Source organism: Bos grunniens, chromosome X, assembly GCF_055505025.1.
Source record: "Bos grunniens cultivar Pamir isolate PY7600 chromosome X, Bosgru_T2T1.0, whole genome shotgun sequence".
Classification (NCBI taxonomy): domain Eukaryota; kingdom Metazoa; phylum Chordata; class Mammalia; order Artiodactyla; family Bovidae; genus Bos; species Bos grunniens.
Window position 1 is genome coordinate 58,655,293 of NC_141194.1, and position 144,179 is coordinate 58,799,471.

General features: G+C 39.5%; 1 protein-coding gene and 1 pseudogene across 16 annotated transcripts; one reads left to right on the top strand and one right to left on the bottom strand.

The window, feature by feature from the left end:
- Positions 1 to 15,964: 15,964 nt before the first annotated feature.
- Positions 15,965 to 104,777, bottom strand: EDA2R (ectodysplasin A2 receptor). 15 transcript variants are annotated; one of them, XM_086388243.1, is made up of 9 exons: positions 104,550 to 104,736; positions 99,308 to 99,365; positions 87,309 to 87,405; positions 72,694 to 72,765; positions 24,509 to 24,687; positions 23,856 to 23,941; positions 21,048 to 21,212; positions 17,514 to 17,919; positions 15,965 to 16,275 (listed from the first exon to the last, which is right to left on the bottom strand). In XM_086388243.1, the coding sequence occupies exons 3-8, from the start codon at positions 87,393 to 87,395 to the stop codon at positions 17,537 to 17,539; spliced, it is 972 nt and encodes a 323-aa protein (XP_086244369.1). In that variant the 5' UTR covers positions 87,396 to 87,405; positions 99,308 to 99,365; positions 104,550 to 104,736; the 3' UTR covers positions 15,965 to 16,275; positions 17,514 to 17,536. The 15 variants fall into 15 exon arrangements, 10 of the variants coding, with proteins under 10 accessions (XP_086244369.1, XP_086244372.1, XP_086244367.1 ...); XR_015159119.1 differs by lacking the exon at positions 99,308 to 99,365 and having other exon boundaries at positions 17,527 to 17,919; positions 21,139 to 21,212; positions 104,550 to 104,739; XR_015159118.1 differs by lacking the exon at positions 99,308 to 99,365 and having other exon boundaries at positions 21,139 to 21,212; positions 104,550 to 104,739.
- Positions 104,778 to 131,137: 26,360 nt separating this feature from the next.
- LOC147340541 (Krueppel-like factor 4 pseudogene) lies at positions 131,138 to 132,562 on the top strand (annotated as a pseudogene). The gene has a single exon (XR_015158679.1). The product of XR_015158679.1 is annotated as a Krueppel-like factor 4 pseudogene (transcript).
- Positions 132,563 to 144,179: the final 11,617 nt, after the last annotated feature.

A 144,179-nucleotide genomic window follows, 5' to 3' on the forward strand; every position in this document is an offset into this window, starting at 1 on the left:
CAGAGAGAAGAAATCCAGCTCCACCCACCAGAACAGACACAAGCTTCCCGAACCAGGAAACCTTGACAAGCCACCCATCCAACCTCGCCCACAGTGAGGAACCTCTACAATAAAGAGGAGATACAAACTGCCAGAACACAGAAAGGCCACCCCAAACACAGAAATCTAAACAAAAAGAAAAGGCAGAGAAATACTCAGCAGGTAAAGGAACAGGATAAATGCCCACCAAACCAAACAAAAGAGGAAGAGATAGGGAATCTACCTGAAAAAAAATTCAGAATACTGATAGTGAAAATCATCCAAAATCTTGAAAACAAAATGGAGTTACAGATAAATAGACTGGAGACAAGGATTGAGAAGATGCAAGAAATGTTTAACAAGGACCTAAAAGAAATAAAAAGAGTCAATATATATATAATGAATAATGCAATAAATGAGATTAAAAAAACACTCTGGAGGTTACCAACAGTAGAATAACGGAGGCAGAAGATAGGATAGGTGAGATAGAAGATAGAATGGTAGAAATAAATGAAGCAGAGAGGAAAAAAGAAAAAAGAATGAAAAGAAATGAGGACAACCTCAGAGACCACTGGGACACTGTTATTGCCCCAACATTTGAATCATAGGAGTCCCAGAAGAAGAAGACAAAAAGAAAGACTATGAGAAAATACTTGAGGAGATAATAGTTGAAAACTTCCCTAAAAGGAAAGACTATGAGAAAATACTTGAGGAGATAATAGTTGAAAACTTCCCTAAAAGGGGGAAGGAAATAGTCACCCAAGTCCAAGAAACCCAGAGAGTCCCAAACAGGATAAACACAAGGTGAAACAGCCCAAGACACATATTAATCAAATTAACAAAGATCAAACACAAAGAACAAATGTTAAAAGCAGCAAGGGGAAAAAAAAAAAAAAAAAAAAAAAACCACAAATAATACACAAGGGGATTCCCATAAGGACAACAGCTGATCTTTCAATAGAAACTCTTCAGGCCAGAAGGGAATGGCAGGGCATACTTAAAGAGATGAAAGAGAAAAACCTACAACCCAGATTACTGTACCCAGCAAGGATCTCATTCAAATATGAAAGAGAAATCAAAAGCTTTACAGACAAGCAAAAGCTGAGAGAATTCAGCATCACCAAACCAGCTCTCCAACAAATGCTAAAGGTTCTTCTCTAGATAGGAAACACAACAAGGGTGTATAAACTCAAACTCAAAACAATAAAGAAAATGGCAATGCAATCATATTTATCAATAATTACCTTAAATGTATATGAGTTGAATGCCCCAACCAAAAGACAAAAGCTGGCTGAATGGATACAAGAACAAGACCCCTATATATGTTGTCTACAACAGACCCACCTCAAAACAAGGAACATATACAGACTGAAAGTGAAGGGCTGGAAAAAGATTCCACGCAAATAGAGACCTAAAGAAAGCAGGAGTGGCAATACTCATATTAAGTAAAATAGACTTTAAAATAAAGGCTGTGAAAAGAGACAAAGTAGGACACTACATAATGATCAAATGATCAATCCAGGAAGAAGATACAACAATTATAAATATATATGCACCCAACATAGAAGTACCACAATATGTAAGGCAAATACTAACAAGTATGAAAGGGGAAATTAACAATAACACAATAATAGTGGGAGACTTTAATATCTCACTCACACCTATGGATAGATCAACTAAACAGAACATTAACAAGGAAACACAAACTTTAAATGATACAATAGACCAGTTAGACCTAATTGATATCTATAGGACATTTTACCCCAAAACAATGAATTTCACCTTTTTCTCAAGTGCACAAGGACACTTCTCCAGGATAGATCACATCCTGGGCCATAAATCTAGCCTTGGTAAATTAAAAAAAAAATTGAAATCATTCCAAGCATCTTCTCTGACCATAATGCAGTAAGATTAGATGTCAATTACAGGAGAAAAAAGTATTAAAAATTCCAACATATGGAGGCTGAACAACACGCTGCTGAATAACCAACAAATCACAGAAGAAATCAATAAAGAAAACAAAATATGCATAGGAATGAATGAAAATGAAAACACAATAACCCCAAACCTGTGGGACACTGTGAAAGCAGTGCTAAGGGGAAGGTTAATAGCAATACAGGCTTACCTCAAGAAACAGGAAAAAAGTGAAATAAATAACCTAACTCTCCACCTAAAGCAACTAGAAAAGGAAGAAATGAAGAACCCCAGGGTTAGTAGAAGGAAAGAAATCTTAAAAATTAGGGCAGAAATAAATGCAAAAGAAAAGAGACCATAGCAAAAATCAACAAAGCTAAAAGCTGGTTCTTTGAGAAGATACATAAAATTGACAAACCATTAGCCAGACTCATCAAGAAACAAAGGGAAAAGAATCAAATAAACAAAATTAGAAATGAAAATGGAGAAACCACAACAGACAACACAGAAATACAAAGAATCATAAGAGAGTACTATCAGCAGCTATATGCCAATAAAATGGACAACATGGAAGAAATGGACAAATTCTTAGAAAAGTACAACTTTCTAAAACTAAACCAGGAAAAAGTAGAAAATCTTAACAGATCCATCACAAGCAAGGGAACTGAAACTGTAATCAGAAATCTTCCAGCAAACAAAAGCTAAGGACCAGATGGATTCACAGCTGAATTCTACCAAGAATTTAGACAAGAGCTAACACCTATCCTACTCAAACTCTTCCAGAAAATTGCAGAGGAAGGTAAACTGCCAAACTCATTCTACGAGGCCACCATCATTCTAATACCAAAACCAGACAAATACGCCACAAAAAAAAGAAAACTACAGGCCAATATCACTGATGAACATAGACGCAAAAATCCTTAACAAAATTCTAGCAAACAGAATCCAGCAACATATTAAAATGATCATACATCATGGCCAAATGGGCTTTATCCCAGGGAGGCAAAGATTCTTCAATATCCGCAAATCAATCAATGTAATACACCACATTAACAAGTTGAAAGATAAAAACCATATGATTATCTCAATAGACGCAGAGAAAGCCTTTGACAAAATTCAACATTCATTTATGATAAGAACCCTCCAGAAAGCAGGAATAGAAGGAACATACCTCAACATAATAAAAGCTGTATGTGACAAACCTACAGCAAACATTCTCCTTAATGGTGAAATATTGAAAGCATTTTCCCTAAAGTCAGGAACAAGACAAGGGTGCCCACTCTCACCACTACTGTTCAATAGTGTTTTGGAAGTGTTGGCCACAGCAATCAGAGCAGAAAAAGATATAAAAGGAATCCAGATTGGAAAATAAGAAGTAAAACTCTCACTGTTTGCAGATGATATGATCCTCTACATAGAAAACCCTAAAGACTCCACCAGAAAATTACTAGAGCTAATCAATGAATATAGTAAACTTGCAGGATATAAAGTTAACACACAGATATCCTTTGCATTCCTATACACTAACAATGAGAAAATAGAGAAATTAAGGAAACAATTCCATTTACCATTGCAATGAAAAGAATAAAATACTTAGGAATATATCTACCTAAAGAAATTAAAGGCCTATATATAGAAAACTATAAAACACTGATGAAAGAAATCAAAGAGGACACTAATAGATGGAGAAATATACCATGTTCATGGATTGGAAGAATCAATATAGTGAAAATGAGTATACTACCCAAAGCAATCTATACATTCAATGCAATCCCTATCAAGCTACCATTAGTATTTTTCATAGAACTAGAACAAATAATTTCACAATTTGTATGGAAATAAAAAAATCTCAAATAGCCAAAGCAATCTTGAGAAAGAAGAACGGAACTGGAGGAATCAACCTGCCTGACTTCAGGCTCTACTACAAAGCCACAGTCATCAAGACAGTATGGTACTGGCACAAAGACAGAAATATAGATCAATGGAACAAAATAGAAAGCCCAGAGATAAATCCATGAACCTATAGATAGCTTATCTTTGACAAAGGAGGCAAGAATATACAATGGAGAAAAGACAATCTCTTTAACAAGTGGTGCTGGGAAAACTGGTCAACCACTTGAAAAGAATGAAACTAGAACACTTTCTAACACCATACACCAAAATAAACTCAAACTGGATTAAAGATCTAAACATAAGAGCAGAAACTATAAAACTCCTAGAGGAAAACATAGGCAAAACACTCTCTGACATAAACCACAGCAGGATCTTCTATGACACACCTCCCAGAGTAATGGAAATACAAGCAAAAATAAACAAATGGGACCTAATTAAACTTAAAAGCTTTTGAATAATGTAGGAAACTATAAGCAAGGTGAAAAGACAGCCTTCAGAATGGGAGAAAATAATAGCAAACAAAGCAACTGACATAGAATTAATCTCAAAAATATACAAGCAACTCCTACAGCTCAATTCCAGAAAAATAAATGACCTAATCAAAAAATGAGCCAAAGAACTAAATAGACATTTCCCAAAAGAAGACATACAGATGGCTAACAAACACATGAAAAGATGCTCAACATCACTCATTCTCAGAGAAATGCAAATCAAAACCACAATGAGGTACCATTTCATGCCAGTTAGAATGTCTGCTATCCAAAAGTCTACAAACAATAATTGCTGGAGAGAGTATGGAGAAAAGGGAGCCCTCTTACCATGTTGGTGGGAATGCAAACTGGTACAGCCACTATGGAGATTCACAGCCACAGTGCGGAGATTCCTTAAAAAAATGGAAACAGAACTGCCATATGACCCAGCAATCCTACTGCTGGGCATACACACTAAGGAAACCAGAATTTAAAGAGACATGTGTACCTCAATGTTCATCGCAGCACTGTTTATAATAGCCAGGACATGGAAGCAACCTAGATGTCCATCAGCAGATGAATGGATAAGAAAGCTGTGGTACATATACACAATAGAGTATTACTCAGCCATTAAAAAGAATACATTTGAATCAGTTCTAATGAGGTGGATGAAACTGGAGTATATTAAACAGGGTGAAGTAAGCCAGAAAGAAAAACATCAATATAGTATACAAATGCATATATATGGAATTTAGAAAGATGGTAGCAATGACCCTGTATGTGAGACAGCAAAAGAGACACAGATATATAGAACAATCTTTTCGACTCTGTGGGAGAGGGCGAGGGTAGGTTGATTTGGAAGAATGACATTGAAACATGTATATTATCATATGTGAAACGGGTCACCAGTCCAGGTTTGATGCATGGGACAGGGTGCTCGGGGCGGGTGCACTGGGATGACCCAGTGGGATGGGATGGGGAAGGAGGTGGGAGGGGTGTTCAGGATGGGGAACACATGTACACCCATGGCTGATTCATGGCAATGTATGGCAAAACCACCACAACATTGTAAAGTAATTAGCCTCCAATTTAAATGAATAAATTTATTAAAAAGAAGTAAAAAAAAGTAATTTGAGTGCACACTGATAGCTCAGGGAAAGATCAAAACTCAAAATTTGAAGTATGGTTTCTGTTGAATGTTTATCACTTTCACACTGCCATAAAGTCAATAGTTGTAAGCTGAACAACTTAATTATCATAAATTGGGGACTGTCTATAATTCCTTTCCAGCCTCAGTCAACTTTAATCTAACTTCTGTCTCTATTAGCTTGCCTATGTGGATATTTTATACAAATGGATTCATACAATATGCAGTCTCTTTTGTCCGGCTGTTTCATTTAGCTTGTTTGAGGTTCATTTATGACATATTATGTGTTAGTTCAATCATCTTTATTACTGAACATTACATTATATGTTTATTTGACAATTTGTTTATCCATTCATCAGTTGATAGGCATTTAAGTTGTTTCTACTATTTGGATACTATAGATAATGTTTCTATGAATATTTGTGTAAAAGTTTTTTGTGCACATATATTTTTAATTATCTTGAGGTACATACATAGTGGGGAGAAGGCAATGGCACCCCACTCCAGTACTCTTGCCTGGAAAATCCCATGAATCGGGGAGCCTGGTAGGCTGCAGTCCATGGGGCCGCAGGGAGTCAGACACGACTGAGCGACTTTACTTTCACTTTTCACTTTCCTGCATTGGAGAAGGAAATGGCAACCCACTTCAATGTTCTTGCCTGGAGAATCCCAGGGATGGGGGAGCCTGGTGGGCTGCCGTCTGTGGGGTCGCATAGAGTCGGATACGTATTTATTTCCACATACATAGTGAAATTATTGGATCATATAGTAATTCTAACTTTAAATTTTAGAGGAATTGTTAGGCTGTTTTCAAAAGTTGGTGCACCATTTTACAATCCCACTGACAACGTATGGGCTTTCCCATTCTCCACATCCTTGCCAACATGTGTTGTTAGCATATTAAATATGGGAGAAACTTAGATCACTCTAGGTCTTGAATAAGATTATAGTAAAACACAGAATTCAAAGTTAAATAGTATATCTTTAGGTGGTTCTTTAAATTCAATGAGATTGTAAACAGACTCTAAAATGGCCAGGTAGTACTTCTAAGAGATAATAATCTAGATAATCTAAAGATAATATGCTTCTATGCTTTAAAAAATGCTATGATCAAAATGAAAAAACATACAAACTCAGACACTTTGCAGATGTCACAAGACATGTGCTTAGTCCTCTTAACATGGAACCCTGTTTTAAGAAGTGTTAGTTTAGCACACAAAAAATTTTAGTAGATCTGTAGCCTACGAAAAAGACAGATGCCATAAGAAATTCAGAAATATTGAAGGAAAACTTGGATTATCACCCAGATCTCTTGGGTGGAAACTCAGTGAATCCAACTACCCTTGGTGCTGAATTCACTGATAAGAAATATGTTTCATGAGCAAAGACACACCAACCAAAGGAGGCATCTTAGTTATTTGAAAGTAGAGGAATAAACAAGGTTTTTGGATGCATTTTTAATTTATTGGCTAATATGAAATATCTCCAGAGCATCAGAAATAAAACATTCTGTCAGTAGCTACCACATATATAAGGCTCAAGATTCAACAAAATGTCTCCAAATAACCAATTTAGGATAATAAAAGTAATTAAAATTTACCTACATTCAATGTAAAACACCAGAGACCTTGGTAGTGAGGTTAGCAGGGTGTTACATGCATAAGAAATTATCTTCTCAGTACAGTAGGGGTTTGTGTTTTGGAGAAGGTGCTACAGTATTGACACTCTTACTGAGCCTGAGTCTGAGAACCTAGAAGAAGAAAGCGGCTCTCCTAGGCTCCTCTTTGTCAAAATTCAAATCTAAGTATACAGAGAAGAAAATACTAAATCAAAAAAGTAAACTCATCCACAGCAAATACTTCTCCTCCCTTACAAACAAAAACAATTTTCTTTTGCTAGTTCAAATATAGACGAGTCAGTTATTATCTAGTCTTAGGGGCATGTTGAAAATGTTTCTGTCATGTGTCTTTTGTGATTCCACTAACAAATATTACCCAAGTAGAAAAGATACATGAAAGCAAGGCATTCAAAGATACCTGTACTTTAAGAGCAATGAAATCTTTAAAAGCACTCCCCAGGAACAAAAACTTGAGTGTGACATTTGCTATGGCCAAGCAGCAATTATGGAGAAGAAAATGGCAACCCCCTCCAGTATTCTTGCCTGGAAAACCCCATGGACTGGACGGAGGAGCCTGGTGTGCTGCAGTCCATTGGGTCGCAAGGAGTCAGACACGACTGAGTGACTTCACTATAAGCAGTAATTATAAAGAAGAAAAACATCCTTCACCTCACCTCCACCCAAGATGTCTTAAAAAGCAAAGTAAAACATTTCCCTAGTTCAATTGCTAACTACAAATTTTTAAAGTTAACTTATTTAATTGGAGGATAATTACTTTATGATATTGTGACGGTTTTTGCCATACATCAACATGAATCAGTCACAGGCATACATGTGTTCTCCTCATCCTGAACTCCCCTAGAACCAAGGTGATCCTGGGTATGACTTGGGATGATCATACAATGTTCATACCATGAGGACCTTGCTCTTGATTGGCATACTCATGTACTGAGGTAAGCTTGGCAACAAAGGCTGGTGTCTTAATTGCTACAGAAAAGGCCACTGCTAAGAAGTTATTCTGGGCTGTGTATTCTAGCCAGAAAGTTTCTTGTCTTGGGTGGAGCTTACAATGAGCTTTGTATTGATTGTGTTTAAGGATATACCATTGGGCAATTTTGCTACATGGCTGTTGTTTTTTTTTTTTTTCCTGCAATGTTGCTCTCAGTGTCACTATGGTAACTGTACCATGTTAAAGCAATTGTTAAAGTGAAATTATTAGGGGTAAACAGTGGAGAAAGCCCTGGTCTAGGGATCAAGAGACTTAGGTTAGACTGACTTCTAGTCTGACAAGTGACATATCTAATATAAGCTGCTTTTCTCTTCTTCAAAAGGAATATTATAACACCCTATTCAGGGGATTGTGAGGATGAAATGAGACCATAAATATAAAAAAGCTCTGTCAATTACAGTCTAGAGCAGGCACAGTGAAGATGGCTGGCTGTAATATTTTATCATTATATTATTGTTAATATAATTGTGACACAATCACTACCTTTCCCATAGATGCAGCAATATTAGACTTGAATCACGACAATGCAAATGGTAACTTTTGAACACCTAAGACCTCCTCTAGCTGAATCATCTTCAATTTGGATACTGGTTCTTGCACTACCAGAAGCTCCAGACATGGCTAATTAGAATCAGTGAGATAAGAATAAGCTGTCCCAGAAAAAAATAACAGAGAACTTAAAAGTCAAGACCTAAACCCTTGGCTCACACATATTTGCCAATACCTGTGTTAGGTCAGGCTGCTTGATGCAGGCTTGCAATTCAATTGCTTCTAATCCCCAGTGCAGTACAATGGGAACTTTTAATTTTTTCCTAGGTGCTTTTTAGAACTTAACTAGTGGGTTGCCCTGGGAACCCTTAATCAGTGTTTGTAGATGAACTGTTCCCTACGATACATTTAATAAAACCTTGAAAGCAGAAGTCCTGTTGTAGAGAGCATTCATTTGCCAGTACTAGGACCTATTGAAGTGCACATGCTGTTTAATGTACTTAATTAACCACCAAGTAATTGTGGGACAATAATTAGCTGTACAGGACTGAAAACAACAACAACAACAACAACAACAACAACTGATAATACAGAAGAATATAGCCTCCAAGTTACTTATTACATCATGCTCATGAGATATATAAGTTCAGTTCAGTTGCTCAGTCATGTCCTACTCTTTGCGACCCCATGGACTGCAGCACACCAGGCTTCTCTGTCTATTACAAACTCCCAGACCTTGCTCAAACTCATGTCCATCAAGTCAGATATGCCATCCAACCATCTCATCCTCTGTCATCCCCTTCTCCTCCCACCTTCAATCTTTCCCAGGATCAGGGTCTTTTTTAATGAGTCAGTTCTTCGCATAAGGTGGCCAAAGTATTGGAGCTTCAGCTTCAGCATCAGTCCTTCCAATGAATATTCAGGATTGATTTCCTTAATAATTGAATGGTTTGATGTCCTTGATGCCCAAGGGACTCTCAAGAGTCTTCTCCAATACCACAGTTCAAAAGGATAAATTCTTTGGTGTTCAGCTTACTTTATGGTCCAACTCTCACATCCATACATAACTACTGGAAAAACCATAGCTTTGACTATAAGGACCTTTGTTGGCAAAGTAGTATCTCTGCTTTTTAATATGCTGTCTAAGTTGGTCATAGTTTTTCTTCCAAGGAGTAAGCATCTCTTAATTTCATGGTTGCAGCCACCATCTGCAGTGATTTTTGAGCCCAAGAAAATAGTCTGTCATTGTTTTACCATCTATTTTCCATGAAGTGATGGAACCGGATGCCATGATCTTCCTTTTTTGAATGTTGAGTTTTAAATCAGCTTTTTCACTCTCTTCTTTCACTTTCATCATGAGGCTCTTCAGTTCCTCTTTGCTTCCTGTCATAAAGGTGGTGTTATCTGCATATCTGAGGTTATTTATATTTCTCCCATGAGATATATAAGTAGAAATTAAAGGAAAAGCATAATTCTGAAGGAATCAAACAGGAAGGAATGATGAGAAATCTGAGATCCAACTGACATTTCAATAGGAAGAGGCAGTAGGTCTTCTTTCCTGTCCCCACTCAGCCACCCCTAAGTATGTTGGAGGGTATCTTTTGAGGTCTGCTAGGAGGTACTTTGGGGAATTCAGGCCCAAGAGGGAAGGTCACTTTGGCTCCTAAATATTCTGTAAGGTTCCAAGAAGGCAAATTCCCACCATGCTCCCTGTTGGAGGCAGGGAGTTATAGGACTTCAAGTAAAGGGTGAGGCCTGGGAGACTCACAGGGAAAATATTTGCCACGCCCTATGTTGCAACACAGGATCATCACTCTTCAAACATGCGTAAGACGGTCCAGCTGACACGGAGTGTGATGAGTCTAAAGTGACTTGGAATAAGGGAGGAGAAAACTTGTAGGCCATAGGTGGTAAGAGCTATTCAGAGAGTAAAGCAAAAACGAAAGGAAACCCTCTCCATCCTGGATGTGGATAAAGCCATGTGTTGTTTTTCAATGGAAGACTATGCTGCTGCCTCCACAACTTAGATTATGGAGCCAGCTGATTTTTCTGGTGGTGGAAATGAACTGCTTTACTCACTATCCAAAGTCTCTTCCCTATGGTCCTTAATGATCTTTTAAAGGTTATTTAGGCAATGTCTAGTGGAGAGAAATAACCAGTGCCCCCCGACACCTCTGTCTGTCCTGCCATGGTGGTACTGGTTTAGTCGCTGAGTCATGTCTGACTCTTTGTGACCCCATGGACTGCACCCCACCAGGCTCCCCTGTCCATGGGATTTCCCAGGCAAAATACTGGAGTACATTGCCATTTCCTTCTCCAGGGTATCTTCCTGACCCAGGGATCAACCCTGGATCTCCTGAATTTTAGGTGAATTCTTTATGGATTGAGACACCAGGGAAGCCCTTCTGCCACAGTCAAGAGAAATTTCTGCTTTACCTGATCTTCCCTGGGCTCTGTTCTCAGCCATGGAATCCATACTTTGGTCTGGGGATGAGAATGTGGAGCAGGCTGCCTTTCCCAAATATGAATTGCTTTGAGTAAGTTACTATTCCTGTCTTGAACTCAGGTTCCTCATCTTTAAGACAGGTATAATGTATGAAAGAACTTTTTTTACAATCTAAAGCACTAAAGTATTATAATTGACAGATTTTTTTCCAAATATCTGCAATCTATCTGGGAGAGGCTTTTAAAGATGGGATATTTGCCCTCTCCTACCTCGAAATAAAGTTGAAGACTCAAGTCACTGCCAAAACTAAGATCAGAGACTCTTAAATTGAACACAGGAGGGTAGGAAGGACAAGTAGGGTGTACGCTTCTACTGGTTTCAATCTTTCTCCTTTCTCTCTTACCCCCCAGGGGAAAATGAGTAAGATAGACAGATGGAGTCTTGTCTGACCTTACAGCTCTTCTCACTTTTCAATCTCTTGAGAGATAGTGCTGATGGAAAGTCTCTTACCTTTCCACTGGCAGAGAATATACATCAAAGCCAGATATAGGGTGGGAGTAGGGGAGCTGATGGGAGGCAGAGAGAATAGGCCCGGTATTGTGGGCAAGGATATTACCTTAATACGTTCAGGCATAGGGGTCTTATTTGGCCCCTCACCCATTTTCCTCCCCCAGAGTTGTTTTCTGGAACAGATATGCCAGAAAACCTGCTACTACAAACACTTCTAGAAAATGAAAATTTCAAGATACTGGAGAGACCCCTAGCTTTAATAATTATGATATACATCACTGAATAATCTAAGGTCAGTCACCTTTTGTCTCTGAGCCTCAGCTTCATCATATGCAAACTGGGGATGGTAATCCTGGCCTTCAGTTCAGTTCAGTCACTCAGTCACGTCCGACTCTTTGAGACCCCATGAACCGCAGCATACCAGGCTTCCCTGTCCATCACCAGCTCCCGGAGTTTACCCAAACTCATGTTCATTGAGTCAGTGATGCCATCCAATCATCTCATCCTCTGTCATCCCCTTCTCTTCCTGCCCTCAATCTTTCCCATCATCAGGGTCTTTTCAAATGAGTCAACTCTTTGTATCAGGTGGCCAAAGTATTGGAGTCTCAGCTTCAACATCAGTCCTTCTAATGAACACCCAGGACTGATCTCCTTTAGCATGGACTGGTTGGATCTCCTTGCAGTCCAAGGGACCCTCAAGAGTCTTCTCCAACACCACAGTTCAAAAGCATCAATTCTTCTATGCTCAGCTTTCTTTATAGTCCAACTCTTACATCCATACATGACCACTGGAAAAACCAGAGCCTTGACTAGACGGACCTTTGTTGGCAAAGTAATGTCTCTGCTTTTCAATATGCTGTCTAGGTTGCTCATAACTTTCCTTACAAGGAGTAAGCATCTTTTAATTTCATGGCTGCAATCACCATCTGCAGTGATTTTGGAGCCCCCCCAAATAAAGTCAGCCACTGTTTCCTGGCCTTGGGTTTGTATAAAGATCCAATGAGATGATTGTTCTGAATGCAAACTGCAAAGTTTAGTGCATATACGTAGTAAATTCCAGCATTCGCATCCTAAGATAATTATGTCCAGTCTTGGTTTTTACAAGTTAAATGACCTCCAACATTCTGGATTATGTTGATGTTCAGTCACCAAGTCATATCCAACTCTTCACGACCCCGTGGACTGCAGCACGCCAGGCTTCCTTGTCCCTCATTATCTCCTGGAGTTTGCTCAAGTTCATGTCCATTGCATTAGTGACACCATCCAACCATCTCATCCTCTGTCACCCTCTTTTCCTTCAATCTTTCCAAGCTTCAGGGTCTTTTCTAATGAGTTGGCTATTTGCATCAGCTAGTCAAAGTATTGGAGCATCAGCTTCGGCATCAGTCCTTCCAATGAGTATTCAGGGTTGATCTGCCTTAAGACTGACTGGTTTGATTTCCTTGTAGTACAAGGGATTCTCAAGAGTCTTTTCCAACATCACAGTGCAGAAGCATCAAGTGTTTGGCGCTCAGCTTTCTTTATGGTCCAACTCTCACATCCATACATGACTATGGGAAAAACCATAGCTTTGACTAGATGGCCCTTTGTTGGCAAAGTAATGTCTCTGCTTTTTAATATGCTGTCTAGGTTGGTCATAGCTTTTCTTCCAAGGTGCAAGCATCTTTTAATGTCATGGCTACAGTCATCGTCTGCAAGGATTTTGGAGTCCTAGAAAATAAAGTCTGTCTCTGTTTTCATTGTTTCCCCACCTATTTGCCATGAAGTGATGGGGCCGCGTGCTATGATCTTTGTTTTTTGAATGTTGAGTTTTAAGCTAGCTTTTTCACTCTCCTTTCACCTTCATCAAGAGGCTCTTTAGTTTCTCTTTGTTTTCTGCCATAAGGATGGTGTTAAAGTGCTGCACTCAATATGCCAGTAAATTTGGAAAACCAGGAGTGGACACAGGACTGGGAAAGGTCAGTTTTCATTCCAATTCCAAAGAAAGGCAATGCCAAAGAATGTTCAAACTACTGCACAATTGCACTCATTTCACATGCTAGCAAAGTAATGCTCAAAATTCTCTATGCTGGGCTTCAACAGTATGTGAACCAAGAACTCCCAGATGCTCAAGGTTGATTTAGAAAAGGCAGAAAAACCAGAGATCACATTGCCAACATCTGTTGGATCATAGAAAAAAGCAAGAGAATTCCAGAAAAGCATCTACTTATGCTTCATTGACTACTCCAAAGCCTTTGTGTGAATCATAGGAAACTGTGGGAAATTCTTAAAGAGATGGGAATACTAGACCACATTACTTGCCTCCTAAGAAACTTGTATGCAGGTCAAGAAGCAACAGTTAGAACTGGACATGGAACAATGGACTGGTTCCAAATTGGGAAAAGAGTATGACAAGGTTGTATATTGTCACCCTGCTTATTTAACTTATATGCAGAGTACACCATGAGAAATGCTGGGATGGATGAAGCACAAACTGGAATCAAGATTGCTGGGAAAAAATCAATAACCTCAGATATGCAGGTGACACCACCCTTATGGCAGTTGTTCCATATAAGGTTCTAACTGTTGCTTCTTAACTAGCATATAGGTTTCTTGGAGACAGGTAAAATCTCTCTAAGAGCTTTCCACAGTTTGTTATGCTCCACAGAGTCAAAGGCTTTAGTGTGGCAGATGAAACAGAGGCAGATGTTTTTCTGGAATTCCCTTGCTTTCTCTATAATCCAGTGAATGTTGGCAATTTGGTCTCTGGTTCCTTTGCCTTTTCTAAACCCAGCTTGGACATCTGGACATTCTCAGTTAACGTACTGCTGAAGCCTAGCATGCAGGATTTTGAGCATACCCTTACTAGCATGGGAGATGAGTGCGACTGTCTGGTGGTTTTAACATTCTTTTGTACTGCCCTTCTTGGGAATTTGGATGAGGATTGACCTTTTCCAGTCCTGTGCCCACCACTGGGTTTTCCAAATTTGCTGACGTATTGAGTGCAGCACTGTGATAGCATCATCTTTTAGGAATTTAAATAGCTCTGCCGGAATTCTATCACCTCCACTAGCTTTATTGACAGCAGTGCTTCCTAGGGCCCACTTAACTTCATACTCCATACTTCATACTGGCTCTGGGTGAGTGACCACACCATCGTGGTTATCCAGGTCACTAAGATATATTTTGTATAGCTCTTTTCTGGGTATGCTGGACTATATAGGCTGCTATTAATACCAAGCAAATAAAATAGTTGCTCTATTCATCAGGGCAACTTTTATTTCAAAATCTGACCTATGTGAGGGAGTAGATGTCAGCCTAATTGGCCTATTATGGACATAAGGGAGACTTAAAAACAATACATGGTGGCTACACCTGAGCCTCGATGTTCTAACCTACCCCGTGGCATCAGCCATGAAGGGAGCAGTTTTACTTTATTCTAAGAAGCGTGTGAAACTGGTCGTGAAGGCTTAGCAATTGATTGGTTGTCTCTAAACTAAGAAAGCACCAATGTTTCCTGAGAGGCCCTAGGGCAGGCTTTAATGAAAACCCAAGGTCTTAAGTGTCTCCCCTACAGCTCAGGGACTTCACAGTCACCATAAAGACCAATGCTCTGAGCTCTGAGTTTGGCCCTGGGGATGTAGAGAATCAGCCTTGGGCTTAAGAAAATCAGGCACCATGAAGGGACAAAAGAGGCAAGAAAAGAAGAAAAATAAGATAAAAGGAACTTTAGGAAGTACCATTTTAAAGGTAAAAAAGAAACTGAGTTGGATCCCCACTAAAGAAGGTAAGAAACCTATAGGTGGAAAGGAAAACCCCAGGGGGCAAAGGGATTAGCTCTGCAATTGTCACAGCCTCAGCAGTCTAAGAGATGTGTGGGGAATTGAGGTTTCACGCCTCTCCTAACATGTGTGTAGGTGTGTGTGTGTGTGTGTGTGTGTGTGTGTACTGGGGAGGGGAGCAGTGCAGAGTAGCTGAAGAGGAAAAGTTTGATTTTGTCCCTACAGTGCAAGGCAGATGTATCAACAGGATACTGAGAGGCTCCTCCTTTAGGTTCACCTGACGAAAAAGGCAGGCAGTAAAACTCTACCCCATTCATTGCCTTCTATTCTCCTCCTGTCTATAATCCATTGCCATCTATTCTCCTCCTGTCTATAATCAAGCTAAGCTAGGAACATATCTGGTAGTCCCACGACTGGGTAATTTGGCTTTCTAGGCTAGCTTTCTAGCTAGGATAGGAAAGCAAGAAATGCTGCTGGTCAGTCTTGGGAAAATAATGAAGAATCAATCCTTTGGTAGGATGAGATAGGATGCGCTCTGTCTGTAGAGTACAGGTTGTTGTAGATATCATATCCCATGCCCCTGCTGCTGTTGTGGTTTAAGAACAAGGCAGGAGAGTCCAGAGAGAATGATTGGGCTGCCAGAAGCCCAAGAGACCCAGGAAGGGAGTAGAGCAAGTTAGAAACCAATGGGGCAATCTCATTAGCTGCTTCTTCTCTCCATCCCTCAAAAAATGGTTTATGCCAGTGGTTAGGGTACAATAGCAGAAAAACATCACCTGTTTGAGGTGATGACTTAACAATTCTATCTTACTCTACATTGGTAAGACAATTTCACATGAAACTGGATTCAGTTTTAAATACTCCATACTTTAAAGGAATCAAAGTGGTACTTTCCAGACAGGAGAAGCTCTCTTTAGACTTCTTCAGGGCTATCTCATGACACAGGAAGCAGATGAGGTCTGTGTGGCCCAAGGAGCAGAGCAGGACCCAGGGTTGGTTACTATAGAGAGAAAGAAAGTTTTTCTTTACATTGAGCTCAAATCCATCAGTCATAGCAACAATACACATTGATGAGTATAGCTTCCTGACATTGTAAGTAGGAGCAAGGATGACACCAACACTTTGTGGGGATATTATAAAAGGGACTCAAGCATGGATTGAAGGACTTGGAAGGGAGGTTGGACTATATGACCTTGAAGGTATCTAGACTGACCTTAGTAGCAGTCTTGGCTTTCACCTACATATTGTTTACATTTTCTTAGGTGAGATATAGGGAGGGGTAGTCAATGGGGAACCTGGACACTATCATAGCTTAGGAGAAATATTGAAATGGGTGGTGAAAGTAGTTGGTTAGTTGAAAAACAAGAGTCCACTCTCATGCTTCATATTGTCCCCTGTTACTTCCTTAAGCTTTTGAGAAAGTAACACTGGCCATGGAATAGTCACATTGATTGAATTGGACAAGCTCTGGATTGGAGCTTCAATACCTGGGCTCTAGCTCAGTTCTGCCACTGAAATGCTCTGTGACTTTGAGCAAATCATTTCTCCTCTCTGTGTTTCAGGTCTTGCCTCTATAAAATGAGGCTAACAAACCTTGAACTGCTTACCACAAAGGGATGTTATGAAGACCAGGTAACTGTAGTGTATATGTAGGGATATATAAATTGTGACTGGGAGCAAGGATGGGAAAGAAAAACTAACATGGTTTAAATACCTCTAATGAATTAGACACTGTAAAAGGCAATTGCACATGCCATTTCTCACTCACCTCTCACACTATAAGGTGAATAGTATTTCTTATTTTCACAGATTAAGGACCTGAGACTCAGAGAGGTGAAGGAATTTATACAAGGTTCACACAGCTATTAAGGAATAGAGGTAGATTTGAAATATAGGACTGCCAGATACCGAGGTTTTTGTATTTTCCCACTGTACCTTGCTGCTTGAACACATGATGGGAGATAACTGAATATAACTATTAGACAGTGGGGCCCCAAGAAAGCTTGCAAAAGGCCAGGATATAGAAATTGTTATTATGTCAACGTGGCCAGTTCCTTGAAAACTGTAGGCCCAGATCTGTGATGTATGACTGACTGGCTCAAAATAATTAGCATTACCATTGTTGTCCCTCCATCCACCAGTGTTCCTAGCTTGCTGTTCCTCTACCCCTAGCCCTACTGAACTCCAGGGGATAATTCCTCTGGGGATGGTCCCCAGTTTCTGGCCTTTCTGTCTTACCTTTCCAGCTCACCTCAGTAGAGTTAAGGGCTGAGGACTTCAAAGAGCACAGTGAGCTCTGGCCTGTCTCCAGAGCTTTCAGCTGCATTTCCTGCTAAGGTCTCAGCTCCAGTATAGGAAGCAGAACTGGAAAACTTTCGCAGATCCAGCTCTGTGCATTCAATGGGAGTGTGGACCCAGTGGGAATGGCTCTCTGAGGCACAGGAGGCCAAGGTAAAAGATTCTTGTATGGGGAAGCCATGAGTTGAGCTGCCGTTGTCATCTAGGATGGAATTAAGTGGCTGGGTCTCAAATATGCTTTCACTCAGTGGGGACTCAGGGCTGGTCTTCTGGCCAGGTGGTATGGGGAAGAGAGATCCTTCCTCTGCTGTCTCGCCAGCCTCATACTGCAGTGAACCTCCTGCAACTTGAAACAGAAAGCCACTGGGTCAGAGGAAGCCAAAAGTAGGGGCTCCTCTCAGTGGAGCAGCTGGTCCTGAGCACAAAATTGGGAAATATCTGGGAACTAGTGCACTCCTCCCCATCCCTGGGAATCAGAGCACATAGCACCAGGCTAAGATGATACAGTTGAGAAACACATTTACGTTGGGGTTTCAGACTGAGGCTACCTGGTGGTGGATCAGAGAAAAAGGAATTTCCCCAGAGAAAGGGAATCCTTTGTGGGAAACAGGAGTCTAACAATCTCCACTATAGATTTGAATATGAGCTTTATTTCCTGGTGCTATTCCTGTGTATATGTTGTGTTATATGGCAAAAGGCAATTTTCAGGTGGAATTAAGATTATGGACCTTAAACTAGGTAGATTATCCTGGATTTCCCAAGTGGGCCCACTGTAATCACACATGTCCTTATAAAGGGAATATGGAGTAAGAAGAGTCAGAGAGAGTATCAAATATGTGAAATGAAAAGGACTTGACCACCATTGGTAGTTTTGAAAATGGGAAGGGGTCATAAGCCAAAAAGCAGGTGGTATACAGAAACCGGGACTGGCCCTCAGGAAGGAAATGGGACCTCAGCCCTATAACTGCAAGGAACTGAATTTTTCTATCTTTCTGAATGATTCAGGAAGTAGATTATCTTCTGAAGCCTCCAGAAAGGGATATAGCCTTGGCAACACCTTGATTTCAGCCTCATTAGACTCTAAGTGGAGATCCAGCCAAGCTTACAAAGCTTCTGATCTATGGAAATGGTAAGATAATAAATGAGTGTTATTTTAAGCTATTAACTTTGCAATACTTTGGCTACCTCATGCGAAGAGTTGACTCATTGGAAAAGACCCTGATGCTGGGAGGGATTGGGGGCAGGAGCAGAAGGGGACGACAAAGGATGAGATGGCTGGATGGCATCACTGACTCAATGCACATGAGTTTGGGTGAACTCGGGAATTGGTGATGGACAGGGAGGCCTGGCGTGTTGCAATTCATGGGGTTGCAAAGAGACGGACATGACTGAGCGATTGAACTGAACTGAATTTACTACAGAAGTGATTGAAAATTAATATTCCTTTCATGCATAAATCTGATTCAACATCAGGTTACAAACTAAGAGCCTATGGGATGTATGATTGTTTGACCCCTGCATTGTGCCTTTGGTTGCTTTTAATTACAACTCATTGCTAGAACTTAACACTATTTCATACAAAAATTTAGATTCTTGGCTTCTCTTGAAAATTCAGAAGGTTTTGAAACATTGAATATTCCTACATGGTCATAAACAGCTAAAGCTGGGTAGTAGATTCCCTTTAGACAGGGGATGAACTATTCAGTTTGTCACAATTCTTACTCCTCTCTGTTGTACCTTATGTTGGATCCAATTCACATATTAATCTCATCTATACAAGCCCAGTATGCATAAAAGTCAGTGACTTCTGATAAACACCTTCCCCAAATGAGAAAATGTCTTACCCTATTTCCCCTATGGAGAACATGATACCTGCCCTTGTATCCTCAGAGAAGAGTACTGCATTATTATTTTGAAGACAGAGGAGGCGCCAAGAAAGGTTACTTATTTCCCCTCTCCTAAGGCAGGGGGAGGGAAACAGGCAGCTCTCAAATATTGCTTCATCTTCTTCCTTCTGGGCTCTGGAGCCAACATGTTTCATTGCCCATGCCCAGGGATTGGTCAACTGCTCTTATTTGAGAAACTGGCCTCCAAAGTCAGAGACAAGATGGTTCAGCCTGAGCCACAATGTTCCGGGAGACATCAGAGAGTAGAGGTGAGAGAAGCAGAGTTTTAGAAGGATCATAAAGGGATAATAAGGAAATGGCAACCCACTCCAGTATTCTTTCTTGGAGAATCCCATGGACAGAGGAATCTGGCAGGCTACAGTCCATGGGGTCACAAGAGTCAGACACGACTTAGCGACTAAACCACTAAGGGATAATAGTGTTCCCCTTGTGCCCCGCATCCCTGGAAATTCTAGATTTATCTCCACTTAAGTGGTAGAGTCAAACATATCTGCTAGTCCTTTTGAAAATCATATAGCAGGCCCTATATCTGAACCTGTAAAAGGCAGATCTATATAAGCAGTATCTTTATACAGAGAGGTTGAAAAAAGTTGTGTTGCTTTGGATCCAATATCCAGTAGACTGATGAGGAATCCTAAGCATCTGTGTATCTATTAGAATGTATCTTCCCTTTACTAAGTCAACTCCATTTACCAGCCTGGGTTCCTATTTTGGTGTTTCTGTTTAGCTCTCAGCTCCCTTGAGGGCACTGAAGGTACACCAAGACTCAGTACTTGTGATTAAAAATTTAACCCCTTGTTTGATTTTGGCCTGCCACCATCCCACCTCCCCCATATTTGCCCTCAGTGACCTGGACTTTCTGCCCCACATTCTCGGCTAATGGCTGGACTTGTGCTGAAAACAGATCATGATGTTATTCCTGACTTTAAATCTCCTATGGGCTGGGCCAGACCTCTTTGGGTATCATTACGCTCTGAGAAAAAAATCTCTAATTTTGTGAATTCCTCTGGACATTGGACTCTGTTACTCACATCTGGTATATCACTATACTGATAACCATTGCCTGAGACCTCACTCACTTTAATTATAGTCACGTCTCATTCCAGCCAGCCTTCCTCCCTTCCTGACATGCTCCAGAATCTATACCTATTTGTAGAAATGACTAGCTAGAAAAGAACTTAGAAATTAACTCTATCATTTTAAAGGTTAAGGAGAAAGATTTAAATATTAAGGAGAAAGAAGCTAGATGACTTATCTGAAATTACACAGTGATTTAGAGGTAGATTTAGAACCTAGGTCTCCAGATGCCTTTCTTAAGGGTTTTCCCATAATGTTGTAGTCCTTTATGAACTCCCATACCTTAATGAACCAGGTCCCATAAACTCACAGGGTCACCCTCAATTATCTCTGAAGTCTTGTGCCCATTGCTACCCCCAGATAGTCTACCTCTGAGGCTTTTCATCACTGTAGGGAAAGTCCATTAACTCTCAATCCCATAAAGTTCCTCTATCCAGCTAGTCAGAAACTTGTTCCTGATTCATGTAATATGTGAAGCAGCTACCCTTACCACGCTGGCAATGTCTGTTGAAGAACTGCTTGCAGTAGAGGAAGAAGAGCCCCAGGAAGGCCAGGGTAAACACGACGAGCAGACTGCTCACCAGTGCAACAAGTGTGGCCTCCTGAGGGGATACTGTGGGTACATCTGCCTTCACTAAGCTCAGCTGGAAGGCACCTGTGAGACAAGAAAGTGGGGGAGGTCAGTCACTATAGGCAGTCAGTAGTGATCCTGACACTGGGTCTGGACTTCCTCAGGCCAGCACCCTCTCCCTAGGGTATTCTTCAATTAGGGCTGCTAAATTGGTTCTACTCCCTTGTAGAGCAAGGAAAAGTGTACAGAACAAAGTGAGGAATTCAAATATATTGCTGATATGGTATAAATTAGTATAGCTACTTGAAGATTCACATATCTTGTGGTCTTTCCATGTCACATCTAGTTATATAACCTAGAAAAATAGAAACAAACTAAAATGTTCATCAGGGCACAGGATAAATAAATCATGATATAATTCTATAATGTAATATTATACAGCATTTGAAATAAAAGACCTATATGGTTCAATATAAATAAACCAGAGGGGAAAAGTAAACTGGAGAGTATATAGTTTGATATCATTTATGCAAAATATTACAAAATTTAAAAATAGCATATATTGGCTATCAATATATATATGCATTTGCATGTATCAAAATATGGTTGGAGAGTATGGCAGTCATAATGCTCACCAGTTATCCACATGCTTCTCTACACATCCCAAATACCCTTGTAGTAAGGCCATCAGAGTAATTCTGGCCAATGAACTGTGAGTGGGAGTAATATATGTTACCTTCAGACTGAAATAGTTAACAGCTAATATGTCTGTCTCCTCTATCTCTTACCCTGTCCCACCAATGTGGAAGTCACATAATTTGATGGTATAGTCACAAGATGGGAGAAGACCTTTGCATAGCAAAAAGCAAACTTTTATTATATTAAACCACTGAGATTTGGGAGTTTGTTACTGTAGTATATCCTACCAACAAGATACACACAATTTTATGTTACTGGTTGCCTCTGGGGAGGTAAAGAAAGACTGAAACTCAGAAAGGACAGAAAAATGAGCTCTGTTTAACCTGTGGAATCTTCGTTTTAAAAAATATCTGAAGCAAATATGTACGATTTTGAGATTTATCACAATAAACTGTGGAAAATTCTGAAAGAGATGGGGATACCAGACCACCTGACCTGTCTCTTGAGAAACCTGTATGCAGGTTAGGAAGCAACAGTTAGAACTGGACATGGAGCAACAGACTGGTTCCAAATAGGAAAAGGAGTACATCAAGGCTGTATATTGTCACCCTGCCTATTTAACTCATATGCAGAGTAAATCATGAGAAACGCTGGGCTGGAGGAAGCACAAGCTGGAATCAAGATTGCTGGGAGAAATATCAATAAACTCAGATATGCAGATGACACCACCCTTTTGGCAGAAAGTGAAGAAGAACTAAAAAGCCTCTTGATGAAAGTGAAAGAGGAAAGTGAAAATGTTGGTTTAAAGCTCAACAATCAGAAAACTAAGACCATGGCATCCAGTCTCATCACTTCATGGCAAATAGATGGGGAAACAGTGGAAACGGTGGCTACTTTATTTTTGGGGGCTCCAAAATCACAGCAGATGGTGATTGCAGCCATGAAATTAAAAGACACTTGCTCCTTGGAAGGAAAATTATGACCAACCTAGGCAGCATATTAAAAAGCAGAGACATTACTTTGCCAACAAAGTAATGCCAACAAAGCCGTCTAGTCAAGGCTATGGTTTTTCCAGTAATCATGTATGGATGTGAGAGTTGGACTATAAAGAAAGCTGAGCACCGAAGAATTGATGCTTTTGAACTGTGGTGTTGGAAAAGACTCTTGAGAGTCCCTTGGGCTGCAAGGAGATCCAACCAGTCCATCCTAAAGGAGATCAGTCCTGGATGTTCATTGGAAGGACTGATGTTGAAGCTGAAACTCCAATACTTTGGCCACCTGAGGCGAAGAGCTCACTCATTGGAAAAGGCCCTGATGCTGGGGAAGATTGAGGGCAGGAGAAGAAGGGGACGACAGAGGATGAGATGGTTGGATGGCATCACCAACTCAATGGACATGGGTTTGGGTGGACTCCAGGAGTTGGTGATGGACAGGGAGGCCTGGCATGCTGCAGTTCATGGGGTCTCAAAGAGTCGGACACGACTGAGTGACTGAACTGAACTGAACTAAACTGAACTGATACTGTATAACTGAACATTTTTATTTTTTTAATATTTTTCTGCATTTAAAATATTTTTACATGTTTGAAATACTTTATGCTTTAAAAAGATATCACTCAAAAAATGTGTGTTGACATATAGACAGTAGATAGACAAAAATGATGGACATATAAATGGATAGTGATATGGCTAAAGACTAGATCCTAGTATTTCAGTCTGTTACCATTTCTAACAATTAGGGACTTCTATAAACTTCAAATAAATAATGCACAAGTGTACAAATGTTATAATTTATAAAGTGCTTCTAACCTATTATTTCATTAGAAATAGCATCCCACAAGGTATAAAGAACAATTTTCATGACTTACATTTTTTTGAGATAAGGGAAATGAAGTTCAATGAGTTCCAATGATTTTTAGAAGGTTACACAGAAAATATATTGTGAAACTATTATTCAAATGTAACAGATTCTCTTGCCAATTTACCCTATAGGAAGGAGGAGGAGGGGATAGGGGAATACTTTTCTACCCCATTGTGCTGTCATCCAATGGATTGGGGAAGAAAGGAGAGAAGAGAACTGGATACACACACTGAACTTCAGAGGTGGGTGTCTGTTTTGTGCACGGGATACATTCTTGATCTTGTAGGCCTCCAATACGTGTCTTTTGGTAGAATCTGTGGTCAGAACAAAAAGAAATGGCAAGGTGATCAAACAAGTAATGTACTTGGATTGGTGTGTCTTGAACCATAGGGCGCTTCTAAGAGTCTCGCCCTCTAGGAAGCCATCTCTCATTCTGACTCCTCTTGAGTTCTCTGCCTCTGTGTCTGTTTCTGACTTAGAATTCCAGACTCCTCACCTCTTCCCCCATTCACCAGACCCTATAGCCAAAGAGGAACTGGTCTCACAAGAGAAGGAAACACTGCTTTGATACCAACTGCTTCCTAATCTCTTTTAGATCTACAATGAGATTTACCTTGAAACTTGGGTCTGAGCAAAGTATGCCAGCATGATAAAAAAAAAAAAAAAAAAAAAGCTGTTTACAACTCATCTATAACTGACTGTGTGCTAGGCACTTTATAGGAGGATCTTGAGAAGATACTGTTTTGCCCTTATGGGAGCTTAACCTCATCATTATATGGACAGTTAGAATACTTCAACTATGCTCTGAGAGGTAAGGTTCAGTGAGATCTCCAAGGGCTAGAGAAGGACCAGAAGAGTTTGCCCTCATACAGAAGTCTCACCTGGGCAGACAGTTCCCACAGATGGCATTAGAGGTAGCTGTACAATTGGCCTGCTGGATACGATTGATGACAGCACAGGTGATGCAAGTCTGACATCTATGGTGTCCCCAGCTGCTTTTGTATCTGCGGGGAGGGCAGGCTGTGCAGTATGCATCTCCACCCTCTCCATAACCACAATCCTGTAGAGAAATGTAAGTTACTAACATTACAGAAATTTTGAGATAGGATTAGCTATGGGACTAGTGGACACTGCATAGAGCAACATTTTACAAACTGCAGGTTGCAACCCACTACTGAATCATGACATCAATTTAAAAGGTTTCAACCAGTTATTATTGAAAGCTGAAATAAGATAAAATAACATAATGACACTAAATATCAGAGTGAAGAGCATGTACTAAAGCTAGGTATTTATATCAATTATCATAAGCTAGGTCAGTTCAGTACAGTTCACTTGCTCAGTCATGTCCTACTCTTTGCGACCCCGTGGACTGCAGCACGCCAGGTCTCCCTGTCCATCATCAACTCCCTGAGTTTACTCAAACTCATGTCCATTGAGTCGGTGGTGCCGTCCAACCATCTCATCCTCTGTAGTCCCCTTCTCCTCCCGCCTTCAATCTTGCCCAGCATCAGGGTCTTTTCCAATTAGTCAGCTCTTCGCATCAGGTGGCCAATGTATTGGAGTTTCAGCTTCAGCATCAGTTGTTCCGATGACTATTCAGGACTGACTTCATTTAGGATGGATTGGAACTCTTTGCAGTCCAAGGGACTCTCAAGAGTCTTCTCCAACACCACAGTTCAAAAGCATCAATTCTGTGTTCAGCTTTCTTTATAGTCCAACTCTCACATCTATACATGACTACTGGAAAAAGCATAGCTTTGAATAGACGGACCTTTGTTGGCAAAGTAATGTCTGCTTTTTAATATGCTATCTAGGTTGGTCATAACTTTTCTTCCAAGGAGCAAGCTTCTTTTAATTTCATGGCTGCAATCACCATCTGCAGTGATTTTGCAGCCCCAAAAGATAAAGTCTGTCACTGTTACCACTGTTTCCCCATCTATTTGCCATTAAGTGATGGAACCAGATGCCATGATCTTGGTTTTCTGAATGTTGAGCTGTAAGCCAACTTTTTCACTCTCCTCTTTCACTTTCATCAAGAGGGTCTTTAGCTTTTCACTTTCTGCCATAAGGGTGGTATCATTTGCATATCAGAGGTTATTGATATTTATCCCAGCAATCTTGATTCCAGCTTGTGTTTCATCCAGCCCAGCATTTCTAATGATGTACTTTGCAAATCAGTTAAAAAAGCAGGGTGACAATATACAGCCTTGACGTACTCCTTTTCTTATTTGGAACCAGTCTTTTGCTCCATGTCCAGTTCTAACTGTTGCTTCCTGACCTGAATACAGATTTCTCAAGAGACAGGTCAGGCGGTCTGGTCTATTTAAGAATTTTCCACATTTTGTTGTGATCACACAGTCAAAGCTTTGGCATAGTCAATAAAGCAATAATAGATGTTTTTCTGGAACTTGCTTGCTTTTTCAATGACCCAACGGATGTTGGCAATTTGATCTCTGGTTCCTCTGTTTTTTCTAAAACCAGCTTGAACATCTGGAATTTCATGGTTCACGTACTGTTGAAGCATAGCTTGGAGAATTTTGAGCATTAATTTACTAGCATGTGAGATGAGTGCAATTGTGTGGTAGTTTGAGCATTCTTTGGCATTGCCTTTCTTTGGGATTGGAATGAAAATTGACCTTTTTCAGTCCCGTGGCCACTGCTGAGTTTTCCAGATTTGCTGGCATATTGCGTGCAGCAGTTTCACAGCATCATCTTTAGGATTTTAAATAGCTCAACTGAATTCCATCACCATCACTAGTTTTGTTTGTAGTGATGCTTCCTAAGACCCACTTGACTTCGCAGTCCAGGATGTCTGGCTCCAGGTGAGTGATCATACTATTGTGATTATCTGGGTTGTGAAGATCTTTTTGTGTAGTTCTTCCATGTATCCTTGCCACCTCTTCTTAATATCTTCTGCTTCTGTTAGATCTATACCATTTCTGTCCTTTATTGTGCCATCTTTGCATAAAATGTTCCCTTGGTATCTCTCATTTTGTTGAAGAGATTTCTAGTCTTTCCCATTCTATTGTTTTCCTCTATTTATTTGCATTGATCACTGAGGAAGGCTTTCTTATCTCTCCTAGCTATTTCTTGGATCTCTGAATTCAAATGGTTGTATCTTTCCTTTTCTCCTTTGCCTTTCACTTCTCTTCTTTTCACAGCTACTGGTAAGGCCTCCTCAGAAAACCATTTTACCTTTTTACATTTCTTTTTTTGGTGATGGTCTTCATCCCTGACTCCTGTACAATGTCATGAACCTCTGTCCATAGTTCTTCAGGCACTCTGTCTATCAGATCTAATCCCGTCAATCTAGTTCTCACTTCCACTGTATAATTATACGGGCTTTCTTTAGGTCATACCTGAATGGTTTAGTGGTTTTCCCTAGTTTCTTCAATTTAAGTCTGAATTTGGCAATAAGGAGTTCATGATCTGAGCCACTGTCACCTCCTTTGCTGACTGTATAGAGCTTCTCCATCTTTGGCTACAAAGAATATAATCAATCTGATTTCGGTATTGACCATCTGGTGATGTCCATTTGTAGAGTCTTCCCTTTGGGGTAGGTAATGCTATGACAGACAGGCAAACTCCAAACTTCTATGTCTCAAAAGAACAAAAAGTTATTTATTTCTCACACTATTTGGCTACCAGAGATTTCCTAGGGACTCTGCCTTGACTACATAGGATGACAGAGGCTTCATTTTTATGCTGCTATCATTGGAGCATCAGAGAAAAGAAAATATTGTGAGCTTATCAAAGACACTTACTCCTTGGAAGGAAAGTTATGATCAGCCTAGATAGCATATTCAAAAGCAGAGACATTACTTTGCCAGCAAAGGTTCGTCTAGTCAAGGCTATGGTTTTTCCTGTGGTCATGTATGGATGTGAAAGTTGGACTGTGAAGAAGGCTGAACACCAAAGAATTGATGCCTTTGAACTGTGGTGTTGAAGAAGACTCTTGAGAGTCCCTTGGACTGCAAGGAGATCCAACCAGTCCATTCTGAAGGAGATCAGCCCTGGGATTTCTTTGGAAGGAATGATGCTAAAGCTGAAACTCCAGTCCTTTGGCCACCTCATGCGAAGAGTTGACTCATTGGAAAAGACTCTGATGCTGGGAGGGATTGGGGGCAAGAAGAGAAGGGGACAACAGAGTATGAGATGGCTGGATGGCATCACTGACTCGATGGACGTGAGTCTGAGTGAACTCCAGGAGTTGGTGATGCACAGGGAGGCCTGGCGTGCTGCGATTCATGGGTTGCAAAGAGTCGGACACAACTGAGCGACTGATCTGATCTGATCTGATCATTAGTAACTACAAAGCAAAATAAAACACAGTTCTATAATGTGCCAGAGGAGGGGAGCTGGAAATATTTGACAATGAAGTCTAATCACTACCTATTCTCAGTATTATTTTATAGAACTTTTACAGATAAAATATGTAAGCATATGTTAGGTTGTGATGAAAAATTTATTTCTTAGATTTTATTGAAGTATATATAGTTGACACAACATTATATTAGTTTCAGGGGTACAACAGTGATTCAATAATTTTTATAGATTACACATCATACAAAGTTATTATATTATTGACTATAATCTCTATAATGTACATTATATCCCCGTGAGGTATTCATTTTTAATTGGTAGTTTATACCTCTTAATTCCCTTCACCTATTTTCCCCCTACCCCTATCCTCCTCACCCCTGGCAAACACTAGTTTATTCTCTGTATCTGTGAGTCTATTTTTGTTTGGTTAGAATTGTTTATTTGTTTTTAGATGTTTTTGGATGTCACATGTAGGTGAAAACATACAGTATTTTTTTTCTCTGTCTGATTTCACCTATTTTACTCTACCTCTCTCCTCTCTGGCAACCACTATCTTGTTCTCTACATGTGTAATTCTGTCTCAGTTTTATTACACTTTTTTTTTGTTTTATATTTTTAGATTCCACATATAAGTGAAAACATACAACACCTGTCTTTCTGACTTATTTCACTTCACATTATACCATCTAGATCCATCCATGTTGTTGTAAATGACAAGGTTTCATTTTTATGGCTGAGTAATATTTCCTTGTATATATCTGTCTATATATATCTTCTTTATCCATTCATCTGTTGAAGGACACTTAGGTTGCTTCCACATCTTGGCTATTATAAATAATGCTGCAATAAATACTGGGGTGCATATATCTTTTGTTTTCATATCAGAAATGAATTAATGATTTCATTTTCTGGATCAAATGGTAGCTTTTCATTGATGTATCAAGTGGTAGTTCTATTTTTAATTTTTTTGAGGAAACTTTATAGTGTTTTCCATAAAGGTTGCACCAATTTACATTCCCACCAACAGTACATGAGGGTTCTTTTTTTTTTTTTTTTTTCTATATCCTCTCCAAAATTTGTTATTTCTTGTCTTTTTTGTAATAGCCATTCTAAGATATATAAGGTGATATCTCATTGTGATTTTGATTTCCATTTTCTCTGATGATTAGTGATGTTGAACATTTTTTTCACATGTCTATTGGCCATCTATATATCCTCTTTAGAAAAATGTCTATTCTGGTCCTCTGTCCATTTTTATTTAATTTAAATTTATTTATTTTAATTGGAGTTTAATTACTTTACAATATTGTATTGGTTTTGCCATATATCAACATGAATCCACTATGGGTGTACACGTGCTCCCCATCCTGAACCCCCCCTCCCCACCAGCCTCCCACCTCCCTCCCCATACCATCCCTCTGGGTAATCCCAGTGCATCAGCCCCAAGAATCCTGTATCCTGCATCGAACCTGGACTGGTGACTCATTTCTTATATGATATTATACATGTTTCAATGCTGTTCTCCCAAATCATCCCACCCCCTCTCTCTCCCACAGAGTCCAAAAGACTGTTCTATACATCTGTGGCTCTTCTGCTGTCTCACATACAGGGTTATCATTACCATTTTTCTAAAATTCCATATATATGAGTTAGTATACTGTATTGGTGTTTTTCTTTCTGGCTTACTTCACTCTGTGTAATAGGCTCCAGTTTCATCCACCTCATTAGAACTGATTCAAATGTATTCTTTTTAATGGCTGAGTAATACTCCATTGTGTATATGTACCATTGCTTTCTTATCTGTTCATCTGCCGATGGACATCTAGGTTGCTTCCATGTCCTAGCTATCGTAAACAGTTCTGTGATGAACATTGGGGTACATGTGTCTCTTTCAATTCTGGTTTCCATGGTGTGTATGCCCAGCAGTGGGATTGCTGGGTCATAAGGCAGTTTTATTTCCAGGTTTTTAAGGAATCTCCACACTGTTCTCCATAGTGACTGTACCAGTTTGCATTCCCACCAACAGTGTAAGAGGGTTCCCTTTTCTCCATACCCTCTCTAGCATTTATTGTTTGTAGATTTTGGATCGCAGCCATTCTGACTGGCGTGAAATGGTACCTCATTGTGGTTTTGATTTGCATTTCTCTGATAATTCCCACCAACAGTGTGAGAGGGTTCCCTTTTCTCCATACCCTCTCTAGCATTTATTGTTTGTAGATTTTGGATCGCAGCCATTCTGACTGGTGTGAAATGGTACCTCATTGTGGTTTTGATTTGCATTTCTCTGATAATGAGTGATGTTGAGCATCTTTTCATGTTTTTGTTAGCCATCTGTATGTCTGCTTTGGAGAAATGTCTACTTAGTTCTTTGGCCAATTTTTTGATTGGGTCGTTTATTTTTTCTGGAATTGAGCTGCAGGAGTTGCTTGTATATTTTTGAGATTAGTTGTTTGTCAGTTGACTCGTTTGCTATTATTTTCTCCCATTCTGAAGGTTGTCTTTGCACCTTGTTTATAGTTTCCTTTGTTGTGCAGAAGCTTTTAATTTTAATTAGGTTCCATTTGCTTATTTTTGCTTTTATTTCCAATATTCTGGGAGGTGGGTCATAAAGGATCCTGCTGTGATTTACGTTGGAGAGGGTTTTGCCTATGTTCTCCTCTAGCAGTTTTATAGTTTCTCATCTTATGTTTAGATCTTTAATCCATTTTGAGTTTATTTCGGTGTATGGTGTTAGAAAGTGTTCTAGTTTCATTCTTTTCAAGTGGTTGACCAGTTTTCCCAGCACCACTTGTTAAAGAGATTGCCTTTTCTACATTGTATATCCTTGCCTCTTTTGTCAAAGATACGGTGTACAAAGGTGCATGGATTTATCTCTGGGCTTTCTATTTTATTCCATTGATATATATTTCTGTCTCTGTGCCAGTATCATACTGTCTTGATGACTGTGGCTTTGTAGTAGAGCCTTAAGTCAGGCAGGTTGATTCCTCCAGTTCCATTCTTCTTTCTCAAGATAGCTTTGGCTATTCGAGGTTTTTATTATTTCCATACAAATTTTGAAATTATTTGTTGTAGCTCTGTGAAAAATACCATTGGTAGCTTGATAGGGATTGCATTGAATCTATAGATTGCTTTGGGTACTATACTCATTTTCACTATATTGATTCTTCCGATCCATGACCATGGTATATTTCTCTATTAGTGTCCTCTGATTTCATTCACTAGTGTTTTATAGTTTTCTATATATAGGTCTTTAGTTTCTTTAGGTAGATATATTTCTAAGTATTTTATTCTTTTCGTTGCAATGGTGAATGGAATTGTTTCCTTAATTTCTCTTTCTATTTTCTCATTATTAGTGTATAGGAATGCAAGGGATTTCTGTATATTGATTTTATATCCTGCAACTTTACTATATTCACTGATTAGCTCTAGTAATTTTCTGGTGGAATCTTTAGAGTTTTCTATGTAGAGGATCATGTCATTTGCAAATAGTGAGAGTTTTAATTCTTCTTTTCCAATTTGGATTCCTTTCATTTCTTTTTCTGCTCTGATTGCTGTGGCTAAAACTTCCAAAACTATGTTGAATAGAGTGGTGAAACTGGGCACCCTGTCTTGTTCCTGACTTTACAGGAAATGCTTTCAATTTTTCACCATTGAGGATAATGTTTGCTGTGGGTTTGTCATATATAGCTTTTATTATGTTGAGGTATGTTCCTTCTATTCCTGCTTTCTGGAGAGTTTTATCATAAATGGATGTTCAATTTTGTCAAAAGCTTTTTCTGCATCTATTGAGATACTCATATGGCTTTTATTTTTCAATTTGTTAATGTGGTGTGTTACATTGATTGATTTGCAGATATAGAAGAATCCTTGCATCCCTGGGATAAAGCTCACTTGGTCATGGTATATGATCTTTTTAATGTGTTGTTGGATTCTGATTGCTAGAATTTTGTTAAGGATTTTTGCATCTATGTTCATCAGTGATATTGGCCTGTAGTTTTCTTTCTTTCTTTTTTTTTTTTTTTGTGGCATCTTTGGCAGGTTTTGGTATTAGGGTGATGGTGGCCTCAGAGAATGAGGTTGGAAATTTACCTTCCTCTGCAATTTTCTGGAAGAGTTTGAGCAGGATAGGTGTTAGGTCTTCTCTCAATTTTTGGTAGAATTCAGCTGTGAAGCCATCTGGACCTGGGCTTTTGTTTGCTGGAAGATTTCTGATTACAGTTTCAATTTCCATGCTTGTGATTGGTCTGTTAAGATTTTCTATTTCTTCCTGGTCCAGTTTTGGAAAGTCGTACTTTTCTAAGAATTTGTCCATTTCTTCCATGTTGTCCATCTTATTGGCATATAATTGCTGATAGTAGTCTCTTATGATCCTTTGTATTTCTGTGTTGTCTGTTGTAATCTCTCCATTTTCATTTATACTTTTATTGATTTGATTTTTCTCCCTTTGTTTCTTGATGAGTCTGGCTAATGGTTTGTCAATTTTATGTATTCTTTCAAAGAACCTGCTTTTGGCTTTGTTGATTTTTGCTATGGTCTCTTCTGTTTCTTTTGCACTTATTTCTGCCCTAATTTTTAAGATTTCTTTGCTTCTACTAACCCTGGGGTTCTTCATTTCTTCCTTTTCTAGTTGCTTTAGGTGTAGAGTTAGGTTATTTATTTGAGTTTTTTTCTTGTTTCTTGAGGTAAGCCTGTATTGCAATAAACTTTCCCCTTAGCACTGGTTTTACAGTATCCCACTGGTTTTGGGTTGTTGTGTTTTCATTTTCATTCATTTCTATGCGTATTTTGATTTCTTTTTTGATTTCTTCTGTGATTTGTTGGTTATTCAGCAGAGTGTTGTTCAGCCTCCTATATGTTGGAATTTTTGATAGTTTTTCTCCTGTAATTGAGATCTAATCTTACTGCATTGTGGTCAGAAAAGATGCTTGGAATGATTTCAAATTTTTTGAATTTACCAAGGCTATATTTATGGCCTAGGATGTGATCTATCCTGGAGAAGGTTCCATGTGCGCTTGAGAAAAATGTGAAATTCATTATTTTGAGGTGAAATCTCCTATAGATATCAATTAGGTCTAACTGGTCTATTGTATCATTTAAAGTTTGTGTTTCCTGTTAATTTTCTGTTTAGTTGATCTATCCATAAGTGTGAGTGCGGTATTAAAGTCTCCCACTATTATTGTGTTATTGTTAATTTCCCCTTTCATACTTGTTAGCATTTGTCTTACATATTCGGTGCTCCTATGTTGGGTGCATATATATTTATAATTGTTATTTCATCTTCTTGGATTGATCCTTTGGTCATTATGTAGTGTCCTTCTTTGTCTCTTTTCACAGCCTTTGTTTTAAAGTCTATTTTTCTGATATGAGTATTGCTACTTCTGCTTTTTTTTGGTCTCTATTTGCATGGAATACCTTTTTCCAGCCCTTCACTTTCAGTCTGTATGTGTCCCCTGTTTTGAGGTGGGTCTCTTGTAGACAACATATGTAGGGGTCTTATTTTTGTATCCATTCAGTCAGTCTTTGTCTTTTGGTTGGGGCATTCAAACCATTTATGTTTAAGGTAATTATTGATAAGTATGATTCCATTGCCATTTACTTTATTTTTGGGGGTTCGAGTTTATACACCTGTTTGTGTTTCCTGTCTAGAGATGATCCATTAGAATTTGTTGGAGAGCTGGTTTGATGGTGCTGAATTCTCTCAGCTTTTGCTTGTCTGTAAATCTTTTGATTTCTCCTTCATATTTGAATGAGATCCTTTCTTGGTACAGTAATCTGGACTCTAGGTTATTTTCTTTCATCACTTTAAGTATGTCTTGCCATTCCCTCCTGGCCTGAAGAGTTTCTATTGAAAGATGAGCTGTTATTCTTATGGGACTCCCCTTGTGTGTTATTTGTTGTTTTTCCCTTGTTTCTTTTAATATTTGTTCTTTTGTTTGATCTTTGTTCATTTGATTAATATGTGTCTTGGGGTGCTTTGCCTTGGATTTATCCTGTTTGGAGCTCTCTGGGTTTCTTGGACTTGGGTGATTATTTCCTTCCCCATTTTAGGGAAGTTTTCAACTATTATCTCCTCAAGTATTTTTTCGTGTTCTTTCTTTTGTCTTCTCCTTCTGCAACTCCTATGATTTGAAAGTTGTGGCATTTAATATTGTCCTGGAGGTCTCTGAGATTGTCCTCATTTCTTTTAGTTCGTTTTTCTTTTTTTCCTCTCTGATTCATTAATTTCTACCATTCTGTCTTCTACTTCACTAATCCTATCTTCTGCCTCCTTTATTCTACTATTTGTTGTGTTGGTGTTCTGGTGGGTGGGGCTGGATTTCTTCTCTCTGGAGTGCAATGAAGTGTTCAGTAATGAGTTTTGAGATGTCAGTGGTTCTGGAGTAACTTTGGGCAGCCTGTATATTGAAGCTCAGGGCTATGTTCCTGTGTTGCTGGAGAATTTGCATGGTATGTCTTGCTCTGGAACTTGTTTGCCCGTGGGTGGTGCTTGGTTTCAGTGTAGGTATGTAGGCATTTGATGAGCTCCTGTCTATTAATGTTCCCTGGAGTCAGGAGTTCTCTGGTGTTCTCAGGATTTGGACTTAAGCCTCCTGCTTCTGGTTTTCAGTCTTATTTTACAGTAGTCTCAAGACTTCTCCTTCTATACAGCACCACTGATAAAAAATCTAGGTTAAAGATGAAAAGTTTCTCCACAGTGAGGGACATCCAGAGAGGTTCACAGAGTTACATGGAGAAGAGAAGAGGGAGGAAGGAGTTAGAGGTGACTCAAATGAGATGAGGTGGAATCAAAAGAGGAGAGAGTAAGCTAGCCAGTTATCACTTCCCTATGTGCACTCCACAGTCTGGACCGCTCAGAGATATTCATGGAGTTATACAGAAAAGAGAAGAGGGAGGAAGGAGACAGAGGTGGCCAGGAGGAAAAAAAGGGGGGAATCAAAAGGAGAGAGACAGATCCAGCCAGTATTCAGTTCCCTAAGTGCTCTCCACTGTCTGGAACACACAGAGATTCACAGAGTTGGATAGAGAAGAGAAGTGGGAGGGAGGAGACAGAGGTGAGCTGGTGGAGAAAAAGGAGAGCCCAAAGGGGGAGAGAGCATTCAAGCCAATAATCTCACTCCCAAGTAAAAGTGGGTACTGAAGATTGGGTTCTTAAAGGCACAAAATTGAAAACAAATACCAAAAAGCGAAGATTAAAAATCTAGAGGTTGGATTTTCAAAAATACAATATTAAAGAAAAGAAGAAGAAAAAATAAAGTCACAAAAATTATATAAAAAATATGTATATGAAGTTTGCTTTAAAAAATAGGGTATTTTTTGCAAAGTAATAGTAGGCTATAAAAATGAAAATTAAAGGAGTAATAGAGGACTTAAAATTTTAAATAATTAAAAAAAGAATGATTGTAATAATAGTAAAAATATATGTAGGACTTTCTCTGTATTGTTATGGGCAGTGTGAGGTCAGTTCATTTTCGGATAGTTCCTTGTTCCGACTTATATTTCTCAAGATCTATAGGCCCCTTCCTATGTAGTCGGTACTAACTACAGGATTTTAACCTATTGCACCTGTCACTTCCAAGGTGGTTCCCTCTGTTTTAGCTTTTTCTGTTTGCTGGTCTCTTCAGTGTCTGATTTCTGCCCTGACACAAGTGGGGCGGTGGTGGACACTTTTTTAGCTTCACTTGTTCAGTCGTGCTATGGGGAGGGAGGGACACTGCTAACAAATAACACTGGTGTGTGCTTGCAGTGTCTCAGCCACACTGGGCCTGCCCCCGCTCACGTTGTGTGTGCCCTCTCTGCCCACACTGCTCAGGCTCTAGGTTGCTCCACCAGGAACCGTCTGAGTCTGGCCCTGAGCTACATGCACCTCCCAGGTCTAAGCCCCTCAAGTTCAGGCACTCGGTTAGTCCTCAGAGGCGCAGACTCCATTGGGCCTGCGTTTAGTGCCCTTCCCAGGTACGAGCAGCTGAGGTGATGAGGTGTTTGGCGAGTGTGGTTGCTGCGACTTATCACCTCCCCCGTCCCTGCTGCTCGGTTTTCTGGGTGTACAACCGGCACACCTTCTCAGGCAGATGTTGACTGTCCAGAACCCCAAGAAGTCTTAGTTAGCAAAAAAGCCTGCTTGCAGTTTGGTAGATAATGTCTCTCTGGGGCTGTGATTGCCCTCTTCTGGCTCTGGCTGCCTGTCACAGGAGGGGTATGGTCTGCAGCCGGCTGGTTCTGTTCAGCCCTTTGTTCTGTGCGCAGGCCTGGCAGTTTCATAGGTTAGGGATTTTCCTGTGGTAGCTATCCCGCAGTCTGGTTTGCTAGACCAACTTAGTTCCCTCAGATTGCCCTCAGGGCATTCAGGCCTGGTCCTTACTCTAAGCAATGCAGCCTGTGCCTCCCTGCCCAGTCCCCACTTTCTAGTGGCGGGTGCAGGCGTCTATGCTGCTCCTCCACTGGGGGAGTTACTGTTGGGTTCATAATCTGTGGGTTTTAATTATTTATTTATTTTTCCTCCCTCTTATGTTGCCCTCTGTGCTTGCAAGGCTCGCCGCAGACTCGGCAGTGAGAGTGTTTCCTGGTGTTTGGAAACTTCTCTTTTTAAGACTCCCTTCCTGGGACAGAGCTCCTTCCCTACCTCTTTTGTCTCTTTTTTTTTTGTCTTTTATATTTTTTCTTACCTCCTTTTGACGACAATGGTCTGCTTTTCTGGGTACCTGATGTCCTCTGCTGGCATTCAGAAGTTGTTTTGTGGAATTTACTCAGTGTTTAAATATGTTCTTTTGATGAATTTGTGGGGGAGAAAGTGGTCTCCCCATCCTATTCCCCCGCCATCTTAGGACCACCATCCCTCTGCCCATTTTTAATTGGATTATTTGTGTGGCTTTTTTCTTTTGATGTTTAATGTTATCAGTTCTTTGTATAACCTCTTAATGTATATTTCACTTGCAAATATATTCTCCTATCTAGTAGGTTGTCTTTTTGTTTTGTTGATGTCCTTTGCTGTGCATGTTACAGACAGTATCACAGAAATACAAATAATCATGAATAATTATATGCCAACAAGTTGGACAACCTAGAAAACATGGATACATTTCTAGGAAAATACACTCTTTTAAGACTTAATCTTACTCTTGTAGAAGCTCAAAAATGTTTGAATGAAGATGGTATAGAGGGGAGATGAGTGATCCAGCTGGATCTTGTCTCATGTTTGGTATTGATTCAGTGTAACAATGTGACAGGCCAGCCCCTCTCCATTTCCAGGCATTAGAGTTCCTGACATCTGGAGATACTGAAATAGATGGTCTTTAAATATTCTTCAAGCTCTGACATTATAACCTAGGAACAAGGCTCCTGGTTCTTATGTCATAGCTCTTTGTCAAAGACACAAATCTACTTAACAAGGGATATTATTTATTTGTTAGCTGTGAAAGAAGGCATTGGAAATGCACTCCAGTACTCTTGCCTGGAAAACCCCAGGGATGGAGGAGCCTGGTAGGCTGCAGTCCATGGGGTCGTGAAGAGTCAGACATGACTGAGCGACTTCACTTTCACTTTTCATTTTCATGCATTGGAGAAGAAAATGGTAACCCACTCCACTGTTCTTTCCTGGAGAATCCCAGGGATGGGGGAGCCTGGTGGGCTGCCATCTATGGGGTCGTACAGAGTCAGACACGACTGAAGCGACTTAACAGCAGCAACAGCAGCAGCTGTGAAAGAAGCTTGCTGGTTGTTCACTAAACTCATTCTCCTTTTCTCCTCAGAATACCACTAGTCAACATTGCCTTACTCCACTGCATTTCTGTAGGTCCATGTGCTTAATTTCCAGCCAATGGAATATGGATAAAATGATGCATGTATCTCTCAGGCCTGGCCAAACAAAAAACCCCTTTTTTATTTATGCTTATTTTATAATTAGAATCACCCTAACTTTCTTTATATTTTGATTTTTCTGGTGTACAGGGACTTCCAGAGAGATTTTGGAATCAATATATTAAAAATGACAAGGACATCAGAGAAATGGAGGAAACAGCAGCTCTAAGCTTTCATTCCCTCACAGAGGTGTAGAAAGACAAACAGAAGGTGTCCAAATCAATGTTATTAGAACCCTGGAAAAGAGTCAAATGTTTACAGCAATGAAGCAAATGCTGAAATAAGAAAAAGTCATCCTGAAAATGATAGGAAAGTTTTATGCCATTTTTAGTTGCCTTTACTGCACCCTTCTCCCTAGCAAGAGTCCTCAAATGAAAAAAGTCTTAAAGTAGCAGCAGCCTATGTTCCTAATGTGAAACCCTCACTCCTAGTTCCAGAGTGAATTAAACAAAAATTCTTGAAAAATTATTATGTATGTCTATTTTAAACTATTATCTGAAGGATAGATACATGGTTCTCTTCTCTGTTTCACTGAATTCAGAATTTAGCCTGGAAAATGGGTGGGTATTTGTGTAAAATATTTTCAAAGCAAAGTAATAAGCCAGAGATGCCTGGGGAAAGAAACTATGAGTGGAGACATATAATAGACTGCCTAAGAAAAAGCTGGAGAAGATTATTTGGGAAATTAAGACATTCAAAAGCACCACTATATTTGGAGGGGTAGTTTAAAAAGGTACCAGCATGTCTATGGCAAGATACACGATTAGAAAAAAGTGGAAAACACCCAAAGCTTACATGCAAGACTGACCTACAGGCTAAGTGACAGTTTGGCTAAGTGTTGAAGGAATGCTTCAGCACAGAACCAATCTGCAAAGCCTGAGATATGTGGGGGTTTTGGTTGTTATTGTTGTTGCTTACTTTTAACTGCTGGATTCAAGGAAATCCCTATTAAAATATTAGCTGAATATGATCTAAATGAATACAGATTTCAGCGATCACATATAACAAGAAATACAGCTTTTGTGCAAATAGTTCTGTTACTGGGTAGGGAGAGGGTCCAAGAGGAACCTCCCTCATGGGCCTCGGTTCTTGTTGAGGACACAAAGAAGAATATGAGCTCTTACCTGTGGCAAAATCAAGTTTTTCAAGGAAAGATCATAAAGAACACCTCAAGGGGGAGGTAGGCCAAGCCAAGAGAGGCACTGGACCAGAAATGATGAAGTATCAGGGATTTTGATGGCAGGGCATTTAGATATTTGTTTAGGTGGGCATGAACTGACAATTTTGATTGATAGTTGCAAGTTACATACCAACACGTTCTACTGTGCATATCTTTCCCATAATTCAGTCTGCTACAATAAGACGTATGCATGCCTGCAATGCAGGAGACCTGGGTTGGATCCTTGGGTTAGGAAGATCCCCTGGAGGAGGGCATGGCAACCCACTCCAGTATTCTTGCCTGGCGAATCCCCATAGACAGAGGTCTCTGGTGGGCTACAGTCCATAGGGTCACAAAGAGTCAAACATAACTAAGTAACTAAACACACGGCACATGTATATATAGAGTATTTATGAACCCTTAATAGATTGCCAGGAGAAATATCAATAACTTCAGATATGCAGATGACACCACCCTTATGGCAGAAATTGAAGAACTAAAGAGCCTCTTGGTGAAAGTGAAAGAGAAGAGTGAAAAAGTTGGCTTAAAGTTTAACATTCAGAAAACTAAGATCATGGCATCCTGTCCCATCACTTCATGGAAAATAGATGGGGAAACAGTGGAAACAGTGGCTGACTTTATTTTTCCGGGCTCCAAAATCACTGCAGATGGTGATTGCAGCCAGGAAATTAAAAGACGCTTACTCCTTGGAAGGAAAGTTATGAACAACCTAGACAGCATATTAAAAAGCAAACATTACTTTGCCAACAAAGGTCCCTCTAGTCAAGGCTATGGTTTTTCCAGTGGTCATGTATGGATGTGAGAGTTGGACTATAAAGAAATCTGAGCACCAAACAATTGATGCTTTTGAACTGTGGTATTGGAGAAGACTCTTGAGAGTCCCTTGGACTGCAAGGAGATCCAACCAGTCCATCCTAAAGGAGATCAGTCCTGGGTGTTCATTGGAAGGACTGATGTTGAAGCTGAATCCAATACTTTGGCCACCTGACGCAAAGAGCTGACTCATTTGAAAAGACCCTGATGCTGGGAAAGATTGAGGACAGGAAGAGAAGGGGACGATGGAGGATGAGATGGTTGGATGGCATCACCAACTCGATGGACATGGGTTTGGGTGAACTCCGGGAGTTGGTGATGGACAGGGAGGCCTAGCGTGCTGCGGTTCATGGGATCACAAAGAGTCAGACATGTCTGAGTGACTGAACTGAACTGAACAGGTTCCCAGCTGCCTAAGGTCTCAGCTGTGTATCAAGAGGGCGTGTACCAGACCTGGAGAAGCCCTATTGTTAGTTTGTATCCACTGTGTGCCTAGGGAGCATACACTGGAGTTGGAAAGGTCTCCGTGGTTATTTTGTACCATATCTGTGAATTCTCCTTGGCTGCACTGGGGCATGTCTGGAGTAGGATTTAGAGATAAGCTTGCATCTTTTTCAGCTAGACCACCCCTAATTGCTCATGCCTATCTTCCTACCTAACAATTTGGTTAAAACTCCTAAACAAATGGACTACTATAGCCATCATCAAATAAAGTAACAACTGAAAACAGTTAACAATGGGGAAGGGGGAGAATCTGATTTCCAGATTTACCACATTATAATTAAAACAGTGACCAGTTTTTAACAATGACAACAAAAAACACAAGGCATAAAAAGAAACAGGAATGTATGACTCATTTAAAATAACGAATAAAATTGACAGAAACTGTTCCAGAGGAAGTCCAGACATCAGACATACTAGACAAAGATGGAAAAGTACTTTCTTAAATGTGCTCAAAGAAAGACATGGAAAAACAGAGACAAAGAATTAAAGAATACAAGGAAATAAATGTATGAGGAAAATGGGACTATCAGTAAAGAAAAATTGTAAAAAGGAACAAAACAGAAGTAATAGAATTGAAAAGTAAAATAAGTGAAATAAAAAATTCACTAGAAGAGTTCAACAGCTGATCTGAGCAGGTTTAAGAATAAATGAGCAAACCTGAAACCTGACAGTTGAATGTATAAAGTCAGAGGAGCAGAAACATAAAAATAATGAAAGGAGCAAACAAAACCTGGGGAGACACCATCAAGTGGGCCAATAGACACATTATGGGAGACCCAGAAGTAAGAGAGAGAGAAAAAAAAGCCAAAAATTTTTTTGAATAAATAATGGCTGAAATTTCTAAAGATTTAGAAGAGACATGAATAACACATTCACCATGCTCAACAAACATTAAGTTGGAAAAACTCAAAAAGACCCATATTGAGACATAAACAATATGTAGATAGTCAAAGACAAAATGAAAATCTTGAAGCAGAAGGAGAGAAACAATTTGTCTAGTACAAGGGATCCTCAATAAATTCAAAGTTGATATCTTTTCAGAATCTGTGGACGTTTGAAGGCAATAAGATGACATACTTAACTGTCAAAAGAAAGAAACTGTTAGTGTATAGGAATTCATTCCTATACACTAAAAATGAGAAAACAGAAAGAGATGTTAAGGAAACAATTCCATTCATCATTGCAAAGGAAAGAATAAAATACTTAGGAATAAATCAACCTAAAGAAACAAAAGACCTAAGTATAGAAAACTATAAAACACTGATGAAAGTAATAAAAGATGACACAAATAGATGGAGAAATATACCATGTTCATGGATCAGAAGAATCAATATAGTGAAAATGAATATATTACCCAAAGCAATCTATATATTCAGTGCAATCCCTATCTAGCTACCAACGGTGTTTTTCAGAGAACTAGAACAAATAATTTCACAATTTGTATGGAAAAAAAAAAAAAACCTCGAATAGCCAAAGAAATCTTGAGAAAGAAGAATGGAACTGGAGAAATCAATCTGCCTGACTTTAGACTATTCTACAAAGCTACAGTCATCAAGACAGCATGTTACTGACACAAAGACAGCTATATACATCAATGGAACAAAATAGAAAGCCCAGAGATAAATCCATGCACCTATGGACACCGTATCTTTGACAAAAGAGGCAAAAATATACAATGGAGAAAAGACAATCTCTTTAACAAGTGGTGCTGGGAAAACTGGTCAACCACTTGTAAAAGAATGAAACTAGAACATTTTCTAACACCGTACACAAAAATAAACTCAAAATGGATCAAAGATCTAAATGTAAGACCAGAAACTATAACACTCCTAGAGAAAAACATAGGCAAAACACTCGCTGACATAAATCACAGCAAGATCCTCTATGATCCACTTCCCAGAGTAATGGAAATAAAGGCAAAAATAAACAAATAGGACCTAATTAAACTTAAAAGCTTTTGTACAATGAAGCAAACTATAAGCAAGGTGAAAAGACAGCCTTCAGAATGGGAGAAAATAATAGCAAATGAAGCAACTGCTAAAGAATTAATCTTAAAAATATACAAGAAGCTCATGCAGTTCTATACCAGGAAAAAAAAAAAAAAAAACAACTCAATCAAAAAATGGGCTCAAGAACTAAACAGACATTTCTCCAAAGAAGACATACAGATGGCTAACAAACACATGAAAAGATGCTCAACATCACTCATTCTTAGAGAAATGCAAATCAAAACCAAAATGAGGTACCATCTCACACTCATCAGAATGGCTGCTATCCAAAAGTCTACAAACAATAAATACTTGAGAGGGTGTGGAGAAAAGGGAACCCTCTTACAATGTTGGTGGGAATGTAAACTAGTACAGCCACTATGGAGAACAGTGTGAAGATTCCTTAAACAACTGGAAGTAGAACTGCCATATGACCCAGTAATGCTACTGCTGGGCATACACACCAAGGAAACCAGAATTGAAAGAGACACATGTACCCCAATGTTCATTGCAGCACTGCTTATAATAGCCAGGACATCGAAGCAACTTAGATGTCCATTGGCAGATGAATGGATAAGAAATCTGTGGTACAAATTCACAATGGAATATTACTCAGCCATTAAAAAGAATACATTTGAATCAGTTCTAATAAGGTGGATGAAACTGGAGCCTATTATACAGAGTGAAGTAAGCCAGAAAGAAAAACACCCATACAGTATACTAACACATACATATGGAATTTAGAAAGATGATAACGATGGCCGTATATGTGAGACAGCAAAAGAGACACAGAAGTATAGAACAGTCTTCTGGACTCTGTGGGAGAAGGCGAGCATGGGATGATTTGAGAAAATAGTATTGAAACATGTATATTATCATATGTGAAACAGATCACCAGTCCAGGTTTGATGCATGAGACAGGGTGCTCAAGGCTGGTGTACTGGGATGACCCTGAGGGATGGGATGGGGAGGGAGGTGAGTGGGATGTTCAGGATGGGGAACACATGTACACCCATGGCTGATTCATGTCAATGTGTGGCAAAAACCACTACAATATTGTAAAGTAATTAGCCTCCAATTAAAATAAATAAATTTTAAAAAAGAACATTCTCAAACAAAATACACAAAAAATAAACTCAAAATGGATTCAGGTCATAATTATAAGACCACATGCTAGAAAACTCATAGAGGAAAACATAAGGAGAACACTCTATGATATAAATAACAGAAATATCTTTTTGGATTCACCTCCAGAGTAATGAAAATAGAAATAAATATAAACAAATAGGACCTAATTAAACTTAAAAGGTTTTTCATGGCAGTAGAAACAATAAACAAATCAAAAAGGTAACCCACAGAATGGGATAAGATATTTCCAAACAATGCAACTGACAAAGGATTAATCTCCAAAATATACAAACAGCTCAATATATATATATGCAAAGAACCTTATCAAAAAATGGGAAATGATCTAAATAGATCCTTCTTCAAAGAGGAATAATGGATGGCCAAAAAACACATGAAAAAATGCTCAACATCACTCATTATTGGGCTTTCCAGGTGGTGCCAGCCATAAAGAATCCACCTGCCAATGCAGGAGATGCAGGAAATGCAGGTTCAAACCCTATGTCACGTAGATCCCCTGGAGAAGGGAATGGCAACCCATTCCAGTGTTCTTGCCTGGAAAATCCTGTGGATAGAGGGGCCTGGTGGGCTACAGTCCATGGTGTCACAAAGAGCTGGACATGACTGAGTGAGCATTTTTGGAATTAATAATAACTAATTATTAGAGAAATACAAATCAAAACTGCAATGCAGTATCACCTCTCACTGGTCAGAATGACCATCTTCAAAAAATCTATAGACAATAAATGCTGGAGAGGACGTGGGGAGAAGGGAACCCTCTTGCGTTGTTGATGGGAATGTAAAATGATAAAGCTACTATAGAGAACAGTATGGAGGTTCTTTGCTGCTGCTGCTGCTGCTAAGTCGCTTCAGTCGTGTCCAACTCGGTGCGACCCCAGAGACGGAAGCCCACCAGGCTCCCCTGTCCCTGGGATTCTCCAGGCAAGAACACTGGAGTGGGTTGCCATTTCCTTCTCCAATGCATGAAAGTGAAAAGTGAAAGTGAAGTCGCTCAGTCGTGTCCGACTCCTAGTGACCCCATGGACTGCAGCCTACCAGGCTCCTCCATCCATGGGGTTTTCCAGGCAAGAGTACTGGAGTGGGTTGCCATTGCCTTGTCTGATGGAGGTTCTTTAGAAAACTAAAAATAGAGTTACCAGAAGATCCAGCAATCCCACTCCTGGGCATATATATGGCAAAAACCATACTTCAGAAAGATACTTGAACTCAAATGTTCATTGAGCACTATTTACAATAGTCAAGGCATGGAAATAACCTAAATGTCCATCTACAGTGAAAGGTTAAAGAGATGTACATTTGTATAATGGAATATTATTTCATCATAAAAATTGAAATAGTGCCTTTTGCCACAACACAAATGGAACTATAGATTATCATGCTAAGTAAGTCAGACAGAAAAAAAAACAAATACTATATCATCCATATGTGGAATCTAAAAAATGATACAAATAAACTTATTCAAGAAACATAAAGGGACTCACAGACTTAGAAAATAAATTTATGGTTAACAAATGAAAGGTTGAGTGGAGGGATAAATTAGGAGGTTGGTTTTAACAGATACACATTACTATATATAAAATAGATAATCAACAAGGATCTACTGTATAGCACAGAGAACTTGTCTCAGTATTCTCTAATAACCTATATGGGAAAAGGATCTGAAAAATAATATATTATGTATAGATATATAACAAAATCACTTTTCTGTATATCTGAAACTAACACAACATTGTAAAACAAGTATACATGTAAAATAAATATTAATAACAAAGAAATGAATTTGGGTATACTATTATTAACTACAAGCTTACAGAAATTAAATAAAATTAGCAAAGAATATTTGAACAATTATATACCAACATATTAGATAATCTAGATGAAGGGGGTAAGTTCCTAGAAATCCACAAATTACCTAAGCTGAGTCAATAAGAAATAGATAATATCAACAGAATTATAACAAGGAAAGACCATGAATCAGTAATCATAAATCTCTCAAAGTAGAAAAATCCAGGAAGAGACAGCTTCTCTACTCACTCTAACAAACATTAAAAGAATTACTCCTAATCTTTTTCAAAGTTTACCAAAAAATTAAATGAAATTTAATACCTAACTCATGTTATGAAGCCAGCAATAACCTGATAAAATATCAGATAAAAACACACAACAAGAAAAGAAAATTATACACCAACATTCACCATGTATATTCACTTAAACATTTCAAAAAATATAAGCATAATGAATCCTATAGCATATTAAAAGGATTACATACCAAGAGAAGCTTATCATAAGCATGCTTGGATGATTTAACATAAGAAAATCAGTGTTAACATCATTCACTAATAGAATAAAGAGGAAAAAAAAGACATGATCATCTCAATTGCCAAATTAAACTAGAAATAAAAGGGAACTTCCCCATTATGGTAAAAAACATACATGAAAAATCCAAAGTTTATATCAAATTCAATGGTAAAATACTGACACCTTCCCCCTATGACAAACAAAAAGAATGGCCACTTTTACTACTACAAGTCAGCATCTTAATAGAAGTTCTAGCCAAAGTTATTATAGAAGGAAAATATATAAAATGGATACAAATTGGAAATAAAGAAGTCCCTGGACCACTAGGGACTCCCCTGGTGGTCCAGTGGTTAAGACTCTGCACTTACAATGTAGAGGGTGAAGATTCGATCCCTGATTGGGGAATTAAGATCCCATGTGCTGTGCAACATGGCCAAGAAAAAAAAAAAAGTAAAACTATATTTGTAGATCACAAGATCCTATGGGTAGCAAATCCAATTATTACACACAAATGCCTACTAGTAAATTTTTATAGGCTAAATTATGTGCTGTGGTGCGCTTATTCACTCAGTCATGTCCAACTCTTTGTGACCTCATGTACTGTAGCCTGCCAATCTCCTCTGTCCATGGAATTCTCCAGGCAAGAATACTAGAGTGGATAGCTGTTCCCTTCTCCAGGGGATCTTCCCAACCCAGGAATGGAATCCAGGTCTCCCACATTGCAGGTGGATTCTCTATCAGTTTAGCCACCAGGGAAGCCCAAGAATACTGGAGTGGGTAGCCTATCCCTCCTCCAGTGGATCTTCCCAACCAAGGAATCGAACCAGGGTCTCCTGCATTGCGGGTGGATTCTTCACCAGCTGAGCTACCAGAGAAGACCACAGAATTACCTCCCACCCCCCAAATCATATGTTGAGGCCATTACTCTTATACCTCAGAATGTGACTGTATTTCCAAGCTGGAATATTTACAGAGATAATTCAATTAAAATGGGATGGTAGGGTGTACCCTAATGCAATATGACTAATATCCTTACAAGAAGAGATTTTGGGGGGCAGTCCCAAGATGGAGGAGGAATTGGATAGGGGGTTCACTTTCTCCTCCCAAAGTACAACAAAAGATCATCTGCATGTGGAGCAACTCCCACAGAACAACTTCTGAACACTGGCGAAGGACACCAAACGCCCAGAAATGCAAACCAATCTCCTCAGAATGAGGATAAGGATGAAAAGAGAGACAAAGGGTTTTGGGACAGGGACTCTCCTTGGGGAGGGAGTCATGAAGGAGAAGAAGTTCACACACAATAGGAAACCTTCTCAAAAGCAGGGTCAATGGGAGCTTAGGAAACTCAGAAGGAAGACTGAGAAAAATTCACCACAGAAATAGTACTGAGAAGAGGCTCACATGCTTGCATCCACAGACAACGAGTGAGAGCTGGGTGCAGAGGCATGGGCTGTGTCATTGATTCTCAGGGAAAGGACCTGGGTTGAATGCTGTGAGGACACTCTGAGGGGGCTAATGTGACATAGCACAGACAGAATGGGGAAAACGTGGGATTTCCAGAGAAACAAAGGACCGTTCCCACGGGACAGCTCTAACACCTCATTTTGATTCCTGGTGTGCTCATAGAATCAGAGTATCAAAGTGGGGTGAGCTTGCTGTCATTTACAGCCCAGGAAGCAGAGAGGCAGGTGTGCACCAGCCAGAGGCAGAAGGCAAAGGGCCCCTGCAATCTCAGCCCCAGAGACCACATCTGCTGCCAAGCTGTGAGCAGACAGCCAGCCACTACCCATGTCTTCCTGGGATCCTGGACAGCTCAGATCTACTGGGAGTGTCATAGCTTGAGACCAGCTCCCCTGAGGAGACTCATGGTCCACCTGGGACTGTGACCTCACAACGTACCTGGGAGCCCAAATGGATGGCCCTAGGAGGTACACACCCACCGTGAGCTGTGGCAATCCCTGTGTGGTCCATCCACTCATACATGCTAGCAGTATCCCTCCCTCTCCACAGCACAACTGAGCAAGTGAGCCCGAATAAGTGGCCACTCTTGCCCCCTTGTGTCAGGGTGGAGTTCAGACACTGAAGAGATACTTGCAAGCAGAGGCAGCCAGCAAGAGTAAAGAAAGAAGGGGAAACCACCCCGGAAATGGCAGGTGCAACAGATTAAAATTCTGCAGGCCTTCCTAGATATATCAGGAGCCTTCTGAGTGAGCAACTCAGCTACAGCAGGAAAAGAGAACATTCATCTCAGTACCACCGGATACATAATCTCCACCTCCTATAAATTTTTTATTATAATTATTATTTAAATTTTTATTTTATTATTTTAAAATTTTAATTCTTTTTTCTTTTTTCCTAATTTTCCCCCTTTCTTTGCCCCCCTTTTTCTTTTTTTTCCTCATACTGTCCTATATGTTCCTTTATTACTCTTTTAGCTTTCATTTTTTACTCTACTTTTATCTTTCTAAAAAAACTTATTTTAAAATAAATTCAATAACTTTAAAAATGTGTTTGATTTTTTTTATATTGTACTTTTGAGAGTCTAATTTTTATTTTAGGTTTTTAATTTTTGCATTTTGATCTTTTGTTATTAATTTTGTATCTTAAAATTCTAATTTTTTAGTATTAATTTTCAGTTAGGGATTTGCTTATTGGCTTGATTGCTCTCTTCCCTACTGACCCTCCCTTTTTCTCCTTCTTGTCACCTCTTTCCCCCTCCTCCCTCTTCTCTTCTCTATATAACTCTGTGAATCTCCTAGGATGTTCTTGGCTGTGGAGAGTTGTTCCAGCATTAACCTATGGGTTTTGTCTTCAGTTCTGTGTGGACTGAGAAGTGAAAACCTGAGGCAAGAGGCTCAACTCCAGAACTTTGGGCTATCATAGAAATCCTCACCCCAGGGAACATTAACAGATGAGAGTCCGCCCAAAAGCCTCTACACCTCTACTGAAACCAAGCACCACCCAAGAGCCAAAGTTCCAGTGCAAGACTTCCCACGCTTATCCTCCAGAAAAACAGGAAAATAATCCTGAACATTAACAGACAGGCCACCCAAAGCCATGCCAAACCCAGAGACACCCCAAAACTCACTACTGGACACTGTACTGGCCTTCAGAGAGATGAGATCCAGCTCTACCCACCAGAACACAGACAAAATTTCCCCCACCCAAGAAACCATCACAAGGTACTGGTCCAACCCAACCCAGAGGGAGCAGACTCCAAAATTAAGAGGAACTACAACCTTCCAGTCTATAGAAAGGAGACCCCAAACACAGAAAACTAAACAAAATGAAAAGATGGAGAATTTCCAGCAGGTGAAGGAAGAGGATAAAAACCTACCAAACCAAACGAAAGAGGAGGAGATAGAGAGTCTACCTGAAAAAGAATTCAGAATAATGATAGCAAAGATAATTCAAAATTTTGAAAACAAAAGGGAGATACAGATAACTAGACTAGAGATAAGGATTAAGAAGGTGCAAGATATGTTTAACAAGGACCTAGAAGAATTAAAGAACAGCCAATTAACAATAAACAACACAATAACTGAGATTAAGGCTCAAACTACCGTACAATTGCATTCATCTCCCAGGCTAGTAAAGTAATGCTTAAAATTCTCCAAGCCAGGCTTCAGCAATATATGAGCCGTGAACTTCCTGATGTTCAAGCTGGTTTTAGAAAAGGCAGAGGAGCCAGAGATCAAATTGCCAACATCCACTGGATCACGGAAAAAGCAAGAGAGTTCCAGAAAAACATCTATGTCTGCTTTATTGACTATGACAAAGCCTTTGACTGTGTGGATCACACTAACCTGTGGAAAATTCTGAAAGAGATGGGAATACCAGAACACCTGATCTGCCTCTTGAGAAATTTGTATGCAGGTCAGGAAGCAACAGTTAGAATGGGACATGGAACAACAGACTGGTTCCAAATAGGAAAAGGAGTCCGTCAAGGCTGTATATTGTCACCCTGTTTATTTAACTTATATGCAGAGTACATCATGAGAAACGCTGGACTGGAAGAAACACAAGCTGGAATCAAGATTGCCGGGAGAAATATCAATAACCTCAGATATGCAGATGACACCACCCTTATGGCAGAAAGTGAAGAGCTTAAAGACCCTCTTGATGAAAGTGAAAGAGGAGAGTGAAAAAGTTGGCTTAAAGCTCAACATTCAGAAAATGAAGATCATGGCATCCAGTCTCACCACTTCATGGGAAAGAGATGGGGAAACAGTGGAAACAGTGTCAGACTTTATTTTTCTGGGCTCCAAAATCACTACAGAGGGTGACTGCAGCCATGAAATTAAAAGACGCTTACTCCTGAAAGAAAAGTTATGACCAACCTAGATAGCATATTGAAAAGCAAAGACATTACTTTGCCGACAAAGGTTCGTCTAGTCAAGGCTATGGTTTTTCCTGTGGTCATGTATGGATGTGAGAGCTGGACTGTGAAGAAGGCTGAGTGCCGAAGAATTGATGCTTTTGAACTGTGGTGTTGGAGAAGACTCTTGAGAGTCCCTTGGACTGCAAGGATATCCAACCAGTCCATTCTGAAGGAGATCAGCCCTGGGATTTCTTTGGAAGGAATGATGCTAAAGCTGAAACTCCAGTACTTTGGCCACCTCATGTGAAGAGTTGACTCATTGGAAAAGACTCTGATGCTGGGAGGGATTGCGGGCAGGAGGAGAAGGGGACGACAGAGGATGAGATGGCTGGATGGCATCACTGACTCGATGGACGTGAGTCTCAGTGAACTCTGGGAGTTGGCGATGGACAGGGAGGCCTGGCGTGCTGCGATTCATGGGGTCGCAAAGAGTCGGACATGACTGAGCGACTGATCTGATCTGATCTGAGAGGAAACCAAAAGTAGAGTAACTGTGGTAGAAGAATGGATAAGTGAGCTAAAAGCAAATGGTGGAAATAAATGAAGCAGAGTAGTATAATGAAAAAACAATAAAAAGAAATGAGGACAGCCTCAGAGATCTCTGCAACAATGTTAAGCACCCCAACTTTTGAATCATAGGTGTCCTAGAAGAAGAAGACAAAAGGAAAGGGTATTTGAAAATGCTTGAGAGATAATAGTCAAAAACTTCCCTAAAATGGGGAAGGGAATAGTCACCCAACTCCAAGAAGCTCAGAGAGTACCATACAGGATCATCTCAAGGAGAAACACACCAAGATACATATTAATCAAACTAACAAAAATTAACCACATAGAGCAAATATTAAATGCAGCAAGGAAAAAGCAACAAATAACATACAGGGTGATCCCTAAAAGGCTAACAGCTGAACTTTCAACAGAAACTCTGCTGGCCAGAAGGAAATGGCAGGATATACTTAAAGTGATGAAAGGGAAAAACCTACAAGCAAGATTACACTATAGAGCAAGGGTCTCATTCAGATGTGAAGGAGAAATAAAAAACTTTACAGATAAGCAAAAACAAAGATGATTCAGCACCTCAAACCTGTCTCTTCAACAAATGCGAAAGGGAAACAGAGACAAAGTCAATAAAAGGGAATCCAAAACAGTGAAGTAAATGATAATGGGATCATACTTCTCACTAATTACATTAATGTAAACAGGTTAGGTGCTCCAAACAAAAGACACAAATTGGCTGAATAGATATAAAAATAAGACCCTATATATGCTGTCTACAAGAGACTCACTTCAAACTTAGGGGCACATACAGACTGAAAGTGAGGGGCTGGAAAATACTATTTCATGCAAATGGAGACCAAAAGAAAGTGGGAGTGGCAATGCTCATATCAAATAAAATAGACTGTAAAATAAAGACTGTTATGAGAGACGATGAAGGTCACTACATAATGCAGGGACCATTCCAAGAAGAAGACATAAATATTATTATTATATATGCACCCAACATAAGAGAACCAAAATACATAAGGTAAATGCTAAGAACTATTAAAGGGGAGTTCATCTTTTAGTATCATATCTTTTTGCCTTTTCATACCATTCATGGGGTTCTCAAGGAAAGAATACTGAAGTGGTTTGCCATTCCCTTCTTCAGTGGACCACGTTTTGTCTGAACTCTCCACCATGACCCGTCCGTCCTGGGTGGCCCTACATGGCATGGCTCATAGCTTCACTGAATTAGACAAGACTGTGATCCATGTGATCAGTTTAGTTAGTTTCCTGTGATTGTGGTTTTCATTCTGTCTCCCCTCTGATGGATGAGGATAAGAGGCTTTTGGAAACTTCCTGATGGAAGGGTCTGGCTGTGGGGAGAACTGGGTCTTGCTCTAGTGTGCAAGGCTATGCTCAGTAAATATTTAATACAATTTTCTGCTGATGGGTGGGGCTATGTTCCCTCCCTGTAGTTTGGCGTAAGGCCAAACTATGGTAGGGGTAATGTAACCTCCTCCAAAGGACTTATGCCAGTATGATGCAAAGAGTTGACCCATTGGAAAAGACCCTGATGATGGGAAAGATAGAAGGCAGAAGGGGGAGAGGATGACAGAGGACCAGATGGTTTGATGGCATCACTGACTCAATAGACATGAGTTTGAGCAAGCTCTCGGAGATGGTGAAGGACAGGCAAGCCTGGGATGCTGCAGTCCATGGGGTTACAAAGAGGCACAACTGAGTGACTGAACAACAACAAAAATAAAGGGGAAATTGACAATACCACAATAATATGGGGGACTTTAATACTCCAGTCACACAATGAACGTATCATCCAGACAGAACATTAATAAGAAAACATAAGCTTTAAATGATACATTGGAACAGTTGGATATAATTGATATCTATAGGGCATTTCACCTTTTATCTCAAGTGCACATGGAATATTCTCTAGGACCAATCATATCCTGGGCCACAAATCAAGTCTTGGTAAATTTTTTAAAAAATTGAAATCTTTTCAAACATCTTTTCTGATCACAATGCTATAAGATTAGATATCAACAGTAAAAAAACAACAAACACATGGAATTGTGTTCATTATTCAGAAGAACCACCCTTCTGAATAATCAACAGATCACTGAAGAAATCAAAAAGGAAATCAATATCTGCATAGAAACAAATTAAAATGAAAAAATGACAAGTCAAACCTATGGAATCAGTAAAAGCAGTGCCAAGAAGGAAGTTTATAGTAATACAGTCTACCTCAAGAAACAAGAAAAACTTCAAATAAACAACCTTACATTATACATAAAGCAACTAGAAAGAGAAGAAAAAAAAAAACCCCACTAATGGTTAGTAGAAGAAAAGAAATCATAAAGATCAGAGCAGAAATAAATGAAAAGGAAATGAAGGAGAATATAGCAAAAATCAATAAAAGAAAAAATTGGTTCTCTGAGAAAATAAAATAGAAAAAACATTAAGCTGACTCATCAATAAAGAAGGGAGAAGACTAAAATCAATAAAATTACAAGTGAAAAAGAAATTACAACAGACAACACAGAAACAGAATCATAAAAGACTACTATGAGCAATGATATGCCAACAAAATGGACAACTTGGAAGAAATGTAAAATGCTTAGTAAAGTATAACCTTTCAAAACTGAACCAGGAAGAAATAGAAAATATGAACCGATCAATCACAAGCATGGAAATTGAAACTATGATAATAAGTTTATAAACAAAAGCCCAGGACCACATGGCTTCAAAGGAGAGTTCTACCAAAAATTTAGAGAAGAGCTATCCTGCTCAAACTTTTCCAGAGATTTATAGAGGAAGGAAAACTCAAAAAATCATTTTACAAAGCCACCATCACTCTGATACCAAAACCCAACAAAGATGCCACACAAAGAGAAAATTACAGGCCAATATTACTGATGAACACAGATGCAAAAATCATCAACCAAATCCCAGCAAACAGAAACCAACAACATATTAAAAAGTTCAAGCATCATGATCAAGTGGGCTTTATCCCAGGGATGAAAGAATTCTTCAATATATGCAAATCAATCAATGTGATATACCATACTAAGAAATTGAAAGGTAAAAGCCATACAATTATTTCAATAGATGCAGAGAAAGTCTTTGACAAAATTCAAAGCTCATTCATGATTAAAAAAACTCTCAAGAACTGATTCAAATGTATTCTTTTTAATGGCTGAGTAATACTCCATTGTGTATATGTACCACAGCTTTCTTATCCATTCATCTGCTGATGGACATCTAGATTGCTTCCATGTCCTGGCTATTATAAACAGTGCTGCGATGAACATTGGGGTACACATGGGGAACATGTGTACACCTGTGGCAGATGCATGTTGATGTATGGCAAAACCAATACAATATTGTAAAGTAAAAAATAAATAAATAAATAAAATATTAAAAAAAAAACTCTCAAGAAAGTAGGCACTGAAAGAACAAATTCAGTATAATAAAAGCCATATACGCAAACCCACAGCAAACATTATCCTCAACGGTAAAAAACTGAAAACATTTCCTCTAAAATCAAGAACAAGGCAAGGGTGCTTCCTCTCATCACTACTATTCACCATAGTGTTGGAAGTCCTAGCCATAGCAATCAGAGTAGAAAAATAAATAAAAAATAATTCAGATTGGAAAAGAAGTAAAACTCTCACTGTTTCCAGGTTACACAATTCTCTACATAGAAAACCCTAAAGATGTCACCAGAAAATCACTAGAGGTAATCAATGATTATACTAAATCACAGGATATAAAATTAATAACAAGAAATCCTCTGCATTCCTATACACTAATAATGAAAAATCAGAAAGAGAAATTAAGGAAAGAATCTCATTCACCACTGCAACAAAAAGAATAAAATACTTACAAATACATTTAGCTAAAGATATAAAAGACCTGTATACAGAAAACTACAAAATGCTGATGAATGAAATCAAAGGTGAGACAAATAGAAGGAGAAATACATCATGTTCTTGAATTGGAAGAATAAATATATGTGAAAATGACTATATTACCCAAAGCAATCTATAAATTGAATGCAATCCCTATCAAACTACCAATGGTACTGTTCACAGAACTGGAACAAATCATTTCACAATTTGTATGGAAACACAAAAGATCTTGAATACCCAAAGCAATCTGGAGAAAGAATGGAAATGGATGAATCTACCTTCCTGACTTCAGACTATAGTACAAAGCTACAGTCATCAAGAGAGTATGGTACTGCCACAGAAACAAAAATATAGATAAACGGAACAATATAGAAAGCCCAGATATAAATCCAAACACCTATTAAAAACTTATCTTTGACCAAGGAGGCAAAAATATGCAAGAGAGTAAAGACAGTCTCTTCAACAAGTGGTGCTGGGAAAACTGGTCAATTATATGTAAAAGAATGAAACTGCAACACTTTCTAACACCATACACAAAAATAAACTCAAAATGGATTAAATACCTAAGTGTAAGAACAGAAACCATAAAAACTTAGAGGAAAACATAGGCAGAACACACTATCGACATAAATCACAGTAAGATTGTCCACCTCCCAAAGTTATAGAATTAAAACCAAAAATAAACAGATAGAACTTAATTAAACTTAAAATCTTTTGCACAATGAAGGAAAGTATAAGCAGGTGAAAAGACAACCCTCAGAATGGGAGAAAACTATAACAAATGAAACAGCTCACAAAGAATTAATCTCCAAAAAATACAAGCAGCTCATGTAGCTCAATGCCAGAAAAACAGATAACCCAATCAAAAGTAGCTGAAGACCTAAACAGACATTTCTCCAAAGAAGACATTCAGCTCAGTTGCTCAGTCGTGTCCGACTCTGTGACCCCATGAACCGCAGCACGCCAGGCTTCCCTGTCCATCACCAACTCCTGGAGTCCACCGAAACCCATGTCCATCGGGTCGGTGATGCCATCCAGCCATCTCATTCTCTGTCATCCCCTTTACCTCATGCCTTCAATCTTTTCCAGCATCAGGATCTTTTCCAATGAATCAGCTCTTCGCATCAGGTGGCTAAAGGATTGGAGTTTCAGCTTCAACATCAGTCCTTCCAATGAACACACAGGACTCATCTCCTTTAGGATGGACTGGTTGGACCTCATTGCAGTCCCAGGGACTCTCAAGAGTCTTCTCCAACACCACAGTTGAAAAACATCAATTCTTTGGTGCTCAGCTTTCTTTATAGTCCAACTCTCACATCCATACATGACCAATGGAAAAACCATAGCCTTGACTAGATGGACCTCGATGGCAAAGTAATGTCTCTGCTTTTTAATATGCTGTTTACGTTGGTCATAACTTTCTGTCCAAGGAGTAAGTGTCTTTTAATTTCATGGCTGCAATCACCATCTGCAGTGATTTTGGAGCCCCCAAAAATAAAGTCAGCCACTGTTTCCACCGTTTCCCCATTTATTTGCCATGAAGTGATGGGACTGGATGCCATTTTCTTAGTTTTCTGAATGTTGAGCTTTAAGCCAACTTTTTCACTCTCCTCTTTCACTTTCATCAAGAGGCTCTTTAGTTCTTCTTCACTTTCTGCCATAAGGGTGGTGTCATCTGCATATCTGAAGTTATTGATATTTCTCCTGGAAATCTTGATTCCAGCTTGTGCTTCCTCCAGCCCAGCATTTCTCATGATGTGCTCTGCATATCAGTTACATAACCAGGGTGACCATATACAGCCTTGATGTACTCCTTTTCCTATTTGGAACCAGTCTGTTGTTCCATATCCAGTTCTAACTGTTGCTTCCTGACCTGCATATAGGTTTCTCAAGAGGCAGATCAGGTGTTCTGGTATTCCCATCTCTTTCAGAATTTTCCACAGGTTATTGTGAACCACACAGTCAAAGGCTGTGGCATAGTCAATAAAGCAGAAATAGATGTTTTTCTGGAACTCTCTTGCTTTTTCGATGATCCAGCAGATGTTGGCAATTTGATCTCTGGTTCCTCTGCCATTTCTAAAACTAGCTTGAACATCTGGAAGTTCACGGTTCATGTGTTGCTGAAGCCTGGCTTGGAGAATTTTAAGCATTACTTTAGTAGTGTGTGAGATGAGTGCAATTGTGCGGTAGTTTGAGCATTCTTTGGCATTGCCTTTCTTTGGGATTGGAATGAAAACTGACCCTTTCCAGTCCTGTGGCCACTGCTGAGTTTTCCAAATGTGCTGGCATATTGAGTGCAGCACTTTCACAGCATCATCTTTCAGGATTTGAAATAGCTCCACTGGAATTCCATCACCTCCACTAGCTTTGTTTGTAGTGATGCTTTCTAAGACCCACTTGACTTCACATTCCATGATGTCTGGCTCTAGGTGAGTGATCACACCATCGTGATACAGATGGCTAATTAACATATGCTCAGCATCACTCATATTATAGAAATTCAAATCTAAACTACAATGAGGTATCATCTCACACTGGTCAGCATGGTCATCGTCAAAAAGTCTACAAACAATAAATGCTGGAGAGGGTGTGGACAAAAGGGAATCCTCTTATACTCTTCATGTGAATGCAAACTGATGCCAAGTAGTATGGAAAACAATATGGAGATTCCTTTAAAAAAAAAACTAGGAATAAAACTATCATATAAGCCAGTAATACCACTACTTGGCATTGAAAAAGACACATGTACCCCAGTATTCATTACAGCATTGTTTACAATTGCTAGGACTTGGAAGCAGCCTAGATTTCCATGTATAGATAAATGGATAAGGAAGTTATAGTATATATACACGATGGAATATTACTCAGCTATAAAAAGGATTGAATCTGAGTCAGTTCTAATGAGGTGAAGGAACCTAGAGCCTATTATATAGAATGAAGTAAGTCAAAAAGAGAAAGACAAATACCATATATTAACACATATATATGAAATCTAGAAAGATGGTATCAATGACCCTATGTATAGGGCAACAAAGGAGACACAGACATAAAGAACACATTTTGAACTCAGTGGGAGGAGGAAGGGTGGGATGATTTGAGATATTAGCATTGAAATGTATACATTACCACGTGTAAAATAGATAACCAGTGTGAGTTTGATTTATGAAGCAGGGCACCCAAAACAGGTGCTTTGTGACAACCTGGAGGAATATGGTGTGGAGGTATATGGGAGGGGATTCAGGAAAGAGGGGACACATATATGCTTATGGCCGATTCATACTGATGTATGGGAAAACTGTTACAATATTGTAAAGTAATTACCCTCCAAATAAAGAGATAAATTAATTAAAAATAAGAAAGAGATTAGGGAATAGAGAAAGGGAGAAACCAGATTCACATATATACATGCATAGAGGGAAAATCGTGAAAACAAAGAGCAAGAAGAGAGATGTAAGCAAGGAGGGCCTCAGAATGAATAAAAGCTAGTCCACACTTTGATTTCAGCATTCTAACCTCTAATATATATACACACACACATAATCAGTTCAGTTTAGTTCAGTCACTCAGTCATGTCCGACTCTTTGTGACCCCATGAACCACAGCATGCCAGGCCTCCCTGTCCATCACCAGCTCCCAGAGTTTGCCCAAATTCATGTCCATTGAGTCGGTGATGCCATCCAACCATCTCCACAACTGGATGTTGTTTTTGCTTTGGCTCCATCCCTTCATTCTTTCTGGAGTTATTTCTCCACTGATTTCCAGTAGCATATTGGACACATACCATCCTGGGGAGTTCATCTTTCAGTGTCCTATCTTTTTGTTTTTCCATACTGTTCATGGGGTTCTCAAGGCAAGAATACTGAAGTGGTTTGCCATTCCCTTCTCCAGTGGATCACATTCTGTCAGACCTCTCCACCATGACCCGGCCATCTTGGGTGGCCCCACATGGCATGGCTTAGTTTCACTGAGTTATACATATATACATACACACACACGTATTTATAACAACTATTGATGTTTTTCAGTCACTAAGGCTTTTCTGACTCTTTGTGACCTCATGGACTGCAGGACACCAGACTTCCTTGTCCTTCACCATCTCCTGGAGTCTGCTCAAACTCATGTTCATTTAGTTGGTGATGCCCTCCAACCATCTCATCTTCTGTCACCCACTTCTCCTGCCCTTAATCATTCCCAGCGTCAGGGTCTTTTCCAGTGAATCAGCTCTTTGCATTAGGTGGCCAAAGTATTAGAGCTTCAGGTTCAACATCAGTACTTTCAATGAATATTCAGGGTTGATTTCCTTTCTGATTGACTGGTTTGATATCCTTGCAGTCCAAGAGACTCTCAAGAGTCTTCTCAAGCAGCACAGTTCAAAAGTGCTCAGCCTTCTTTAAGGCCCAACTACATGACAACTGGAAAAATGATTTTTCTTTGCCAATGGACCTTTGTTAGCAAAGTGATGTTTCTGCATTTTTGCTGTCTAGGTTTGTTATAGCTTTTCTTTCAAGTATCAAGCGACTTTCAGTTTCATGGCTGCAGTCACCATCTGCAGTGATTTTAGAACTCAAGAAAATGTCTGTCACTGTTTCCATGTTTTTCCCATCTATTAGTCTTGAAATGATGGGACCAGATGCTATCTTTATTTGGCATCTTAGTTTTTTTAATGTTGAGTTTTAAGCCAAATTTTTCACTTTCCCCATTTATCTTCATCAAGAGACTCTTTAGTTTCTCCTCACTTTCTGTCATTAGGGTGGTGTTGTCTGCATATCTGAAGTTATTGATATTTCTCCTGGCAATCTTGATTCTAGCTTGTGATTCATTAAGCCCAGTATTTCCCATGATGTACTCTGCATAAAATTTAAGTAAGTAGGGTGAAAGTATACATCCTTGACATACTCTTTTCACAATTTTCAACCAGTCCTTTGTTCCATGTATGGTTGTAACTGTTGCTTCTTGTCCTGCATACAGGTTTCTCAGGAGGCAGGTAAGGTCCTTTGGTATGCCATCTCTTTAATTGTTTTCCACAGTTTTTTGTGATACACACAGCAAAGGATTTGGAATAGTCAATGAAACAGAAGTAGATGTTTTTCTGGACTTCTCTTGAAGTTTCTATGATCCACGATTGTTGGCAATTTGATTTCAGGTTCCTCTGCCTTTTCTAAGTACAGCTTGTACATCTTGAAGTTCTCAGTTCATATGCTGTTGAAGCCTAGTTTGAAGAATTTTGAGCATTACCTTGCTATTACGTGAAATTCAGACAATTGTACAGTAGTTTGAACAGTCTTAGGTATTGCCCTTCCTTGGGATTGGAATGAAAACTGACCTTTTCCAGTCCTGTGTTCACTGCTGAGTTTTCCATGTTTTTTGGCAGATTGAGTGCAGAACTTTAATAGTATTATCTTTTAAGATTTTAAATGGCTCAGCTAGAATTCCATTATCCACACTATCTTTGATTTTAGTAATACTTCCTATGGCCCACTTGATTTCCCACTCTAGGATCTGTCTCTAGGTAAGTTATCACACCATGGTGGTTATCTGGGTCACTAAGGCCTTTTTTTGTGCAGTTCTTCTGTGTATTCTTACCACCTCTTCTTAATCTCTTCTGCTTCTGTTAGGTCCCTGCCATTTTTGTCCTTATTTTGCCTATCTTTGCATGAAATTTCCCCTTGATAGCTCTCATTTTCTTACCTCTAGTCTTTCCCATTATATTGTTTTCCTCTATTTCTTTGCATTGTTCATTTAAGAAATTATATATGCATAGATTCTAGACACATATATAGTTATAGTTCTATAGTTATAGTAGGCTTAGCAAAGTAATACATATATGAATTCAGAAAAGTAGCAGTATGCAAGATAAACACAGAAAAATCTGGTGTATTTTAATACCCCACACGAAACAATCCAAAGAGGAAATTAAAAAGTAGTTACACTTCATGATATCTAAATACATAAAATATCTGGAAGTTAATTTAACTGAAGAGAGGAGTGTCCAAAATGGCACGATAGGAATAGTCTGAGCTAATCCTCTGCCATTGGCATACAATTGCAATTATTTACAGAGGGACTATTGATAACAACGCTTGGAAGATTAGAAAAAAAAAGATCTTCCACAGCTCAAGGTAAAGAAAGAACTACACCAAAAATGTAGGAAGGATAAAAGTATGATATATTCAAGAGATACATCCCAATGTGGGTGATCCATAAGTGGGAGGACAACTACAACTGCAGAAGTTCTCCCCTAAGGAGTAAGGGGGCAGAGACCCATATTAGGGTCTACAGTCCAAGAGTCCTGAACTGGGAACACAAGTCCCCAGGACATTTGGCCATTTGGGTTTACTTACAGGAGAGCCAAAGTGTTGTGGGAAACAGAGACTCTGTTCTTATTTTTTTCTAATTAATACATTTATTTGGCTGCACAGGTCTTAGTTTTGTCATGGAAAATCCTCTAGTTACACCATGTGAACTCTTAGTTGAGGCATGCTGGGTCTAGTTCTCTGACCAGGGATCAAACCCCAGGACCCCTGCATTGGGAGTGTGGAATCTTAGCCACTGGAACACCAGGGAAGTCCCATAGAGACTCCATTCTTAGAGGATGGAGAAACTGGAGAGCAATTGTACCAAACAAAATTTCACACACTCCAGGACCCAGATCAGAAGCAGTAATCGTATAGGATGCTGGGGCAGACCCACCTGTTGGTCTTGGATTGCCTCCTGGAGAGACAAGATGCAACTGGAGACAGCTCACCCTGGGGATATAGATACTTATTGCAGCAATTTTTTTGTGAGCTGGTTCTACCATGAAGATACTGGTGCTGGTTATTGCCATTTTGGAATCACACTTCTAGTTTATTAGTGCAGTGACCCAGCCGTGCCTGGGTAAGCAACACCTACAGCCAAGCAACTAGTCACCAGGTAGGGATGAAGACCCACTGGTGAGGAGGAAGGCTGCCTTAAGATCCCTTGAGCCTACAGCCAACCAGGAACACAACTCAGTCCACCAGATGGCCTAATACTTTGGCCTGCAACAAACCAGTTCACCCACACTAGACCTGGGAACACAAGGGCCTTGCAGCCACAGATGCTGAAATCTGACTATGTTCACCTACTGGGACAGCATTAGCTCTGAGATCAGCTTCACTCACCAGTTGACAGAAACTATCCCCAGGTCCCGGTGAGTCCAATTCTGCTCACCAGTGACCTGAAACACCAACACTGGGATCCCCGTGGTCGCATGACCCGGTTCTGCCACCAATGATCTGGTACTAGCCCTGAGAAATTCTAGGCTTCAGTCCTACCCTTCAGTGGGCCAATACCAGCTCTGGGATGACCCGGCCCTGCAGCCAGAGGCCTCAAGACATGGTTCTGTCTACCAGTATGCCAGCACTAGCCCCAGGACATGGCTTCATTCACCAGTGGGTGGACAACTGCCCAGAGATACCTTGGACCCTAGCCAGGTGACCCATGATGTAGATCCATTCACCAAAAGGCCAGCATCTATTTGGGACACCCTAGACCCAGTACCTAGTTATGTCAGGAAATGACCTAGCCCAGTAGTAGAACAAAAACAGATCTGGGAATACCAACCCTCAGCCACCCAATGCAGAACCTGGCTCCCCCAACAAGAGGGCCAGGACTAGCCCTGGGAAAACATAGGGTTCTGCAGCCAGCTACCTTGTGATCTGGACCTACAAATCTGTGGCAGATAGCCTCTTCACAAGGAAGGGCCTAGCAACCAACTTGACTGGGAGTGAGACACAACCTCCATACCACACACAGTAGTCAGCCTGCCACTATAGGAGGACCCAGACAACTCACATGGGGGATAACCCTATCTCTGATGACCAAAAAGGAGTGCAATGCTGAGGTGCATAGGACATTTCCCCCCAAAAGCCACTTATACAATATAACCAATATACCAAATGCACAGAAATGAAAAGAGGATTAGGCAAAATTAACGAAATGAATATGTTCCAAATGAAGGAATAAGTTAAACTACAGAAGAACTAGTGAAGTGGAGATAGACAACCTACCTGATAAAGAGTTCAAAGTTATGTTCATAAAGATGCTCAAAGAACTCATGAGAAGATGATATAAACAGAGTGAAATGTTTAAAGTTTTAAATAAACAATTAGAAACTATAAAGAACAATAAAAGAGACGGAAAATGAAGTAAGCAAATGAAACATACAATAAAAGGAATCAATAGTAGATTATATGACAATGATACAGAGGACCAGATCAGTGACTTGAAAAACAAAGTAGTGGAAATCACTGAAGCAGAACAGAAAAAAGAAAAAAAAAAATACATAAAAAATGAGGAGAGAAGCATAAGTTCAAGATGGCAGATTTGAAGGACGTGGGCTTAACCCTTTCTGCAGAAACACCAAAATCACAATTAACTGCTGAACAATCATTGACAGGTAAACACTGGAACCTGCCAAAACAAAACCTGCCAAAAACAAAAAGATACCCTAAAATCAAAGACAAAGAAGAAGCCCCAGTGAGATGGTAGGAGGGGAGAAACTGATAAGATCAAATTCCATACCTGCTGGGAGTCTGACCCACAGACTAGAGAGCAATTGTATCACAGAGGCCCTGCCACAGGAATGAAAGTCCTGAGTCCATGTCAGGCTTCCCAGTTGGGGTTCTGGCAATGGGAGGAGGAGCCCACAAAGAATCTGGCTTTAAAGCCAATGGTGTTTGATCACAAGAAATCATAACAGACTGAATATTAATATCCATAATATGTGTGCTTAGTTGCTCAGTCTTGTCCAACTCTTTGTGACCCCATGGACTGTAGCAAGCCAATATTTCCTGTCCATCACCAAATCTCAGAACTTGCTCAAACTCATGTCCAATGACTCAGTGATGCCATCCAACCATCTAATCCTCCATTGTACATTTCTGCTCCTGCCTTCAATCTTTCCCAGAATCAGGGTCTTTTCCAGTGAGTCTCTTCTTCAAATCAGGTGGCCAAAGTACTGGAGCTTCAGTTTCAGCATCATTCCTTTCAATGAATATTAAGGACTGATTTCCTTTAGGGTTGATTGGTTTGATCCACTTTCAGTCCAAGGGACTCTCAAGAGTCTTCTCCAACACCACAGTTCAAAAGCATCAATTCCTTGGTGCTCAGCTTTCTTTATGGTCCAACTCTCACATCCATACATGACTACAGAAAAACCATAGCTTTGACTAGATGGACCTTTGTTGGCAAAATAATGTCTCTACTTTTTAATATGCTGTCTAGGTTGGTTATAGCTTTTCTTCAAAGGAACAAGCATCTTTTCATTTCATTGCTGCAATCATCATTTGCAGTGATTTTTGACCCCAAGATAATAAAGTATCTCACAGTTTCCATTTTTTTCTCATCTATTTACCATGAAGTGATGGAACCAGATGCCATGATTTTCATTTTTTGAATGTTGAGTTTTAAACCAGCTTTTTCACTCTCTTCTTTTACTTTCATCAGGAGGCTCTTCAGTTCCTCTTCACTTTCTCCCCTAAAGGTGGTGTCATCTGCATATCTGAGGTTATTGATATTTCTCCAAGCAATCTTGATTCCAGCTTGTGCTTCATTGAGCCCAGCATTTGGCATGATGTAATGTGCATAGAAGTTAAATACACAGGGTGACAATATACAGCCTTGAGGTACTCTTTTCCCAATTTGGAACTAGCTTGTTGGTCCATGTCCGGTTCTAACTGTTGCTTCTTGACCTGCATACAGAATTCTCAGGAAGCAGGTAAGGTGGTATAGTATTCCCATCTCTTGAATTTTCCAGTTTGTTGTAATCCACAAAGTCAAAGCTTTAGTGCAGTCAATAAAGCAGGAGTAGATTTTTTCTGGAACTCTCTTGCTTTTTCAATGATCCAATTGATGTTGGAAATGTGATCTCTTGTTCCTCTGCCTTTCCTAAATCCAGCTTGAACATCTGGAAGTTCTCAGTTTACATACTGTTGAAGCCTCACTTGGGGAATTTTGAGCATTACTTTACTAGCATGTGAGATTAATGCAATTGTGTTGTAGTTTGAACATTCCTTGGCATTGTCTTTCTTTGGGATTGGAATGAAAAACAACATTTTTCCAGTCCTGTGGCCACTGCTGCGTTTTCAAATTTGCTGGCATACTGACTGCAACACTTTAACAGCATCTTCTTTTAGGATTTGAAATAGCTCCACTGGAATTCCATCACCTTCACTAGCTTTGCTCATAATAATGCTTCCTAAGGCTCACTTGACTTCACACTCCAGGATATCTGGCTCTAGATGAGTGATCACATCATCGTGGTTATCTGGGTCATTAATATCTTTTTTGGATAGTTCTTCTGTGTATTATTACCACCTCTTCTTAATATCTTTTGCTTCTGTCAGGTCCATACCATTTCTGTCCTTTATTGTGGCCATCTTTGCATGAATGGTCCATTTGTATCTGTGATTTTCTTAAAGACACATCTAGCCTTGCCCATTCTATTCTTTTCCTCTATTTCTTTGCATTGATCACTGAGAAACACATTCTTGTCGCTCCTTGCTATTGTTTGGAACTCTGCTTTCAAACGGGCATATCTTTCCTTTTCTCCTCTGCCTTTAGCTTCTCTTCTTTTATCAGGTATTTGTAAGGCCTCCTCAGACAACCATTTTGTTTTTTGAATTTCTTTTTCTTGGGGATGGTCTTGATCACTGCCTCCTGTACAATGTACAATGAACTTCCATCCACAGTTCTTCAGGCAATCTGTCTATCAAATCTACTCCCTTGAATCTATTTGTCACTTCCACAGTATAATCATAAGGGACTTGATTTAGGTCATACCTGAATGTGTTCAAGCTGAATTTAGAAAAAAAGGCAGAGGAACCAGAGATCAAATTGCCAACATCCACTGTATCACCAAAAAAGCAAGAGAATTCCATTAAAAAAATCTACTTCTGCTTTATTGACTATGCCAAAGGCTTTGACTGTGTGGATCACAACAAACTGTGGAAAATTCTTCAAGATATGGGAATATCAGATCGCCTTACCTGCCTCCAAGGAATCTGTATGCAGGTGAAGAAGCAACAGTTAGAACTGGACATGGAACAACAGACTGTTTCCAAATTGGGAAAGGAGTACACCAGGCTGTTTATTCACATGTGAAATGGCGGGCTTGATGAAGCACAAGCTGGAATCACAATTTCTGGGAGAAATATTAATAACCTCAGATATGCAGATGACACCACCTTTATGGCAGAAAGTGAAGATCTAAATAGCCTCCTGATGAAAGTGAAAGAGGAGAGTGAAAAAGTTGGCTTAAAACTCAACATTCAGAAAACTAATATCATGGCATTCAGTCCCATCACTTCATGGCAAATAGATGGGGAAACAATGGAAACAGTGTGAGATTTTATTTTTTCAGGTTCCAAAATCACTGCAGATGGTAAGTGAAGCCATGAAATTAAAACATTCTTGCTCCGTGGAATAAAAGTTATGACCAACCTAGACAGCGTATTAAAAAGCAGAGACATTACTTTGCAAACAAAGGTCCATCTTGTCAAAGCTATGATTTTTCCAGTAGCCATGTACGGATGTGAGAGTTGGACTATAAAAAAAGATGAGCACTGAAGAACTGATGCTTTTGAACTGTGGTGTTGAAGAAGAGGCTTGACAGTCCATTGGACTGCAAGGAGATCCAACCAGTCTATCCTAAAGGAAATCAGTCCTGAGTATTCATTGGAAGGACTAATGCTGAAGCTGAAGCTCCAAAATTTTGGCCACCTGATGTGAAGGACTGATTTACTAGAAAAGAACCTGATGCTGGGAAAGATTGAAGGTGGGATGAGAAGGGGAAGAAAGAGGATGAGATGGTTGGATGGCATCACTGACTCAATGGACATGCATTTGGGTAAGCTCTGGGAGTTGGTGATGGACAGGGAAGACTGGTGTGCTGCAGTCCTTGGGGTCACAATGAGTCGGACACAACTGAGCGACTGAACTGAACTGAGCTGAATGGTCTAGTGATTTTCCTTGCTTTCTTCAATTTAAGTCTGAATTTGGCAATAAGGAGTTCATGATCTGAGCCACATTCACCACCCAGTCTTGCCTTTGCTGACTGTGTAGAGCGTCTCCATCTTTGGTTGCAAAGAATATAATTAATCTGATTTCATTATTGACTATCTGGTGATATCCATGTGTAGGGTCATCTCTTGTGTTGTTGGAAGAGGGGGTTTCCTATGACCAGTGCATTCTTTTGGCAAAACTCTGTTAGCCTTTGCCCTGCTTCATTCTGTAGTCCAAGGCCAAACTTGCCTGTTACTCCAGGTGTATGTTAACATCCTACTCTTTAATTCCAGTCCCTTATGATGAAAAGGACAGCTTTTGGGGTGTTAGTTCTAGAAGGTCTTGTAGATTTCCATAGAACCGTTCAGCCTTAGTTTCTTCAGCATTACTAGTCAGAGCACAGACCCAGATAACTGTGATATTGAATGGTTTGCCTTGAAAATGAACAGAGATCATTCTGTCATTTTTGAGATTGCACACAAGTGCTGCATTTCAGACTGTTTTGTTAACTATGAGGGCTACTCCATTTCTTCTAAGGCATTCTTGCCCACAGTAGTAGATATAATGGTCATTTGAATTAAATTCTTCCATTCCAGTCCATTTTAGTTCACTGATTCCTAAAATGTCAATGTTCACTCTTGCCATCTCCTGTTTGACCACTTCCAATTTACCTTGATTCATGGACCTACCATTCCATGTTCCTATGCAATGTTGTTCCTTATAGCATTGAACTTTACTTCCATCACTAGTCACATCCACAACTGGGTGTTGTTTTCACTTTGGCTCTGTCTCTTCATTCTTTCTGGAGCTATTTCTCCACTCTTCTCCAGTAGCATATTGGGCACCTAGTGATCTGAGGACTTCATCTTTCAGTGCCATATCTTTGTGCCTTTTCATACTGTTCATGGGGTTCTCAAGGCAAGAATACTGAAGTGGTTTGCCAGTCCCTTCTCCAGTGGATCATGTTTTATGAGAACTCTCCACCATAACCCATCCATCTTGGGTGGCCCTACACAGCATGGCTCATAGTTTCATTGAGTTAGACAAGGCTGTGGTCCATGTGATCAGTTTGGTTAGTTTTGTCTGATTGTGGTTTTCATTCTGTCTGCCCTCTGATGGATAAGGATAAGAGGCTTATGGGAGTTTCCTGATGGTAGAGAATGACTGTGGGGGGAAACTGGGTCTTGTTCTGATGGTTGGGGCCATGGTCAAGAAATCTTTAATCAAATATTCTACCGATGGGTGGGGCTGTGTTCTCTCCGTGTTCTTTGGCCTGAGGTCAAACTATGGTAGGGTTATTGAAAGTAATGGCACCTTCTTTTAAAAAGTCTATTTTCCCAGTTCTGTGGAAGTTCTATAAACAAATCCTACTAGCCTTCAAAGTCACATTCCCTGGGGGTTCTCAGTCCCTCTCCCAGATTCCCAGGTTGGGAAATCTGTTGTGGATCCTAGAACTTTCTTAACAGTGCAAGACTTTCTTTGGTAGAATTATAAATATGTATATGTGTGTGTGTGTGTGTGTATATATATATATATATATATATATATATATCAGTTCAGTTTGGTTCAGTAGCTCAGTCGTGTCCGAATCCCTGTGACCCCATGAATTGCAGCACACCAGGCCTCCCTGTCCATTACCAACTCCCAGAGTCCACCCAAACCCATGTCACACATTTAGAAATGTATTTCACAGATATAATGACATTTGTAAAAAATGGACAAATGGTTCATGTGTGAAGCTACTCATTATAGTACTATTTGTAATAGAAAAAAATTCCATCAGGAGGAGACTGGTTGAATAAACTATGGAAGATAAACAACAGAGTATCTTGCAGGTATAGAAAGGAATGAGGATAATCTATATAGAGTGCAATGAAATGATCTCCTAGACATATTGTTAAATGAAAAAGAAAATCAAGGTCGAGAAAAGCAAGCTACCATTTACCTAAATATGAAAGAGTAAAGTTGGTCCAAGTACACACACATAAATATGTGCTTATATTACAAAAAGAAACAATAGAAGGATAAACCATAAAACAAAAATTAAAACAATAATGGAGAGGAGGGGACATACCTAAAAGAAGAAGGAAGGAATACGTTGGATGGGACAAGCATAGAACTGAGAATTTGGGAATATGCATTGTTTTATAGATTAGGCTTTTATTTTTTTTACTTTAATTTTATTTTTAAACTTTACAAAATTGTATTGGTTTTACACAATGATATAACAAGATTAAATTGAAAATAAACCAATTGTTTAAAATTTAAATGAAACAAGTCAACCTAAAATGAAAGAGAGAGAGAGAGAGAAAGAAGAAGATGATGAAGAAGAAAAAGAAGAAACTGAAGGGGAAGAAGAAAGGTGAGGGGAGGGGAGAAGAAAGAAGGGAAAGGAAAGAGAAGAGGAAGGGAGAGGAAGGAGGATGTGTGTGTGTGTGTATAATGCTATCATCATGACTGAAACATAGTAAGTCTTTAATATACATTAGGTATTGTTCTTATCGGAGGCATTTCTTTATCATGAGCACTGGAATAAAAAGACCTGGACCTCACTCCTCCGTTGTTCACTTGCTAGACAAGGGAATGATGAGACCTAGCTAGCTAGTATTTATTGGGAATCAACCATGTGTCAGTCATGCCTCTTTATTTTATTCATAAATTCAAACAATATTTAATGAGCAACTACTCTGTGTAATGATGCTATTCTAGATGTTGTGACTAAAATGAATCAATCAGAAAAATTCCTGTATAACAATCCCAAGTTGTACACTCTCATCTATGTTTCACAAATAAGCAGGGTTGAGGTACAGTGGTGTATCACAACAAGTGACCCATCCTGGGAAAACTCTTCCATAATCAGAGATACTAGGCTGCAGTGGGTGCAACATGGTCAGTTGTTCAGTCGTGTCCAACTCTTAGTGGCCCCATGGACTGTAGCCTGCCAGGCTCCTCTGTCCATGGGATTTCCCAGGCAAAAATACTGGAGTGGGTTGCCATTTCCTTCTCCAGGGCATCTTCCCAACCCAGGGATAAAACCTGCCTCTCCATGTATTGGAGAAGGAAATGGCAACCCACTCCAGTGTTCTTGCCTGGAGAATTCCAGGGACAGGGGAGCCTGGTAGGCTGCCATCTATGGGGAGGCACAGAGTCAGACACGACTGAAGCAACTTAGCAGCAGTAGCAGTGCCACCTGGGATACAAGGGGGATTCCAAAGCAACATGTATCCAGTCCAAAAAGACTCTCTGTCCTGTGAGTCTGAAATTTCTCCCCGACCGAGAGACATGTGGCAATGGTGTATTGGTGCAATGTGATGGTTCAGTTCAGTTCAGTTGCTCAGTCGTGTCTGACTCTTTGCGACCCCATGAATCGCAGCACGCCAGGCCTCCCTGTCCATTACCAACTCCCGGAGTTCACCCAGACTCACGTCCATCAAGTCAGTGATGCCATCCAGCCATCTCATCCTCTGTTGTTCCCTTCTCCTCCTGTCCCCAATCCCTCCCAGCATCAGAGTCTTTTCCAATGAGACAACTCCTCACATGAGGTGGCCAAAGTACTGGAGTTTCAGCTTTAGCATCATTCCTTCCAAACAAATCCCAGGGCTGATCTCCTTCAGAATGGACTGGTTGGATATCCTTGCAGTCCAAGGGACTTTCAAGAATCTTCTCCAACACCACAGTTCAAAAGCATCAATTCTTCTGTGCTCAGCCTTCTTCACAGTCCAGCTCTCATATCCATACATGACCACAGGAAAAACCATAGCCTTGACTAGACGGACATTTGTTGGCAAAGCAATGTCTCTGCTTTTGAATATACTATCTAGGTTGGTCATAACTTTCCTTCCAAGGAGTAAGCGTCTTTTAATTTCATGGCTGCAGTCACCATCTGCAGTGATTTTGGAGCCCCCCAAAATAAAGTCTGACACTGTTTCCACTGTTTCCCCATCTATTTCCCATGAAGTGATGGGACCGGATGCCATGATATTTGTTTTCTGAATGTTGAGCTTTAAGCCAACTTTTTCACTCTCCTCTTTCACTTTCATCAAGAGGCTTTTTAGTTCCTCTTCACTTTCTGCCATAAGGATGGTGTCATCTGCATATGTGAGGTTATTGATATTTCTCCCGGCAATCTTGATTCCAGCTTGTGTTTCTTCCAGTCCAGCGTTTCTCATGATGTACTCTGCGTATAAGTTCAATAAGCAGGGTGACAATATACAGCCTTGACATACTCCTTTTCCTATTTGGAACCAGTCTGTTGTTCCATGTCCAGTTCTAAGTGTTGCTTCCTGACCTGCATACAGATTTCTCAAGAGGCAGGTCAGGTGTTCTGGTATTCCCATCTCTTTCAGAATTTTCCACAGTTTATTGTGATCCACACAATCAAAGGCTTTGGCATAGTCAATAAAGCAGAAATAGATGTTTTTCTGGAACTCTCTTGCTTTTTTGATGATCCAGCGGATGTTGGCAATTTGATCTCTGGTTCCTCTGCCTTTTCTAAAACCAGCTTGAACATCGGGAAGTTCACGGTTCACGTATTGCTGAAGCCTGGCTTGGAGAATTTTGAGCATTACTTTACTAGCGTGTGAGATGAGTACAATTGTGCAGTAGTTTGAGCATTCTTTGGCATTGCCTTTCTTTGGGATTGGAATGCAAACTGACCTTTTCCAGTCCTGTGGCCACTGCTGAGTTTTCCAAATTTGCTTGCATATTGAGTGCAGCACTTTCACAGCATCATCTTTCAGGATTTGAAATAGCTCCACTGGAATTCCATCACCTCCACTAGTTTTGTTCATACTGATGCTTTCTAAGGCCCACTTGGCTTCAAATTCCAGGATGTCTGGCTCTAGGTCAGTGATCACACCATCGTGATTACGTGGGTCGTGAAGCTCTTTTTTGTACTGCTCTTCTGTGTATTCTTGCTACCTCTTCTTAATATCTTCTGCTTCTGTTAGGTCCATACCATTTCTGTTCCTTATCGAGCCCATCTTTGCATGAAATGTTCCCTTGGTATCTCTAATTTTCTTGAAGAGATCTCTAGTCTTTCCCATTCTGTTGTTTTCCTCTATTTCTTTGCATTGATCGCTGAGGAAGGCTTTCTTATGTCTTCTTGCTATTCTTTGGAAATCTGCATTCAGATGCTTATATCTTTCCTTTTCTCCTTTGCTTTTCACAGCTATGAAATGTGATGGTATCCTACCTCAAAAAGTGCACTGGTCTGGGAGTGTCCTTTCCTTTCCTCCACAACTCAGAGACTTCTTTCCTCTAATCTAGATGCATCAGAGACCTGGCTCAATCCCTTACATCCCCTAGACAGGATCAGGTAAGAGTATTGAGAGCCAGAGAAGAACTAGATAAATCACACAGACCAAAATCACAACCACAAAGACTCTGAAATTTAAATTATTAGAACCAGACTCACAAAAGTAGACTACGATCTGTGTGATAAACACAAACAGGTAACTGTCTGCTAAAATAAAAGATTTAAATAGAACCCTGAATCTCCTAATTGAGAAAATGTCCAAAATGTGAAAGAAAAATCTCCTGTCAAAACAAGAATCAGGGAAATGCAATGTGAATAAGAAATGGCAATCACTGACACCAATACTTAGATGAAACAGATGTTGGAATAACCTGACAAGGATTTTAAGGCAGGCATCAACAAGCAATCACAAATTATACTGAGAGAAAAGAAAAATTAGAAAATCACAGCAAAGAAATAGGAATTATAAAAATATGTAATTTTACATAGAAATTCTAAAAATAAAAACAGAAATAAATCTCACTATATGAAGTCAGTAGTAGTGAGGAGATGGCAGATAATAGAATCACTGAACTTGAGGACAGAAAAACAGAATGTATGCAATCATGGACCTGTGGGACAACAATGAAAGTTCAAACAATTATATTATCAGAATTTCATGAAAATAAAAGTAAAATATGTGACTGAAAATATTTTCAAAGAAATAAATGTTAATACTTCACAAATTTGGCAAAACAGCTACTGATTCAAGAGGATGAGAAATTCCTAAATAGAGTAAGTTTAGAGAAATGCAAACCAAAACATATTGTAATGAAATTTCTAAAGACTAAGAAAAAATCTTAGAAGTAGCTAGAAATAAATGACACCAACTAAAGACAATACCAATAGAAATGACAGGGGTTTTCTACTTGAAGTTATGCAGGCTTCAATGAAGAGGTCAATGTTTCTCAAGTGCTGAAAGAAAAAAAAAACTGTCATAAGTGCAAATTCTGTATTCAGTGAAAGTATCCTTCAGGAATTAAGAGGAAATAAAGATATTCTGAGGCAAAGGAAAACTAAAAGAATGTGTTTCTAGTAGATCTATTCTTAAAGAATGGATAAATTGAGTTCTTCAAAGAGAAATAAAAATTCAAACAGAAAATAAATGATTAAATTATAGAAGAAGAAATTCTGGAGCATCAAGAAGAAAATAAGAAACATTGAAAGAGCAAAAATATGGGTATATACAATCAACTATCCTCATGAGTTTTATAAATTGTGTTTATTGGTTAAAAGAAAAATCTCAAAATTATCTGATACTCATAGCAATGATATTTGTAAGTGAGAAAGTAAAGGAACCTAAGTAGAATGAATGTTTCCATACTGTATTCAAAAAATGATAAAATGTTGATACCAGTGGAGAATGTTAATTCACATGTGTATAATACAGTAAATCCACTCTAAGTCCACTATATACAAATGAATTCCATTCTGAGAGCATGTTCATTAAGTCCAATTTGTTTGTAAGTCCAACAAAGTTAGCATAGGTACCCAGTTGGCTATACAGTAGTGTACTGTCATAGGTTTATAATACTTTTCACACAAATAATACATAAAAACAAAAAATAAAGAGAACATTTTAAATCTTACTGTATATAACCTTGAAAAGTACATTAGTACAGTGCAACAGCTGGCACACAGGTGTTGGCATCTATTGAATGGGCAAGATTTAATGACTGGAGAGGGAGAGGAGGTGGGAGATAGTAGAGATAAAGGATTGTCAACAATAGGAGATGGAGGGCAAGCTGCAATTTCACTCACATCTGACACTGATGGAACACATACTTGTATCTTTGAAAATTCACAACTTGAAGGTTCAAATGTAGGGGACTTAGTATACCCATAATGATGTCAAGGAAAACTATACAAAATTATCACAAATAAATCAAGATGGAATCCTAAAAATTTGTTCAAGTAATCCACAGGGAAGCAAGGAATGATGCATGGAAGAACAAGAAACATAAAAAACAAATGGATAAAATGGCATACTTAGGGTCTAACATATCAACAGTTACTGTAAATATAAAAAAATTAGTACACCAATTAAGAGCTGAGATTGGCACAGTGTATACAATAAACACTATCAAATTGCCCTCAGTAAGAATTTCAGGGATGGCTTCAAGATGGTGGAGGAATAGAATGGGGAGAGCATCTTCTCCCCTACAAAAGATCACCTCTCCCACATCAAAAGATCATCTCCATGTGGAACAATTACACCCAACAACTTCTGAACACTGGCAGAGGACCCCAGATGTCCAGAATGGCAAAACAATCTCCTCAGAATGAAGGGTTATGTCTTCTGTGCTGTGTAGCCTGAGAAGTCTTGATGCCACTGTAAGAGGTTAGGCCTGAACCCCAGAGGCAGTAGACTCAACTCCAGTTCTTTGAACCATCAGAGAACCCCCAAAGCCATGGAACATTAATAGATGAGAGCCCACCCAAAGGCCTCCATACCTACACTGAGACAAAACTCCACCAAGAGCCAGCAAGCTCCCAGTGCAGCGTGCCCCATTCCAGTCCTCCAGCAAAACAGGAACACAATGCTGAATATTAGCAGACAGGGTGCCCAAAGCCATAGCAAACCCATAGACACCCCAAAACTCACTACTGGACACTGCAAAGCCCTCCAGAGAGAAGATATCCAGTTCTATCCAACAGAACACTGGCACAAGTCCCCCCACCCATGAAACTTTCACAAGGCACTGGTCCAACCCCACCCATGGGCAGCAGACTCCACAATTAGGAGAAACTACCACCCTCCAGCCTGCAGAAAGGAGAACCTAAACACAGAAAACTAAACAAAGTGAAAAGACAGAGAAATACACAGCAGATGAAGGAACACAGAAAAAACTCAGAAGATCAAACAAATAAGGAGGAGATAAGGAATCTATCTGAAAAATAATTCAGAATAATGATAGGAAAGATGATCCAAAATCTTGACAACAAAATAGAGGCATGGATAAATAGTTGGAGGCATGGATTGAGAAGATACAAGAAATGTTTAACAAGGACCTAGAAGAATTAATGAAAAAACAGTCAACAATGCAATAACTAAGTTTAAAAATACAGTGGAGGGAACCAACAGTAGAGTAATTAAGGCAGAAGAATGGATAAGAGAACTGGAAGACAGAATGGTGAAAATAAATGAAGCAGAGAGGAATAAAGAAAAAAGAATAAAAAGAAATGAAGATAACATAAGAGACCACTGAAACACCATTAAGCACCCCAACTTTTGAATCATAGATGTCCCAGAAGAAGAAGATAAAAGGAAAGGGCATGAGAAAATATATGAGATTATAACTGAAAACTTCCCTAAAATAGGGAAGAAATACCCATCCCAAAAGCCCAGAAAGTCCCAGGCAGGATAAGCTAAAGGAGAAACATGTCAAGATATATATTAATCAAACTAACAAAAATTAAAAACAAATATTAAAAGCAGTGAGGGAACAGCAACAAATAACACACAAGGGGATCCCCATAAGGTGAATGACTGAATTTCAACACAAGCTCTGCAGGCCAGGAAGGAATGGCAGGAATACTTAAAGTGATAAAAGGGAGAAATCTACAGCCAGGATTACTCTATTCAGAAAGGATCTCATTCAGATGTGAAGGAGAAATCAAAGGCTTTACATACAAGCAAAAGCTAAGAGAATTCAGCACCACCAAACCAATGCTTCAACAAATGATAAAGGAACTTCTCTAGATAGAAAACACAGCAAAGGCCTATAAAAACAAATCCAAAACAAAATAACAAAATATAAACACAATATTAAACTGAAAACAATAAAGTAAATGGTAATGGGGTCATACATATCAATAACTACCTTAAATGTAAATGGGCTAAATGCTCCAAGAAAAAGACATAGATTGGCCATATGGATACAAAAACAAGACTCCCATATATGGTGTTTACAAGAGATTCACCTCAAATCTAGGGACACACATAGACTGAAAGTGAGGGGCTGGAAAAAGATATTCTATACAAAAAGAGATCAAAAGGAAGCAGAAGTAGTAATACTCATATCAGATAACATAGACTTTAAAATAAAGACTGTTTTAAGAGATAAAGAGGAACACTGCATAATGATCAAGATATCAATCCAAGAAGACAATTATAAATATATATGCACCCAATGTAGGGGCACTTCAATCCATAAGGCAAATGATAACAACTATTAAAGGGGAAATTGACAGCAACACAGTAATAATGGAGGCCTTTAATAAATACTCCACCCACACCAATGGACAGATCATCTAGACAGAAAATTAATAAGGAAATACAAGCTTTAAATGACACATTGGAGCAGTTGGACCTAACATATCTACAGGGCATTTAATCCAAAACCAATAGATTTCACTTATTTTCTCAAGTGCACATGGAACATTCTTCAGGATAGATCACATCCTGGACCATAAATCAAGTCCTGTTAATTAAAAAACAACAACAACAACAACAACAACAACAAAAAACAAATCATTTCAAACATCTTTCTTGATCATTATGCAGTAAGATTAGATATCAACTACAGAAAAAAAGACTATAAAAAACACAAACACATGGAAGATAAACAACACAGTTCTGAAGATCACTGAAGATATGAGAAAGTAAATCAAAATATGCATAGAAACAAGTGAAAATGAAAACACAACTACTCAAAACCTATAAGATGCACTAAAAGCAGTGCTAACAAGGAAGTTCTTAGCAATACAAGCTTACCTCAAGAAGCAAGAGATACATAAAGTAAACAACCTAACATTACACCTAAAGCAACTAGAGAAAGAAAAACAAAAACAAAAAACCAAAGTTACTAGAATGAAAGAAATCAGAAAGATCAGAGCAGAAATAACTGAAAAAGAAATGAAGGCAGCTATAGCAAAGATCAACAAAACTAAAAGCTGGTCTTTAAGAAGATAAACAAAATAGACAAACCATTAGCCAAACTCATCAAGAAAAAACATGGAGAAGACTCAAATCAATAAAATTAGAAATGAAAACAGAGAAGTTACCACAAACAAATCAGAAACAAAAAGGATCATAAAAGACTGCTACAAGCAACTATATGCCAATAAAATGGACAACTTGGAAGAAATGGGCAAATTCTTAGAAAAATATAGCCCTCTAAAACTGAACCAGGAGGAAACAGAAAATATGAACAGACCAATCACAAGCATGGAACTCAAAACTGTAAACAAAACTCTTCCTAACAAACAAAAGCCCAGGACCAGATGGCTTCACAGTTAATTTATACCAAAAATTTAGAGAAGAGCTAACACTTATCCTACTCAAACCCTTCCAGAAAGTTTCAGGGTAAGGAAAACTGCCAAACTCATTCTATGAGGCCACTATCACCCTGATACCAAAACCAGATAAAGATGACACACATGCGAAAAAAAAAAATTATAGGCTAATATCACTGTGGAACGTAGATGAAAAAATCATCAACTAAATTCTAGCAAACAGAATTCAACAACATATTAGAAAGATCATACATCATGATCAGATGGGCTTTACTGCAGGGATACATAGATTATTCTATATATGCAAATCAAACACTGTGATATGCCATGCTAACAAATTGAAAGATAAAAACAAGATGATCATCTCAGTAGATGCAGAGGAAGTCTTTGACAAAATTCAATACCCATTATGATAAAAACTCTCCAGAAAGTAGGCACAGAAGAAACATACCTCAACATAATAGAGACCATATACAACAAACCCATAGCAAACACTATCCTCAATGGTGAAAAACTGAAAGCATTTCCTCTAAAATCAAGATGAAGGAGCCACTTTCACCACGACTATTCAACATAGTTTTGGAAGCCATAACCACAGCAGTCAGAAAATTAAAGAAACAAAAGGAATTCAGATTGGAAAAGAAGCAAAACTTTCACTGTTTGCAGATTACATGATTCTCTACATAGAAAACCTTAACAACACCATCAGACAATTACTAGAGCTAATCAATGAACATAGTAAAGTCATAGGATATAAAATTAATACACAGAAATCCCTTGCATTCCTATACACTAACAATGAAAAATCAGAAAGAGAAATTAAGGAAACAATTTCATTCACCATTGCAACAAAATGAATAAAATACTTAGGAATAAATTTATCTAAAGAGAACACCTATATACAGAAAACTATAAGACACTGATAAAATAAATCAAAGATGACACAAACAGAGAGACACACCATGTTCTTGGACTGGAAGTATCAATATAATGAAAATGACTATACTACCCAAAGTAATCTATAGACTCAATGCAACCCCTATCAAACTATGAACTGTACATCTCACAGAACTAGAACAAATAATTTCACAATTTGTATGGAAACACAAGACATTTTGAATAGCCAAAGCAATTTGAGAAAGAAGAATCGAGCTGGAGGAATCAACCTTCCTGACTTCAGACTATACTACAAAGCTACAATCATCAAGATAGTATACTACTGGCAAAAACCCAGAAATATTTACCAATGGAACAAGATAGAAAACCAGAAGATAAATCCATACACCTATGGACACCTTATCTTTGACAAACGAGGCAAAAAAAAAAAAAAAATACACTGGAGAAAATAGTGTCTTCAACAACATCATCTCATACTGGGCAGAATGCCATCATCAGAAAGTCTACAAACAATAAATACTGAGAGGGTGTGGAGAAAAGGGAATCCTTTTACACTGTAGGTGGCAATGAAAATTGATACAACCACTATGGAGTATAGTATGGAGATTCCTTGAAAAACTAGGAATAAAACTACCATGTGCCCCAGCAATCCCAGTACTGGGCATATATCCTGAGGAAACCATAACTGAAAAAGACACATGTACCCCAATGTTCACTGCAGCATTATTTACAATTGCTAGGATATGGAATCAACCTAGATGTCCAGATGAATGGGTAAGGATAAGATAAGGATAAGGATAAGATAAGAATGGATAGCAACCTAGATGTCGTCAGATGAATGGATAAGGAAGTTATGGTGCATATACACAATGGAATATTACTCAACTATAAAAAAGAACACATTTGAGTCAGTTCCAATGAGGTGAATGAACATAGAGACTATTATACAGAGTGAAGTAAGGCAGAAAGAGAAAGACAAATATATATTAATGCACATATATGAAATCTTGAAAGATGGTACTGACAATCCTATGTGTAGGGCAACAAAAGAGACACAACATAAAGATGAGACTTTTGGACACAATGGGAGGTGAGGTGGGATGATTTGAGAAAATAGCACTGAAATATACACATTACCAAATGTGAAATAGATAGCCAAGGGGAGTTTCATCTATGATGCAGGGGATCCAAAGCTGGTGCTTTGTAACAACCTGAAGAGGGGTGGGTAGGGAAGCAGTTGGAAGAGGGGTTCAGGAGGGCAACGATACACATATGCCTATGGCAAATTCATGCTGATGTATGACAGAGGCCATTACAACATTATAAACTAATTATCCTACAATTAAAATAAATTAATTAATTTTAAAAATAATTTCTTAAATAGGAGTTTCATTTCTTAAGAAATTAGAAAGGAAGAAAGTATCATGAAAAATTTATATTGAAAATTTTGTTTCCTAATGGGGAAACAAAGAAAACATGTTCAAATGATCATGTCCCCCCAAATTCTTTTCCTGCTAACTAGTTTTATAACAAGAAAAATATTGATGTTCTTAATTAATTTTACCAAGCTAACACAGTTCTGATATAAAATTTGAGGCACAAGGGCTTCCCTGGTGCCTCAGACTATAAAGAATCTGCCTGCAATGCAGGAGTCGTGGGTTCGATCCCTATGTTGGGAAGATCCCCTGGAGAAGGGACTAGCTAACCACTCCAGTATTCTTACCTGGAGAATTCCATGGACAGTGGAGCCTGGCAGGCTACCATCCATGGGGTCGCAAAAAGTCATACACGACTGAGCAACTAACACTTTTACTTCATTTTCAGCATAGTGCTGATATCAATTTTGATGCTGATAGTGTACTTATTTATTATGCTGCTACTGCTAAGTCGCTTCAGTCATGTCCGACTCTGTGCGACCCCAGAGATAGCAGCCCACCAGGCTCCCCCATCCCTGGGATTCTCCAGGCAAGAACACTGGAGTGGGTTGCCATTTCCTTCTCCAACGCATGAAAGTGAAAAGTGAAAGTGAAGTCACTCAGTCGTGTCGGACTCTTAGCGACCCCATGGACTGCAGCCTACCAGGCTCCTCCATCCATGGGATTTTCCAGGCAAGAGTACTGGAGTGGGTTGCCATTGCCTTCTCCAACTTATTTATTATACTTATTTATAAATAAGAGTACTTATTTATTATAAATAAAATATTAACATAAAACATAAGAGGGCATTTAACCCAAAATCACAATAAAAAATGCCTTATCCTGGGGATGGAAGATATTTTAATTTTGGAATTTATTAATATAGGTTATCAAATTAATGATACAGTCATTAAATAGTCAAGAGATAATGACAAAATGAAATAAAATTAAAAATCACTTCTGATTTTTAAAAATATTATACATTATATAAAAGATTTTTAAAATACTCCATATTCTGCTATATGTATTTCTAGTCAGGTGCCCTACATGAGTGAAGGATGAATGATAAACAGTGAGTAGAATAGGAAAACAAAAATTCAGAAACAGTTCACAACACTGCAAATAAACAAACACCAAAAGGTGATATTTTCCCCTATCAAATAAAAAAAGGAAAAACAAAACAAAACAAACTCCTCTCATGTTAGTAATGTAATGTGACAAAGGAAGACATAAAATAGATGATAGACACATACATTATTTATGCTTGGTTAGGTTTCTGGGATATACGAACTCCATGCACTATTGACAATAATTGTAATTATAGTGGAAATTAGTAAAATAAAGAAAAAAAAGTGTTATCTGCTAATATATTACAGGATTCTTAAAACTGAATGCATTATTTAGCTTGATCATTTTACTTCTAAAAATGTCCTGCTGGAAGAGTGTTGCTCTTCTCTAAAGATTTATTTACAGTGATGTTTACAGTTCATCCTGGAGAAGGAAATGGCAACCCACTCTAGTATTCTTACTTGGACAAGTCCATGGGCAGAGGAGCTTGGTGGGTTACAGTCCATGGGGTCACAAAGAGTTGGACACGACTGAGTGACTAACACTTTACAGTTCATATGAGTGAACTTAAAAACTAAATAAAATAAATTATAAAAATAAGATTGTGTCAGATGCTGTTAGCTTCTTATCCAAAATTCATTGCTCATTTTCTTCCTTATTAACATAACATTTATTTAATTCTGGGTGGTAAAGTGACCAGTCTCAAGAACTGATTCTTTTTTTTTTTTTCTAATTTTATTTTATTTTTAAACTTTACATAATTGTATTAGTTTTGCCCAATATCAAAATGAATCCGCCACAGGTATACATGTGTTCCCCATCCCGAACCCTCCTCCCTCCTCCCTCCCCATACCATCCCTCTGGGCCGTCCCAGTGCACCAGCCCCAAGCATCCAATTGGTCTTATTCTGTTATGGCAATCTCATTTTTGTTTGCCAAGTACTCATGTCCTAGCATCGGATGCAATTTTGAGATACTTATAATGCCCAACTCTGGTTAATATGATACAAAAGATTCAAAAGGAAATCTGTTGGGGAGCTTCTAGGAAAACGTGTGTGTGTGCTAAGTCACTTCAGTTGTGTCCAACTTTTTGCGATCCTATGGACTATAACCCACCAGGCTCCTCTCTGTCCGTGGCATTCTCCAGGCAAGAATACTGGAGTGGGTTGCCATGCCCTTCTCCAGGGGATCTTCTCAACCCAGGGATCAAACCTGTGTTTCTTCTGTCTCCTGCATTAAGCAGGCAGGTACTTTACTGCTAGCGCCACCTTCTCCCCTTACAATATTAAGTTGCTTTTTCCCCTGCCCCTTCTTCCTAACTGACTATGATGTAAGGATGTAATGCTTTCAGTTATGGTAACCAAAAGACCACAAGCATGAGGAAAAAATAGCAAGGTGCCCAGGATGTTGACAACATTCTGCCCAACCAACACCAAGGTTTCTTGCTTCCAGATTTTATTACATAAGTAAACGTGTTTATGGTTCAAATCAGTTTTAAGTTTTATGTTATTTTTAACTTAGTACATCCTAACTGAATAAAAGATTGATTTGCCCACAGCAAAGCTGGGACTCAAATCCATGTGCATCTGTCTCATGTTTATTTTTACTGAACCACTGTGACTTTAAGCAAGACACATATCCTCTTTGAGTCTTAGTTTCATCATCTAAAATGGGGTTTATAATACCTTCTTGGTGGGAAAGACAGCCAAATGAGATAATGCACATGAAAGCTCTTTATAAAGCACAGACTGCTATACAAGCACAAGCTATTTATATGTAAAGTTGTTGGAAGAACACAGTATTGCAGTTAATTCATTTTTTTCTGAGCTTATAGTAGTGCTAAAACAAATTACAACCAAAGAGATGCTTAGACACTTCATCATGGGCTAATTTTGAGAGTTCGGTAACAAATAACAGTTTGACAGAAAGACCTGTTTTTTCCCCTTGGAGAAGTTTGGGTTTGTAAATATGGGTGACTTATCTAATACCTTGTTCTTATAAAAGTGCTGAGACTTCTGATCATGAAGATCAAGGTGATATTTAAAATAGATTTTATCAAGCCAAGCAGCTTATTCCATTGGGTCCATCCTAATGTCCAGCATGACCGAACTCTTGGTGATCATTCCTTGGTCTTGAGATCCCTTATAAATCATGTGGGTACCCCACTGTGGTATAGAATGTTATGTGTAGAGGAGTTAAAATTAGAATTAGTGCTTGTTTCTTGATATCCCTGGGCCTTAGTCTCTATTTGCAAAATAGGTAGAAAAGAGGCAGGCTAAATAATTACTACATTTTGTTTCAGTCAGGGGATCATGTCACTCTCCAACCTGTGAAGTGAAGTGATAGTTGCTCAGTTGTGTCCTACTCTTTGTGACTCTTGGACTGTAGTCTGCCAGGCTCCTTGTCTACGAAATTCTCCAGGCAAGATTACTAGAATGGGTTGCCATTCCTTTTTCCATAGGATCTTCCTGATCCAAGGATCAAACCCGGGCCTCCTGCATTGCAGGCAGATTATATACCATATAAGCTACCAGGGAAGCTCAAACCTAAAACTCTCTGAAGGATTCCTGGTGCACTTAAAAAAAAATTTCTCAACATAAACTTGAAGAGTCCCCATGATTTGGCAATATCTCTCTCTGAGACTTCATTATGTACTACTCTGTCTCTCACCCAACAATCATCAGCTGTACTTACATTCTTCCTCTTCTTTGAACATTCCTAGTTCACTCTCACCTTGGAACTCTGTAGTAGTTCTATCCTCTTCCCAGAAGGCACCTCCTTAAAAAGGCATTCCTGTACTACATGATAGGAGCTAACCAGTCATTCTGTATAAGATCACTGTAATTTAATTCTTGTCATACTTCCATATCTATGTATGTATCTTTTTCACTGTTTCACTAATTTACTTATGATTGATTCATGTGGAGGTTTGACAGAAAACAGCAAAATTCTGTAAAGCAATTATCCTTCAATAAAAAATAAATAAATTTAGAAAAAAAGGTAAGGTTGGTGAAGGCAAAAAATTTTGTTTTGCCACATCCACAGTGCCTAAAACCATGCCTGCCAGTTTGTAGGTATTTAAACTATCTCCCAAAAAAGAAATGAAAACAGGCAAAATGGTTGTCTGAGGAGGCCTTACAAACACTGTGCAAAGAAGAGAAGCACAAAGCAAAGAAGAAAGAGAAAAATATACCAAACTGAATGCAGAGTTTCAGAGAATGGCAAGGAGAGATAAGAAAGACTTCTTAAGTGAACAACGCAAAGAAATAGAGAAAACAATAGAACTGGAAAGACTAGAGATCTCTTCAAGAAAATTAGAGATACCAAGGGAATATTTAATGCAAATGTTAGTCACTCAGTCATGTCTGACTCTTTGCGACCCCATGGACTGTAGCCTACCAGGTTCTTCTGTCCATGAGATTCTTCAGGCAAGAATATTGGAGTGGGTTGCCATTCCCTTCTCCAAAGATGGACACAATAAAGGACAGAAATGGTATGGACCTAAGACCAGCAGAAGAGATTAAGAAGAGGTGGCAAGAAAACACAGATGAACTATACAAAAAAGGTCTTAATGACCTGGATAACCTCAATGGTGTGACCACTCACCTACAGCCAGAGATCCTAGAGTGTGAAGTCAAGTAGGCCTTAGGAAGCATTAGTAGAAACAAATCTAGTGGAGGTGATGGAATTCCAGTGGAGCTATTTCAAATCCTGAAAGATGATGCTGTTAAAGTACTGCACTTAATATGCCAGCAACTTGGGAAAACCCAGCACTGGCCACTGGACTGGAAAAGGTCAGTTTTCATTCCAATCACAAAGAAGGGCAATGTGAAAGAATGTTCAAACTACCACACAATTGCACTCTTTTCACATGCTAGCATGGTAATGCTCAAAATAATCCAAGCTAGGCCCCAACAGTACATCAACTGAGAACTTCCAAATGTACAAGATGGATTTAGAAAAGGTAAAGGAACCAGAGACCAAATTGCCAACATCTGTTGGATCATAGAAAGAGAAAGGGAATCTAGAAAAACATCTACTTCTGCTTCATTGACTATACTAAAGCCTTTGACTGTGTGGATCACAACAAACTGTGGAAAATTCTTAAAGATATGAGAGTACCACACCAACTTACCTGCCTCCTGATAAACCTGTATGCAGACCAAAAAGCAACAGCTAGAACTGGACATGGAACAATGAACTGGTTCCAAATAGGGAAAGGACTACATCAAGGCTGTATATTGTCACCCAGCTTATTTAACTTATATACAGTCAGGTCAGTTCAGTCACCCTGTCATGTCCAACTCTTTGAAACCTCATGGACTGCAGCATGCCAGGGTTCCCTGTCCATCACCAACTTCCAGAGCTTGCTCAAACTCATGTCCATTGAGTCAGTGATGCCATCCAACCATCTCATCCTCTGTTGTCCCCTTCTCCTTCTGCCTTCAATCTTTCCCAGCATCACAGTCTTTGCCAATGAGTTAGTCCTTCCCATTAGGTGACCAAAGTACATCATGTGTACAGATATACAGAGTACATCATGTGAAATGTTGGGCTGGATGAAGCTTAAGCTAGAATCAAGATTACCAAGAGAAATACCAATACCCTCAGATATGCAGATGACACAACCTTAATGGCAGAAAGCAGAGAGGAACTAAATAGCCTCTTGATGAAGGTGAAAGAGGACAGTGAAAACACTGGCTTAAAACTCGGCATTCAAAAAACTAAGATTATGCGATCTGGTCCCATTCAGTTCAGTTCAGTTCAGTTGCTCAGTCGTGTCCGACTCTTTGCGACCCCATGAATCGCAGCATGCCAGCCTCCCTGTCCATCACCAACTCCGAGTTCACCCAAACTCATGTCCATAGAGTCGGTGATGCCATCCAGCCATCTCATCCTCCACTGTCCCCTCTTCCTCCTGCTCCCAATCCCTCCCAGTATCATAGTCTTTTCCAATGAGTCAACTCTTCGCATCAGGTGGCCAAAGTACTGGAGTTTCAGCTTTAGCATCATTCCTTCCAAAGAAATCCCAGGGCTGATCTCCTTTAGAATGGACTGGTTGGATCTCCTTGCAGTCCAAGGGACTCTCAAGAGTCTTCTCCAACACGACAGTTCACAAGCATCAATTCTTCAGCGCTCAGATTTCTTCACAATTCAACTCTCACATCCATATATGACTACCAGAAAAACCATAGCCTTGACTAGATAGACCTTTGTTGGCAAAGTAATGTCTCTGCTTTTCAATATGCTATCTAGGTTGGTAATAACTTTCCTTCCAAGGAGTAAGCGTCTTTTAATTTCATGGCTGCAGTCACCATCTGCAGTGATTTTGGAGCCCAGAAAAATAAAATCTGACACTGTTTCCACTGTTTCCCTATCCATTTCCCATGAAGTGATGGGACCAGATGCCATGATCTTAGTTTTCTGAATGTTGAGCTTTAAGCCACCTTTTTCACTCTCCTCTTTCACTTTCATCAAGCGGCTTTTTAGTTCCTCTTCACTCCAGTCCCATTACTTCATGTCAAATAGATGTGGAAACAATGAAAACAGTGACATATTTTATTTTCTTGGGTTCCAAAATTACTGTGGACAGTGACTGCAGAAATTAAAAGGCGTTTGCTCCTTGGAAGAAAAGCTATGACAAACCTAGCCAGCATATTAAAAAGCAGAGACACCACTTTGCTGACTAGGTTCATATAGTCAAAGCTATGGTTTTCCAGTAGTCATGTATGGATGTGAGCGTTGGACCATAAAGAAGCCTGAGCACCGAAGACTTGATGCTTCTGCACTGTGGTGTTGGCAAAGACTCATGAGAGTCCCTTGGACAGCAAGGAGATCAAAGCAGTCAACCTTTAAGGAAATTAACCCTGAATATTCACTGGAAGGACTGGTGCTGAAGCTCCAATACTTTGGCCACCTGATGCAAAGAGCTGAATCATTGCAAAAGACCCTGATGCTGGGAAAGATTGAGGGTAGGAGGAGAATGGGGTGACAGAGGATGAGATGTTTGGATGGCATCATCGACTCAATGGATATAAGTTTGAGCAAACTCAGGAGATAGTGAAGGATAGGGATAGGGAAGCCTGGTGTGCTGTAGTCCATGGGGTCGCAAAGAGTAGGACATGACCTAGTGACTGAATAACAATGAACAAAACCAGTAAGTGATTGCTGAATTAATAGACAACTGCAGAAAATATGTGAGTGTGAAAAAAATCTGCTGGCTGTCTGCTCCCAACCTTTGTGTCCTCAACTTCAGTCTCAATTTAATACCACTCTCAGTTTCTGGGATCAATGGGGACCTGAAGCAGAAACAATAATGCAGCTCTGCAAATCAGGGTTGAGTATATAATTCCTGCCTTGTGGGTTGTTTTGTTACCAACTGGGATTCTAGACCCTTCCTAGTTCCCCATCAGTGAATCCTCTCTTGCAGTTTCCTCAGTGGCCCAGTTCCTCTATACAGAGGCCACATTTCAGCCTACTCAGTTCTCTCTTTTCCATTCCCAAGACTTGATAGCTGGCTCCTGAACCCCAAATGAGTGGATCTTGCTTTAGTTGACATATGTCTATAATACTTAACAGCCTTCTTAAACCTTTGTATTATATATCTCCTCTTGAGATACTCCATTATCTCATGGAATCCTCACCTGCCTCTGATGCTGCCAGGTTGAATTCTTAATGGAACTGTGAATGCTATTGTCATAATCTTTGGATTTCATATGTTTTATTTGCTAAACCTATTAGCCACAGATGGGGTTGACTCTCCTAATCTTGGACTTTCTTGGTTGCCAGTCTGCTTTTCTAGGATGTAACAGAAATAAGTATCCTGACCAGGGGTACTTACCTTGGAGAGCTCTTGTCCAGGTCCACACAGTTGGCAAGTGACACACCGTCCCCATTGGTCCCAGTACTCATTTTCTTGGCAATCCATGGTGGGAAGGCTATGGGCACAGAATACAATTATGGAACAAATGGAAAGGATCTCAAGGCAAGTAGTGGCTTCCATCTCAGTTGGTTTATGGACCTCTTAGTCTATTCTCTGGACCTGGGTTAGAAGGTTTGAGGAAGCCAAATCAAAACAGCTAATGCCTAGATAGCACTAACCATGTGCCAAGAAGTCTTAAATGGTTTAAATGTAATACTTCAAGCTTTAAAACAACCATATCATAAATTATTATTAACCTAATTTTGAATATGTGAAAAATGAGACATAAAGGCCAAGGAATTCACCAATGTTCATACAGTTAGTGGTTGTAACACTTGCTGAACTGGAAAGAAAATGATAAGACAAGGAGCTGGTATCTGCCTAGAAACTAGAGTATAGCCACAATCTCTCACATGTTACCAGCTATCAACAGTTTTGAAAGCACTTTCATACTCATTATATTTGATCCACATAACATTCATGTTGCAAGCAATAGAGATTATTATCCCTTTGTGGATGAGAAAGCTGAAGCATGGTTCTCTTTTGCCAAAACTGTCTCAAGTACCTTTGAAGACAACTAGCTGTCATTGCTTCTGTCCTTGGAAGCGTGGGAGGGGAGAATGATCCAGCTTGAAGAAATGTCCTGGTACATCAAAGTGCAGAGAAAAGGAAACACTACTCAGATAACAGGTTTCAAAATACAAATGGTATAGGGCACTGGAACTAGCATTGGTCAAAGAGTTGGGAGATATCGGTTCTATCCTGGATACAGGTTTGTTTAGGACTAATAAGCTTCCTCAGGATATGGGACTTTCAGGGTTGAAACTAGGACAGTCTCAGGTAAACTGGGATGGTTGGTCAACTTACTTGGCTCTTCTTTCAATCTATGATTCTGTATGAGTGACTTTATTTTTTCTGGCTTCAGTTACTTAATCTGAAGAAAGGGGTCGGTACGTTCCTTACCTACCTTATATAGTCCTTGGAATGATTAAATGAACTAAGGTCCATCAAAGCATTCTGAAGGATTTGAGAAGTTATACAAAATAAGATAGAGTTGAGTATATAGAGAGGTAATTTTCTACAAAGATGAATTTTACTGTAAGTAACTGATACATGGGGCTTGCATTGCTCAAAGAGAAAGGTGGGGTGAGGTTCTTTTGTTCACTCCTTAACCTCATACCACGGTGAACTTCAGGTGGTTTCTCAAAGTATATAAAATCCTAAATGTGTACTTCCAGTCAGAAGAGAGGAGAGTGTGTATGTATAACTTGTGCTAGATACCATCATTCCTCCCTTTAAAAGTCCCCAGTAGCAATGGAGTAAGTTTTCCTGTCTGGGATTCTTGCTTGAATGTACCTTTTCCCACGATCAACTGGGCCATTCTTTCCCATTTCTTAATTCAGAACAAAGTAGACTACAAAATCTATTTTTTACATAAGCTTAAGATGCCCCCGTCTGTTGTTTTTATTATTGACCCATAGTGTCAGCCTCAGTAGGCACACTCCCCTCCCTACCCCGCATCATGTCATTAGGAACAAGAACTATCAGTGGTCTCACAGCTCTCATGACAAGATAATTAAGTGTCATGGGCACAGGGCCAGAATACTGGTCTGGGCAACTCCCCTGTATCCTATTCTTGCCCACAAAAACAGAAAATCATTGGCAGGAGCCAAAGAGCAGTCATGCCCTTATGATAAGCTCCCAATATAGGCATCTGAAATCTCCATAGCATCTGTTTCTGCCCTTTGGGTATCTGAGACACTTTATTATATTTGGTATCCAGAGCCCCTTCCATCTAATAAATGTCATGTGGCATGAATCTTAACATGTCCCTCTAACCTTGGCTTTGAGACCTGTGAGTAGGCAAGTTAGGTGTATGGCCAAATCCCCATATCAGGCTCCAGGGAACAAACATAGGGCTTTTTTTTTTTCCTTCTACTTTGTCAAACTGTTTATCCCAAGCAAGCAAATTAAACTGTCTTTCACAATAAGTTTAACAAATTACCTTTTTTAAAGAGAAGCCACAATGACTCTGATCTGTTATGAAGAGGTCATGGCTATGAGTAAAATTGTCTAATAATGGTTAAATTATTACCAAGGGACAAACTCAGGCCTTATGTCAAGTTCTTCCCTGTGGTCAGCAGTGTCCTGTAGTACATGTACTGCCTTTTTATTTTAAGAGAAGGTGAGAGAGAATAACTAAGTTTTGAGAAAATCAGAGCTACTCTGAGGTGCCCTATAACTGCAGCTAGACACTCTTCCAAAGTATCCCAGAAGATACATCTGAATCCTCCAAACTGCTGTATAAGTCAGCAACATAGATGGATCTATAAAATTTTGACATATGTATGGATGTGTGCTAAGTCACTTCAGTCGTCACTGACTCTTTGCAACCCCATGGACTATTGCACACAAGGCTCCTCTGTCTCTGGCATTCTCCAGACAATAATACTGGAGTGGGTTGCCATGTCCTCCTTCAGGGGATCGTCACGAACCAGGAATATAACCCACAGTTCCTGTGTCTCCTGCATTGCAGGCAGATTCTTTACCATTGAGCCACCAGGGAATATACTCATACAAATGCTTCCAGATAAAGATAAAAAACCTTTTCATTACCTCAGCAGACTCTCTCATACCCCTTCCCAGTCAATGCCATTTCCTTCTCTGAAGTAATTTCTATTCTGACTTCTATCACCATTATTAGTTTAACCTGTCCTTGAATGTCATGTAAATTTGATTCATATGAGAGCCTTCTTTTGTTTCTGGCTTTCTTTGCTCAGTACAACATCTGTGAGATTTACCCATGACATTGTGTATAGCAACATTTATTCCTTACCATTGCTGTATAGTATTCCATTGTTTGGATATGCCATAATTTATTTTATGTGTGTTTTTTTTTTCTTTTGGTTGATGGGCATTGGGCTGTTTCTTTCTTTTTTTTTAATTTTATTTTTAATTTAAATTTATTTATTTTAATTGGAGGCTAATTACTTTACAATATTGTATTGGTTTTGCCATATATCAACATGAATCCACCACGGGTGTACACATGTTCCCCATCCTGAACCCCCCTCCCACGTCCCTCCCCATACCATCTCTCTGGGTCATTCCAGTGCACCAACCCCAAGCATCCTGTATCCTGCATCAAACCTAGACTGGTGATTCATTTCTTATATGATATTATACATGTTTCAAAGCCATTCTCCCAAATCATCCCACCCTCTCCCTCTCCCACAGAGTCCAAAAGACTGTTCTATACATCTGTGTCTCTTTTGCTGTCTCGCATATAGGGTTATCATTACCATCTTTCTAAATTCCATATATATGCATTAGTATACTGTATTGGTGTTTTCCTTTCTGGCTTACTTCACTCTGTATAATAGGCTCCAGTTTCATCCACCTCATTAGAACTGATTCAAATGTATTCTTTTTAATGGCTGAGTAATATTCCATTGTGTATATGTACCACAGCTTTCTTATCCATTCATCTGCTGATGGACATCTAGGTTGCTTCCATGTCCTAGCTATCGTAAACAGTGCTGCAATGAACATTGGGGTACACGTGTCTCTTTCAATTCTGGTTTCCTCAGTGTGTATGCCCAGCAGTGGGATTGCTGAGTCATAAGGCAGTTCTATTTCCAGTTTTTTAAGGAATCTCCACACTGTTCTCCATAGTGGCTGTACTAGTTTGCATTCCCAACAACAGTGTAAGAGGGTTCCCTTTTGGGGCTGTTTCTAATTTGCGGCCATTTAGAATAAAGTTGTTACACTATGGTCAAATGATTTTCAAAGAGAGTGCCAAGACAATTCAATGGGAAAGAAATAAGCTTTTCAAAAAAACATATTGTGACAACTGCATAGTCACATGAAAAAGAATCAAATTGGACTCTTATCTCATACCATATATAAAATTAACTTAAAATGGACCAAACCTCTAAATGAAAGATATAAAACTATAAAACTCTTAAAGGAGTTTTTATAAGGAAACAAAAATGTTTATAATTAAATTTTTTTCTTATAGGAAAATATAGGTATAAACCATGATCTTTGATTAGGCAATGATTTCTTAGATCATAGCACCAAAAGGAACACAACAAAACAGGAAAAAAATACATAAATTTTACTTAACCAAAATTTAAAACTTTTGTGCTTCAAGGACACTATCAAGAAAAAGAGGGAGAGGGTGGGAAGATTTGGGAGAATGGCATTGAAACATGTAAAATATCATGTATGAAACGAGATGCCAGTCCAGGTTTGATGCACGATACTGGATGCTTGGGGCTAGTGCACTGGGACGACCCAGAGGGATGGTATGGGGAGGGAGGAGGGAGGAGGGTTCAGGATGGGGAACACATGTATACCTGTGGCAGATTCATTTTGATATTTGGCAAAACTAATACAATTACATAAAGTTTAAAAATAAAATAAAATTTTAAAAAAATAAAAAGACAACCCACATAACAGGAAAAAAAAAAAAACAAAACTGTAAGTTATAGAGAACTGAAAAGCTATATGAAGGGCTTCCCTGGTGGCTCAGACAGCAAAGTATCCACCTGCAATGCAGGACACCCAGGTTCGATCTCTGGGTTGGGAAGATCCCTTGGAGAAGGGAATGGCAACCCACTTTAGTATTCTTGCCTAAAGAATTCCATGGACAGATTTTGCAGGCTACAATCCACAGGGTCCCAAAGAGTCGGACACAACTGAGTAACTAAGCATGAACACACAAACTATATATCAATGTATGTGTGTATATACACACACATATATATATAAAATACACATGTATAATGTATATATTGTAATAAAATATATATATTATATAATATATATATTGTAATACACACACACACACACACACATATATATATATATATATATATATATATATATATAAAATGGGCTTCCCAGGTGGCACTAGTGGTAAAGAAAGGGAAAGGGAAGTTGCTCAGTCGTGTCCAACTCTTTGTGACCCTGTGGACTGTAGCCTACCAGGCTCCTCCAGCCATGGGATTCTCCAGGCAAAAATACTGGAGTGGGTTGCCATTCCCTTCTCCAGGGGATCTTCCTGACCCAGGGATCAAGCCCAGGTCTCCTGCATTGAAGGCAGATGATTTACCCTCTGAGCTACCAGGGAAGTAGTGGTAAAGAAACTGCCTGTCAATGCGGGAGACATAGGAGATACTGGTTCAGTCTCTGGGTTGGGAAGATCCCCTGCAGGAGGGCATGGCAACACACTTCACTATTCTTACCTGGAGAATCTCATGGACAGAGGACCCTGGCAGACTACAGTCTATAGAGTTGCACAGAGTCGGACATGACTGAAGTGACTTAGCACACACTTAGCACATACAATATGGAAATCTTATGACTCAACAATAAAAGGACAAATAATCTAATTAAATATTTGAATATACGTTGCTCAAAAAACATATTAAAATGGCCAATAAGGACAAAAAAAAAAAAAAGATGCTTTAACATCATTAGCAATTAGAGGAATGTTGATCAAAATCACCATGAATACTATTTCATACCCACTAAAGTGGCCATAATAAAAAAAAAGGGGGATGATTAAATGTTGGGAAGGATGTGGTAAATTGCAACTTCATATACTGCTGGTAAATGTAAGGTGGTGTACTCTCTTTGAAAAATGGTTTTGCAGTTCCTGAAAATATTAAACATAAAGTTACCATGTGATCCAGCAATTCCTATCTTTTGTTATATAACCAAAATAAATGAAAATACATATTCACACAAAAATCTGGACATGAATATTCTTAGCACCACTATTCATAATAGCCCAAATCGTAGAAACAACTCAAATATAAATCAACTGATAAGTGGATAAACAAAGTGTAGTTTGCTGCTAAGTCACTTCAGTCATGTCCGACTCTGTGTGACCCCATAGACGGCAGCCCATTAGGCTCCTCTGTCCCTGGGATTCTCCAGGCAAGAATACTGGAGTGGGTTGCCATTTCCTTCTCCAATGCATGAAAGTGAAAAGTGAAAGTGAAGTCGCTCAGTCGTGCTCGACTCTTAGCGGCCCCAAGGACTGCAGCCTACCAGGCTCCTCCGTCCATGGGATTTTTCAGGCAAGAGTACTGGCAATACAATTAAATATTATTTAGCTAGAAAAAGGAGTGAAATACTCAGTAAGGACTACAACATGGATGGACCTTGTATAATGCTAAGTGAAAGAAGCCACACAAAAGGACAAATACATTATTCCATTTATATGAAATATCCAGAATAGACAATTCACAGAGGCAGAAAGTAGGCTAGTAGTTGCCAGGGGCTGAGGGAAGGAGAGAATGTGAAATAACTACTCAATGGGTACTGTCTGGAACTAGATAGTAGTGATGGTGTGTGATTTGGTGAATATGTTAAAAAAAAACAAAAAAAAAAAACGGTGAACTGTACACTTTACAAAAGTGAAATTTATGACCTGAGAATTACAGTTCATAAAAATCCTAGTTCTTCAGCGTTTCCTTTAATACCTTGAACTACCCTATATCATTCTATTAGACAATGCTTGTTATTCCCCAAATTAAAATTTAAAAAGGTATTATGAATATTCTTATATATGCCTCCAAATGATTTTTAATGCAAAGTTATCTATTAAGTGCTGTTTGGGTTATTGATTGGGTTTAACCAGAGGGGCTGACAAGTGGCAAGATGACTAGAGTATATCCTTATTTTGTCTGTCTTTGTCATGTGACTGTTCACCCTGTCTATCCTCTTGTCCTGATCCTGTCCCCTTTGAAAAAAATAATCTAGAAAAATAAGAATGCAAGTTGACAGGGAAAAGGATAAGCAATGAGAATGACATTAATAGTAATTCCCACATGAGGTCATGGTGCCCTGAAAAATTGACATTGCCAAGTTTCTGCTGATATTAGGTACTTAAACTACTGCCAGTGCAGCTGCCTTTGGCCACAGCTTGTGACTGCTGTTCTTCTCAACTTGCACATGCCTGTGGGATGAAACGTGCTTTCTCTATCTAGGACGGGTGGGCAAAACAGGATGACAGGTCTAAATTAAGAACTCAGGACTTGATGGAAGATATTTGCCTTGCCTGGGCAGTGCAGGAGATGTGAGATTAAAGAGGATGAGGAAGACAGCAGGTGGTCCATGCCCTGCCCATTCCTCTCCTTGTGAGTCTACCCAGTCACCCACATGCAGGGGACTGGCAAAAATCAAAGTAGGTGCTCAGTGCGGGGTTGAGAATAGTAATTTCTTTGAAAATCAAGCTTCTAATCTGTGCAATGCCTTCATTATTTCCAGATGTTTGGCCTATAATCCAGATGTTTTATCACTTGGTGCTGGCTCTCAGCCTTCTCTTTCTTGGCATGGCTCAGGGCCACTTCTATCCCAGCTTTCTCTTGCCCATAATCTGCTTCCAAACTATCAAACTTCATATCTTCTTTCTGCCCACATATTTGTGAATTCTGCATTCCTCAGAACGGTGAGTGGGCCCAGGTCTAGCTGTGCTATCAAAAGTGTATTCCTCCCCATTGCTGGACTCAAGGTCCCCAATCATACCATGAGGATTTGGTCAAATCTTTGACTAGTGGTTCTCACCTAGTGCATCTTGGGAACTCCAAAAAACACATATATTTCGTTTGCATTTCTGAGATTCTGATGTATTTGGAATTTTTAAAAATTCAGGAGGTAATTCTCATGTACAGCCAACTTTGAAAGTCATCGTTTGTTTTTTCTGTTTTGGTTCCTCAACTCAACTTGTGGGATCTGAGTTCCCGAACCAGGGATCAAACCCAGGCCTCCAGCAGTGGAAGTTCAGAGTCCTAACCACTGGGTAGTTAAGGAATTCCCTGAAAATCATTTAAGGCCCTTTTTGGCTCTTGTACATTTTTCCTGAATATTAGGTGAAGTCAGAAAAATGCAGTCTAAATGCAGTCACATTTAGAGGGAACTTGATGAGGGAGTAACTTGAGGCCTACTCATTTATTTTTCTGGAAAGAATAAGTAATAGTGTGACATGGGCTGAAGGTGGAATGATCCTTTAAAACATGTTAAATCATGTCACTTCCAACCTCAAAATGCATTGATGGCTCTCCCTACTCAATAAAACTAAAGTCCTCATAATGGCCAATGAGGCTTTAGGTGATCTTCCTATCTCCCCATCACCTCTTTGATCCCATAATCTACTCTTCTTCCTATTATTCTCTTAACTCAAACCATGCCAACCTCCTTGCTCTTCCTGAAACTAACCTGAAAATGCTCCCACCTTAAGGTCTTTGATACTCACTGTTCCCTTAGTCAGGCATGTGTTCCCCTAGATATGTACATCACTACTTTCCTCACCTTCTTCAGTTCTTTGATCTTATAATATCTTCTTAGGGAGGCTTTTCTAACCACCCTCTTAAAACTTCAACTTCACACCATATTCCCTATGTCTTTCTCCTGTTTCATTCTTCTCAATTGAACTTATGACCATCTGACACATTTTATATCTTACTTATTTACTTCTTTATTGCTTGTTTCTAACACAACTAAAATGTAAGCACCATGAGATCATGGTCATTGTGTTTAGTACTTCATCCCCAATGCCTAGAACATGCCTGGCATACAGTAGAGACTAAATAAATATTTGTTGAATGAGTGAATGGTAAACATTTACAAAAAAAAAAAAAAAAAAAAGGTAACAATCTTCTGGCCTAGTGAAAGGTTTTACAATTGGAAAGGGTTTCATACCAGTTAGCTCAATAGTTTCTTCCAATAACTCTGAGAATAAGCCATGGATTGTTATCACCAATTAATGGATTTTTAAAACAGAGGCTTAAAGTGAAAAAAAAATACCTCAAATACACTGAAGAATCATACAAAAAAGATCTTCATGACCTAGATATCCATGATGGTGTGATCACTCACCTAGAGCCAGACATCCTGGAATGTGAAGTCAAGTGGGCCTTAGGAAACATCACTATGAACAAAGCTAGTAGAAGTGATGGAATTCCAGTTGAGCTATTTCAAATCCTAAAAGATGATGCTGTGACAGTTCTGCACTCAGTATGCCAGCAAATTTGGAAAACTCAGCGGTGGCCATAGGACTGGAAAAGGTCAGTTTGCATTCCAAACCCAAAGAAGGGAAATGCCAAAGAATGTTCAAACTACCACACAATTGTACTCATCTCACACCCTAGCAAAGTAATGCTTAAAATTCTCCAAGTCAGGCTTCTAGGGTATGTGAACTGTGAACTTCCAGATGTTCAAGCTGGATTTAGAAAAGGCAAAGGGAAACAGAGATAAAATTGCCAACAAATCGTTGGCAATTGTTGACCCATCAAATTGTTGGATCATCGAAAAAGCAAGAGAGTTGCAAAAAAAAAAAAAAAATCTACTTCTGCTTTATTGACTACACCAAAGCCTTTGATTGTGTGGATCATAAACTGTTGAAAATTCCTAAAGAGATGGGAATACCAGACCACCTTACCTGCCTCCTGAGAAATCTGTATGCAGTTCAAGAAGCAACAGTTAGAAGTGGACATGGAACAACAGACTGGTTCCAAATCAGGAAAGGAGTATGCCAAGGCTGTATATTGTCACCCTGCTTATTTAACTTATATGCATTATTTAACTTATTTACCTTATAATGAGAGTATATGATGTAAAATGCCGTGCTGGATGAAGTACAAGCTGGAATCAAGATTGCTGGGAGAAATATAAATAACCTCAGATATGTAGATGACACCACCCTTATGGCAGAAAGTGAAGAAGAACTAAAGAGCCTCTTGATGAAAGTGAAAGAGGAGAGTGAAAAAGTTGGTTTAGAACTTAACATTCAGAAAACTAAGATCATGGCATTCAGTCCCATCACTTCATGGAAAGTAGATTGGGAAACAATGGAAACAGTGACAGACTTTATTTTGGGGGGCTCAAAAATCACTGCAGATGGTGAGTGCAGCCATGAAATTAAAAGATGCTTGCTCCTTGGAAGAAAAGTTATGGCCAACCTAGACAGCATATTAAAAAGCAGATACATTACTTTGCCAACAAATCTGTCTAGTCAAAGCTATGGTTTTTCCAGTAGTCATGTATGGATGTGACTATGAAGAAAGCTGAACACTGAAGAATAGATGCTTTTGAACTGTGGTGTTGGAGAAGACTCTTGAGAGTCTCTCAGACTGCAAGGAGGTCAAACTAGTTAATCCTAAAGGAAATCAATCCTGAATATTCATTGGAAGGACTGATGCTGAATCTGAAACTCCAATACTTTGGCCACCTGATGGGAAGAAGTGACTCATTGGAAAAGACCCTGATGCTGGGTAAGATTGAAGGTAGGGGAAGAAGGGGACGAGAGAGGATGAGATGGTTGGGTGGCATCACTGACTCAATGGACATGAGTTTGAGCAAGCTCTGGGAGTTGGTGATGGACAGGAAAGCTTGGCCTGCTGCAGTCCTTGAGGTTGCAAAGAGTCAGACATGACTGAGCACCTGAACTGAACTGAAATTTATTTAACTAGCATTAAACAAAGCCAGGACTCACAGGTAATTTAAGACTTATGATTATGACATGCTTTCCAAGGCAGTATTGAACTCTAAATTAGGGAATGGAGGTCCTCCCAGGCTGTCACTTAAATTTACTATTTCCTCAGTAATCTTATAGGGACAAAAATATTTTCTGAACATTCATCTGTTCTTTAAAGAATGGCTAGATAGGTTTTCTGCTCAAGCCCTAGGAGATAAGTGCCAGGACAAACATGGTAGCACTAGGAGCAGAAAGGAAGTGATGATGGGAGATACAGATCTTACAAGGAAAGTCCATAGGACTCTACAATTACATGGACATGAGAATCGAGGGAAAGACACAAGTCAGAGAAGATTCTAAAGGTTTCTGCCTGGGAAGCCAGGTTAATCTTGGGACCACAAAGAGTGCGAAAGGGGAGTTCCTTTTTAGTTAAAAGCAATGACAACAACAACATACTTAGTATTAAATTGTTTTAAGTTTGGAAAGTTGGAGTAAACAAAGGAACATGTCAGTGGTGGTGCCCAACAGGCAATTAAAATATGTAGAACATAGGTTAGGGCTAGAAATAAGTCAAATGCATAAAAATACCAGCTCAGTTCATGGATGCACATCAGAATTATCTGGGGTACTTTAAAACATAGGGCTTCCCTGTTGGCTCAGATGGTAAAGAGTCTGCCTGAAATGCAGGAAACCTAGGTTTGATCCCTGGGTCAGGAAGATTTCCTGGAGAAGGGAATGGCTATCCACTCTAGTCTTCTTACCTGGAGAATTCCACGGACCGAGGAGCCTGGCAGACAACAGTCCATGGGTCACAAAGAGTTGGACACAACTGAGCAACTAACACTTTCACTTTTAAAACATACTTAAACCTTAGATGAATTTAAAAAAAAAAAAAAAAAAAAACTTTTGGAAGGTTAAGCAACATTGGCCTAAGTAAATCACAACAGAGGCTTGATGAGCTAAGAACAATGTTAAGAATGAAACACTAATGGACATCCATATTTGAAGCTGGAAGAAGAAGAATAGCCAGCAGCAACCAAGAAGGGAAATCCAGGGAAGAAAGAATAGAACCTGGATGGGATAGTACAGGACAAAGTTTTAAGAAGTAAAAGATAAGCAATAGTGTCAGCTGTTGGTACAGGTAGGTGAAGGAGCATCAGGACTGGAAATGCATTATTTTGTTGGTATGTGACAAAAGTAGATTGTCTTTTAATAGTCAAATATATCACAATATGTGCATGGAATAGAAATAATTCAGAGACCACAGGTGGTTGTTACAGTTTTTATCAAGCTTCTCTTTTCATTTACAAAGTGGTTGAAATATTTCAACTGTTAGTGATAGCAATGTTTGGTCCAATACTGTTGATTAGTATATCAACAGAGGAGAATAAAGAGAGCTAGCAAAGTTAAAGATGTCACAACTATTTACCTTGTTTTTTATTCCAGTGTACAGAGCAACAGATAATGACTCAGCAAGAATAAAGATGCTGGGGTAGAAAAATAAAATAAAATTTTATTAAAAACAATTGTCACTGTACAGATAGAATTAATATCCAATGGGGCAATTCTAATTCATCCAAAAGCAAATGTTAACCATGTGAGTTAAAATCTTTCTCCTTCAAAACATGTGAAAACACACAATTAAAAAAAGCACAAATCTAAAAAAGACAAACATAACTTAAAAGACTGTAAATTGAGGGGGGGGCATGCTAAAATGTATATAAATATGTGGTTAGTGTCTGGAAACTGCTGAAAAAATTGTTAAAGGGAGTGGGGAAGAGAAAAGTGTAGCTAAGAATATGGTGATATAATTAAGACCAGCCATCTTTGGGCTGATTATGAAAACATATCCAGTTCAGTTCAGTTCAGTCGCTCAGTCATGTCTGACTCTTTGTGACCCCATGAACAGCAGCACGCCAGGCCTCCCTGTCCATCACCAACTCCCGGAGTTTACCCAAACTCACGTCTGTTGAGTCGGTGATGCCATCCAACCATCTCATCCTCTGTCATCCCCTACTCCTCTTGCCCTCAATCTTTCCCAGCATATTAGGAAAACAATGATTGCTAAAATAGTTTTCCCAAGTATGAGCAAGGGTACAAAAACTACCCTGGATGATGTTCAAGGGATAAATGAAATAATGTATGTGAAAGTGCTCTGGAAACTCCAAATTGTGCTACACATATGAGGGGTTGCTATGAGTGTTGTTTCTATTCCACCCAGAGTTTGGGAGCAAAGGACATTGAAGAGAGGCCACAGGTCAGACAAACAACCAATACCCCAAATCACTGCTTTTGTTCCCCAGTGTCCCTAGCCAAAGTGAGTCACATTCATGTACTGACCAACACAAGATACCATGAAATTCTGGTATCATTAAAAGCTACCTACATCACCAGCAGTAGGCTTCCCAGGTGGTTCTAGTGATAAAACAAACAAACAAAAAACCCCACCTGTGGCGGATTCATTTTGATATTTGGCAAAACTAATACAATTATGTAAAGATTAAAAATAAAATAAAATTAGAAAAAAAAAAAAAAACCCACCTGCCAATTCAGGAGACTTAAGAGACATAGGTTTGATCCCTGAGTCAGGAAGATCCCCTGGAGGAGGGCATGGCAACCCACTCCAGTATTCTTACCTGGAGAATCCCCATGGACAGAGAAGCCTAGCAGGCTACAGTTCATAGGGTCGCAAAGAATCAGACACAACTGAATTGACTGAGCATGCACATGCATGCGTGCACACACACACCACCAGTAGTACTAGGTGACTTCCCAAGGAGGATATACTCTTGACTGAGTTCTCCCAGCTGAAAACTGGATTTGTAATATGATTTTTTTACAGGGTTAGGAACTCGATAAAACTCATTCAAGTGCTCTCATTTCTGATTTTTATTAATGTTCTTTGGTCTTGCCCCATATTCTCTCCACCCTGTCCAATTTACCAGACTATCTGGAATAGCTTTATCTCTCTGAGGATGTCAATAAGAACAGTGCTTTTTCTCACAAAGCAGTCTAAATTCTATCATATGCACTATCTCTTCCTCACAGGCCAGAAATATCCTAAGGAAACAGACATACAAACTGATAAGCATTTGCAAGCACAGCTCAGGGCTACTTATCCTCACAATATGAATGGGAGAATCAGTCCATAGAGTGAAGCCTGTCTGTACAGGATGAGATATTGATGCCAAAATATTGCTTGACTTTTATTTTTTAGGCTGCCTAAGGAAAAGATAGGTGGCGGGATAGTGGGGGAAAGGTGAAACTGATATAACAAGAAGTTCATGATCTCATATGTAAATGTACATCCTATAAAACAATGTTCAGTATCGTACAATCTTAGAATTAGACAGAAATTCAAAAGTCATCTTATTCCCAAAGGTCTGTTGCTCAATAAAGAAATGCCATCCATATCTACTTGAACTCCTTTAGTAATAGGCAGGCACCTCAGTTCATTATGTTTTTTTTTTTTTTTTCCTCATCTTTGGTAACTGGCTAAAACTTCAAACCATCAAATAATTGAAAACATTGTCATGGAATCTCAAAAGGATTCTTTAAGACAACCTAACCTCATTTCCTTGATGATCCAGATGGGGAGACTGAGGCTCCTCTAGAAAGTATAGAATTTCTCTTCATTTACATAGCCAGTCAGTGGCAGAGCCAGGACTAGAATTCGAAGCCTCCAAATTTAGGACCTAGTATCAAAAGTAAAACAAAACAAAACTGACCTTGGAGTAAGAAAAATCTGGTTTCCAGTTTTTGCTCACTTACTAACTCGATGATTTCTAGCAAGTTTCATTTTCTTTGGGCCTATTTGGCCACCTGTACAATTAAGACCAGAAGACCTGGACCTTCCCTAGGGTTAAGTAGTCAGTGGGATTATGTATTTGAAAGTACATGGCACATAGTGGGAATTTAAGAAATAATAAATTACAAAGGAACTTGTCACATTCATCCATCATGTTCCTTTTAGTGTTTCCCATCACTTTGAATGTACCACCACCACTCCAACTTACATAGCTTAAAATCTCAGAGTCTTATTTGACATAACAGCATGCTATAAGAGTAAAGATGGAAGAATTTTTGACCTGGGAATGAAAGATGAATGAGAATCTGGTCTTTGGTTTTCAGATCTTTGAGGAACTATCCTGAAGAGACTGAGTAGACTTCTCTGAGTGGCCCCAGAGAGAATGACTAGAACCTCTGGAAGCCACAGGAATACTGAGTTTAGCTTAACAAAAGGAAGAACTTTGGCAGAGTCAGGGCTTTCTATGACGGGAATGGACTCTCTCAGAGATTATTAAGTACATTCCCTCTGAAAGTATTCAGGCAGAAACTAGCAAAGATTTTATAAGGTGTAGTTAATTGGAGTGAAAGAAAATTATGATTCATAAAAACCTACTATGCATCAGATATCATGCTAGACATTTTACAAGGATTACTTCTTTTAATCCTTTCAACAAACTTATGATATGGATACTATTCTCCCTCTAAACAGTTTTGGAGAAATTCATATTTCTCAGTGGGCTAGCTACCTGCATAATAAGTGAGTAGTAGGAACAACGCTTTGCTGTATCAAACTGGTTGGCATTAAATGCAGTAGTACTTCATTTCTTGTGTACAAAAATCACACTCCCAGGACCTATTTCTAAATGTCCTATGAGTACTGTTTTGGTCCTGGTTGGAAATAAGGAATAATTGATATGCTTAGGATCACAAACAGCAAAAGTAGCAGACTCAGAACTTTAATAAGCTGTGTCTAACTCAGAAATTGGATACCCTTTCTATTTGTACCATCCACAAAAATGGATGGAATTAGTGGAATACACAACATTTTAAAGTCTAAACCAACCCCAAAAGATATTGAATCTCTCATTCTTCTTTTTTCAATCTCATGTAATTTGTTAACTTCCAAATTCTGCAGATTCATCTTCTGTGATATCTTGTTAAATTCATTGCCTCATTTCCATTCCCATAGTCACCACCTCCAGGGTCTCATTCCCTCTCTGCATCTGGTTTATCTACCTCTCATGTTTTCCTATTCCAATTAAGGTAACTCATGTTTACCAGATTATTCTTTCTGAGACACAGATTTGTCTTCTTCCTTTAGCTCAGAAACTTTCAATGATTTTCCAAAGTCTGATGAATTAAAGAGAAAATCTAGCATTCAAAAGTCTTCCATGGTTTGTCATCAATCTACCATGGCAACTTTAACTTCCATTTTCCACCTAATTGTAATCTAAAATCCAGTTCAGCTGGTGTTCTTTTCACAAGCCCAGAGCTTCCCTTACTCCAAACAGTTGTTCTTGTTTTTTTCTCTGCTTGGACTGCCATCTCTCCTGTTTCCACCTGTTGAAATCCTATCTGTGTTTCATGGCTCATCATAAATAATAATAATAGTTAACATTTATAAAGTGCTTATTTTGGTCCAGCCACTGTGCTAAGTGTGTGCAATTATTTCACACAGATTATCTAATTTAATTCTCACAGAAACTTAATAAAGTAAGCTCTATTATTATCTATGGCTTTAGCCTAGATTAAAACAGAATTAAGAGAGGGTGTAGTAATTATGCTTGATCTATGTCACACAGTTAATAAATGGTAGGGATGGGATTTGAGTTCAAGTAGTCTGGCTTTGCAGCTCTGAAAGGTGCTAAAATGTCAAAAAAAAAATTCAAAAACCCTTTCTGATTTTCTCTGGCTTAATTAGATGTGATCCTTATCTGACAACATCAAAACATTTTGACAAGATCTTTAAAGCTTATCTTATTTAATTGCTAATATACCCATGACGAGGTGCTAGTGGGCACAGACTATGTCTTTAGGCATATGTCTGTCTCATATAGTGTGGCACAGAGTAGGTGCTCAATGAGTCTGTTATGTTGAATTGGAGGTATGCTGGGGTGAAGGAAGGGACTGCAGAATTGTGTAGGGGAAGATACCCCATACTCTCCTGCCTTAGCCACCCTGCATGGTGTGATACTGGTCAAAGCTGCCAACATCTGTCTAAATAATATCTTGCAGTCTCTGCTTCCCCAGCCTAGTTTCCTGGCGGGTCTTTTCTTGTCCCCCAGTTCTCACAGCTGTCTTAGCCTTGGCCAATGTTTGAGATAAGGCAGGATCAAAATATCACTGCCCTGGGTTCAGTTTCCAGGAATGAAGGATCAAGTGAAACCCAGCCCGGTGGGTGAGGGTGAAAACTGAAAGCCCCCAAATAGAACCTACAAGCTCTTTACACAAGCCCCGACTTGCCCAGGGGCCACGTGGGTAGGCCAGCAGCTCAACTTTCTTAGGGATACTTTACAAATATGATCCGTCTCCTCCCTCCCTTCCCTAAGCTCCTAGACTCCTTCTCTTCCTTATCTCCCAACTGCAGATAGGGGTGTTGGACGGTCCAGGCATGTTTCCAAAGGACGTAGGGGTACAGAAAAAGCCTACCCAGGGGAACTGGCTCACCAAGGTCATCAGGGTATTAGTGCAGGTCCCTGGCATCTTACACAGCACTTTCTGGATACAGATGGGTGGGTAGACAGACAGCCACAGGACACCTTCCCAGCCATTCTGACTTTGTAGCACCTTAGCAGGATCAACCTAACATGATCCTGAACTCCAATATCTATGCTCCACAAATCTCAACCACCTTGCCACACCAGAGAGTGTTCCACACTTACCCTGTAAATGAATGGATGGGTGGATCTTGCTCCAGCAACAGAATTCTTGGACAAATGTACCGCAGCGTGGGCCAGATATCCCACCAAGCCCCCACTTCTCAGCCCCCAGCCTCCATACCACACACTCAGTAGATGAAATCCATTACAGTCAAAGCTCTGCTCTGACTCATTTCACATGTGCAGCAATAACAGCCAGAACCTATTCTCTTTCCTTTCATACTACTGCCTACTTCCCCACCCCCATGAAGCAGCTATTGGATCACTGCAGTGTCTAGGCGTGGCTACACAAAGAAGTTTCACCCCTGACAGGGAGAGTAGGGGAGGAGTTGGGGAAGGGTGGGTGAATAGTGAAAAAGCCCCACCTTTGGCAGGAACTGGAAAACTCCAGGTACTAAAGCAGGGAGAAAGGGAATAGAAGCAGGAGAGGTTGTGGAACTGGTTAAGATCTGTGGCTTCTCGGGAGGACTTGAGTCTTTGTGGCAGAGTGTCACTTCTGTACATAAGCCTCACTCATTCAAGTCGTTCCTTTGTCCACTGCATTATGCTTATTTCCTTACTGTCACTGGATTGTAATCTGTAATAATTTAGTTGATAAATTTGCTTGGTTGTTTAATGTCTGTCCTTTCCCTTCCACTAATCGGTAAACATTATGAGCTAACACTCAATAACAACACTTATGCAACACTTGATATCTTCCAGGCACTCTTCTTAATGTTTTACATATATTAACTAATTTAATCCTCATAACTACTCTAGTTTGATTCACAATTTAGAGATAAGAAAACTGAGGCATAGTCTGATTGCCCAATGTCAAATAACTAATATGTGACAGAGCTGGGAAGGAGACTGGTATATAGAAGAAGGAATAAATAAATTAACTAGAGAACCAGGGGTAAAGGACAGAATGGAAGAGGTCAGAAAGACTTTGAATATGTTTTAATTTGAGTAGCCACAGAGCCCCACAGGATGAAGAAATGTGAGTTGGCTGCAAGAGGACCCTTTAGCCTGGGGGCACTCTCCCATGGACACATTCTTGCTATTTTTTTTTTTTTTTTTAACACAAGTCCTTTCCAGCTAAGATGGAAACATTCTTCAAGGTCAAACTTAGGAGACTTTCAACAACCCTAGCCTCAAGAGCTCAAGATCTTCCCTTCACCCCTTCCCTATAAACCATGCCTCATTTTTTTGTACTTTGTTTTTTTATTTTTTTTAAATTATTGGAGTATAGTTGATTTACAATGTTGTGTTAGTTTCTGCTGTACAGCAAAGTGAATCAGTTATACATATACATATATCCACTCTTTTTTAGTCTTTTCCTGTGTAGGCCATTACAGAGTACTGAATAGCATTCCCTGTGGAACTCTAATAAGTAGGTCCTTATTAGTTATCTATTTTATATATAATAGTGTATATATGTCAATCTCAATCACCCAATTTATCCCTTCCCCTTCTTACACTCTGATAGCCATAAATTTGTTTTCTACATATGTAATTTTATTTCTGTTTTGTAGATAAATTAGTTTGTTCCCATTTTTAGATTCTACATATAAGTAATATCATATGATATTTGTCTTTCTCTCTCTCTTAGACTTCACTCAGTAGAACCAAGACTCATTTTAAAACTACTGCCTCACTAGTATCATTATTATTCACCTTCCCTCTTGTGCCCAACCTTTCTACTCACAAAACATACCCTTCTTCCCACTGCAAAGTAAAATCTTTTACCACATTGCCTCATCAAATAATAGCCTCATCTCTCTTTCTTTCTCAGCCAAATTTCTGGCTAAAGTAGTCTTCATTCACTGTTTCCATGTCTTCACTTTCCATTAGCTTTCCAATTTATTGTAACCTGGCTTCTAGCCCAATGCTCTTTCCCTGAGGTCACAAATGACCTTTATACTTCCACATTTTAGAGAACATTTTCACTCATTTTCTTATTTATTTATTTTTTTTTTCAGTATCAGCCACCCTTTATTTTGGGAAACATTATTTCTTGTGTTGGAAAACATGGTCATCTCCTGGTTTTCCTCTATTTCTCTAACCCTTCTCAGATTATGTCACTGGATATTCTCCAGTGATATAATATTGGCAATGCTGGGACTCTCAAAACACTTTATACATACAATCTCATTTATCCCACAGAACAACTCTTTGAAGTATTATTTTCCTTATTTTATATATGTGGAAACTCAAGATCAGACAAGTTAACTGAATAGCCCAAGGGCACACAGCAAGTACAAGCTTAATCCAGAATTATAACCAGAACCTGACTCTAAGCATGCTACATTGTGCTGTCTTGCTCCAATGAATAAGGACAGGGCACAATAGAATGTCTTTGGAGTCTAAATTGGGATCCCAGAACGGCCACTTAAAATTAAAAAAATAAAAATTGCATATTGTGTCATTTTAGGCAAGTACTTTAATCTCTCATAAATTCTGTTTCCCTATCTATAAAATATGGAAAGAAACAAGGTCAGAAGATTTGAGAATATTTATAGACTTTCTAATCCAGTTCCAGACACAGGAACTCAATAACTGAGACCTGTTAGAATGAGAGTGATAACTACTATGTCTATAATTATTAATCTTTTCCCTCTACTTTTCTACCTTTTATTATTATTTTAACCTTATTAGTCTACTTTCTTGTCACTAGTTTCTAATTTTATTTGTTTTTTCCTGATTCAATCCTCCTCTAAGAGAATGTAATTTCGACTGATTAGTCAAATCCCTGTGTTTTCCCTACACACTACCTTCTTAGGCCTAGGACTGGAAGTTCAGCACACAGTGACGAGAAGGCTGTATAACTCTGACTATTCTACAAATGTATTTGCTAATAATATTACTTTTAAAACAACAGGTAGCATAGTCCTCTAGAATTCTTTACACATGTATTTCCTGTAATCATTATTACTATGGGAAGGTGCCATTATTATTACTATGCCAATTTACTAATTGTAACCTGGAAAAGGAAATGGCAATTCACTCCAGTATCCTTGCCTGGAAAATCCCATGGACAGAGGAGCCTGGCGGGCTATAGTCCATGAGGTCACAAAAGATTCGGATACAACTTGGCAAATAAACAACAACAACACTAATTGGAAACGCCAGAAATGCCATCTCTTGCATGTGTACTATATGCAGGAACTGAGATAGGCAATTTATATGTTATCTGAATAACCCTTCTAGAGCACATCCAAGATCTGGGGATTATTAGCTCTATCTTAAAGATGAAAAAAAATTAAATGGAATATATAAAACATTAAGTGACATCCAAATGAGCACAGAATTGCTAAGCAGAAGTATTGAGATTTGAACCATTTTTACTATACCATGCTACTTCTTACCTACCAACAGCCTTGTGGGGATAGAAAACTGTCACTAGGAATGGAAACAAACAAACAAAAAAAAGATTTAGATACTTCATTCTAAAGCTCTACTTATAGGATGAGGTCCATAGTAACTTGAAGCAGCATTTCTGCAAAATATTACAGTTGTTTATCTCAGTTCAGTTTCAAAATGAATCCACAGCATGATATGCTTGGCACATAAACAAACACATAAGTTGACAATAAATAAATGCATAAATAGGGGAAAGAATAAAGCTATTGTGACCACACTAAGGAATACACAATCATAAAAGATTAATAATCGTATAAGGGACTTATCTTCTGCTTCTGATAGGTCCATATCATTTCTGTCTTTTATCGAGCCCATCTTTGTATGAAATGTTCCCTTGGTATCTCTAATTTTCTTGAAGAGATCTCTAGTCTTTCCCATTCTGTTGTTTTCCTCTCTTTCTTTGCATGGAACAACAGACTGGTTCCAAATAGGAAAAGGAATATGTCAAGGCTGTATATTGTCACCCTGCTTATTTAAATTATATGCAGAGTACATCATGAGAAACGCTGGGCTGGAAGAAGCACAAGCTGGAATCAAGATTGCCGGGAGAAATATCAATAACCTCAGATATGCAGATGACACCATCCTTATGGCAGAAAGTGAAGAGGAACTAAAAAGCCTCTTGATGAAAATGAAAGAGGAGAGTGAAAAAGTTGGCTTAAAGCTCAACATTCAGAAAACTAAGATCATGGCATTTGGTCCCATCACTACAAGGAAATATATGGGGAAACAGTGGAAACAGTGTCAGACTTTATTTTGGGGGGCTCTAAAATCACTGCAGATGGTGATTGCAGCCATGAAATTAAAAGACGCTTACTCCTTGGAAGGAAAGTTATGACCAACCTAGATAGCATATTCAAAAGCAGAGACATTACTTTGCCAACAAAGGTCCATCTAGTCAAGGCTATGGTTTTTCCAGTGGTCATGTATGGATGTCAGAGTTGGACTGTGAAGAAGGCTGAGTGCCGAAGAATTGATGCTTTTGAACTGTGGTGTTGGAGAAGACTCTTGAGAGTCCCTTGGACTGCAAGGAGATCCAACCAGTCCATTCTAAAAGAGATCAGTCCTGGGTGTTCTTTGGCAGAACTGATGCTAAAGCTGAAACTCCAATACTTTGGCCACCTCATGCGAAGAGTTGACTCGGTGGAAAAGACCCTGATGCTGGGAGGGACTGGGGCAGGAGAAGGGGACGACAGAGGATGAGATGGCTGGATGGCATCACTGACTCGATGGGCATAACTGTGAGTGAACTCCGGGAGTTGGTGATGGACAGGGAGCCCTGGCGTGCTGCAATTCATGGGGTCACAAAGAGTCAGACAGGACTGAGCGACTGAACTGAACTGAAGGGATTTATCTAGTATCCAGAGAGCAGGTTCTAAAATTCTTATTTTTATCATTGGTGAGACATCCAGATATGCAGGCATTGCCACACCCCACACCGCACTATGTTTGGTTTGAGAAGCCTCAAGCCTTGATCACTTTCTGCCCATATCTGAAGGGAAAGGCTCTCACAGGGTAGAAGGTTTAGATGAGGTTTGTTTCTTTTTTTATTAATTTATTTATTTTAATTTGAGGTTAATTACTTTACAATATTGTATTGGTTTTGCCATACATCAACATGACTCCACCACAGGTATACACATGTTCCCCATCCCGAACCCCCCTCCCTCCTCCCTTCCCATACTATCCCTCTGGGTCGTCCCAGTGCACCAGTCCCAAGCAACCACTATCATGCATCAAACTTGGACTGGCGATTCATTTCATATATGATATTATACATGTTTCAATGCCATTCTCCCAAATCATCCCACCCTCTCCCTCTCCCACAGAGTCCAAAAGACTGTTCTATACATCTGTGTCTCTTTTGCTGTCTTGCATACAGGGTTATCATTACCATCTTTCTAAAATTCTATATATATGCATTAGTATACTGTATTGGTGTTTTCCTTTCTGGCTTACTTCACTCTGTATAATAGGCTCCAGTTTCATCCACCTCATTAGAACTGATTCAAATGTATTCTTTTTAATGGCTGAGTAATACTCCATTGTGTATATGTACCACAGCTTTCTTATTCATTCATCTGCTGATGGACATCTAGGTTGCTTCCATGTCCTAGCTATAGTAAACAGTGCTGCAATGAACATTGGGGTACACGTGTCTCTTTCAATTCTGGTTTCCTCAGTGTGTATGCCCAGCAGTGGGATTGCTGGGTCATAAGGCAGTTCTATTTCCAGTTTTTTTAGGAATCTCCACACTGTTCTCCATAGTGGCTGTACTAGTTTGCATTCCCAACAACAGTGTAAGAGGGTTCCCTTTTCTCCACACCCTCTCCAGCATTTATTGCTTGTAGACTTTTGGATTACAGCCGTTCTGACTGGCGTGAAATGGTACCTGGTTGTGGTTTTGATTTTCATTTCTCTAAGAATGAGTGATGTTGAGCATCTTCTCATGTGTTTGTTAGCCATCTGTATGTCTTCTTTGGAGAAATGTCTATTTAGTTCTTTGGCCCATTTTTTTGATTGGGTCGTTTATTTTTCTGGAATTGAGCTGCAGGAGTTGCTTGTATATTTTTGAGATTAGTTGTTTGTCAGTTGCTTCATTTGCTATTATTTTCTCCCATTCTGAAAGCTGTCTTTTCACCTTGCTAATAGTTTCCTTTGTTGTGCAGAAGCTTTTAAGTTTAATTAGGTCCCATTTATTTATTTTTGCTTTTATTTCCAATATTATGGGAGGTGTGTCATAGAGGATCCTGCTGTGATTTATGTCGGAGAGTGTTTTGCCTATGTTCTCCTCTAGGAGTTTTATAGTTTCTGTCTTATGTTTAGATCTTTGTATCTTAAGTGGGCAAAGTGAGGACATATGGGTTGAATGTACAGGCATACAGATTTATACTCAGTATAAAGCATGGTTTTCTAATAATCACAGTGAAGGGTTAAGTCAGTCTCCAGTGCTCCAGATAACAGTATCTCACATTTATCTTCACTAATATAATGTTACCAGCCTGGAACTGAGCAGCTATGGTTATTTTCTTTAGTGTCTGCCTCCTGTCTGGATTTGGAGCGATTCCACCAGAGGAGAGTTTAGACCCAAGATTGCCCTCCATCCAACCACCTCTCAAGACTCTCCCTAGCAGGATCTTGTGAACTTTGGTTGTGTTTGCACTCAGTGAGGTGCAAGTTGGCCTCTTATGAGAAAGCTCAGTGCTAACCAGGCAGGCTGGAGGAGGAAGTGGATGCAAGCTTAGCTATAGAATCTATAGGCAGTGTTACTACTAAGCCTCAGGGAGTAGGTCTCTCCAGAAATATCCCTAGAAACCAGTCAGCACCTAGGAATGAGGTGAAGGCAGTTTGAGGGCCTGGACTTAGAGATAGGTGTAGGGCAAAGAGAAGAAGTTGCCAGAAAAAATAAGGATTATTAACTTCTCCATATTGCTCTTAAGCTACTATCAGGCCCTGTTCTAAGTGTGTCTTAACTAATTTATAACAGCCGTATGAGATAGGTACCATGATTACCATCCTTATTTTTCAGATGAGAAAACAAGATATATAGAGGCCAAGGAGCTTGTTCATGGTAATACAGCCAGAAAACAGCAATGGATTCCAGAACTCTCACTCAGGTCTCTGGCAGCAGAATCATTACATGGAAGTTTTTTTTTGTGTGTGTGTGTTTGTGTTCTTTTTTTTAAATGGAAATTCTCTAACCCCAACCCAGATCTAATGAATCAGAAATTTCCAGGGATAGGCCCAGAAATCTGTGTTTTAACAAGCCCTCCAAGGTAATTCTGATGCCCACTCAAGTTTGAACACCACTGTTCTAATGCACTAAGTGAAATAACTTCTCTCCTTCCCAATTAGAAGCTCTTCCCATCTTCCCTGCACAACTATTCTAAATTTCTACAGTTTCCCTAAAGTCCCTACTTTGGCATCTTGTTATCAGTCCAGAAAAATGGACCCCTACCCTTATCATCAAGAAAACAGATGCTATTAGGTATGAATCCCTTCCATCACTTTTCTTTATGCCAGTAAGTTTCTCTCTCCATCCACCCTGGCTTTTCCTCTTGGTGGAGAGGAGAGAGAATAAGCCTATCCTCTCTCTCCTGACCCTATGCACCCTGATGTTTTAACCTCTTTTCCACAGGTACCTTTATTGTTCACCTTTCCTCTTGTGGCCAGTCACTCTACCCACAAACATATTTGAATTCCTCCCATTGGTGTGGGGGGGTGGAATCCTTTTCTCTTGACATCTTCATGATTTACTATGCCTCTGGGTTTCTTTCAAGAGACTTAAAGATTCTCCAGCAATAACTCCATGCCTACTTTCACTCAACAACTTCCCTCAACTTCCCTTTAATAACCTTTATCTCTCTAATCCCCAGCCCTCCACCTATAGAGAAGCAGTCTCACTAAGCTAAGAGGTTCCCCCACCTGATCCACATAGAAATCAATCTTCAGCCTCAGAACATCATTAGTTATCACGTCACCCCCTGCTGGGGAGGCTCCACACTTAAGAAATGAGAAGATTCCACCCAGTTCCTCTATCACTCCGTTCAGTTCAATTGCTCAGATCAGATCAAATTAGTCGCTCAGTCGTGTCCGACTCTTTGCGACTCCATGAATCGCCGCACGCCAGGCCTCCCTGTCCATCACCAACTCCCAGAGTTTACTCAGACTCACGTCCATCGAGTCAGTGATGCCATCCAACCATCTCATCCTCTGTCGTCCCCTTCTCCTCCTGCCCCCAATCCCTCCCAGCATCAGAGTCTTTTCCAATGAGTCAACTCTTCGCATGAGGTGGCCAAAGTACTGGAGTTTCAGCTTCAGCATCATTCCTTCCAAAGAAATCCCAGGGCTGATCTCCTTCAGAATGGACTGGTTGGATCTCCTTGCAGTCCAAGGGACTCTCAAGAGTCTTCTCAAACACCACAGTTCAAAAGCATCAATTCTTCGGCACTCAGCCTTCTTCACAGTCCAACTCTGACATCCATACATGACCACAGGAAAAACCATAGCCTTGACTAGACGAACCTTTGTTGGCAAAGTAATGTCTCTGCTTTTGAATATGCTATCTAGGTTGGTCATAACTTTCCTTCCAAGGAGTAAGCGTCTTTTAATTTCATGGCTGCAGTCACCATCCACAGTGATTTTGGAGCCCAGAAAAATAAAGTCTGACACTGTTTCCACTGTTTGCCCATCTATTTCCCATGAAGTTGTGGGACCGGATGCCATGATCTTAGTTTTCTGAATGTTGAGCTTTAAGCCAACTTTTTCACTCTCCACTTTCACTTTCATCAAGAGGCTTTTGAGTTCCTCTTCACTTTCTGCCATAAAGGTGGTGTCATCTGCATATCTGAGGTTATTGATATTTCTCCCCAACTTTTTTTGACCCCATGAACTGCAGCACGCAAGGCCTCCCTGTCCATCATCAACTCCCAGAGTCCACCCAAACCCGTGTCCATTGCATTGGTGATGCCATTCAACCTTCTCATCCTCTGTCATCCCCTTCTCCACCTGCCCTTAATCTTTTCCAGCATCAGGGGCTTTTCAAAGGAGTCAGCTCTCCACATCAGGTGGCCAAAGTATTGGAGTTTCAGCTTCAACATCAGTCCCTCAAATGAACACCAAGGACTGATCTCCTTTAGGATGGAATGGTTGGATCTCCTTGCAGTCCCAAAAACCTATATGACAGCCTCCCACTGCATATGGCATAAAATTTGAGTCTTTTAATGTATAATATTTTTTTGAACTTGGATGAAACTGTTAAGAAATAGTTGGATTTTGTATTTACTTTAAAGTTAAGATTTAGATTATTTTCTATTGAAGTGGGTATGGGCAGTGTGAAAAAAAAAAGTAGGACTTGATGGATTCCTAGGTTCTAGGCTGAACAACTGGGTGCATGGTGACAACATTTATTTAGTTGAGAAGACTGGCAGAGAAGCTGTTTTATGGAGGTAGAGAATCATGTATGTGGTTTTGGGCATACTAAATATATATTTTTTCAAAATAGTGATAATTGCAACTGATTATTTTGCCTTTTTAAAATTAATTTTAATGGAATATAGTTGATATGCAATGTTGGATTAGTTTCTGCTGTACAGCAAAGTGAATTAGCTATGTATTTACATATATCCACTATTTTAAAAATTCTTTTCCCATATAGGATATTACAGAGTATTGAGTAGAGTTCCCTGTACTATTCAGTAGGTTCTTATTAGTTATCTACTATATATATAGCAGTGTACATATGTCAACCACAATTTCCCAGTTTATCTCTCCCTCCCCGCCAACCTCATTAAACCCTGGTAACCATAAGTTCATTTCTAAATCTGTAACTCTATTTTGATTTTGTAGATAAGTTAATTTGTTCCCTTTGTTTAGATTCCACATATAAGCAATATCATGTGATATTTTTCTGTCTGAACATGTCACTCAGTATGACAATCTCTAGGTCCACCCATGTAACTATAAACAATGTTATTTCATTCTTTTTATCACTGATATTACAACATTTTCTTTTATCCATTCCTCTGTTGATGTACATTTAGATTGCTTTCATGTCCTGGATATTGTAAATAGTGCTGCAATGAACTTTCAGGTGCATATTTATTTTTCAATTATGGTTTTCTCCAGATAAATGCCCAGGAGTGGGATTACCATAGAATATAGTAGTTATATTTTTAATTTTTTTAAGGTACCTCCATCAGTTCACTTCAGTCGCTCAGTCGTATCCGACTCTTTGGGACCCCATGAATTGCAGCACGCCAGGCCTCCCTGTCCATCACCAACTCCTGGAGTTCACTCAAACTCACGTCAATCTAGTCAGTGATGCCATCCAGCCATTTCATCCTGTGTCGTCCCCTTCTCCTCCTGCCCCCAATCCCTCCCAGCATAAGGGTCTTTTCCAATGAGTCAACACTTCACATGAGGTGGCCAAAGTACTGGAGTTTCAGCTTTAGCATCATTCCTTCCAAAGAAATCCCAGGGCTGATCTCCTTCGGAATGGACTGGTTGGATCTCCATGCAGGCCAAGGGACTCTCAAGAGTCTTCTGCAACACCACAGTTCAAAAGCATCAATTCTTCGGCGCTCAGCCTTCTTCACAGTCCAACTCTCACATCCAAACATGACCACTGGGAAAACCATAGCCTTGACTAGATGGACCTTTGTTGGCAAAGTAATGTCTCTGCTTTTGAATATTCTATCTAGGTTGGTCATAACTTTTCTTCCAAGGAGTAAGCGTCTTTTAATTTCATGGCTGCAATCCCCATCTGCAGTGATTTTGGAGCTCCCCAAAATAAAGTCTGACACTGTTTCCACTGTTTCCCCATCTATTTCCTTGAAGTGATGGGGCCAGATGCCATGATCTTAGTTTTCTGAATGTTGAGCTTTAAGCCAACTTTTTCACTCTCCACTTTCACTGTCATCAAGAGGCTTTTTAGTTCCCCTTCACTCTCTGCCATAAGGGTGGTGTCATCTGCATATGTGAGGTTATTGATATTTCTCCCGGCAATTTGATTCCAGCTTGTGCTTCTTCCAGCCCAGCGTTTCTCATGATGTACTCTGCATATAAGTTAAATAAGGAGGGTGACAATATACAGCCTTGACGTCTTCCTTTTCCTATACGGAACCAGTCTGTTGTTCCATGTCCAGTTCTAACTGTTACTTCCTGACCTGCACATAGGTTTCTCAAGAGGCAGGTCAGGTGGTCTGGTATTGCCATCTCTTTCAGAATTTTCCACAATTTATTGTGATCCACACAGTCAAAGGTTTTGGCATAGTCAATAAAGCAGACAGAGATGCTTTTTCTGGAACTGTCTTGCTTTTTTGATGATCCAGCGAATGTTGGCAATTTGATCTCTGGTTCCTCTGCGTTTTCTGAAACCAGCTTGAACATCTGTTCACGGTTCACATATTGCTGAAGCCTGGCTTGGAGAATTTTAATCATTACTTTACTAGCGTGTGAGATGAGTGCAATTGTGTGGTAGTTTGAGCATTCTTTTGCATTGCCTTTCTTTGGGATTGGAATGAAAACTGACCTTTTCCAATCCTGTGGCCACTGCTGTGTTTTCCAAATTTGCTGGCATATTGAGTGCAGCACTTTCACAGCATCATCTTTCAGGATTTGAAAGTGCTCAACTGGAGTTCCATCACCTACACTAGCTTTGTTCATAGTGATTCTTCCTAAGACCCACTTGACTTCACATTCCAAGATATCTGAATCTAGGTGAATGATAACACCATCATGGTTATCTGGGTCATTAAGATCTTTTTTACATAGTTCTTCCATGTATTCTTGCCACCTCTTCTTAATATCTTCAGCTTCTGTTAGGTCCATACAGTTTCCTTCATTTATTGTGCCCATCTTTGCATGAAATATTCCCTTGGTATCTCTAATTTTTTTTGAAGAGATCTCTAGTCTTTCCCATTTTTTGTTTTCCTCTATTTCTTTGTATTGATAACTTAGGAAGGCTTTCTTATCTCTCCTTGCTATTCTTTGGGACTTCACATTTAAATGGGTATATCTTTCTTTTTCTCTTTGCCTTTAGCTTCTCTTCTTTTCTCAGCTATTTGTAATGCCTCCTCAGGCAACTATATTGGCTTTTTGCATTTCTTTTTCTTGGGGATGGTTTTGATAACAGACTCCTGTACAATGTGATGAACCTCTGTACATAGTTCTTTAGGAACCTTTGTACATAGTTCTTTAGGCACTCTGTCTAGAATTCTAGTCCCTAGAATCTATTTGTCACTTGCATTGTATAATCATAAGGGCTTTGATTTAGGTCATACCTGAATGGTCAAGTGGTTTTCCCTACTTTCATAAATTTAAGTCTGATTTTGGCAATAAGGAGTTCAAGAACTGAGCCACAGTCAGCTCCTAGTCTTGTTTTTCTGTCTGTATAGAGTTTCTCCATCTTTACCTGCAAAGAATATAATCAATCTGATTTTGGTATTGGCTATCTGGTGATGTCCATGAGTAGAGTCATCTCTTGTGTTGTTGGAAGAGAGTGTTTGCAATGACAAGTGCGTTCTCTTGGCAAAACTCAGTTAGCCTTTTCCCTGCTTCATTTTGTACTCCAAGGCCAAACTTGCCTGTTACTCCAGGTATCTCTTGACTTTCTACCTTTGCATTCCAGTCACCTATGATGAAAACGATTTTTTTTTTTTTTGGGGGGGGTGTTAGTTCTAGAAGTTCTTGTAGGTGGTCATAGAATGATTTGACTTCAGCTTCTTGAGCATTTGCATTTCAGGCATAGATTTGAAAAATTACTGTGATATAGAATGGTTTGCCTTTGAAACAAACAGAGATCATTCTGTCGTTTTAAACATTGCACACAAGTACTGCATTTCAGAGTGTTTTGTTTACTATGAGGTCTACTCCATTTATTCTAAGGGATTCCTTCCAACAGTAGTAGATATTATGGTCATCTGAGTTAAATTTGTTCATTCCAGTGCATTTTAGTTCACTGAGTCCTAAAATGTCGATGTTCACTCTTGCCATCTACTGTTTGACCACTTCCAATTTACCTTGATTTATGGACTTAACATTCCAGGTTTCTATGCAGTATTGTTCTCTACAGACTTTACTTCCATCACAAGTCAAATCCACAAATGGGTGTTGTTTTGCTTTGGCTCAGGCTCTTCATTCTTTCTGGAGCTATTTCTCCACTCTTCTCCTGTAGTATATTGGGCAACTACTGACCTGGAGAGTTCATCTTTCAGTTACATACCTTTTTGCCTTTTCATACTGTTCAGGGGGTTCTCAAGGCAAGAATACAGGAGTGGTTTGCCATTTCCTTCTCCAGCAAAACAAAAATACTCCAGAAGAAATCAATAGAAGAATATCTGAGGCAGAAGAAAGGATCAGTGAGATGGAAGGTAAAATGGTAGCAATTACTGCTAAGGAGCAGAATAAAGTAAAAAGAATTAAAGGAACTGAGGATAGCATCAGAGATCTCTGGGACGATATTAAATGCACCAACATTTGACTTATTGGGGTCCCAGAAGAAGAAGGGAAAAATAAAGTGTATGAGAAAATTTTTGAAGGTATTATAGTTGAAAATTTCCCCGAAATGGGAAAGGAAATAGTCAGTCAGGTCCAAGAGGCACAAAGAGTCAGATACAGGATAAATAAAAAGAGAAACACATAAAAATCAAACTAACAAAGATTAAACACAAAGAAAGAATATTGAAAGCAGCAAGGGAAAAGCAACAAGTAACATACAAGGGAAACACATTATGTTTAACAACTGATCTTTCTGCAGAAACTCTGCCGGCCAGAAGGGAATGGCAGGATATATTTCAAGTACTGAAAGGAAAGAATCTGCTACCAAGATTACTCTATCTGACATGGATCTCTTACAATACTGATGGAGAAATCAAAAGCTTTACAGACAAACAAAAATTAAGAGAATTTAGTACCATCAAAGCAGCTTTATAACAAACTCTAATGGGACTTACATAGTCAGGAAACACTACTGAAGAAAAAGATCTACAAAAACCAACCCCAAACTATTAAGAAAATGGCAATAGGGATATATACATCAAAATTACTTTATTTTTTTTTTTTTGCACTTTTACTAACATCTGCATATTGTCAGTATTTTTATTTTAGCCATTGTACTAGTTATGGATTTAAAGTGAATTATAATCCCTAAAATATATACATGGAAGCCTTAATGTCCAAGCTGCCTGTGTGTTTTTTTTTTTTTTTATGTTTAATTTAATTTAATTTAATTTTTTTTTTTTTGTGGTGGCACTATTTATTTCATATCTAATTTCACATCATGGTAGCTAACATTATTTGGGTGAAACTCTCTGGTACATATTATAATGATGAGTGATGAGCTGAGTTGTACAAACTCTCTGACTACCCTTCATGATGAAAAAAGGCAATAGACCCCAAGAAGGACTTCATTAAGTGTGTTTCTGGTCCAATAATCAGTTTCAGGACATACTGCTTCATCACCATCATCGAAGAGAAACTCTGACTGACCTCACAGATTCTAATCATGCTGAGTCACTTCAGTCATATCTAACTCTTTGTTTTTTTTTTGTTTTTTTTTTTTCCCTTGTTAATTTTCTGTTTAGTTGATCTATCCATAGGTGTGAGTGGGGTATTAAAGTCTCCCACTATTATTGTGTTGTTGTTAATTTCTCCTTTCATACTTGTTAGCATTTGTCTTACATACTGCGGTGCTCCCATGTTGGGTGGATATATATTTATAATTGTTATATCTTCTTCTTGGATTGATCCTTTGATCATTATGTAGTGACCTTCTTTGTCTCTTTTCACAGCCTTTGTTTTAAAGTCTAATTTATCTGATACAAGTATTGTGACTCCTGCTTTCTTTTGGTCCCTATTTGCATGGAAAATCTTTTTCCAGCCCTTCACTTTCAGTCTGTATATGTCCCCTGTTTTGAGGTGGGTCTCTTGTAGACAACATATGTAGGGGTCTTGTTTTTGTATCCGTTCAGCCAGTCTTTGTCTTTTGGTTGGGGCATTCAACCCATTTACGTTTAAGGTAATTACTGATAAGTATGATCCCGTTGCCATTTACTTTATTGTTTTGGGTTCGAGTTTATACACCATTTTTGTGTTTCCTGTCTAGAGAATATCCTTTAGTATTTGTTGGAGAGCTGGTTTGGTGGTGCAGAATTCTCTCAGCTTTTGCTTGTCTGAAAAGCTTTTGATTTCTCCTTCATACTTGAATGAGATCCTTGCTGGGTACAATAATCTGGGCTGTAGGTTATTTTCTTTCATCACTTTAAGTATGTCTTGCCATTCCCTCCTGGCTTGAAGAGTTTCTATTGAAAGATCAGCTGTTATCCTTATGGGAATTCCCTTGTGTGTTATTTGTTGTTTTTCCCTTGCTGCTTTTAATATTTGTTCTTTGTGTTTGATCTTTGTTAATTTGATTAATATGTGTCTTGGGGTGTTTCTCCTTGGGTTTATCCTGTTTGGGACTCTCTGGGTTTCTTGGACTTGGGTGATTATTTCCTTCCCCATTTTAGGGAAGTTTTCAACTATTATCTGCTCAAGTATTTTCTCATGGTCTTTCTTTTTGTCTTCTTCTTCTGGAACCCGTATGATTCGAATGTTGTAGCGTTTAATATTGTCCTGGAGGTCTCTGAAATTGTCCTCATTTCTTTTAATTCGTTTTTCTTTTATCCTCTCTGATTCATTTATTTCTACCATTCTATCTTCTAATTCACTAATCCTATCTTCTGCCTCTGTTATTCTACTATTTGTTGCCTCCAGAGTGTTTTTAATTTCATTTATTGCATTATTCATTATATATTGACTCTTTTTTATTTCTTCTAGGTCCTTGTTAAACCTTTCTTGCATCTTCTCAATCCTTGTCTCCAGGCTATTTATCTGTGATTCCATTTTAATTTCAATATTTTGGATCAATTTCACTATCATTATTTGGAATTCTTTATCAGGTAGATTCCCTATCTCTTCCTCTTTTGTTTGGTTTGGTGGGCATTTATCCTGTTCCTTTATCTGCTGGGTATTCCTCTGTCTCTTCATCTTGTTTCAATTGCTGAGTTTGGGAGTCCTTTCTGTATTCTGGCAGTTTGTGGAGTTCTCTTTATTGTGGCGTTTCCTCGCTGTGTGTGGGTATGTAGAGGTGGCTTGTCAAGGTTTCCTGGTTAGGGAAGCTTGTGTCGGTGTTCTGGTGGGTGGAGCTGTATTTCTTCTCTTTGTTCAGTCGCGCTGTGGGGAGGGAGGGAGGGATGCTGCAAACAAATGACACTGGCGTGCGCTCGCAGTGCCTCAGCCACACTGGGTCTGCCCCCCGCTCACGGTGCGTGTAGCCTCCCTGCCCACACTGCTCAGGCTCTAGGTTGTTCCGCCGGGAACAATCCGAGGCTGACCCTGGGTTGCATGCACCTCCCAGGTCCAAGCCTCTCAGGTTCAGGCACTCAGGTAGTCCTCAGAGGCGGAGACTCAGTTGGGCCTGCGTTTTGTGCTCTTCCCAGGTCCGAGCAGCTCAGGTGATGAGGTGTTTGGCGAGCGCCAATGCTGCGACTTATCGCCTCCCTGCCACTCGGTTATCTGGGTGTAAAACCGGCGCACCTTCTCAGGCAGATGTTGACCGTCCAGACCCCCAATAAGTTTTAATTAGCAAAGAAGCCAATTTTATAGATAATGTCTCTCTGGGGCTGCGATTGCCCCCTTCCGGCTCTGGCTGCCTGTCATCGGAGGGGGAAGGTCTGCAGCCGGCTATCTCTGTTTAGTCCTTTGTTCCGTGCGCGGGCTGGCGGTGTCTTAGGTTAGGGCTGGCTTTTCGCATGGTAGATATCCCACAGTCTGGTTTGCTAGCCTAAATTATTTCGCTCAGATAGTGCTCAGGGTATTCAGGCCAGATTCTTACTCTCAGCGATGCAGCCCGTGCCGCGCCTCCCTGCCCAGCCCCCGCTTGCTAATGGCAGATGCAGGCGTCTGCGCTGCTTCTCCGCTGGGGGAGTTACCGTAGGGCTCGCAATCTGCGAGTTTTAATTGTTTATTTATTTTTTCTCCCTGTTATGTTGCCCTCTGTGCTTCCAAAGCTCGGCACGGATTCGGCAGTGAGAAGGTTTCCTGGTGTTTGGAAACTTCTCTCTTTTTAAGACTCCCTTCCTGGGACGGAACTCCGTCCCTCCCTCTTTTGTCTCTTTTATTGTCTTTAATATTTTTTCCTACCTCCTTTCAAGGAGTTGGGTTGCTTTTCTGGGTGCCTGATGTCCTCTGCCGGCATTCAGAAGTTGTTTTGTGGAATTTACTTGACGTTTAAATGCTCTTTTGATGAATTTGTGGGGGAGAAAGTGTTTTCCGCGTCCTACTCCTCCGCCATCTTGGTGCCTTCCCTCCCCCGATAATTACTTTAAATGTAAATGGATTAAATACTCCAACCAAAAGACACAGATTGGCTGAACAGATACCAAAACAAGACCCATATATATGCTGTTTACAAAAACCCACTTCAGACCTAAAGACACATATAGACTGAAACTGAGAGGATGGGAAAATATATACTATGCAAATTTTATGACCAACCTAGATAGCATATTAAAAAGCAGAGACATTACTTTGCCAACAAAGGTCTGTCTAGTCAAGGCTATGGTTTTTCCAGTAGTCATGTATGGATGTGAGAGTTGGACTGTGAGGAAAGCTGAGTGCCGAAGAATTGATGCTTTTGAACTGTGGTGTTGGAGAAGACTCTTGAGAGTCCCATAGACTTCAAGGAGATCCAACCAGTCCATTCTGAAGGAGATCAGCCCTGGGATTTCTTTGGAAGGAATGAGGCTAAAGCTGAAACTCCAGTACTGTGGCCACCTCATGTGAAGTGTTGACTCATTGGAAAAGACTCTGATGCTGGGAGGGATTGGGGGCAGGAGGAAAAGGGGATGACAGAGGATGAGATGGCTGGATGTCATCACCAACTCAATGGACGTGGGTTTGGGTGAACTCTGGGAGTTGGTGATGGACAGGGAGGCCTGGCGTGCTGAAATTCATGGGGTCCCAAAGAGTCGGACACGACTGAGTGACGGAACTGAACTGAACTGAAATGGAAATCAAAAGAAAGCTGGAGTATCAACCCTCATATCAGACAAAATAACCTTAAAATAAAGAATAGTACAAGAGATAAGGGAAGACACCACATAGTGATCAAGGGATCAATCCAAGAGGAAGACATAACAAATGTAGATATCTATGCACCCAACATAAGAGCACCTCAATACATAAGAAAATACTAACAGGTTATAAAAGGAGAAATTGACAGTAACACATTAATAGTAGAAGACTTTAACATCTTGCTTACACCAGTGAACTGATCATCAAAACAGAACTTTAATAAGGAAACAAAAGCCTTAAAGGGCACATTAGACCAGAAATATCATTGATATCTTCAGGACATTCCATCTAAATTCAGAAGAATACAATTTCTTCACATGTGCACAGGAAACATTCTCCAGAATAGACCACATCTTGGGTCACAAATAAAACTTCAGTAAATTTTTTAATCAGTAAAACTGATATTATATCAAGTATCATTTCTGACAACAATGCTATGAGAGTAGATCTCAATTACAAGAAAAACCTGTAAAAAATAAAAACATATGGAGATTAAACAATACATTTCTAAATAATGAACACATTACTGAAGGCAACCAGAAGTGAAATAAAATAATTCCTAGACATAGATGCAGTGAACACGCAACAAGTCAACCTATTCAATTCAGCAAAAGCATTTCTAAGAAGGAAGTTTATAGCAATACAATCCTACCTCAAGAAACAAGAAAAACATTGAATATACAACCTAACTTTACACCTAAAACAAATGGAAAAAGAACAAAAATTCTCAAAGTTAGCAGAAGGAAATAAATCATAAAGTTCAGAAGAGAAATAAATGATAAAGAAATGAAAGAAACTAGTAAAGATTAATAAAAACTAAAAGCTGGTTCTTTGAGAAAATAAAATTGGTAAACCTTTAGCCAGACTCATCAAGAAAAAATGAGAGAAGAATCAAATCAGTAAAATTAGAAATTAAAAAGGAGAGGTTACAGCAGGCAATGCAGAAATACAAAGAATTATAAAAGCCTATTATGAGCAACTAAATGCCAACAAAATTAACAATCTGGAAGAAATGGACAGAGTCTTAGAAAATTTCAATCTTCCAAGACTGATCCAGGAAGAAATAGAAATTATGGACAACTCCAATTACAAGCACTGAAACCAAAACTATGATTAAAAAAAAAAAAAAAATCTCCCCCAAAACAAAAGCCCAAGGTCGGATGGCTTCACAGGTGAATTCTATCAAATATTTAGAAAAGAGCTAATGTCTATCCTTCTATACCTCTTTAAAAAAACTGCAGAGGTAGGAACACTTCTAAACTTGTTCTACAAGGCCACCATCACCTGATACCAAAACCAGGCAAAGACAACCGAAAAGAATATTACAGGCCAATATTACAGATGAACATAGATGGAAAAATCCTGAACAAAATTCTAGCAAATAGAATTCAGCAACACATTAAAAAGCTCATACACCAGGATCAAGTCTGGTTTATCCCAGGGATGCAAGGATTTTTCAATATATGCAAATCCATATGATACCCCATATTAACAAATTGAAAGGTAAAAACCATATGATAATCTCAGTAGATTCAGAAAATCCTATGACAAAATTTAGCACCCATTTATAATCAAAACTCTTCAAAAATGGGCATAGAAGGAACCTGCCTCAACACAGTAAAGGCATATATATTAAGACCACAGCAAATATTATTCTCAATGGTGAAAAATTGAAAGCATTTGCCCTAAGATTAGGAACAAGACAAGTGTGTCCACTCTCACCACTATTATTCAACATAGCTTTGGAAGTCCTAGCTATGGCAATCAAAGAAGAAAAAGAAATAAAGGAATGTAGATTGGAAAAGAAGATGTAAAACTCTCACTGTTTGCAGATGACGTGATACTATACATAGAAAATGCTAAAGATAGTATCAGAAAATTACTAGAGTTAATCAGTGAATTTAGCAAAGTCAAAGAATACAAAATTAATACACATACATCATTTTCACTCCTATTTAGTAACAATGAAAAATCAGAAAGAGAAATTAAACAATGAATCCCATTCACTATTGCAACAAAGAGAATAATCTAAGAAAAACCTAACTAAGGAGACAAAAGAACTATATACAGAAAATTATAAGACACTGATGAAAGAAATCAAAGACAACATAAACAGATGGAGAGGTATTCCATGTTCCTGGGTTGGGATAATCAATACCATGAAAACAACTATACAACCAAATGCAGTCCACAGATTCAATGAGATCTCTATCAAATTACCAATGGCATTTTTCACAGAATTAGAACCAAAAATTTCACAATTCATATGGAAACAAAAATGACCCTGAATAGCTAACTCAGTCTTAAGAAAGAAAAATGGAGCTGGAGATATCATCCTTCTTGACTTAAGACTATACTACAAAGATATACTCATCAAGACAGTATAGTACTGGCACAAAACAGAAATATAGAACTTGGAACAAGATAGCTAAGAGATAAACCCATGCACCTATGGGTACCTTATTTTTGACAAAAGAGTCAAGACCCATCAATGGGCCAAAGACAGCATCTTCAAAAAGTGGTGTTGGGAAAACTGGACAACTACATGTAAAAAGAATGAAATTAGAACACTTTCTAACACCATTCACAAAGATAAATTCAAAATGGATTAAAGACCTAAATGTAAGACCAGAAACTATAAAACTCTTAGAGGAAAATATAGGCAGAATATTTAATGACATAAATCAAAGCAAGATGCTCTATGACCCACCAGAGTAATGGAAATTAAAAAAAAAAAAATAAACAAGTGGGACCTAATTAACTTAAAAGCTTTTGCACAGCAAAAGAAACTATAAACAAGGTAAAAAGGCAACACCCTTAATGGGATAAATTAATAGCAAATGAAACAGCTGACAAAGGATTAACTTCCAAAATATGCAAGCAACTCATAGAAGTCAATACCTGAAAAGCAAACAACCCAGTCAAAAACTGGGAAGAAGACTTAGACATTTCTCCAAAGAAGACATACAAATGGCTAACAATCAGATGGAAAAATACTCAACATTGCTCATTATTAGAGAAATGCAAATCAAAACTACAATGAGATATCACCTCACACGAGTAGAATCAGTTCAGTTTAGCAGCTCAGTAATGTCTGACTCTGTGATCCCATGGACTGTAGCATGCCAGGCTTCCCTATCCATCACCAACCCCTGCAGCTTGATCAAACACATGTCCATCAAATCAGTGATGCCATGCAACCAACTGATCCTCTGTCGTCCCCTTCTGTTCCTGTCTTCAATTTTTCCCAGCATCAGGGCTTTTCCAATGAGTCAGTTATCTGCATCAGGTGGTCAAAGTATTGGAGCTTCCCCTTCAGCATCAGTCCTTCCAATTATTCAGGACTGATTTCCTTTAGAATTGATTGGTTTGATCTCCTTGCAGTCCAAGGGACTCTCAGCAGTCTTCAATACCACAGTTCAAAAGCATCAATTCTTCAGTGCTTGCCTTTCTTTATGGAACAACTCTCACATCCATACATGACTACTGGAAAAAGCATAGCTTTGACTAGATGGAACTTTGTTGGCAAAGTAATGTCTCTGCATTTTAATACGCTGTCTAGGTTAGTCATAGCTTTTCTTCCAAGGAGCTAGCATCTTTTAATTTCATGACTGCAGTCACCATCTGTAGTGATTTTGGAACCCCCAAAATAAAGTCTATCATGGTTTCCCTTGTTTTCCCATCTATTTACCATGAAGTGATGGGACCAGATGCCATGATCTTAGATTTTTGAATGTTTAGTTTTCAGCCAGGTTTTTCACTCTCCTCTTTCACTTTCATCAAGAGCCTCTTTAGTTGCTCTTCACTTTCTGCCATAAGGGTGGTACCATCTGCATATCTGAGGTTATTGATATTTCTCCTGGCAATCTTGATTCCAGCTCATGCTTCATCCAGTCCAGCATTTCGCATGATGTACTCTGCATATAGGTTAAATAAGCAGGGTGAAAATATACAGCCCTGACATACTCCTTTCCCGATTTGGAACCAGTCTGTTGTTCCATGTCTGGTTCTAACTGTTGCTTCTTGACCTGTATACAGATTTCTCAGGAAGTAGGTAAGGTGGTCTGATATTTCCATGTCTTCAAGAATTTTTCACAGTTTGTTGTGATCCACACAGTCAAAGGCTTTGGCTTAGTCAATAAAGCAGAAGTAAATGTTTTCTTGAACTCTCTTGCTTTTTCAATGATCCAGTGGATGTCGGAAATTTGATTTCTGGTTTCTCTGCCTTTTCTAACTCCAGCTTAAACATCTGGAATTTCACGGTTTACATACTATTGAAGCCTGGCTTAGAGAATTTTGAGCATTACTTTGCTAGTGTATGAGATGAGTGCAATTGTGCAGTAGTTTTAACATTCTTTGGCACTGCCTTTATTTGGGATTGGAATGAAAACCGACCTTTTCCAGTCCTGTGGCCACTGCTGAGTTTTCCAAATTTGCTGGCATATTGAGTGCAGCACTTTCACAGCATCATCTTCCAGGATTTGAAATAGCTCAACTGGAATTCCATCACCTCCACTAGCTTTGTTTGTAGTGATGCTTCCTAAGGCCCACTTGACTTCAAATTCCAGGATGTTTGGATCCTGGTGAGTGATCACACCATAGTGGTTATCTGGGTCATGGAGATATTTTCTGTATAGTTCTTCTGTGTATTCTTGCCACTGCTTCTTAATATCTTCTGCTTCTGTTAGGTCCATACCATTTCTATCCTTTATTGTGTCCATTTGTGCATGAAATGTTCCCTTGGTCTCTTATATCTAGTCAGAATGGCCATCATCAAAAAGTCTACAAACAGTAAATGCTGGAAAGGGTGTGGAGAAAATGGAACACTCTTGCACTGTTGATGGGAATGTAAATTGATACAATCACTATGGAAGACAGTATGAAGATTCCTTAAAAAACCAGGAATAAAATCACCATATGATTCAGCTATCCCACTACCAGGCATATACTCTGAGGAAACCAAAAACGAAAAGGACACCAGTAGTCCAATAGTCATTGCTGCACTATTTACAATAGCTAGAACATGGAAGCAACCTAGATATTCATTGACAGATGAATGGATAAAGAAGCTGTGGCACATATATATAAGGAATATTGCTCAGCCACAAAAAGGAATGCATTTGAGTCAATTCTAATGAGGTGGATTGGAGAAGGCAATGGCACCCCACTCCAGTACTTTTGCCTGGAGAGTCCCATGGACAGAGGAGCCTGGTGGGCTGAAGTCCATGGGGTCGCTAAGAGTCAGACATGACTGAGTGACTTCACTTTCACTTTTCACTTTCATGCATTGGAGAAGGAAATGGCAACCCACTCCAGTGTTCTTGCCTGGAGAATCCCAGGGACAGGGGAGCCTGGTGGGCTGCCGTGTATGGGGTCGCAGAGTCGGACACGACTGAAGCGACTTAGCAGCAGCAGTAGAAATGAGGTGGATGAACCTAGAGCCTTTTATACAGAGTGAAAAGTTGAAAGTGAAAGTCGCTCAGCATATCCTATTCTTTGCGACCCGTGGACTAGGCTGCCAGTCTCCTCTGTCCATGAAATTTTCCAGGCCAGAAAACTGGAGTGGGTAGCTGTTTCCTTCTCCAGGGGATCTTCCTAACCCAGGGATCAAACCCAGGTCTCCTGCATTGTGGCCAGATTCTTTATCAGCTGAGCCATCAGGAAAGCCCATACAGAGTGAAGTAAGTCAGAAAGAGAAAGATAAATATCATATTCTAACGCATATATGTGGAATCTAGAAAGATGGTACTGATGAATTTATTTGTAGGGCAGCAACAGAGAAACAGACATAGAGAACAGATTTATGGACACAGCAGGGGGAGGAGGAAGGAGAGGGTGAGATGGATGAAGAGAGCAACTTGGAAATGTACATTACCATATGTAAAGGAGATATCCAATGGGAATTTGCTCTATGACTCAGGGAACTCAAACGGGGCACTGTAACAACATAGAGGGGTGGGATGAGGAGGGAGATGGAAGTGAGTTTCAAGAGGGAGGAGACATATGTATACCTATGGTTGACTCATGCTGATTTTTGGTATTAACAACAAAATTCTGTAAAGCAATTATTCTTCAATTAAAAAATAAATATATTAAAAAAAACCAGAAAAGCAGCATTGCACATTAGCAGACAGGCTGCACAAAGCCATACCAAATCAACAGACATCCCAAAACTTAATACTGGATATGGCTCTGCCATTCAGAGAGATGAGATCCAGCTCCATCCACAGGCAAAATCTCTCAACCAGGAAACCTTCACAAGGCACTGTTACAACTCCACACACCAGAGGCAGACTCCACAATTAAGAACTACAACCTTCCAGTCTGCAGAAAGGGGACCCCAAGCAAAGTAAACTAAACAAAATGAAGACAGAAAATTATGCAGCAGGTGAAGGAACAAGGTATAAACCTACCAGACCAAGCACGTGAGGAGGAAATAGGGAATCTGTATGAAAGAGAATTCCAAATAATCATAGTAAAGATGATCCAAAACCCTCAAAACAAAATGGAGCCATGGATAAATAGACTGAACACATGGATCAAGAAAATGGAAGAAATGTTTAAAAACGACATAGAATAATTAAAGAATAAACGGTCAACCATGAACAATGCCATATTGAGATTAAAAATATACTAGAGGGAACCAACAGTGGAGTAACTGAAGAAGAATGGGTAAGTGAGCTGGAAGATTGAATGGTGGAAATAACTGAAGCAGAGAAGAATAAAGAAAAAAGAATGAAAAGAAATGAGGACAGATTCATCAGAGACCTCTAGGACAAGTTTAAGAGCCCCAACATTTGAATCATAGGTATCTCAGAAGAGACAAAAAAGGACATGAAAAAATATTTGAGGAGATTATAGTCAAAAATTCCCTAAAATGGGAAAAGAAATAGCCACCCAAGTGCAGGAAGCCCAGAGAGTTCCATACAGGGCAAAATCAAGGAGAAATATGCCAAAACACTTATTAATCAAAGTAACAAAGTTCAACACGAAGAACAAATATTAAAAGCAGCAAGGGAAAAGCAAAAATAACATACAAGGGGATCGCCGTAAGGCTAACAGATGACCTTTCAACAGAAACCCTTCAGGAGAGAAGAAAATGGCAGGACATACTTAAGGTGATGAGAGGGAAAAACCTACATTCAAGATTACTCTATCCAGCAAGGATCTTATTCAGATATGAAGGAGACATAAAAGCTTTAGAGACAAGCAAAGCAGCACTACCGAACCAGCTCCTCACCAAATGCTAAAGGAACTTCTCTAGACAGAAAACACATAAAAGACTGACCAAAAAATCCCCAAAACAAAAATTAAATGGTAACAGGATCATGTGAAATGCCAAGCTGGATGAATCACAAGCAGAAATCAAGGTTGCCAGAGAAATATCAATAACCTCAGATATACAGATGACACCACCATTATGGCATAAAATGCAGAGGAATTAAAAAGCATCTTGATGAAAGTGAGAGAGGAGCATGAAAAAGCTAGCTTAAAACTCAACATTCAAAAAAGGAAGATCATGGCATCTGGTCCCATCACTTCATGGGAAATAGATGGAGAAACAATGGAAATAGTGACAGGCTATTTTCTTGGGTTACAAAATCCAAAATCAGAGTAGAAATAAATGAATAAGAAGTGAAGGAGACTATAGAAAAAATCAATAAAACTAAAAGCTGGTTCATTGAGAATATGAACAAAACTGACAAACCATAAGTCAGACTTATCAAGAAAAAGAGCGAGAAGACTCAGTAAAATTAGAAATGGAAAAGAAGTTACAACAGACAACACAAAAATACAAAGCATAATAAGAGAGCAACTATATGGCAATAAAATGAATAACGTGGAAGAATGGACAAATTCTTAGACAAGTATAACCTTTCAAAACTGAACCAGGAAGAAAAAGAAAATATGACCAGACCAATTACAAACATGGAAATCAAAACTGTAATAAAAAATTTTCCAACGACATCAAAAAAAGCCTGGTAGTTCCCTGAGAGAGGCACAGCAGCTGTAAGTGTGCAGATCGCAGATGCTGTGGCCCCTGGAGGCAGGAGCCGCCAAGTGCCCCTCCCTGCCCCTCAATCACCGCCCCCCCAACCCCACCCAGCCACCTGCCATCGGCCAGCACCCATGGTTGCAGGTGCCTGGTGCAGCCGCCCATACCCCACGCCCCACACCACCACCCCGTCCATGGATCCATGATGCCATGGCCAGTCTCACCTGGCATCACAGCCTGCCCATCACAGCCCCAGTGCCCATGGTGATGGCCGAGATGATGGCAAAAGTGGCGGGGGATACCGCTGAGTTGAAGACGGCACAGCTTGCCCACCAGACCTACTCACTTGCCTTGCTGCTTGTCTATGGTTACGAGTTTACAACTTTTCTAAGAACTTTTGTACACAAAGGAACTTTTTAAAAGGCTTTTATATTTAACCCAAGGAAGAAGGATCTTGGGCAATTGGGGGTTTTTGGTTTTGGCTTCATTTCTGTCTTCTTTTCCTCTTTGTTGACTTTGGGGTTCAGGTACCCCCAACTGCTTCAGACTTCCAAGGGCTTTTGGGACCCCCACATTAATGAGGCAGACACTTGATGAGTCTGACACGGCTGTCAGTGACACGCTGCTCCTATCCTTCTCCACATTCAAGTCCAGCCCAGCAGGAAGGGCGAAGACACTGCGTCTAGCAGGTGCCCCAAATAGCCACTGACAACAGGAGCTCTCCTATGTGAATTGACTTCCCCTGGTGCTTCCTGGCCTCCCCTACTACCTGGCGGCAGTGACTGTGGCCACCGGTCTGGAGAGTGGCAGAATCACTGGGGCTTGTGGCAGCAGCAATGTGGCTCTCCTACCTTGGAGGGAGATGGAGGAGTTTGGTGATTTCCAGGACCTAGACTTTATCCTCTCCAACTCGTTGTCCCATCAGGAGTCAGTGGCCATCATGGTTTCCTCATCAGCATTATCCTTGTCCTCCCCAATGAGTAGCAGTTCTGACAGTGTTCCCTCCACCTGAAGCTTCAGCTATCAAATCAGGACAGATACGGCACCAGGCAGCTCCAGTGGCAGCCTCCTCTATGGTGCTAAGTGTGCACCCCCTCCAACACTCCCTTCAACCTGGCAAACATCAGCAACATGAGCCTCTCTGGCAGCGAGCTCCCACAGCCCAAATTGAACCCAGTGTACCTTCTGCCACAGCAGCTGTAGTCACCAGGTTGGCAGGTTGATGGGCACGTTTGTGTTGAAGGCATCACTAAGTGTTCCTGGCAGTGAGTAGGGCAGCCCGTCAGTCATCAGTGTTAGCAAAAGCAGTTCGGATGGTAGCCACCTGGTGGTGGTGGCGGTGCCCTATGGCAGTGGGCCACTGTGTATGTGCCCTAAGGTCAAGCAGGAGACTATCTCCTCCTGCTTGGACCCCCTCTCAGCAATGGCCACCAATCATATGTGCATGACTTTCCCCTGGGGTGGCAGCTCCCCAGCAGGACTACCCTGACCCTGGGTGCCCAGGAGCTGCTGAGCAGCAGAGACTGTCATCCTGTCCTATGGCTCCTTTCCCCATCCCCGCAGGCTTCCATCCCCACCCCAGGCCCAACCTCCCTTCCTTTCTGCCTGACAAGATGCAGTCACAAGTCCCACTGCTCCATTACCAAGAACTCATACCACCCAGTTCCTGCATGCTGGAAGAGTCCAAGCCAAAGAAGGGGAGAAGGTTGTGGCCCCAGAAAACTATGGCCACTCACACTTGTGATTACAGAGGCTACAGCAAAACCTACATGAAGAGTTTTCATCTCAAGGCATACCTCCACACCCACACAGGTGAGGTACCTTACCACTGTAACTTGGATGGCTGTGGGTGGAAGTTTGCTCACTCAGATGAACTGACCAGGCACTACTGCAAACACACCTGGCATGACCCCTTCCAGTGCCAGAATGGGACGGGGCATTCTCAAGGTCAGACTACCTCACTTTACACATGAAGAGGTGCTTTCATTTATTTATTTTTTAATTTAAATTATTTTAATTGGAGGCTAATTACTTTACAATACTGTATTGGATCTGCCACACACAACATGAATCTGCCATGGGCGTATACGTGTTCCTCATCCTGAACACCCCTTCCACATCCCTCCGTGTACCATCCCTCCAGGTCATCCCAGCGCACCAGCCCCAAGCATCCTGTATCGAACCTGGACTGGCGATTCATTTATTATATGATATTATACATGTTTCAGTGAAATTCCCACAAATCGTCCCACCCTCTCCCTCTCCCACAGAGTCCAAAAGACTGTTCTATACATCTGTGTCTCTTTTGCTGTCTCGCATACAGGGTTATCATTACCATCTTTCTAAATTCCATATATATGTGTTAGTATATTGTATTGGTATTTTTCTTTCTGGCTTACTTCACTCTGTATAATAGGCTCCAGTTTCATCCACCTCATTAGAACTGATTCAAATGTATTTTTTTAATGGCTGAGTAATACTCCATTGTGTATATGTACCACAGCTTTCTTATCCATTCGTCTGCTGATAGACATCTAGGTTGCTTTCATGTCCTGGCTATTATAAACAGTGCTGCGATGAACATTGGGGTACACGTGTCTCTTTCATTTCTGGTTTCCATGGTGTGTATGCCCAGCAGTGGAATTGCTGGGTCATAAGGAAGTTCTATTTCCAGTTTTTTAAGGAATCTCCACACGGTTCTCCATAGTGGTTATACTAGTTTGCATTCCCACCAACAGTGTAAGAGGGTTCCCTTTTCTCCACACCCTCTCCAGCACTTATTGCTTGTAGACTTTTGGATAGCAGCCATTCTGACTGATGTTAAGATGGTACATCATTGTGGTTTTGATTTTCATTTCTCTAAGAATGAGTGATGTTAGCCATCACTCATGTGTTTGTTAGCCATCTGTATGTCTTCTTTGGAGAAATGTCTGTTTAGTTCTTGGGCACATTTTTTTGATTGGGTCATTTATTTTTCTGGAATTGAGCTATAGGAGTTGCTTGTATATTTTTGAGATTAGTTGTTTGTCAGTTGCTTCATTTGCTATTATTTTCTTCCATTCTGAAGGCTGTCTTTTCATCTTGCTTATAGTTTCCTTCGTTGTGCAGAAGCTTTTAATTCTAATTAGGTCCTATTTGTTTATTTTTGCTTTTATTTCCAATACTCTGGGAGGTGTGTCATAGAGGATCCTGCTGTGATGTATGTTGGAGAGTGTTTTGCCTATGTTCTCCTCTAGGAGTTTTATAGTTTCTGGTCTTACGTTTAGATCTTTAATCCCTTTTGAGTTTATTTTTGTGTATGGTGTTAGAGAGTGTTCTAGTTTCATTCTTTTACAAGTGGTTGACCAGTTTTCCCAGCACCACTTGTTAGATTGTCTTTTCTCCATTGTATATTCTTGTCTCCTTTGTCAAAGATAAGGTGTCCACAGGGGCATGGATTTATCTCTGGGCTTTCTATTTTGTTCCATTGATCTATATTTCTGTCTTTGTGCCAGTACCATACTGTCTTGAAGACTGTGGCTTTGTAGTAGAGCCTGAAGTCAGGTAGGTTGACTCCTCCATTTCCATTCTTCTTTCTCAAGATTGCTTTGGCTATTCAAGGTTTTTTGTATTTTCATACAAATTGTGAAATTATTGTTCTAGCTATGTGAAAAATATCATTGGTAGCTTGATAGGGATTACATTGAATCTATAGATTGCTTTGGGTAGTATACTCATTTTCACTATATTGATTCTTCCGATCCATGAACATGGTATATTATTCCATCTATTAGTGTCCTCTTTGATTTCTTTCACCAGTGTTTTAGAGTTTTCTATATATAGGTCTTTAGTTTCTTTAGCTAGATATATTCCTAAGTATTTTATTCTGTTCGTTGCAATGGTGAATGGAATTGTTTCCTTAATTTCTCTTTCTATTTTTTCATTATTAGTGTATAGGAATGCAAGGGATTTCTTTGTGTTGATTTTATATCCTGCAACCTTACTACATTCATTGATTAGCACTAGTAATTTTCTGGTGGAGTCTTTAGGGTTTTCTATGTAGAGGATCATGTCATCTGAAAACACTAAGAATTTTACTTCTTTTCCAATTTGGATTCCTTTTATTCCTTTTTCTACTCTGATTGCTTTGGCAAACTTCCAAAACTATGTTGAATAGTAGTGGTGAGAGTGGGCACCTTTGTCTTGTTCCTGACTTTAGGGGAAATGCTTTGAATTTTTCACCATTGAGAATAATGTTTGCTGTGGGTTTGTCATATATAGATTTTATTATGTTGAGGTATGTTCCTTCTATTTCTGTTTTCTGGAGAGTTTTTTCATAAATGGATGTTGAATTTTGTCAATGGCTTTCTCTGCATCTATTGAGATAATCATATGGCTTTTATTTTTCAATTTGTTAATGTGGTGTATTACATTGATTGATTTGCGGATATTGACGAACCCTTGCATTCCTGGGATAAAGCACACTTGGTCATGGTGCATTATCTTTTTAATGTGTTGTTAGAGTCTGATTGCTAGAATTTTGTTAAGGATTTTTGCATCTATATTCATAAGTGATATTGCCCTGTAGTTTTATTTTTTTGTGGCAACTTTGTCAGGTTTTGGTCTTAGGGTGATGGTGGCCTCATTGAATGAGGTTGAAAGTTTACCTTCCTCTGCAATTTTCTGGAAGAGTTTGAGTAGGATAGGTGTTAGCTCTTGTCTAAATTTTTGGTAGAATTCAGCTGTGAAGCTGTCTGGACCTGTGCTTTGTTTGCTGGAAGATTTCTGATTACAGTTTCAATTTCTGTGCTTGTGATGGGTCTGTTAAGATTTTCTATTTTTTCCTGGTTCAATTTTGGAAAGTTGTACTTTTCTACGAATTGGTCCATTTCTTCCATGTTGTTCATTTCATTGGCATATAATTGCTGATAGTAGTCTCTTTGTATATACAAAGGATATATACAAAAGACAGTGATCCTTTGTATTTTTGTTTTGTCAGTTGTGATCTCTCCATTTTCATTTCTAATTTTATTGATTTGATTTTTCTCCCTTTGTTTCTTGATGAGTCTGGATAATCGTTTGTCAATTTTATTTATCCTCTCAAAGAACCAGCTCTTGGCTTTGTTGATTTTTGCTATGGTCTCTTTTGTTTCTTTTGCATTTATTTCTTCCCTAATTTTTAAGATTTTTTTCCTTCTACTAACCCTGGGGTTCTTCATTTCTTCCTTTTCTAGTTGCTTTAGGTGTAGCGTTAGGTTATTTCTTTGACTTGTTTGTTTCTTGAGGTGTGCCTGTATTGCTATGAACTTTACCCTTAGCACTGCTTTTACAGTATCCCACAGGTTTTGGGTTGTTGTGTTTTCATTTTCATTCATTTCTATGCATATTTTGATTTATTTTTTGATTTCTTCTTTGATTTATTGGTTATTCAACAGTGTGTTTTTCAGGCTCCATATGTTGCAATTTTTAATAGTTTTTCTCCTGTAATTGAGATCTAATCTTACTGCATTGTGGTCAGAAAACATGCTTGGAATGATTTCAATTTTTTTGAATTTACCAAGGCTAGATATATGGCCCAGGATGTGATCTATCCTGGAGAAGGTTCCATGTATGCTTGAGAAAAAGGTGAAATTTATTGTTTTGGGGTGAAATGTCCAATAGATATCATTTACGTCTAACTGGTCTATTGTATCATTTAAAGTTTGTGTTTCCATATTAATTTTCTGTTTAGTTGATCTATCCACAGGTGTGAGTGGGATATTACAGTCTCCCACTATTATTGTGTTATTGTTAATTTCCCCTTTCATACCTGTTAGCATTTGTCTCACACATTGTGGTGCTCCTATGCTGGGTGCATATATATTTATAATTGTTTTATCTTCTTCTTGGATTGATCCTTTAATCATTATGTAGTGTCCTTCTTTGTCTCTTTTCACAGCCTTTGTTTTAAAGTCTATTTTATCTGACATGAGTATTGCTACTCCTGCTTTCTTTTGGTCTTTATTTGCATGGAATATCTTTTTCCAGCCCTTCACTTTCAGTCTGTGTGTGTCCCCTGTTTTGAGGTGGGTCTCTTGTAGACAACATATATAGGTGCATTGTTTTTGTATCCATTCAGTCAGTCTTTGTCTTTTGGTTGGGGCATTCAACCCATTTACATTTAAGGTTATTATTGATAAGTATGATCCCGTTGCCATTTACTTTATTGTTTTGGGTTCGAGTTTATACACCCTTTCTGTGTTTCCTGTCTAGAGAAGATCCTTTAGCATTTGTTGTAGAGCTGGTTTGGTGGTGCTGAATTCTCTCAGCTGTTGCTTGTCTGTAAAGCTTTTGATTTCTCCTTCATATTTGAATGAAATCCTTGCTGGGTACAGTAATCTGGGCTGTAGGTTATTTTCTTTCATCACTTTAAGTATGTTCTGCCATTCCATCCTGGCCTGAAGAGTTTCTATTGAAAGATCAGCTGTTATCCTCATGGGAATCCCCTTGTGTGTTATTTGTTGTTTTTGTCTTGCTGCTTTTAATATCTGTTCTTTGTGTTTGATCTTTGTTAATTTAATTAATATGTGTCTTGAGGTGTTTTACCTTGAGTTTATCCTGTTTGGAACTCTCTGGGTTTCTTGGACTTGGGTGATTATTTCCTTCCCCATTTTAGGGAAGTTTTCAACTATTATCTCCTCAAGTATTTTCTCATGGTCTTTCTTTTTGTCTTCCTCTTCTGGGACTCCTATGATTCGAATGTTGGGGTGTTTAACATTGTCCTCGAGGTCTCTGATATTGTCCTCATTTCTTTTAATTCGTTTTTCTTTTTCCTCTCTGATTCATTTATTTATACCATTTTATCTTCTATTTCATTAATACTATTTTCTGCATCAGTTATTTTACTATTTGTTGCCTTCAGGTTGTTTTTGATCTCATTTATTGCATTATTCATTATATATTGACTCTTTTTTATTTCTTCTGTGTCTTTGCTAAACCTTTCTTGTATCTTCTCAATCCTTGTCTCAGGGCTATTTATCTGTGATTCCATTTTGATTTGAATGTTTTGGATCATTTTCACTATCATTATTCGGAATTCTTTATCAGGTAGATTCCCTATCTCTTCCTCTTTTGTTTGGTTTGGTGGGCATTTATCCTGTTCCTTTACCTGATGGGTATTCCTCTGTCTCTTAATCTTGTTTATATTGCTGTGCTTGTGGTGGCCTTTCTGTATTCTGGCAGTTTGTGGACTTATCTTTATTGTGGAGTTTCCTCGCTGTGGGTGGGGTTGTACCAGTGGCTTGTCAAGGTTTCCTGGTTAGGGAAGCTTGTGTCCTTGTTGTGGTGGGTGGAGCTGGATTTATTCTCTCTGGAGTGCAATGAACTGTCCAGTAATGTGTTATGAGATGTCAGTGGGTTTGGAGTAACTTTGGGCAGCCTGTATTTTGAAGTTCAGGGCTGTGTTCCTGTGTTGCTGGAGAATTTGCATGGTATGTCTTGCTCTGGAACTTGTTGGCCTTTGGGTGGTGCTTGGTTTCAGTGTAAGTATGGAGGCGTTTGATGAGCTCCTGTTGATGAACGTTCCCTGGAGTCAGGAGTTCTCTGGTGTTCTCAGGATTTGGACTTAAGCCTCCTGCTTCTGGTTTTCAGTCTTATTTTTACAGTAGTTTCAAGACTTCTCCATCTAAACAGCACCATTGATAAAACATCTAGGTTAAAGATGAAAAGTTTCTCCACAGTAAGGGACACTCAGTGAGGTTCACAGAGTTAAATGGAGAAGAGAAGAGGGAGGAGGGAGTTAGAGGTGACCCAAATGACATGAGGTGGAATCAAAAGAGGAGAGAGCAAGCTATCCAGTAATCACTTCCTTATGTGTGCCCCACAGTCTGGACCGCTCAGAGATGTTCATGGAGTTACACAAAGAAGAGAAGAGGGAGGAAGGAGACAGATGTGGCCAGGAGTAAAAAGGGGGGAATCAAAAGAAGAGAGACAAATACAGCCAGTAATCAGTTCCCTAAATGTTCTCCACCTTCTGGAACACACAAAGAGATTTACAGAGTTGAGTAGAGAAAAGTGGGGCAGGGAGGAGATAGTGGCGACCTGGTGGAGAAAAAGGAGAGTCCAAAGGGGGAGAGAGCAGTCAAGCCAGTAATCTTGCTCCCAAGTAAAAATGGGTACTGAAGATTGGGTTCTTAAAGGTACAAAACTGATAACAAATACCAAAAATCAAAGATTAAAAATCTAGAGTAGAGGTTGGATTTTCAAAAATACCATATTAAAGAAAAGAAAAAAAAGAAAAAAAAAAAAAACAAAGTCACAAAAATTATAAAATGTAACACGTGTACACCCGTGGTGGTTGCATGGTGATGTATGGGAAAACCAATACAATATTGTAAAGTAAAAATAATAATAATAATAATAAAGAGAAAAAGTGTGTGTGTGTGTATATATATATATATATATATATGAAGTTTGCTTTAAAAATTAGGGTCTTTTTTTTTTGCAAAGTAATTGTATGTTATAAAAATGAAAATTAAAGGAGTAATAGAGGACTTAAAAATTTTAAAAAAATTACAAAAAAGAACGATAGTAAAAATAGTAAAAATATATGTAGGACTTTCTCTGGTATTGTTGTGGGCAGTGTGGGGTCAGTTTATTTTTGGATAGTTCCTTGGTCCGGCTTATATTCCTAAAGATCTATAGGCCCCTTCCTATGTAGTCGGTACTAACTACAGGGTTTTAATCTATTGCACCTGTCACTTCCAAGGCTTTTCTGTTTGCTGGTCTCTTCAGTGTCTGATTTCTGCCCTGACACAAGGGGGTGGTGGTGGACAAGTTTTTAGGCTCACTTGTTCAGTCGCAGTGTGGGGAGGGAGGGACGCTGCAAACAAGTAACACTGACGTGTGCTCGCAGTGTCTCAGCCACACTGGGCCTGCCCCTGCTCACGGCACGTGTGTCCTCCCTGCCCACACTGCTCAGGCTCTAGGTTACACCACCGGGAACTGTCTGAGGCCAGCCCTGGGCTGCATGCACCTCCCAGGTCTAAGCCGCTCAGATTCAGGCACTCGGGTAGTCCTCAGAGGGGCAGACTCGGTTGGGCCTGCGTTTTGTGCCCTTCCCAGGTCCGAGCAGCTCAGGTGATGAGGTGTTTGGCGAGTGCGGTTGCTGCGACTTATCACCTGCCTCGTCCCTGCTGTTCGGTTTTATGGCTGTACAACTGACGCATCTTCTCAGACGGATGTTGACCATCCAAAACCTCAAGAAGTCTTAGTTGGCAAAGAAGCCTGGTTGAAGTTTGGTAGATAATGTCTCTCTGGGGCCGCGATTGCCCCCTTCCGGCTCTGGCTGCCTGCAACTGGAGGGGCATGGTCTGCAGCGGGCTAGCTCTGTTCAGTTCTTTGTTCTGTGAGCAGGCCTGGTGATGTCTTAGGTTAGGGCATTTCACGTGGTAGCTATCCCACAGTCTGGTTTTCTAGCCCAAGTTAGTTCCCGTAGATTGCCCTCAGGGCATTCAGGCCCGGTCCTTACTCTAAACATTGCAGCCCATGCCTCCCTGCCCAGCCCCAGCTTGCTAGTGGTGGGAGCAGGCATCTGCACTGCTTCTCTGCTGGGGGAGTTATCGTTGAGCACACAATCTGTGGGTTTTAATTATTATTTATTTTTCTTCCCAGTTATGTTGCCCTCTGTGGTACCAGGGCTCGCCACAGACTCGGCAGTGAGAATGTTTCCTGGTGTTTGGAAACTTCTCTTTTAAGACTCCCTTCCCAGGATGAAGCTCCATCCCTACCTCTTTCGTCTCTTTTTTTGTCTTTTATATTTTTTCCTACCTCCTTTCAAAGACACAGGGCTGCTTTTCTGGGTGCCTGATGTCCTCTGCCGGCATTCAGAAGTTGTTTTGTGGATTTTACTCAGCATTCAAATGTTCTTTTGATGAATTTGTGAGGGAGAAGGTGGTCTCCCTGTCCTATTCCTCTGCCATCTTAGGACCACCCCCCCGAAGAGGCGCTTTTAAATCCCCAAACAGTGGATGTGACCTGCACTGCCAGAAGATAATTCAGTATTTTTTAACCTTTCATATTGTCTTCCTGGTGAGGAGAGGAACCCAGCTGGAAAGCACTATAATCATGGTCAAATTCCCAACCAGTCAACTTGTGAATGGATAATCAGGAGACAGTAGGAACCCAAAAGACAAACAAACAAGCAAAAAACAAAAACAAAAACAAAAAACAGATGGGGTCTGTTGCTGGATCTTCTATCATTCCAATTCTAAATCCAAATTGAATATATATTCCTGGACTTATGAAACGCCAAAGAGGTGACTAGAAGTTGTGGATATCAGGGTATAAATTAGATCTTAGAGTTGAGGGGGAAGGAAAACCAGAATCCACTGAATTGGTTCAATGTAATATAAGAAAAAAACATCATGTTGTGTTCTCCTTGCATTCTAAAAGTCATTATTATGATCTTGATGCTAAGTCACTTCAGCCATGTCTGACTCTGGGTGACCCCATAGACGGCAGCCCACCAGGCTCCCCTGTCCCTGGAATTCTCCAGGCAAGAACACTGGAATGGGTTGCCATTTCCTTCTCCAATGCATGAAAGTGAAAAGTGAAAGTAAAATCACTCAGTCATGTATGACTCTTCGCGACCCCATGGACTGCAGCCTACCAGGCTCCTCTGCCCATGGGATTTTCCAGGCAAGAGTATTGGAGTGGGGTGCCATTGCCTTCTCCAATTATGACCTTAGAAGAGGACAAAATTCAAGTACAGAAAATGTTTTTAATAGCCTAAACGATGGTGCTTGGTAAGTCTTGGTTCTAAACGTACCAAGTGAAGCCAGAGTTCATAAACTGCTACATACTTTGTCAAGGAAAATATACTTTTGCCTTCTGAGCTACATTTGTGGCCTAAGTCAGAGAAATACACTTGGTTTACTTTGAATCTTTTTATACAGACAGTCTGTTATGCATTGTGGTTTCATATGTGCAATAATACGTACAATGGTTTATTCCCAAGTATACCTTAAGCACAACAAATGTTTTAATATAATTCCCTGCCAAAATAAATATGTAATATAAATTTAAGCAACTTTCCATTTTGTATATTTGTAAACTGTAAATAAAAAAATTAACATTTTGTAGAATTCATATTTTGCATATTCAAGATGAGAATTAAGTTTAGGTGAGAAATAGATTTAAGGGCCTAGATCTGATAGAGTGCCTGATGAACTATGGAATGAGGTTCGTGACATTGTACAGGAGACAGGGATCAAGACCATCCCCATGGAAAAGAAATGCAAAAAAGCAAAATGGCTGTCTGGGGAGGCCTTACAAATAGCTGTGAAAAGAAGAGAAGTGAAAAGCAAAAGAGCAAAGGAAAGATACAAGCATCTGAATGCAGAGTTCCAAAGAATAGCAAGAAGAGATAAAAAAGCCTTCTTCAGCAATCAATGCAAAGAAATAGAGGAAAACAACAGAATGGGAATGACTAGAGATCTCTTCAAGAAAATTAGAGATACCAAAGGAACATTCCATGCAAAGATGGGCTCGATAAAGGACAGAAATGGTATGGACCTAAAAGAAGCAGAAGATATTAAGAAGAGGTGGCAAGAATACACAGAAGAACTGTACAAAAAAGACCTTCATGACCCAGATAATCACGATGGTGAAATCACTGACCTAAAGCCAGACATCCTGGAATGTGAAGTCAAGTGGGCCTTAGGAAGAAAGCATCACTATGAACAAAACTAGTGGAGGTGATGGAATTCCAGTTGAGCTATTTCAAATCCTGGAAGATGATGCTGTGAAAGTGCTGCACTCAATATGCCAGCAAATTTGGAAAACTCAGCAGTGGCTACAGGACTGGAAAAGGTCAGTTTTCATTCCAATCCCAAAGAAAGGCAATGCCAAAGAATGCTCAAACTACCACACAATTGCACTCATCTTACATGCTAGTAAAGTAATGCTCAAAATTCTCCAAGCCAGTCCTCAGCAATATGTGAACCGTGAACTTCCAGATGTTCAAGCTAGTTTTAGAAAAGGCAGAGGAACCAGAGATCAAATTGCCAACATCCACTGGATCATGGAAAAAGCAAGAGAGTTCCAGAAAAACATCTATTTCTGCTTTATTGACTATGCCAAAGCCTTTGACTGTGTGGATCACAATAAACAGTGGAAAATTCTGAAAGAAATGGGAATACCAGACCATCTGATCTGCCTTTTGAGAAATCTATATGCAGGTTAGGAAGCAACAGTTAGAACTGGACATGGAACAACAGACTGGTTCCAAATTGGAAAAGGAGTACATCAAGGCTGTATATTGTCACCCTGCTTATTTAACTTATATGCAGAGTACATCATGAGAAATGCTGGGCTGGAAGAAACACAAGCTGGAATCAAGATAGCCGGGAGAAATATCAGTAACCTCAGATATGCAGATGACACCACCCTTATGGGAGAAAGTGAAGACGAACTAAAAAGCCTCTCAATGAAAGTGAAAGAAGAGAGTGAAAAAGTTGGCTTAAAGCTGAACATTCAGAAAACGAAGATCATGGCATCCGGTCCCATCACTTCATGGGAAATACATGGGGAAACAGTGGAAACAGTGTCAGACTTTATTTTTCTGGGCTCCAAAATCACTGTAGATGGTGACTGCAGCCATGAAATTAAAAGACACTTACTCCTTGGAAGGAAAATTATGACCAACCTAGATAGCATATTCAAAAGCAGAGACATTACTTTGCCAACAAAGGTTCGTCTAGTCAAGGCTATGGTTTTCCTGTAGTCATGTATGGATGTGCGATTTGGACTGTGAAGAAGGCTGAGTGCCGAAGAATTGAATCTTTGGAACTGTGGTGTTGGAGAAGACTCTTGAAAGTCCCTTGGCCTGCAAGGACATCTAACCAGTCCAATCTGAAGGAGATCAGCCCTGGTATTTCTTTGGAAGGAATGATGCTAAAGCTGAAACTCCAGTACTTTGGCCACCTCATGTGAAGATTTGACTCATTGGAAAAGTCTCTAATGCTGGGAGGAATTGGGGGCAGGAGGAGAAGGGGACGACTGAGGATGAGATGGCTGGACAGCATCACTGACTCAATGGATGTGAGTCCGAGTGAACTCCGGGAGTTGGTGATGGACAGGGAGGCCTGGCGTGCTGCGATTCATGGGGTCGCAAGGAGTCGGACACGACTGAGTGACTGAACTGAACTGAAACCTATAATATTTTATATAAAAAGAAAAAAAGCCCAGGGCCAGATGGCTTCACAGGTGCATTTTACCAAAAGTTTAGAGAAGAGCTAACACCTATCGTGCTCAAATTCTTCCATAAAATTGAAGAAGAAAGAACATTTCCAAACAAGGCCACCATCACCATAATACCAAAATCAGACAAAGATGCCACACACAAAAAAAGAAAGAGAGACAGAAAATTACAGACGGATGTTACTGATGAACATAGATGCAAAAATATTCAAATATTCTAGCAAACATAATCCAACAACACACTAAAAAGATCATACAGGCAGTGGTCCTAGGAAGGTAGAGGAATAAGATGGGGAGACTACTTTCTCCCCCACCAATTCATTGAAAGATCATTTGAGCACTGAGCAAATTCCACAAAACAACTTCTGAATGCTGGCGGAGGACACCAGGCACCCAGAAAG

Bases quoted from the DNA above. Each gene is read 5' to 3' on its own strand.
- EDA2R (XM_086388241.1), bottom strand. From the start codon at position 87,395: ATGGATTGCCAAGAAAATGAGTACTGGGACCAATGGGGACGGTGTGTC. The intron at 21,213-23,855 runs GTGTGTATCCAG...CTTGTCTCACAG, and splicing joins ACCCACCTCTGAAGTTCAGT to GTGCCTTCCAGCTGAGCTTA. The intron at 17,920-21,047 runs GTAAGGGTAGCT...TTCTGTTTCAAG, and splicing joins CAACAGACATTGCCAGCGTG to TTGCAGGAGGTTCACTGCAG.